General features: G+C 43.9%; 1 pseudogene; it reads left to right on the plus strand.

The window, feature by feature from the left end:
* The first annotated feature begins 25600 nt into the window (after nt 1-25600).
* On the plus strand, nt 25601-95129 carry LOC148138300 (uncharacterized; annotated as a pseudogene).
* Nucleotides 95130-144179: the final 49050 nt, after the last annotated feature.

Genomic DNA, 144179 nt, shown 5'->3' on the forward strand with positions numbered 1-144179 from the left:
AGATATTCACATTCACACATACACATACGCACAGACACACACAGACTCAGACAGTCACAGACACACATACACTTGCACACAGACATTCAGAGACACACATACAAATAAACGTACACACAGACATTCGGACACACATACACATATACACAGACATTCAAAGACACACATAAACATTCACTTAGACACACAGGCAGACGTTCACAGACACACATACATACAGCAGACACACACAGGCATTCACAGACATGCATGCACGCACACACACAGACATTCAGACACACACACATACACTCAGACACACACATACAGACATTCACAGACACACATCCACATGCACACAGGCATTCACAGACACGCTTGCACATTCGCACAGACACACACACATACATATATATACACACAGACACACACATATAGACATTCACAAATACACCATACACATATACACAGACACATACAGATATTCACAGATGCACATACAGCACTCACAAGCGCACATGCACATAGACGTGCACATACATATATACATTAACACATACAGATATTTAGAAACACACATACAACACTCACAAGCGCACAAGCACATAGACGCGCACATACATATATACAGACACATACAGATATTCACAGACGCACATACACACAGAGATACACACATGCAGATATTCACAGACACACATGCACATGCACACAGACACACACAGACGATCACAGACACACAGACACACAGACATTCACAGACACACATACATATATATACACACACACAGAGGCTTTCATAGACACACATGCATACACACTCAGACGCACACATACAGAAATTCACAGACTTCCTGTAAAAAAAATCTGCTAACACACGATAGGCCCACAACAGCAAAATTAGTCAAACTGTACTAAAAAACACCAGAATTCCCAAACAGCTCACAAGCCAAAACAAACCCACGCAGACAAGACGCGTTAAGCTCGTTAACAATGACAGAGCACCATAGATATCTCAAAGCCCCAAGGGCAGTTTCATAACACTGCAATACCAAAGCCAAACAAAGAGCAGGTCAGACAGAGAGACACCAGCAAGGACATGTTCCAGGAACAGGACAATGGAAGCGCCTCACCACTTCAGAGGAGACATTAACACCGACCTGTGTTGAGGAATGGAACCATCGATACTGTCAGGATGTTGCAGTATGTGAAGGATCAGGCCATTCATCCGATAACTGTTTTCCAATTAGCATCCTTGTTATTAGATTACTCCATTTCCAGACACATTATACTTTCCCATTTCGTAATCATTGTGCAGCATTACGCTAAAACTGGTCTCATCCCCAGCTCTGGTCGGAGAAATCTGATCTACCTGTACAGACTTAGTTTTATGTCAGCCTAGTCAATTTCACCTCTAGCGATATTGCTTGCAATAAACTGTTTGTCAACTTTACTTCAAGCTGTGATTTGCGATCTCTAACTTATTGAGAAAATTTCTCCGAGAGTTTGGAATTAGTCGGCAGGCCCTTTTTTCTCTCTCAATAGGGTAAGTGAACCTCGCATTTTAAATTTAACCGAATTGGTACCTTGCGGCCAGCCCTGTCCAGGGGATCAGACCAGAGAAAGGCTGGACGACTGCGGAGGGTGGCCACAATTCCGATCTGTAGCAAATTGGCTTCAGCTACTGCATTTTGGATATCGACAAGTTGGAGGCCGTTGGAGGTCGGCACTTGACTCCTAAATTGCTGCCAGGACTCTGCCAGTGGAGGTAGTCTTGTAAGCGAATAAATTATTCACCAAATTTAACTAATTGGCAGCCGGCTGCTGCTACAATTTGGAACGTGAGTAGTGATTCTGGCCTGCAGAGGTGGGCTCTTGACTCTTAACTTGTTAACTGAGTTTTACGCTGCCACGTCTGGGCCTGAGGAGGTAGTCTAGTGGGAACGTAAGTGAACTGGCAGCCGATAATTCGTTACTAAACAGCGTGGACTGGTCTTGTGGAAGTCGTCACCTGTGCTAAATTAATCAGCTGAAGTTTTTGCAACAAACCTTAATTTGGCCCACGCGTGATTCACCTTGAGTCAGGACTGCTGCCACGAACCTGTTCTAGCCAGGAAAAAGTCGGTCGTGCAGAGAATGTTAGGCACAATACGTGGAGAGACCGCTCATCAAATTCTCGATTTACTACTGACAGAACCGCAGCTGGAACAAAATCGACTTGGGCCCAACTGAGTTGTCCTGTCCTGTGGTTTCTAAGTGTTTGTTTTGCGTGTGTCTGCTTATTCTGTTCTTACTGAGTGCTGTTTTTTCAATTTCAGTTCTCCTGCCTAGCTGTATTTTTTCAGCACTTCAGTGTTTGTGTACTTTGCTGTCAGCGATTACACACTCGATTACCTTTTTTGCCAACTTGTCAATCATTCTCTGTCTGTCTGTTCTGTGAGCGCGCTCTCTCTTTCAGTACAGTGCACTTACAAATCATCCCAGTACGTCCAGGATGACATGGCGGCACAGACATCCACCATCTGCGTGGAGATGCCAGCCATGGGAGCTGGCCAACCCCAAACACGTGGTGAGAATGGCCCGGGGACGAAAATGAACAAGAGTACCCTGAAAAGGCAGAGCAAATATGTGAATGTCAAGACATTGCATTAACGTCCAAGAGTTGATTTTCTTTGCTGATACTTATCCTGGAGGAGCTGCTCAGTAAATGTGCATCACCGAGTCTGCCTTCCCCAGTTCCATCTGATGGATAAGCGACTCTGCGATGAGGAATATTCCTGAAATCTGTTATATAAACACCATGACCTTCACTGCCACAAAGCAAAATAACATTGCCTTATATCTGCAGAATTGGTACCATTCTTTCGTGAAGAATTAGAAAATTCCCTCACGTTCTCTGGCTCCTTGTTAAATCCAACTTAGATCCTTAATTTCACCTCCTTTATACATCAAGCCATTTCCCTGAGAGTAAATTAGACCATAAAATAGCTGTCTCACAACAATAACTGGCAGTCCTTTTACAAACAAAGGAAGGCTTTCTACCTCAGTGTGGCTGGATATTCAGCGGGATAATTCCAAAGTTCAGGCCATGAATTCCCAAACATTAAACCTGGAGAAGGGAGGATGAAACCAAAGTGTAAGGAATATTTTATGAAGGCTGGATAGGTCATTGCTGTTTTGGAATCATGCTAATTAAACAAAATCTTCAATAAATTGTTCTTTAATGATATTGTTTAGTCCAAGAATGACAATGTAATATAATGGTATTGATTGTTGCTTTGTTTCTCACAGTACAATGCGGTGTGTAATATCCTTAGCTGTGATGTCCTTAGCTTACTCATGGTTGGCACTTGCTATATTCCTGCCATTACACGAAATCTAGCATTAATGTTAACTCTAACAGAGCAGAAGAAGTACTCTAACATGGTGTAAACGATAAATTGTCTTCAAGATGCAGACGTGTGGTGTGCATGCGCATGCCTACACACACATGCACACACACTTGTACAAACAGGCATGCACACATGCACGCACACATATCGTTTCTTAGGAACTTTGAATGCAAAAGATTATTTGAATTTCTGCAATCCTTGCGTGTCAGATGAACACAGAAAATTCACCCAGCTATGCCAGGCTTAATATTCACCTCCAGATAATGAAATCTGTTTATGTGGACGTTTCAAACCAGGAATCGAACAGACCAGAATGGAAACAATCAAGCAAGGAAATTTGCAGTGAATTTATAGAATGCTTCCATCCTGTTGGGAATGTTGGGAAGGTGATATCACAGAATCATAGATTAATACCGTACAGGAGAGATCATTCTCTCCATCAAGTCTCTGCCACCAAAATCACATTCTTCGCTACACTATTCCCACTTTCCACACTAGGCCGAGAGCCTTTACTATACCATGTGACCATATAGGTGCATTTTAAAGGTTGTGAAGTTTCCTGTCTCAATTACCCTCTCACACAGTGAATTCCAGGTCCCCACCACTCTGTGATGGGAAACTAATCCTCAATTTCACTTTGAAAACTCTTGCCTTTCACTTTAAAATTGTGCCCCTTGTTATCCCTTCAGTCAAGATATTTGACCATATGGTTGAACAGATGAAATTGTGTGAATGTGTGACAGTGTGTTTCTGCACAAGGGTGTGTGAAAGCGTGGAAGAGCATGTGATTACTTCTGTGTGAGTGACTGAGTGTGCAAGGGCATGAATGTGCATGGTGTGTGTGTGACTGCAGTGCACAGTGTAATATAATGGGATTGACTGAATAAAAGTGAGGGGGTGTGAGTGTGAGGGTGTTTGCTGCAACGTTTGAGAGACTGATAGCGGGAAATTGAGTTTGAGAGAGTATGTGGGTGCGTCAGAGTCGGTGACTGCGTCTGATACAGTGAGAGTAGTGGCTGTTTGATATCGAGTATGAGAGACTGTGAGTGTGTGTGTGTGTCTGTGTGTGAGTGTACAGGGGTCTGTATGTTTTGTGAATTATTACTGGGACAGGGGCAGGTTGGGGTTTATAGACAGTTACACCATGGGATCATCAACACTTAGACTTTGCATTCAGATGCAGGCAGACAGGCAAAGTCTCACATCAACATACTCAGGAACACAATTACAAACACACACTCTCTCGCACAAGCACAAAACTACAGGGTTCAACATTACTGCTGTTAATCATAATAATAAAGATTCAGATATCGAGTTATTACACAGAAACACATGAAACTGGAACTGAAATAGGTCACTTGCTTGCTGGAACCGACTCCACCATTTCAGAAGATTATAGCTGGTGAGTTGACGTTTACAGCTCCACATTCCCATCTACCCAGAGTAACCTTAGATTCTTGTTCTGCAAGGACATAACTCTACCTGTAACTTATAAATATTTATTTTCTCCATTGCTATCATTTTTTGTTACAGCCAGTTCCAAAGTTACACAGTCCAATAAACAAAATTCCCGTCTCCATCTAAAAAGGGTGACCCCTCACTAATTTTAAAACCATGCCCCCCAGTCTGAACTCACTCACAAGAACAAACATCCATTATCTATGCACCATATCCAGATCATTAGAGACCTTATACACTTTGATCAGGTCACCTTTAACTCGTTTGAACACCAGCAGAAACGAGCCCTGTCTGTCCACCTATCCCAAAAGCACAAGTCACTCATTCAAAGGACTAATGTATTAAAATCATGAGAGGCATGGAGTAAGTTGATAGACAACCACCTTTCCCCAGGGTAGGAAATTCTAAGACTAGAGGGCATGGAGAAGTTGGGTTGAAGGGCCTGTTTCCATGCTATCAATCTCCGTGAATCTGTGACTCTGTGAAAGCGAATGGTACAAGACAATTGGATTGCCAATCAGTGATTCCCGTGTTACCAAATTCCTTGTCGCAACAAACATATGGCTCAAGCGCCCATGAGACAGGGCTGAAAATGGTCAGTTGTCACGACACGGGGTAAACTCCTCTGCAAATGTGAACCCGACACACAGAAGCTCACCTTGTGCCACAAACTGTTACATTTTGAGAGGCAAAGAATTATCCCAGATGTGACTATTTAAACAAAAACTAACAATTTTATTCTTTAAATCCCACAGAGCACATTAAAACAACAGCTATTGACAAGTCATTTCTCTTAAATCTCTCGTTTACCTCTCTACAATACTGGCCCAATAAATAAAAAGAAGATTTACAGAAGAAATCACATTTCGAAAACAGCCAGCATTGTAGGTTTTCCTCTGTATTTTCTTGGGTCATCTTTTCTTCGGTCTTCTGTTGCACAACGTTTCTTATGGACATTTACCTTTCAGAGAGTTATTCAGGTAGCAGCCTGTACTTGTGGGTGCTCTTTGCAGATCTCCCCCAACTATTCAAAATGTCTGGTTTTATACCCCCCAAAAAATCGGATCATTTCATTGGTTTGATGTCATCCCAAAAAGTAAAATTAAAATCCGATTGTTTTTTGATATCTGAGGCATAATTTAAACGGATTGGCAGAATTTGAATTTGTTTTTGTTCCATAGCAACATATATCCAGTTATTTGCTTCAAGCAGATATTCCCTTGTCAAATTGTTCAGCTACTCTGTGCTTTCAGTCAGTCCTTGCCAGCTTCCTCTCTCTCTTAACTTTACAGTACTACACGTTCACAACACCATCCCCTTAAGAAAAAATGAGCCATCATAATGAAAAGATTGTTTCATTTTTTCTCTATTAATTACCCACTTACCAGAACATGCATATGACATTAATCTTAGTTCATGTTAACTGTTTCCCGCATGTATGTAACATTGAATAGATACCAATCACAGCTATACTTTATCAGCTATATCTGCGATGACTCATTTGCGATGTAGTTCTTACGACCTGCAACATGTACGATTTGTAAAATGAAAGTCTGTAACATAATACTGCAATGAGATAGTCTTATACTTTTGTAATATAGAATGTAAGGGGACGATGATCCGTGAACAAAACCATCTCGAACACATTATTCATGACATACACATTAAAATGTTGTCAGGCCAATACCAAATTCAACAGTTCTTTTTCGATCATGGAGTATTTCCTCTGACGGATATAGAGTTTCTTCGAAATGTAACCAACTTTTAGTTCAATCCCACCCTTAACTTCCTGTAGCAGTACAGCTCCAACTCCTCTGTCAGTCGCATCGATGGCAACTTTGAAGGGTTTCGAAAGGTTTGGTGCAGCTAAAACTGGGTCGGTGGTTAAAATTGCTTTCAAATGGTCGAATGCCTCCTGGCATTGTTCTGTCCACCGAAACTCTTCTTCAGCAAATCGGTTACCGGTGCCACTACATTGCTGAAGTTTGGAACAAACTTCCGATAGAATCCATTGAGTCCCAAAAACGCACCTTTCTTTGAGTTTGGTCGTGGAAATTCCTCCATAGCCTTCAGTTTTGTGCTGTGTGTAGTCAACCTTCCCTGACCGATGATGTGTCCCAAAAATGTCAACTCTGCTTTCACGAATTCAGTTTTGTTTCAGTTTATTACGAGTTTTGCTTCACGTAGTCATTCAAAGGGCTCTGCCAACTGTTGGACTAACTAAAGATCACTATATCGTCCAAATGGATTGCACAGTTGGCTAACCCAGTCACAACTCTGTTCATGTGTGTTTGGAATGTGGTAGGTGCGTTCTTCATTCCAAAAGGCATCACGTTAAGCTGATATTTGGGGTTGCAAATGCAGAAATTTTGTTTGCTGTCTCTGATAAAGGTACCTGCCAGAAACCACGCATTAAGTCCAACTTAGTGATGTAAATGGCTTATCAGACTTTCTTGATACAGTCCTCCAATCTCGGAATTGGAGATGAGTTTGATTTTGTAATGGCATTGGCATTCCGATAATCCATGCAGTATCGTTGAGTCCCGTCTGCTTTGGGAACCAAGGCAATCGGCGAATTCCCCTCGTTCTGGCTTGGTTTGAAGATATTCTCATTGAGCACGGCCTCCATCTCCTTCTCGACCTGTCTGCCTTTGAGAGGATTAAGCCGATAGGGTTGTTGTTTTATCGGAACAGTTTGCTCTACATCTACTTCATGTACAATAGCATTAGTCCACACGATCTGACTCTTACATATATCCTCATACTGCAGTAACAAATCTTTCAACTGTGTTCATTGCTCCTGAGACAGATAATTCACTAACCTATCCTACTCCTTCAGGACTTCTTCATTTTTTTAACGTATTTTGAGAAATATAAAAATCCACAAAATCTGGATTTGATTCTTCGCTCTGCGAGGCAGTAACTAACACCTGTTTCTCCAGTTCTTTCTCTCTAGTCTAACACTTTTTTCAAACATGACATGCCCGATACAGTTTTGTTTTCCCATCTTCACCTGACTCAACCTTTTCTCAATTTGATGGTGACCACTAAACCTGGCTTTGAAGGGATATCCTATCATTGGTAACATGTCATCCCCTCGGAAAAGGCCAGAGTCTCATAGTTCTGTTAGGCACATCCATTATGGTGAAGAAGTTCTGGTTCCCACTTTTCATTCTCGGGACAGGACCCACACAATCAATTGTAACCCGCATGAAAGGTTCTTCAAATTGGGAATTGTCAACAAATGTGCTGGTTTTATTACTGTCTGTGGCACATTTGGCACGTCGGACACAGACAGCAAAAGGTAACTACATCCTTGTGCATTCCACGCCAATAAAAATGTTTTTGTACCTTATCTTGATTCTTTTGACACAGAGGTGACCTCCTACTCGTAGTCCATATACTACCCGTGACACATCCTGTCTATATGCTACCAGCAACACAATCTGATGCACTTTGGCACATTTCTCCTCTCCACTAATCTGCCGTGGTCTCCATTTTCGTCTTATGATTCTATCTTTCAGATAAAAATCCTCAGAATTATTCTCTGCCTCCTTTTTAGAGTATACATCCACATATATAAATATCTTGTTCCATCTTGTTCTCCTGTTGCAAGTCCCTTAGCCATCCAAGCCTAAACACTCTTGTCTGACCCTCTGCCTGTTCAGGGTTTTCCTGCATCAAACAGGGTCAAACAGCGTGTCGGCTAACTGAACCTCAACTCCGTCATCTTTCTCTTTAGTTTTTACTTCGTGCTGTGACTTATAATTGTGGGACCTGGTTCCTACACAGTCTCGGAAAATACCAGGATATTTCTGTTTTAATCCTCAGTTTCTTGGTCTTCCTTGGGCTTCTTCTCAACAAGGGACCACCTTGGACCCTGCCAAATCATTCCTCAGATCAAACTGGATTCCTGGACCTGACAATCTGTCATTCACTCCCACTGTAACTTACCCAGTCTTCAGTTGGCACTCCAACCGGATTTTACATTAGGGAATGCTAAATCTCTGTCCATCTATTCCACAAATTGCCATACCCTCGGGTAACAGATCAGAAAGAGTGCAAATTCGCTCATCTCTTACTATCAGCGACTGGTTAGATTATGCATCTCTCAAAATTATAACTTCGTGTCCTTCTCCCCCTGTTCTTCCTGAGTAATCTTTACCCACAGAGGCGAATTCTTTGTAGAGATCAGATACGAACTCCATGCCCAGCCCTTGCCCAGACTGTGCACTCTCCTGCAGCTCCTCGGCTCTTCTTGGGCTGTCCTTTTCTACTTTTGCTATTGCTACTGGCTTAGCCTCTTTTACCACATCTTTTCCCACAGCGCCTTTCCTCATCAACCAGCACTGTGACTTTACGTGTCCCACTTTACTTAAGTGGAAACATCTGGGGCCGCTCACCTCCTGTCCACCCTCTTGGGCTTCTTTATTTATCCTGTGGTAAATTCTTACCACTATTATCTACTCATGGTTTTGCAGTGTAGGATCTTCTCTTCTCCCAACTTCTATCCCTCACAAGGCAAGATTCTGGCAGGAAGCTTGTCTAATGCAGCAGCATGTGTCCATCTGCTAATTTTTCTGCCCTTCTCAATTCTTGACCTTTCTGTTCCTCCACGTGATTTCTTACCATCTCGGGCAGAGAATCCTCCAGCAGAATAACCTCTCTGAGAGCCTGAAATGTTCTCCATTTTTAAAGCATGCACCCATCTGTAAAATGACTATTTTAAATTCTTTCGAACTTGGCATAAGTCTGACCTGGTCCCTTCTTTTTGTTTCAGAAACACTATCTATATGCTTCTGGTATCAATTCATAAGCAGCTAAAGTAGCCTGCTGGGCCTCTTCATAATCTCTTGACCACATATCTGACATCACTAGCTCTGCCTTCCAGTTTAGTCTTAACTAACATCTGACCACTCCATCTGCCAGCCAATTTTTCAAATGGAATAAAGAATGCTTCGACATCTTTCTCATCAAAATTCAGCAGAGTTTTGACATATTTGTAAATACCACTACCTTCTCTTTTAATCTCAATCCTGTTAACTTGACTTTGCTGACTAAGTCGCAACCTCTCAAGTTCAAATTCTCTCTCTCTCCTTTTGCTCAGCTATGAACCTTCTCTCTCTTTCTTAATCCTTTGTCGCTTTCTCTCTCCCTTTCATCTCTCTCTCTCTTTGGCTCTCTCTCTCTCTCTCTCTCTCTCTCTATCTATCTCTTTGCTCAGCTAAGGATCTTCTCTTTTTCTCTTTTGGATCTCTTTCTTTCTCCTTCTTCTCTCGTTGTTTCTCTCTCTCTTCCTTTTCTCTCTCTTTGTTTATATCCATGTATATTTGCCTCAATTGTAAGTTAGGTTTTTCTACCTCTACTGAAATTGTCTTTTTTTTTCTGACACACCTAATTGTTTGAGTAATTCGCTTATAATTTCCGCTTTCGTTTAGTCCTTGGTCAAACCCAAAACTAATTTCTTTACTAATTCTAAAAGCCTTTTTCTTTCTTTCTAAATTTCCTTGGCAAATTTGAGAATCATCTACAAATCCCAGAATCTGTTTGGCAATTTTAAGAGGCATTTCACTCACTTTTAGTATAACCGACAACAACTCACTGAAATTAGACAAATTGTATCACCTACATTTTATTTAAAGATCTCGGACACCAAACGGCAAGTATTAAAATGTACTGGGCTTTCTCACTCCCCAAATCAATTCAAACCTATTCAAATCCCAGCGTGGATCTGTCTAAACCTGTTCAAATCGCGGACAAAAGCCTCCAAACTCTAAAAGCATGGGTTAAACCCCTCTGCTAATTTAAACCAGCAACACAGAAAATAATCACCCCATGCTGTAATCTGTTAAAATTTAAGAGGCAAAGAACCATCCCAGAGGTCACTTTTTAAGTTAAAAAATAACAACTTTATCCTTTAAGTCTAACAGAGAATATTGAAACCAACATCTATTTTCAACTCCTTTCTCTTAAACTTATCTTTTTCCTCCCACTCTACAATACTCGTCTCACAAAAATTCCCGATAAAGATTTACAAAAGAAAATCCCGTTTCAAACCCAATCAGCTTTGCTGCGTCTCCTTTGTGATTTTTCTCTATAGATTCTCTACATGTTGGCCTCGATGTTCTGCTGTGCAAACGCCTTCCCCAGACAGACACCTTTCAGAGAGCTCTTGAGCTAGAAGTGTCTGTGGTAGTTCTCTCTCAATTGTTCAAAAATGTCCAGTTTTATACGCTTAAACGTCAGATCGTTTCATTGTTTTTAATATTATCAAAATACTAAATTCAAACTTGATTGTAGTTTGGTATCTTGGGACATAATTTAAACTGACCGAATTTGAATTTATTTTGGTCTCTTGGCAACCTATCTACTCTATTTGCATCGACCATGAGCTACATTGTTACCTTGTTCAGAACACTTTAGGTTGTGTCAGGCAGCTATTTTAGCTTTTCAATTCCCTTAAAGGTACGGTACCTCTCCACCTTCATAACACCTTCTACCATAAAGCCAATTATGGATCCAGTTGGCTAGGTCTCCTGGATCCCATCGGATTTAACCTTATTCAACAACCTACCCATGTGATACCTTGTAAAAGGTTTTGCTAAAGTCCATGTAGACAATGGTTACTGCACTGCCGTCATCTACCGTTTTGGTTCCCACTTCAAAAAACTGAATCAATCAGGACTTTGTTTAGGCCAGAGTTGGTGAATTGTGTGCAATTCTGGTTACTGCAACAGAGGATGGATGTGTTTGGACTGGAGGGAGTGCAAACGAGATTCATTCAGAATGTTGCTGGGGGTGTCGCAATGCAGGTCTGAAGAGGGAGGCTCATAAGCTCAGGCTGTTTTCTTCAGAGCAGGAATCGGGGTATATAATACTATGCGGAACATGGACATTGCAGATAAAAAGTAATTTTTTTCCCCGTTGTCGAAGGGCCAATAACAACGCTAGATAATTTTAACCTGAATGGCTTGGGGGACATGAGGAAAACTCTTCTCACCTCGAGGATGGGACAAACATGATGGCCCACCCAGCTGCTTCTGTTCTATGTGATTCTGTCATTCTATAATTCTGAAGGGAAGGTTCTGAATTGGTTTCTTTTCTCGTATTTGTTTGAATATAAGTTCCAGTTCTTGTTGTGCTCAGTATCAGCTTCAAGTTCTGTATTAGAGTAATCGTTCACAGATAGAATTTACCAAATGAGTTGGAAAACTGAATGAACAAGAACAGCAGCGGGATAACCGTGTGCAGTAGATTAGCTATCAAGGTGCTCGACAGCATGAAGTATTGAATGACTGAATAACCTCAGCAAAATGAAGGGTTTGCTGGAAATGAGAATCAGAAGATATTTAGATATTTATGGTATTAATAGGATTTGGAATAATACAAGTATTGCCGTTTGAAGACAAATTGAAATTAACTTTCATGCCTAATAGGATCAGATTAATCCAATTTTTGTGGTATTCAATTACAGTGGCAAATCTCAATGATATCACATCATTAAAATAAACCTGTTGTCATAATCTGTTTGTTCGAAGTGATCTTAAAAATTTGAAGATATCACCACAGTTTCCCTGTGGAGATGCCATGCAGTATAAAAACATTACATCACTGGAACCGTGTCGGTGCCTATTTTGAGAGAATTCTCCCGTTCTGACAGATTGCCAGCAGCAGGGAGAGGTTGTTTCACAAACAACAAAATGCATCGTCCAATACAAAAAGTCGCCAAAGAGTACTACACCATCCTTGCTGTTGTTGGTATTCCTGGAAAGTCTTGTAACATCTGAAGTTGTATACATCTCTGAATTAAATCAGACTTACTTCCACTCTACGACGCTTAATCATTTTATTTCCATTTAGCAAGGCAATTACTGATGCCAGATGCCAGAATCCTCACTTCGCGAGTTTAAAGATATTAGTTGTTTGATTAGGAGGCTCCTCAGTAATGTGCAGCATTGTCTGTTTCTCTATACTGTGCAGAATGCGTTTGCCCTGAGGCCACACTAATGGGGTTTTGCTGAACACCGGCCCTGACTGGTCTAGAAAGTGTTTAATAAGACCACTCTCTCTCTCTGTGGGAGTTCAAAGCCTGCTATTGGTCAGATAGGTTTTGTAATAACCCACCTTTTAGTGATACCCGGTGTATCACTTGATGTGAAGGGATTGTATGGATGGGTCTTGCACAGACAGCTCGCTCCAAATGTGAGCCCAGGTAAAACAGGTGGGCAATGATCGAGTTGAGCAAGTAATTTCAGAGTGTGAAGTGAATGTCAGCACAGATAGTTTTGACCATCTTGTCTGTTTATTCCAGTGAATGGATGTGTGGGCCATGATATTTGTGAGGACAGTTCACTGGGAGGGGTGTTGAGCGCAAGATTTCAATTATGTTGAATTATTTGATTTTCATAAAGCAAGAGAGTTGTGCCAGTTGTAAAACATTGGGCAGTGCTGGTGTGGAGTTTATTTGGACAAATACTGAGATCTGGGGTATAGTGGTAGCAGCCCTCACACAGAGGATCCAACAATTTTGTCCAACAGGATGTTTCCCACGTTGCCCTTTGTTGCTGTTACACTTTGAAGTTCCTGGAACATTACTGGTCAATGTGAAGGGGCTTGCACGTACATTTGTTTGGGTTTGTTATTTAGTTTTTGGCTACCAATTTGGATAAGTGTTATTATTATTTTGACTGTTGTTAATGTAATTTTGTTGGTACTAACAGAGGACTTATATTTACAAATGGATTCACTGTGAAGCCATAGTGTTACACCGTCAACTTTGTGAAATCTCTGTTCTTCTACCTGGTCCACAGGGCTCAGAATGTTGGACATTGGGTGGTTCAACAGGATTTTTCACAGATTAAAGACACTTTGGTTTGGGCTGAGTGATGTGTGACTTAGGGTATTTGATATTGTGTTTGCTCCAACTGTCCAATCGGGATTAACAACATCCGGCCATATGGACTGACAGTTAGCACTGCTGTTGTGACCTTCAGTTGACTTGATGTCCAGGACTCAGGCACTCGGTGAGTTGGATGATATATCTGGGTCACCAGTTGATTCATGTCCATCAGTAGCAACTGCTAAAAGAATATGAATTATGATGCGGTTTGTTAAATCATTTGATTGTCAAAAAGACATGTGCGTTGTACTGCCTGTTGACCGTGGTTTGCATTATATTCTTTGCCCCATAACATGGGACATCATTGCATCGATTGTCACACGGGATGTCTGTCCAAACAGTGATTGTGGTTTCCAGGTGGGGTTGTTTATTGGCGGTGACATTTAGGTGCTGAGTAAAACCAGACTGTTTTGTGGCTATTGAGGGATAGAAATTGAGTTAGTGGAGGGAGTGAGGTAGTATTGAAGGGACGTGTTTTTTCCAGCTAGCACTAGAAAGTTTATTAATGTTTGCAGTAATGATAATACTGAGCTGTTCATTCACACAGCACATTGTAAATGTCACGGTTGCTGCATCAACCCTACTGGCTGGGAAATATCTGGCACAGTGTGTTTTCCATCAGGGGAGTATCGCAGTGGATCAGGCTCTTTGATGCAATTACATCCTGTTTCTTCAATTTCAAAATAGTTCATTTGAGGGAACATGTTATTGTTGGAGTGTTGGATAGGAAAATATCAAACAAATTTCATGTGTTATATGATAAGACTGGAAGATTCAGAGAACATGACTGCCATAGTGCCAGATGTTACTGCAATACAGAAAAAAACAGCAAAAAAAAAGTTGTTGCTGGAAAAGGTCAGAGTTAATGTTTCAGATCCAGTAACAGTATGCAGTGGATAGCAAATGGGAAAACATTTGCAGCCAGCTGTATATGTTTGGTGCTCAGTTTACAAAGTGAAATGTCCTAGTGAACATTAACAGACATGATATCTTTATGAAATTAAAATGGCAGATGAACAATGTTGATTCAATAAAATGCCCTGTTTTTTGTTGACTCAGATAATACTTTTGATACTAATTAATCTTCCCACAAGGTTAGGACAAGTTTTTGGACGTGGCAACATTAAACTATTTTTTGTACATTAATAAGAATGGATATAGAGCTGGAAATTTAGACACTATTTCACACCCGTATTTGATTAGATTTGGATGAATAATTGTTGAATCTGCTTTTCATAATCTGCCCAGAGTTAATTTTTTTAGCAATCGCTGCTCTTCACTTTGAGAAGTGTGTCCTCCTTGGGCGGAGGAAATGAACCGTGAATCAATCAGCTTTCAGGCAATATATAAAAATAAACATATCAATAGAGTGGGTATGAAAATGTCAGTTTCACGAAATAAGTAACTTTTCCATATCTGTGTCACAAAGTCCTTTATCCTCTCTCTTCTTCTGTAGATTCTACGTCAATAACATTGCTCACAAGTCCAGTTTCCAGAATTAGGAGCATTTCTCTTCTTTTAGTGTGATAAAAAGAAACGTTCCGACTCTGCCAGGACACCAACCTATGTCAATCGTTGCATGTTTATAGTACCGCAGCCTCTGACTTTCCAACACAGCCGCATGTTGCCTGACCTCCTGTCCCTTTCCACATTCTATCGACTCGTCCTTCCGGCATCTGCTGTCCTTAACATCTTCACATGTTAACTCTGTAATGCACCAAACTCAGAATTGTTTACCTTGCATTTACAGAAGGATTGATGATCTGTTCCTCAAGCAGTTATTTTTACTGTTAAATTTTAATTCCTGAAAGGAAATCTTCAACTCTTAAACATACTAACTATGAGCACATGTTCACAATAAGGAGCCCTTGAGAAACTGACTCAATGAGATTACATCCCTCTTTGGTTTCATCCTGACTATAGATGAATATGCTTAAGGCTGTTGGAGGTAAATCATCTCATTTGCTGTACATCTCTGCTGGGTTCTGCATGGTTGTACCTCGCCCCTAAAATCTGCAGCTGCCTCATCATTGCCCTTCCCTTCATCATAATTACAAAATTAGAGATGTCGATGTAGCTTCGATTCCAGCATCTGCAGGTTTCTATTTCTATCAATTATCTAGACCAACCATTGATGAGAAAATGACCTGATCTCGTCATACAAGTGCTGTAGCCACAGGAGAATGTCAGACACTCTGATTACAGTGACAGTAAGCTCCATGGCTGACTCTCAAATACATGTGGATCTCTCCAATCCATCCTGAAGAAGGGCTCAAGCCCGAAACGTCGATTCTCCTGTTCCTTGAATGCTACCTGACCTGCTGTGCTTTTCCAGCAACACATTTTCATCTCCAATCCATGTCCACCATTCAGAAAGCTCAGCTCGGGGCTTGATAGAATGGTGTCCACATATTGGCTGAGTGCAGCTCAAATGCAATACTGAGCGTAACACTCACAGAGCTCCACATTGTACAGGACAAACAGCCTGTCATAGTGATAGGCACACAGATCATTCAGTGCACACTCTCTTCAACAATAACACTATGAGCAGCAACGAATACCACGTGCACGATGTAAACCAGGAATAGTGCAATTCTCTTTTGAACGGCACCCACCATGATCTCTCGGAAGAACAAGATAGTAGATGCAGAGAAACATCATCACATCCAAGTTCCCTTTCAAACTAGATTTCATTCTGACGGAAAAATATTGTCATTGCTTCACTGTTTCTGGGTAAAAATTCTACAGCTGTGCCCCCAAAACACTGTCGGTTTTCCTGTATCTCAGGCAATGTAGACGGCCAAAAAGGTACGTATCCAGTCCGATCACAAAGGTGAATAGAGCTGGGCAATGAATACTGCCCCGGCCACTAAAACTCACATTCCAATGGTACATTTAAAAATAACCACCATTCCCAAATCCGCACGAGGATGTTTCTGAACCCAAAGGGTGGTTAGTGTCTCAGGGAATGTTTCGTTTAGCAGAGAGAAGGAGAAATGTCTTGGCTGAAAGGGTGGATGCTCAGTGCTGAGTGGACAATTTCGCTGCTCCTTGGATGCTGCCTGAACTGCTGTGCTCTTTCAGCACCACTAATCCAGAATCACTGTCACAGCTTATTTTGCCAAGTCCAATAAATTTCCCAATTCTTCATGGTTTCAAAGCCCGGAGAATGATCCTATTGCCTCGGTTGTCTGTACTGGGGACGGGTCTGTGTGTTGATGTTTCAAACTCCAGTAAACTACGCTGAATTGAGTGGACAATCCTTCGAAACTGGATCATATTTAGAGTGGATCATTTCATACTTGTGATAATGGATATCCAATCTCTGAGAATCATCTAAAAAGGGAGCAGTTGGCAGCAGCATGGAGTTGGCTGTGCATGGGGATCTCCATTTTCTTTTCTTTCATTGAAGGGACGTGGGTGCGGCTGGTTAGGTCAACATTTACCACCCTTCCCTAATTGCCGAGAGGTAAGAATCAACCAGGTTGTCTTGGGTCTGGAGTCACATGTAGACGAGACGAGATGAGGATGACAGGTTGCCTTCCCGAAAGAACGTTAGTGAACAGAATGTTTTTTCTCCTGACAACTGTCAAAACTTTCATTGCCACCATTAGACTCGTTGAATTCCACCATCTGCCATGGGGAATGTTGAACCCAGCTCCACAGATCATTTCATAAGTCTATGAATGAACAGTCTACTGATAGGCCCATTAAGCCATTGTCCTCCAACATGCTTAGTAATGGTGTGAAGCCACATGAGAAAGTCTATAGCCTTGACGTGACTTTAAACATTTAGACTAAAACGTAATGCTGAATTATCGAACACATTTGCTGCACTAGAAAATAGAAAGGCAGGAAGGCTTTGAAAAAGGGGGAACTTAAGGAATGCAAAAGATAGGGACACCTGGTTTGCAGTACGGCAATTAAGAACATTTGCCTTAGCATCCATGAATCTGTGTGAACAGGACACCAAGTGATAACATTCACAGCCGTTCCCTTGTGAAATTAATGACAGTGTTTGATTCTGACCCTGAAACGAAAGGGTCTATCAAAAACTTTGTAATGAACAGTGAGGCGCTGCCAATTAGAATGAATTATTATTACTCTTTGCAAGTGGGGCAGACAGAGAAAGAGAAAAAAAGTATTTGCCGTTAAGAGAGAGAGAGACAGAGAGAGAGAAAGAGAGAGAATTTTAGTCCTGAAGCTGTTGGAGTCAGTAGAAAATTAACTCTTATTGCTTATCTGCTATGGGTTGAATTTAATTGCATTTCAGGACTTTATGATGATATTGAATCGCCATTACCAGTTATTAAATGCGAACTCTGTAAAAGGTAATATTGATGAAACCTTAACTTACCTGCTGTTCTTGCAGGTCATGCTACAGACATTACAGACAGTCCTACTGTCAATTCTGACTACTCAGATCTTATGTCTTATTTTAATTTGAATCATACACTTGAAAATAAGGCATGTTTAATTCGAGACTAATCGTGTGAAATACAACCTTACAGTAACATTTCAGCCTTAGGTATAGAATGATTCTGTGCTTAAGATGAAAAGAAGGAATCTGCTCCCAGCTTAAAATTATCCTAAACCTAACATTGAAGAGATTCTGACAGAATCTGTCGAGAAGGCATTTTATGGTCAAAAGTTTGCCCTCTTTGCTAAGGAGCCTTTTCCTAAAACAATGATATCAGACATGCGAGCTGTGCAAGGTTACCATATGACATCTCCCACTTAATTTAGACTGGTACTCCTTTATAGGAACGTATCTCACCGCAGATGTCTAACTCGGCTGGATTTGTTTTTCCCACCTGACAGATAGCTCAATGCCTATAGGAATGATCAGCCAAGAACACACAGACCTGTCAATGAACGTTTCTTCATTATGAATTATTGTCTTTCACTGTTATCTGTCTAATTAAAAACATGCAATGTTTTTGTAAACATTTTTATAAAGGAAGCCACTTTGTATCAGTACATCGGAGTAGCCTGCTGGGGCACTTGAAGAGCCGGTACCCTACTCTCCGAGGTTTTTAGAATCTAGTTAGTTTAGTTTATAGGTATCAGTGTTATGTTGTAACAGCGATGCTATTAGTGAATAAATGGGATGACTAAAATTAAACTAAACAGTCTGTAAGAGGTTTTTATTCCAGACTTCCACAGAGTACGATCTCCAGGACCAACCAAGAGAGATGCTGTACAGGACTGAGTCCACAAAGGATTCCCTGGTCTATCCTAAATCTGTACTTTAACACAAATGGACTTAATGGTGGCACGGTAGCAAAGTGGTTAGCATTGCGGCCTCACATTGCCAAGTACCTGGGTTCGATTCCACCTAACTGGCTGTCTGTGTGGAGATTACATATTCTCCCCGTGTCTGCATGGGTTTCCTCCCACAATCCACAGTTGTGCACATTAGATGGGTTGGCTAAGCTGAATTTCCCCATAGTGTTCAGGATATCAGGTTTGCTGAGTTTGCCATGATAAAAACCATATCCATTGGAATCTGGGTAGGATGCTCTTCAGAGGATTGCTGCAGATCCGATGGGCCGAATGACCTCTTTCCGCACGGTAGGGTTTCTATGATGCTAACACAGAAACAGTCTCTGATGGTTGCCATGGAGAATGCTAGTTAGGTGATGGGGATTCATAAGGAGAGGAGTTTGGGAGCATGAGTCTGGACATCAGGCAGGAAGCTTCACTTAATCCCTGATAATGTGTTATTTCTATGCCAGAAAGTTGCAATGAATAATGCCACATGGATTCCGGGTTTATTTGGGTGGGGCTGTGGTGTATGGTGTTGGACATGTGGGGGAGTCCGTGTCAATGTTGCAGTGCTTATGATTTCGGTGGGTATGCAGCTTGGGACATGGTGGTTGGATTCACTGCTGAATGTTTCCATGATACAGATTGCCTGGATATTCAATCCTGTCCACGTGGGACGGACTCAATGCCCAATCATTTGTTCATTCATATTGTGCACAACAATTATTCCTGGACACAATGGCGTGATTCAATGCCCTGTACAATGATCATCCTATGTGGAGATACAACTCTGGGGGCAATCTGAGGCTCCAAAACCAAAGACAGAAATTTTGCAATCAACGTCCATGTTGGTTTCTTCCATTCTTTGTTTTACTGATTTGAGGTGTCATTATGTGGATGTTGTGGTCGCAGGGGAATCTGCAGCCAGTCTATAAAATAGGTGAAATCAACCTCTGCCAAGCTCAAAAAATCATTGAGTACATGATTAAGTGTTTTTTCACGAGCAATCTGCTGTTCATGTTATTCCCTCTGTCTATTAAAAGTGCAAATGATTCATTTAGAAACAGGTTACTGCTATATTCAGAATCTTTAGACTTCATATGACATGGAGCAATAATTATCTTTGTGCCATTATTGATGTCTGGGCTCGGGCATCTGTAACTTCAAGTCTGTTTATTCCTTTCTCTCACTTACAGTTAGTCTAGTGGTGATTGTAGTATTAGCTCGGCAGAAGTGTGGTCTTTCTACATGCACCACTCACTATCTGGTGGCCATGGCAACATCCGATTTGCCATTCATTGTTTTCGACGTTGTACTTCGTCAATTACCGTATTATTATTATCCACCTTGTTTCATGGACATCACTACTGTTTGTAGTGTTATATATGTCCTTGCCTGTTTGACCATTGATTGTTCCATTTGGTTCACTGTCGTTTTTTACTTTTGATCGATTTATCACCATTGGCTGGCAGATGGATAAATGCGAGGTGATGCATTTTGGAAGGTCGAATTTGAAAGCTGAGTACAGGATTAAGGATAGGATTCTTGGTACTGTGGAGTAACAGAAGGATCATGGGGTGCAGGTACAGAGATCCCTTAAAATGGCCACCCAAGTGGACAGGGTTGTTAAGAAAGCATAACGTGTTTTGGCTTTCATTAGCAGGGGTATTGAGTTGAAGAGTCATGAGATCTTGTTGCAGCTCTATAAAACTTTGGTTAGTCCGCACTTGGAATACTACGTCCAGTTCTGGTCGCCCTATTATAAGAAAGATGCTGCCTGGACTGGAGGGCTAATCTTATAAGGAGAGGTTGTCTGAGCTCGGATTTTTTTCATTGGAGAAAAGGAGGAGAAGAGGGGACATAATTGAGGTATACAAGATAATGAGAGGCACAGATAGAGTCTATAGCCAGAGACTATTTCCCAGGGCAGAAATGGCTAACACGAGGGGTCATAGTTTTAAGCTGGTTGGAGGAAAGTACAGAGGGCATGTCAGAGGCGGGTTCTTGACGCAGAGAGTTGTGAGAGCATGGAATGTGCTGCCAGCAGCAGTTGTGGAAGCGAGGTCATTGGGGACATTTAAGAGACTGCTGGACATATATATGGTCACAGAAATTTGAGCGTGCATACATGAGGATCAATGGTCGGCACAATATTGTGGGCTGAAGGGCCTGTTCTGTGCTGTACTGTTCTATGTTCTATGAGAGGCAGACACAGTTTACTCGCCAATGGAGTCTACATTGGACTGAAGGGTCAGAGCAAAGGAGATTCCTAATGAGCCTGAGCTGGAGAACAGGAGGTGGTCTCTGAATTTACTCTTCGCCAGATCTGGCAAATTCTTACGTCTGTGGCTGGTGCATGTTACAAAATTCATTAATTACAGTCTGAGAAGAACAGATGACACAGAACCAGAGGATGTATTTCATTAAGTCAGATGGCTGCTGACAAGTTTAATTTGCTGCACAAACATATTTATTTACTAATTGACTCCGTCTAAGTTCAGATAGTAGTTCATGAGTGTGGTGAAATGTAAATTCACATTAACTGTCAGTTCAGTTCTGAATAAAGTCACTGATAGTAGCTTAGATGTATTATTATTAGTAATATTATATTAGTATTCACTCCCTTCATAAACAACACCCGGTGGTAGCAGTGGTTGCTATCGACAGGAATCACTGCAATAATTTATCAAGGCTCCTTAGACAGCACCTTCCAAACCTGTAAACCCGATCATGGTGAAGGACAAGGGCATCAGATACATGGAACTATCTGCAAGATACCCTCCAAGTGGTACACCATAAAGACTTGGATTGAGATTGCTGTCCCTTCACTGTTATTCAGTCAAGTTAGTGGTTGGCGACCAGGAGCGGTCCCCATCAGCAGCTGCTTTCTTTAGAGGCTGAGAAGATGGACAAACACCAAGAAGAAGAGCGACCCAACACGTGAACAGAAGACAGTTGCCACAAACTACACAGATCAATGTGCCTGTATGTTCTCTGAGAGCAGTAAACTACACTCAACTGGCATCATATCACACATTTTCCCTCTTTGTTACGAACATAAAAAACTAACTTAAAATAACTTACCAGTTCTCAGTCTTTGCTGTGTGACCCCTAAACTTTCCATTCACACACCACTCTCACTCCTACTCATTTGCTCCCATATGCATCCAATCTCTATCCCGATCAAGGTGCGCCCCTTCTCTCCAGTGACTCAGGAAGACAACACAACCATATCAACAGCAGTCCTTCGAAGGGCAAGCGCCTGTACGTGGAGAGTTAAACTCAACCACTCACTGCCTCACAGCCTCGTCCTCCTCGCTAAATCCCAGGCCCCAACCCACAGCTCTGCCAGGTTTTTACCATCCTGCCATACCTCCCCCTCACTGAGGATGACCCATCAGGTCTCAGTTAAGGTGTCATCTTCATCCCACTACGTTCCCGTGCAAAGAAATTCCAAATGGAATGCGATATCTAACTTTTCTTCCACCACCTCCATGCTTACTTTTTCACCGTGACTCCCACCCACTCTCTGAGGACGCCATCCACTTAGACACCCCGTCCTGGTCTGTAACCCACCCCCTCAACCTCTACCTCCAACTGCTGCTGTGACATTGACCGCCTCAACCTGTCCAACATCCCCCCCAACCCACTCCAACGTCTCACCCTCCCAAAGCGCTGCCCTCCACTCCAACTCTCACTGCACCATCAAACCAGGGGACAAGGGAGAGGGGGCACAGTGGTAGTTTGGCACACAGACCTCTACACCACTGAATTCAACTCATGGATACCTCCTCGTACTGCACCCTCAACAATGGCCTCACGCCCATCACCAAAACATTATCTCCAAGACCATCCACAACCTCATCACCTGAGGGGATCTTCCACACACAGCCTCCAACCTCATAGTCCGGGAACCCCGCCCCTGGTTCCACCTCCTACCCAAGGTCCACAAGCCCAGTCTACCCCTCATCTCCACCTGCTCCTGACCCACCAAACATGTCTCCTCACATCTCAACACCGTCCTGTGCCCCTTCGTCTAGGAAATCCCCACCTACATTTGGGATATCACCCACACCGTCCATCTCCGCCATGACGTTTGTTACCCTGGCCTCTAATGCTTCATCTTCACCATGGACATCCAGTCCTTGTACACGTTCATCCACCTTGGAGACCTTGTACACATTCACCCACCATGGAGAACTTGTACACGTTCACCCACCATGGGGACCTTGTACACGTTCATCCACCATGGAGACCCTGTATACGTTCACCCACCATGGAGACCTTGTGCACGTTCCTCTACCATGGAGACCTTGTACACATGGAGAAGGCCTCCAAGCCTTCCGTTTCTTCATCTCTTCCCTACCCAACCCACACCCCTCCACCAACACACTCATTCAATTGTTGTAACTGGTCCTCACCTCCAACGACTTCTCCTTGGAATCCTCCCACTTCCTTCAGACCATGGGCACCCACATGGGCCGCAGCTGGGATTGAGATGAAGCAAAGACAATTTTCTCAAAGAATATCCAAGTCACAGATATTTTCTATTGCTGAGGGTTGTGGATGCTGCCTCACGGAGTACATTTCAAATTGGAGTACACAGATTGCTGGTGTCTCAGGGAATCACAGGGCATGGGGAGGGAGCAGGATTTGAAGTCGAAAATCAGCCACTATCATACGACTGATCTCCTCCTGCTCCAATTTTCTGGGTCCGTGTGTTCATCAATGAACCAATGACCAATCCGTTTGGATTTGGTTCCATGAAACCTTTCGTCATTTCATCTCTGCAGCCTCCATCAACCCCAGATTATCCCATTCACACTTCAGCACTTGATGCAAAATTATATACTTTTCTAACGTCTGTCAGTTCTGCTGAAGTCGCCCATAACTCAAACATTAGCCTATCCATCACACTATTCCCTTCTCTCTCTCTGGATGCTGCCTCAGCTTGTCAGTTTCTCAACATGATCTGCTTTATTTCAGAGGCCAAGAGTTTACATTTCCCGCTTTCTGTGACAGGATACATTCTCCAGTCCAACTCATTAATATTCTTTTTAATCACAGAAAGAAGTTCCACCATAAAGGGACATCAGAGACTTTCTAATCACGGGGCCTTATACAATACATCAGAGCAGGCTTTGTACGGACTGTGAAATTCCACCATCGGTTACAAACAAAGCTAATAATTCTTGAGGAGGGTGCATGGTTAATCCACCTACTCCGGTAAATTCAGCCTGGTCACCCCACCTCATCCGCACATCTTTGGACTGACCCTGATTTCTGTCCAGTCATCCCATGGGTTAGAGATAGGGGATGGACCAGGATTCCTGCTCCTGATTACTTTCCAGAGATTCCTGTGTTAGAGGCAGGGTGGAAATCAGTCAGCACTCCTTATCACTGTCCAGTGATCCCCTGGGTTAGAGAGAGAGCTGGGGCAAATCAGTCAGGGTTCCTGCTCCTGATCACTGTCCAGTGATCCCCTGGTTTAGAGAGAGATCTGGGGCAAATCAGTCAGCGTTCCTGCTCCTGCTCACTCTCCAGTGATCCCCGGGTTAGAGAGAGAGCTGAGGCAAATCAGTCAGCATTCCTGCTCCGAAGCACCTGATGTGGGATTGAGATGAAGTGAAGACAAGTTTCTCAAAGAGTCTAGAATTCTTCGATATTTTCTATGCCTGAGGTTTGTGAATGCTACCTCACTGAATACATTTCAGATTGGAAAATGCAGTGTCTTCCTGCTGGAACTGAATTTGAAAGCTAGCAGGGTGAAGGACATCCTGGTTAAATATCAGCGACAGGCTTCACTTCAACGATCAGCAACTTTGACCTGGTGAACCCAATGTGCAATGCTGGCGAGTATGAAGCCATGACTCTGTGTCTCTTTGTGCTCGGGATAATATATGAATTGTCCTGTGACAAATAAAGTGTCAAACTCTCTCTGTTGTCTGGTATATTTAATTTCTGACAGTAGCACTTTATACTACGTCACGTACAGCACCCAATTAGACACAGAGTAGAGATTCATATACATTACCCTAACGCAATATCCCCCAATTCTCCCTAGTGTCAGCATCAAGTGCTCCCAAGACAGGTACAGCACTCAGAATCAGTGTTGAGCTGTCTCTACATTGTTCTGACAGTATGTCCTCGCTCAAATTTTACAGAAGTGAAGCAGACCCTTAGGCCCAACTCGTCCATGCTGACCAGATACCTGAACCTGATTGAGTCCCATTTGCCAGCATTAGGCCCAAACGGGGGCTTGTCACCACGCATGCGGGACGTTCAATCCCGCAACACGCAGGAGCCCCGGGGAGGGGCTGCTCGGGGGCTTGTCCCTGCGCATGCGGGGCCTTCAATCCCGCAACACGCAGGAGCCCCGGGGAGGGGCGGCTCGGGGGCTTGTCACCGCGCATGCGGGACATTCAATCCCGCAACACGCGGGAAACCCGGGGCATGGTGTCTCGCGGCTTGGCACTGCGCATGCGGGACATTCAAACCCGCAGAAACCCTGGGGAGTGCTCTCTCGGGGATTGGCACTGCGCATGCGGGGCATTCAAACCCGCAGAAACCCTGGGGAGTGGTGGCTCCGAGCTTGGCACTGCGCATGCGGGTTGATGAGAGCAATGCTACTGATGTGGTATGCATGGATTTTCAGAAGGTGCAAGACAACAAACTTGAGGAAGGTTATAGGTCATGGAGTGAGAGTCAGTGGCAACATGGATACAAAACTGACTGAGTGGTAGGAAAGACAGTAATGGTCATGTGAGAAACAACGCTCACATACTTCAATAATTTCAGTCCGAGACAAAATCTGAATCAGTAATGTCATATATTTTATTCTTGCAAGAGGGTGTGATGTCCACTGTCTACAAGGCAAGGGACACACACACTGAATTCAACTAATACACAAGATTTATGTAATTTGGTTTCTATTTTTCATTGCTCCTCCCCTGTTTACATCCTCCACTTCCCTAAGACTGGCCCCATCACTCCTGTTTATCTCTTGCCTTATCCAGCCTTGTCTGTGACAAAATGCTTATTTCTGGCCTCACAAGGCCATTTGACCTCATCCCGCTGTGGGTCATTGTTCGGCATATTCTTCCTTCACCATTATCTACTCCCTCCATCTGTGCCTTCCCCTACCGTACTGATCCTTATGACCCTTTTAATTGGGGTTTGTTCCTGTGTTTCTGTAAAAAGTGGGAAACAGATGTTTATACCAACTGTTTGTACATGCGTATCTAGCTTAACTTCCTCCCCTCACAGCATCTTATCTATTCATCTGTAATTTAGATTACTTTACAGTGTGGAAACAGGCCCTTCGGCCCAACAGGCCCACACCAACCCGCAAACCACCCATACCCCTACATTTACCTAACCTTACCTAACACTACGGACAATTTAGCATGGCCAATTCACCTGACCTGCACATCTTTGGACTGTGGGAGGAAACCGGAGCACCCGGAGGAAACCCACGCAGACACGGGGAGAACGCGCAAACTCCACACAGTCGCCTGAGGTGGGAATTGAACCCGGGTCTGTGGCGCTGTGAGGCAGCAGTGCTAACCACTGTGCCACCTTGCCGCCCACTAATATCTACCATTGTTTTGCAGTCACGTTCCATTCTTGCATACAATTTTAGCTAATACAAAAACAATTATGTATTTCCTCCACATAGTTTCCATTCTTGTTGACTCAGCTCTTGGCTGAAACAATTATACACTGGTGTGAGTTCATTTACTTTGTATAAGTAATTATAATTGCAGAAGTAACACTACTTTACCTACATCCCACAGTCAAAAGAGATTTTATGGTTGGAGGAAGATTTGAATTGAAGTTACTGGTGGGATCAATATTGGGACCAATGGTTTTTTTTCGGATATCCCAAGGTTTGGGTAAAGGGGAAGAGATTGGAACTAGATTATAGAACTGAACTAAGTAATAGTGCTGGCATGGGCACGATGGACCGAACAGCCTCCTTCTGCACCATAAATATTCTGTGTATTTTGATCAGATAGTGACAGACCCAGGGCAGATGGAGCTTTCCCCACCTCCTGCCTCCAGTGAGATTAGACAGTGAGAGATAGGGAGTGGTTGCAGTAGTTTTGTGTAAAGTGTATTTTCAGGAGTTCCAGGCAAGAAGCTTAATGATTTGACAGAATTGAAATTTTAACTTGCACTATTTTGTCACTTTTTTCTCTCAAGTCATAATCGGTGTCTGAAGTGAATAATATGAGAAACATAATCCACGGGGTGGCACGATGGCTCAGGGATTCGCACTGCTACCTCAGGGCACCAGGGTCCCAGGTTCAATTCTAGCCTTGGGCGACTGGTCTGTGTGGAGTTTGCGCATTCTCCCCGTGTCTGCGTGGGTTTCTTCTGGTTGCTCTGGTTTCCTCCCACAGTCCAAAGATGTGCAGGTCAGGTGAATTGGCCATTCCAAATTGCCCATAGTGTTAGGTGTATTGGTCAGAGGGAAATGCATCTGGGTGGGTTACTCTTTGGAGGGTCGGTGTGGACTTGTCGGGCCCGAAGGGCCTGTTTCCACACTGTAGGGAATCTAATGTAATCTAATGATTTGACAAAATTGAAATTCTAACTTGCACTACTTTGTCACATTTTTCTCTCAAGTCATAATCGGTGTCTGAAGTGAACAGGGTGAGAAATATAATCCATCGAGAGAGAAATGGTGATTATTGTTTATTGAAGAAAAACAGCAGATTAATCAGCACAGGACTTTTACAGTGCCGACTAAAATATAATCCTTCTGTTCATACATATATAGTAGAGAATGGTTAAAAGAAACATTCTTAGTATGGTTAAAATATATGTTCTTTCGAACCCAGACAAACAAGAAAAGCAAGCGGTTTTAGACGAAAACATTTACCAGGTATTCAGGAAATGGTGAGAAGGTGAATGCGAGAACACTTATCTGGTATGAGGCTCCGCAGTCAAATGTGAACAGAGGTTGCTTTCATTTTTTCTGGCACAATACTAAGGTTTTCTTTTTGTCATAGCAGTTGATCAGAAAGCTGACTCCATTTTCAGGCAGAGTGGTGCCAACTGACAAGGCACTCTTGGTGTCTCTGAACTCTGACTGTCACCATTAGTTTTGAATATTAAAATGGTTCTGACAAATCAATTTGGGGACTAAGCTAAGAAGCTACTTGCTGTCAGTTCACTAATATGATGTAGAGATAAACATCTTAGCAGGACTTGTACACTTAATGGTAAGGTCCTAGGGAGTGTTGCTGCACAGAGACCTTGGTGTGCAGGTTCATATATCATTGAAAGTAGAGTCACGGGTAGATAGGATAATGCAGAAGGCATTTGGTATGTTTTCCTTTATTGGTCAGGATTTGGAGGTGCTGGTATCGGACTGGGGTGTACAAAGTTGAAAATCATACTACACCAGGTTATAGTCACAACAGGTTTATTTGAATTGAATTGAATTTATTGTCAACGTGTGCTAAGACACAGTGAAAAGCTTTGTTTTGCAAGCAGTACAGGCAGATTACATAGTTAAATAGCATACGTAAGTAAATAGAGGGTAAACAGCAGCAAAAACAAAAAAAAATAGGTGCAGGCGAATGCTAAGAGTTTGAGTCCGTTCAGTATTCTAACAACAGTAGGGTACAAACTGTTTTGAAACCGGCTGGTGCTTGTGTTCAGGCTTCTGTACCTTCTCCCCGATGGCAGAGGTTGTAGAAAAACATTGCCAGGGTGGGATGGATCTTTGAGAATGCTGGCGGCCTTTCCCTGACAGTGGGCCTGGTCGGTGGATTCTATGGATGGGAGGTTGGCCTTTGTGATTGCCCAGGCCAGGTTCACCACTCTCTGTAACCGTCTCCAATCTTGAATGGTAAGGTTACCTTACCAGGTAGTGAAACATCCAGATAGAATGCTCTCGGTGGCACACCTATAAAAATTGGCGAGGTTATTCACTGTCATACCAAATCTTTTCATGCCTGAGGAAGAAGACAACCACCTGATAAAGGATCAGCGCTCTGAAAGCTGAAGCTTCCAAATAGACCTGTTGGACTATAACCCAATGTTGTGTAATTTTTAACTTTATTGGCCAGAGCACTGAGTATAGGAGTTGGGAGGTCATATTATAGTTGTACAGGGCGTTGGTTTGGCCAGTTTGGAATATTGCATGCAATTCTGGTCTCGTTCCTATCAAAAGGATGTTGTGATACTTGAAAGGGCTCAGAAAAGGTTTTCAAGATGTTGCCAGGGTTGGAAGATTTGAGCTACAGGGAGAGGCTGAAAAGGCAGTGACAGAGACACAGTGGGGTCAGTCTGCTGTCGTACCCCCTTCCATTTGTGGATGAGATGGTAATGCCTTTCCTCATGCCAGCATCATGTCTCTGTTTCGGAGTTGGGGCATTTGTTGAGGTTCTGCAGGATGTTGGTGAGGCAGCTTCTAGATTAATGTTTACATTCCAGTCACCCTGTTATCGGAAGGATATTATTAAAATGGAGAGAGTTCATGAAAGATTACCCAAGATGATGCCAGGAAAGGAGGACTTCAAAACGCAAACAGACTTGATAAGATTTGGACTGCTTTCACTGAAGCATTGTAGGTTGAGGGGTGACGTTATTGAGGTTTATAAAACCATGAGGGTAATTAAAAATGAGAAAGACGAGATCCCCCCCCCCCTCCCCCGCCCAGGATGGTGGAGTTCAAAACTGGGGGTTTATCATTACGTTGAGAGGAAAAAGATATAAAAAAGGACAAGGGGCAACGTTTTTTACACAGAGAGCGGTTCGCATTTGGAATGAACTGCCAGAGAAAGTGTTTTGACCTATTCTTGTTTCATTACCCTCAGTACATTGAAATGTTTTGTGTTGCATGCAATACAAGCAGATGATACTATCTAAAGTTCATAAGCGTAATACAACAGAGCAAGGAATATAATGTTACAGTTGCTGAGAAAGTGCACAGAGAGTTAGATCAATATTAAATTTGAAATTTCCATTCAGTATTCTAGCAACAGCAGGGAAGAAGCTGTCCTTGAATCTGTTGCTTCATGCATCGTCTCCTTGATGGCAAAATTGGAAGAGATCATAACTGAAGTAGAGGGGTCTTCCATTCCATGGGCTTTATCCCAAGGCAGCGAGGAAACTCAAGCACTTGAGCTTTTGGGAGCAGGCTGAATGGCCTGAGGCTATTTCCTGTGGAGCATCAGAGACTGAGGGGTGACCTTATCGAAGTTTATAAAATCGGGAGGGGCATGGATAGGGTGAATAGCCAAGGTCTTTTCGCTGGGGCAGGGGATATCCAAAACCGGGTGTCATAGTTTTAAGTTGAGAGGGGAAAGATTCAAAATGGACGTAAGGATCAACTTTTCACCCAGAGAATGGTGCGTGTCTTGAATGGACTGTCAGAGGATTTGGTGGAGATTGGCTCAATAACAAAACTTAACAGACATCTGGATGGGTATAGTAATAAGAAGGGTTTAGATGGATATGGGTCCAATGCTGGCAAATGGGGCTACATTAACTTAGAACATCTGGTCAGCATGGACGAGTTGAACTGAAGAGTCTGTTTCCATGCTGTACAGCTCTATGACTCTATAAGTCAATGGTTGGAAGGTTGGCTTGAATGATGGACTGTGTTTACAACCCTCTGTAATTTCTTATGACCCTGGGAAGAGCAGCTGCCATACCAAGCCGTGATGGATCAGGATACAAGGCTTTCTGTGGTGCATCTACAAAAAGTGGAAAGAGTCTTCATGGACATGCTAAATTGCCTTAGCCTCCTTCAGAACTAGAGGCATTGTTGTGCTTTCTGAACTGTCACGTCAATGTGGTGGACGAGGACAGATTGTTCGTGATCGTTACTCTTTGGAACGAGATGCACTAGACTACCTGCACCTCAGTTCTATTGATGCAGACAGAGGCACACCTCCTCTCAATGTTCTGAAGTCAATGGCCAGCTCTTTCATTTCGCTGACGTTGAGGTAGAGGTTGCTGTCTTGACACCTCACCACCAATCACCTCATCTCTTTCTGGCATTCTGTCTTGTCATTGTTTAAGATCCAGCCTACAACGGCGGTGTCATCAGTGAAGTTGCCAATGGAGTTAGAATGAAATTTGACCACACAGTCATGAGTGTGAAGGTATTATAGAAAGCTGCTGAGTAAACAGATTTGCAGGCTGCCATCTTGAGGATTAGATTACTTACAGTGTGGAAACAGGCCCTTCGGCCCAACAAGTCCACACCGACCCGCCGAAGCGCAACCCACCCAGACCCATTCCCCTACATTTACCCCGTCACCTAACACTACGGGCAGTTTCGCACGGCCAATTCACCTGACCTGCACATTTTTGGACTGTGGAAGGAAACCGGAGCACCCGGAGGAAACCCACGCAGACACGGGGAGAATGTGCAAACTTGAGGCGGGAATTGAACCCGGGTCTCCGGCGCTGTGAGGCAGCAGTGCTAACCACTGTGCCACTGGAGGAGGTGCTGTTACCTGTTCTCACCAATTTTGTTCTGTGGGTGAGGAAGTCGAGAATCCAGTCACAGAGAACAGAGCAGAGACCCGGGTCTTGGAGTTTGAATATTAATTTGGTTGGAATTATCGTGTATCAAGTTTTAGTCAATGATTATGAGCCTGACAGAGATAGTCTTGTTATCCAAATGTTTCAAGAATGAGTGTGAGGCCAGGCAGACAGCCTGAAAGTAGTGGATGCAAGTAGAGTTACGATGATTAAAGACATTTGAATACGTTCGTGAATATGATGGACCAGGTCAGACCCCCGTAAATCAATTCAAAAAGGTAGCCCAGGCCCTAACGTTTCTCGTTGTTTTAAGCAGATGTAAGGTGAATAGTCCAGAAGCGACGCAACTGGTCAAGCCATTCGGTTTTAAGCAAAGCAGAATTTATTTACACACAAAGAAAAGAAACTTCACTTTAGAATAACCTAATTATTTGAAAACCCCCAACCGACACAAAAACGCAACTTAACAAAGAGCTGTTCCGATTTCCTGCAATATCCCATAACATCCCCTTGGCAAACGGTTAAATTCACAGACAGTTTCTTACAGGAGAGAGATAAAGGTCCAGCACGGAGCCTCCTTTTTTCCCAGCAGCTGTTTCTCCGGGCCTGCAGCTGAAACTTGACCAGCAGCTTTCAACAGACTGCTTGCAAAAACCAAATCAAATTCAAGCCAAACCTCAAAAAACCCTGAACTGAGAGAACGGACCACCCCATTTTCATTGTGCAAGATTTTTTTTCAATAGAAGTCTTAAAGCTTTTTCAAGTAGATATTTCCAGACATATCAGAATCTCTGCCTTTACGATCCCTCTTGAAAAAAAATTCCAAGGACAAGATAACCGTGTCGATGGAGCAGCATCGTCACAGTGAATAGGAAAGGTTTGGACATCTATGAGCCAAGGACAAGGAGGTGGGACGAGTTTCGTTTTGTAACCTGGTTGGTGTGGATTGGTTGGACTGAAGAATCTATATTTGTCCGCTGTGACACTGTGAGTCTATGACATTACAGTAGGTAGTGAAAGGACAGATTCGTCTCTGCGTGTGCTTAATTTGTTCTCCACCCCAGGTACTGGGAATTGGCGTGAGGGAAAGATATTGTGAACAATGGAGATACAGAGGGGTGTTTGTATACATTAGCTGTGTAAAGGGAAACTATAGTGGGAGAATTCAGCGGAGATGAAGCTACACAGTGCATAGCAAGTCGACATGGGCCATCGTGGGGAGGTGCTAAGTGTGGGAGAGTGCAAAGTTTGCTGGAGTGGGAGTTGTACAACATTGAAAGGGGCGGTGCTGGCAATTTCAGGATTGAAAGACAAAAATACAGAAGAAATGAAAGAGATGGAGAGAAAGCGAGAGCACAAGAAAGAAAGAGAGTGGGAAAGAACATGCACAAAGCGAGAAAAAAGATGTAAGAGATAAAAAAAAGACAAAAGGATAGGCTGTCAGTGAGAGAAAGAAAGACACAGAGAGAGAGAGATAGAGAGAAAGAAAGAGAGTTTAACAGAGAAAAGCATTGATAGAGTGAGATGGAGAGAGTGAGAGACAGAGACAAAGGGAGATACAGAGAGAAAAGAAGAAAAATTAGAGAGATATGAAGTTAAGAAAGGATCTAGTGAGATTACAGTTGTGATGGTCACCATTTTGATTTGTCCCAGCTCTTTAATGGTCTCTCATACTCATTCATTTCCATTAGTGGCAGTCCCTGCTCCAGGGGGTTGCTTCAGTAGGTTCAGTGATTTTAATGGATCAATCAGGGTTTGAGAACAAAGAAAATTTGCAGCTCAGGAACAGGCCCTTCGGCCCTCCAAGCCTGAGCTGATCCAAATCTACTGTCTAAACCTGTAGCCCAATTCTTCAGCATCTTTATCCCTCTTCTCCCCACCTACTCATACATCTGTCCAGACCCACCTTAAATGAATCTCCTGTGCCTGCCTCTACCACCTCTGCTGGCAACGTGTTCCAGACACCCACCGCCCTCTGTGTAAAGTATTTGCCGCATGTATCCCCCTTCAACTTTTCACCTCACACCTTGAAAGCGTGACCTCTTGTTATTGTATCCTAATTCCGGGAAAAAGCTTTTTTCTATCTACCCTGTCTCTACACTTCATGATTTTGCAAACCTCAATCAGGTCCTCCCTCAATCTCCTTTTTTTTCTCATGAAAACAAGCCAAACCTATTCAATCTGTCTTCATAGATTGCACCTTCCATACCGGGCAACATCCTCGTGAAACTTCTCCGCACCCTCTCCAAAGCGTCCACTTTCTTTTGGTAATGTGGCGACCAGAACTGTATTCTCAATGTGGCCAAAGCAACATCGTGTACAAATTTAACATGACCTGCCAGTTCCTTTACTCAATACCCCTGAGGATATGGGCCTCTGGGAAGGTAGGACAAAATGGTTAAAGGAGTGGCACAAAGTGGCTTCTGTATTGCGAAATTAGATTGCAAAGTAACAGTTAGTTCTAAATTGCAACTCGAGACAAAATGGTTCCATGCATCTACATGACCACGTACAGCTAGTCCCTAAAGCTATATAAATAACTAACCACTAATGCCATCAGCATGAAGCAGTAGATGGATAAGATGAGGAAATACGAACCACACTTGCTAGCTGCGAGTCCTCATAGAGGAAATACTAAACCACATTTTGCCAGCTGCGAATCTTTGTAAAGATGACATAAACCATTATGACTTAATCAATATCATTAGTTCAAGCAACTACCCATGAAGTGATATCATGTATTGATTGGTTGTTACTATGCAATTACGTTCCATGTCTGATGATGAATAATGTATATAAACCTCATGCAGACTCTGTAAGGTTGTTGGATTCTTTTGATTGCCAAGAAGTTTTCATACTGCTGGGTGAATCAGAGTCTGCCAACCCAGCGCTGTAACATACAATAAATGATTGTTTGCATGTTAAACAAAGAGTCATTTACAGGTGTGTTTATTGACCAATTGTCGAATCGAGAAGTCCACTGATCATCACCCCGTCCGATGAAGGCAAGCATATGGCAAGCACGTAGGCGCAGGGAACCATTTTGTCTCGAGTTGCAATTTAGAATTAACTGTTACTTTGCAATCTAATTTAGCAATGAAGAAGCCATTTTGGGAGCAGCACGGTGGCTCAATGGTTCGCATTGCTGCCTCACAGCACCAGGGTGCCAAGTTCAATTCCAGCCTTGGGCGACTGTCTGTGTGGAGTTTGCACGTTCTCCCCGTGTCCGCGTGGGTTTCCTCCGGGTGCTCCTGTTTCCTCCCACAATCCAAAGATGTGCAGGTCAGGTGAATTGGTCATGCTAAATTGCCCATAGGTTAGGTGCGTTAGTCAGAGGGAAATGGGTCTGGGTGGGTTACTCTTCAGAGGGTTGGAGTGGACTTGTTGAGTCGAAAGACCTGTTTCCACACTGTAGGAAATCTAATCTAATCTAATACCATATGCCTTCTTGACCACTCTGTCCACCTGTGCAGCCACCTTCAGGGTAAAATGGATCTGCACTCCCAGATCTCTCTGCTCATCAACTATTCCCAAGGCTCTTCCGTTCACTGTGTAATTCTCTCTCGAATTAGACTTGTCAAAATGCATCACCTCACATTTGCCTGGATTGAATTCCACCTGCCACTTCTCTGCCCAACTCGCCAGTCTATATATATTTTCCTGTATTCTTTGACAGTCCCTTATGCTTTTGCTACTCCACCAATCTTTGTGTCATCTGCAAACTTGCTGATTATACCAACAGTGCCCTCTTCCAGATCATTTATGTATATCACAAACAACAGTGGCCTCAGAACTGACCCCTGTGGAACACCACTGGTCACCTTTCTCCATTTCGAGAAACTCCCTTCAACTACTACTCTCTGACTCCTGTTGCTCAGCTAGTTCTTTATCCACCTAGCTAGAACACCCTGCATACCATGTGACTTCACTTTCTCCATTAGTCTACCATGGGGAACCTTATCAAACGCCTTACTAAAGTCCATGTGTATGACATCAACAGTTCTTCCTTCATCTATCAACTTGGTCACTTCCTCAAAGAACTCTATTAAGTTGGTAAGACATGATCTCCCCCGCACAAAACCATGTTGCCTATCATTGATAAGCCCATTCGTTTCTAAATATAAATAGTTCCTATCCCTCAGTACCTTGTCCAGCAAATTTCCCACCACTGACGTCAGGCTCACTAGTCAGTGGTTACCCAGAATAACCCTACCACCCTTCTTGTACAGAGGGACAACATGAGCAACCCTCCAGTCCTCCAGCACCTCACCTGTGTTTAAGGATGCCATCTCCTGCCTAATTTTGATATAATTGGACTTGGCCCAATTTAGTACTCTTCCCTTAGGACCACTCTCATCTTTGCCTACGGGTATTCTAAAACGTATCGAATTGTGGTCACTGTTTCCAATGAAATGCCCCCACAGCAACTTCTACCACCTGGGCTGACTCATTCCCCAACACCAGTTCCAATCTGGTCCAGTCTCAAAAGAGACCGTTGGAGGGCAGGTTCATCGTTTCTTGTAAGTGGAGTCGCAGGTAGATAGGATAGTGAAGAAGACTTTTAGTATGCTTTCCTTTATTGGTCAGTGCACTGAGAACAGGAGTTGGGAGGTCATGTTGTGACTGTATAGGGCAATGGTTTAGCCACTTTTGGAATTCTGCATAAAGTTCTGCTCTCACTCCTATAGAAAGGATGTCATGCAACTTGGAAAGCTTCAGAAAATCTTTCCAATACGTTGCTAGGTTTGGAGGATTTGAGCTATAAGGAGGTGTCGAATAGGCTGTGACTATTTTCCCTGGGGAATCAGAGGATGATGGGTAACCATCTCAAGGTTTATAAAATCATTAGAGGAATGTTTAGGGTAAATAGACAAAGTTTTTTTTTCCCTGAGGTGGGAATATCGACAAGTAGAGGGCATAGGTTTCGGAGGGGAATGATGTAAAAGAGATCTAAGGGACATCATTTCTATGCAGATGGTGTTGCGTGTATGGAATGAGTTGCCAGAGGAAGTGGTGGAGTCTGGTATAATTACAACGGTTAAGAGGCATCTGGATGAGTAAATGAATAAGAAAGGTTTAGAGGGATTTGGGCCAAGTGCACGCAAATTGGACTAGATTATGTTCGGATATTTGGTCGGCATGCTTGAGTTTGACCGAAGGGTACGTTTACATCCTGAAAATGTCTATGATTATCTGGAATAAATGCTGCTGCTCCTCCCTCTCCTTTCGGCCCATACCTCACGTGGATTCCTTGTTAAATTATTTGGTGCAACTAATATTGGCTCTCAGTTGCTTGATTTGTTCATCAATTGAATTATTTTTAAAACTGGTTATTTCGTGGCATACTTTAACTGGTCTCTGAATTTCTTCTGCATCACCACATAAATAACTGCATTTGTGCAACAACTTAGGTTCCGCAGCATATATATAATTTGTAGAAAGAGAGGAAAAGCAGCAGGATCCAAGTGACCAGCGAATCGAAGGCGAAATAAAATATACCCCAACCAGAGAAGAATGAAGCTGCTGGATGTGGCAAAAAGCAAAATCATAGAACTCTGTCTGCTCTCTACCTCTGGGTCATTCTGCATTTTTCTCTGATCCATCAGTCCCTTACGCACCTTAATGGCCTCGAAAATATGTTTGGCTGTCAGAGCGTTGATAAACAGAATAAAACTTAATGGTAAAAGAGGTGTTAACAAATTTTCAAAAAATTTAAAACTTTCCCAACGATGGTCTTTAAAATAACTGCGTCTTGTAGAACAATACCATGGGACATTGTTGAGAATCACCCCAGGTTTAAATCGAAAGTAATTGGGAATGTTCTTTAAAGAAAAGAAAATGCACATTGTTGCGAGAACCCTCGTTGCAGTTTTCTCTGTGCAATACTGAGATTTCATCTCATGAAAACAAATGGCGACAAATCGATCAAAAGAAAAGGCAATGGTGAAGCAGACAGAACAATCAATGGTCAACCTGCTCAGGACACAGACTACACTACAAACAGGAGTGATGTCCAGGTAACACTGTGCATAATAATAACGTGGAAATTTGTAGAGTACAAAATGAAAAACAAGGAACAGTAGATCAGACACTGCCATGGCCACCAGAAAGCGAGTAGTGCATGTAGAAAGACCACACCTGCACCGAGATAAGATTACAATAATCATGAGACAAACTGTAAGGGAGAGAAAGGGAAAAAAAAGAGATTCAAGATACTGAACAAACATTACCTGTGCCTGAGCCCAGACTATAAGCAATGATACAAAGATAATTGCTGTCCCATGTCATGTGAAGTTTAAAGAATCTCAGCTAAAGATTGAAAGCTTTCTCTAAATGAACCATTCACAGTTTTTAAAAGAGCTAGGGAAAAAATGAGCAACAGATTGCTCACAGAAACAAGGTCATGTAACTCAATTTCTTTTTGGGAGGGTGTCCACAGTAGTTAATTTTACTTGCTTTACAGGTTACTCAGACTGGCTGGATTTTCTCATAAGACAACTGCACCCACAAAAGAATGGGAGATACCTAACTAAGGCACGGATTGCAACACGTAGGTATTGTGTGTTGGAGCCTCGACAACTCCGATTGCCTCCACAATTGTATATCCTCATGTTATGAACGACAGGCATTGAATTACTCCACAGTTTAGATCAACAAATGATCAAACATTTAGCACTCCCCTTCTGTACACCCTGAGAATTTGAAACATGAAAGCATTTCAAGTTAGCAAGGAATGAGTTTCCACGCACAAAGCCATGTTGATTATCCCGAATCAGTCCTGGCTTTTCCAAATACATGTAAGCCCTATTCCTGAGAACCCCCCTCCAACAACTTGCCCACGACTGCTGTCAGGCTCACCGGTCTATTGTCGTCTGGCTTTTCCCGACCACCTTTCTTAAATAGAGGCATCACCTTAGCCACCCTCCTGTTTTCAGACAAGTCAGTTGTGAATATTAATGAACAAATATCTCAACAAGAGGCCCAACAATTACTTTCCCAGTTTCCAACAAAATCCGAAGCGGAATCTTGTGCACAAAGAGTCCTTGGGGGTACAGGTTCATTGTTCCTTGAAGGTGGAGTTGCAGGTGGACATTTTAGTGAAGAAGGCATTTGGCACATATGCTTTTACTGGTCAGTGCATTGAATCTAGTATTTGAGAGGTCTTGTATCGGACATTGGTTACGCCACTATTGCAATACAGCATTCAGTTCTGCTCTACCTGCTACAGGAAAGATGTTGTTAAACTTGAAAGGGTTCAGTAAGAATTTACAAAGATATCGCCAGGTTTGGAGTGTTTGTGTTTCAGTGAGAGGCTGAATGGGCAGGGGTTATTTTCGCTGGACTGTCAGAGGCTGAAGTTTAGTAAAGTTTACAAAATAATGAGGGGCATGGTCTAGGTGGTCTTATGAATAGTGTTGAGTAGTCAAAAGGTAGAGAGCATCGATTTAAGATTAGAGGGGAATAACTTAAAAACTACCAACTGGGCAACCTTTTCATGCAGAAGGTGTTGAGTGGATGGAATGAACTGCCAGACTAAATGGTGGGGGCTGGTACAATTACAACACTTCTAAAGGCATATGCATGGGCGTATGAAGGGATAAGAGTGACATGGTCTAAATGCTGGCAAATGAAAGTAGATTAATTTTGGACATCTGATTGGCATGGATGAGTTGGACTGAAGAGTCTGTTTCCATACTGTACATTTCTATGACTGTAAGTTTGAGTCTTTGTTAATAATTGCACAATGTTCAGCAGCACTCTTAACTTCTAAGATACTGAAGCACTCTATGACGCAATACAGCAAGATCCCAGCAACTCCAGGCCTGGATTGACAAGGGGTAATCAACATTCTCACCACACAATGGCCATACAATTGCCACCTCCAATAAGAAATCATCTAAAAAGCGCCTCTTGCCATTCAATGGCTTTACTGATGCTGAATCCCCTCCCATCAACAGCCTGGGAAATACCATTGAGCTAACAATGAACTGAATTCATGATATAAGATCTGTGGCCCGGAAAGCAGGTCAGAAGACATGAATACTGCAGCGAGTAATGCAGCTCATGACTCCGAAACCCTCACCATCATCTCCAAGGCACAGGTCAGAAGTGTGATGGAATACTGCCCACATGCCTGGATAAGTGGATGCCCAATAACCATTGGAAAATGGGATACCAGCATGATGCAACAGCCATAAAAAAAGCACAGCTCTGCGGATATTTGAAATCTGAAAGGAAAGTGGCAAGTTCTGGAGCAATTCAGCAAACCTGGCAGCATGTGTGGATAGAAACTTCTTGAGTCCAGTGTTACACTTCTTCAGAACAGTGCTGCAGAGGAGTCATGGGGGGACATTCATTCTCTTTCTCCTGACCCAACTGCACCAGGCCTTCTGAGTTTCTCCAGCACTTTCTCTTTTACGACAAAGTCGCCAGTTTGCTTGTCACTATATCGACAAAATATGCAGTCCATCCACTATCGCTGTTCAGTTGCAGTGCTGTGTATCATCAACTGGATGTGCTGTAGAATCCACCAATTCTGCCAACACAGCACTGTCCGCATCCACGAGCACTACCATCCTAAAGAGTAGGTAGTATATGCCAGTGAAAAATCACCTCAGGTACTTTTGCAAGCCACTCACCATTCTAACTTGGATGTGTATTCCTTCAGTAAAGTTACCATAGTTCCATTTGTGCGTTGGGCTGTTCTCTCATGAACAAGACACAACTCGAAGCGCTTTTAACCTGAGTGTAGTCTTCCCTCAGGGCAGGGGGTGAGGTTGAGAAAATGGGACGTCCAAAGTGCTCTCATGTGGTATTGGAATTGAACCGTCAATCTTGTGATTCTACATCACAAACCAAATATCCCGCTGGGGCTCAGTTCGCACAGTTGACAGGAGGGCTGCTGTGAGATGTGAAGACATGAGATGATCCTTAGGTTAAACTCACCACCAACTCACCAACTCTGTGTGTGTGTGTTCGTATGAGAGAACAGCCTTCTGGAACCAGAGCTATTTCTTCAGTGTCCCTCTGTCAAATTCCTGAAAAAATCCCTCTCTCCTCCCGAACATACAAACATACTAACGACCAACTGTTCCTACGCATCAAGACTGGCACAAGCAAACACCTTATCACCATATTCTTAAGGAAGACGTTATTTGGGTGAAATTGAGAAACAAATTTATCAGGGGAATTGAGTTAACTCTTAGAAAAATAGGGTGGTTATGATAGGGGATTTTAACTTTCCAAACAAAGACTGGGACTGACATAGCATTAAGGGTTTAGATGGAGAGAAATTTGTTGAGTGTGCACAAGAAACTTTTCTGATCCAATGAGTGGATATACCTACTAGAAAAGGTACAAAACTTGTACTACTCTTGGGAAATAAGGCAGGGCATGTGACTGAGATGTCAGTGGGGTAGCACTTCAGGATCTGCAACCATAATTCTATTAGTTTTACGATAGTGATGGAAATGGGTAGACGAGATCTAAAAGTTGAAGTTCTAAATTGTAGGAAAGCTAGTTTTGATGCTATTAGGCAAGAACTTTCAAAAGCTGATTGGGGCAGATGTTCAGAAGTCAAGGTACTGCTGGACAATGGAATGCCTTCAGAAATGAGATAACAAGAATCCAGAGAAAGTATATTCCTGTTAGGGTGAAAGAAATGGTTGGCAGGTATAGGGAATACTGGATGACTCAAGAAATTGAGGGTTTGGTTCAAAAAAAGAAGGAAGTGTGTGTCAGGAATAGACAGAATAAATCGAGGTGAATATTTAGAAGAATATTAACACAACAAGAGTATACTTAAGAAGGAAATCAGGAGGGCAAAAAAGGGTCAAGAGATAGAATTGGCAAATAGAGTTAAGGAGAATCCAAAGGGATTTTACAAATATATTACAGACAAAACCGTAACTAGGAATAGAATAGGGCCCCTCAAAGATCAGCAATACGACTTTTGTGTGGAGCTGCAGGAGATGGAGGAGATACTAAACGAATATTTGCGTTAGTGCTACCTGTGGAGAAGGACATGGATGATATTGGATGAATAAAAATAGATGCTGAAATCTTGTAAAATGTCCATATTACAGAGGAGGAAATGCTGGATATCTTGAAACTCATAAAGATGGATAAATCCCCAGGACCTGATCAGTTGTACACTAGGACTCTGTGGGAAGGTAGAGAAGTGATTGCTGGGACCCTTGATGAGATATTTGTATCATCGATAGTCACAGGTGATGGTATGGAAGACTGGAGGTTGGCAAACGTGGTGCCACTGTTGAAGAATGCTGGTAAGGACAAGCCATGGAATTACAGACCGGGAACCTGACATCGGTGGTGGGCAGGTTATTGGAGGGAATCCTCAGGGTCAAGATTTACATGTATTTCGAAAGGCAAGGACTAATTAGAGATAATCAACATACCTTTGTGCGTGGGAAATCATGTCTCACAAACTTGATTGAGCTTTTGAAGTAACAAAGCTAATTGATGAGGACAGATTGGTGGATGTGATCTATCTGGACTTCAGCAAGGTATTCAACAAGGTAAACCCTGGGAGACTGATTGGCAAGGTTAGATCTCACGGAATACAGGGAGAACTAGCCATTTGGATACAGAACTGGCTCAAAGGTAGAAGACAGAGGGTGGTGGTGGAGGGTTGTTTTTCAGACTGGAGGCCTGTGACCAGTGGAGTGTCACAAGGATCGGTGCTGGGTCCTCTACTTCTTGTCATTTACATAAATGATTTGGATGTGAACATAAGAGGTACAGTTAGTAAGTTTGCAGATGACACCAAAATTGGAGGTGTAGTGTACAGCGAAGAAGGTTACCTCAGATTACAACGAGATCTTGATTAGGTGGCCAATGGGCTGTGGAGGGGCAGATGGTGTTTAATTCAGATAAATGCGAGATGCTACATTTTGGGAAAGCAAATCTTAGCAGGTCTTATACACTTAATGGTAAGGTCCTAGGGAGTGTTGCTAAACAAAGACACTTTGGAGTGCAGGTTCATAGCTCCTTGAAAGTGGAGTCACAGGTAGAAAGCACAGTGAAGAAGGCATTTGGTATGCTGTCCTTTAATGGTCAGAGTTATAGGAATTGGGAGGTGATGTTAAAGCTGTACAGGACATTGATTTTTGCCACTTGTGGAATATTGCATCAATTCTGTTCTCCTTTCTCTCGGAAGGATTTCATGAAACTTGAAAGGGTTCAGAATAACTTACAGGAATGTTGCCAGGGTTGGAGGATTCTATCTATTGGGAAAGGTTGAATAGGCTGTGTCTGTTTTCCCTTAAGCGTCAGAGACTGAGGGATGACCTTAGAAAGGTTTATAAAATCATGACGGGCATGGATAGGATAAATACACAAAGTCTTTTCCCTGGGATGGGGGAATCCAGAACTAGAGGGCATAGGTTTAGGGTGAGAAGTAAAAGATAAAAAGATCTAAGAAAACGTTTTCACATTGAGAGTGGTATGTGTATGGAATGAGATACGAGAGGAAGTGGTGGAGCTGGTACAATTTAAAAGGCATATGGTTGGTTATATGAATAGGAAGGATTTAGAGGGATATGGGCCGGGTGCTAGCAAGTGAGACTAGATTAGGTTGTGATATTTAGTTCGGCATGGACGAGTTGGAGTGAAAGGTCTGTTTCTGCGCTGTACATCTCTATGACTCTGAGACTCTATGACAATAAATTCAGGTCCAGCCATCGAACTCCAAGACCACTGAATTAATTGATTCAACATGAGTGAACAAAACATTTTGACAGCCAATATTACGGCTGCCAGAATATTCAGAAAAAAATGTGCAAATAAAATTGTTGGTGTGTAAACATTTGACAGATATTTTCGGATGTTTAGCGCGTGTGTGTTCTTGGATAGGAAGGGTCACGACCCTAGCACAAAGAAATTCAGCAAAATCCCGAATGCCCCGTACATCAAGGATAACACAAGTGTCAGGTGAGCATAGCAATTTCTGGAGCGAGTAGTTTCACATTCAAACTGACAATATTTCATTGCTGTTAATGTAAGAGTATGATTTCAAAAAAATACTGATGTGAAGGAGATTGCGAATGGGTGAAGAGCAGCCTCAGTATGATCTGTTTGAGAAGGGTTCCCATCACCTGTCATGTGGAGATAAACTCACTGTCAGTACTTCAAAACTTGAGTTTCCAGTTTTATATATTGTCTTATGTAATTACTTAATGACATTGCCAGCTATTGCTTTCAATGTGATGTGCACAATACAAGCCATGCATGAGTGTATTGGCTAAAAGACTAATTAATGTGACTGTTTTGTTAATCTGACTGACATGGGACTTGATGTTAAAAGTAGAAGTGGAAAGAAATTTTATTGTCACATCCTCTGAGGTATCGGAATACATGAGGGCAGTGCAAAGTGTGCAGTGTTTTCGTTCTCCAGCGCCATCTTGGATGTCTGGATAAATATAGTTTCACTTCCATCACCTTGGCCACACACCAGTCACAATCTTTCAGCTCCTAAAGAGATCATGTCCTCCGATGGAGAATGTGGAAACCGCTATTGAGCCAGTGAAAGAACTTTACTATCCAACTCTTGACACCATCACTCTCCCTGGTGATTAATAGCTCACTCCCATAATAGTGAAAGATGGGAGGTGGAATCCCTGCATTACAAAAGGGAGGCAGGAAGCAGTGACCATCGGTCAGGTGGGATACTGAAGGAAGGTATTATACAATCCGATATAGTTCAAGTTAATCTGGCAGCATCAATGCTGTTTTGTGATTCTGTTGAATGTCTTTAAGGATACAACAAATGTTATTGATAAAGGGGACGTACTGAGCTGAGCTTAGTTTTCAAAATCAGTGACAACAAAGGTCATGGCAGGAAGTGAAGGCTCGAGGCGTAGGGGGAAAAGATTGCATGGAAACATTATGGATTCTGGAAATGGAGGGCAATCGAAAGTAACACGTGCATTCACGACGCTTCTGAGGCTTTGTTAGTTGCACACTTGGTCGCTTTTCTCTTTGGCCCTCGATCTCCACCATAGCTGTCCAATCCCTCTGCACTTTCATCTCTCATCAGGGTGGCCTGAAGGTTTTCTGCTTCTTACTCAAAAAAAAAAGACCTGAACAGTTTGCCAACCTCTTTCGTCAGAATGCGTTCGTTCGCTATTTTTGTCTCTTTCATCAGTTTGTCTCATTTTCTCCAAGTCAGAAGGGTAGTTCTGGCTACCTGCAGGGGGAGTGGTAGTGGATGGTCCCAGTTGAAATTTGTCACCTTTGGCAGGATGTATATTACTTGAGTAAAGTTACCATCGCCCCATTTGAGCATTGGGCTGCTCTCTCATTAATGAGACACAACTAGAAGCGATTTAACCTGAGGGTCGTCTTGCCTCAGGGGAGGAGCGAGGTTGAGAAGATGGGACCTTCATGGTGATCTTATGCAGCGTTGGAATTGAACCTGCACTTTTGGTGTTATTCAATATCACAAACCAAACATTCTAGTTGGGCTCAGTCAGCACAGTTGACAGGAGGGCTGATGTGAGATGCAAAGACATGAGATGATGCTGAGATTGAAATCACCATCAGCTCTCTCTCTCTCTCTCTCTCTGTATGAGAATACAACCCTCTGGAACTAGGGCGATTTCTTCATTGTCCCTCTGTAAAAATCCTGAAAATTCCCTCTCCCTTCACCAATGCATAAACATATCAACGACCAACTGTTCCTACACAATCAGGAGGGCACAAGAAAACAGCTTATCACCATATTCTAACGGAAGGAAGTTATTTGGGTGGAACTGAGAAATAAGAAAGTGATGATCACCTTTTGTGGATTGTCTTATAGACCTCCTAATAGTCAGCGGGAAATTGAGAAACAAACTTGTAAGGAGATTCGAGTTATCACAAAGTATAATGGGGTGGTTATGGAGGTGGATTTTAACTTGCCAAACATAGACTGGGCATGTTAAGGGTTTAGATGGAGAGTAATTTGTTAAGTGTGTACAAGAAATTTTTCTGATTCAAAATATGGATGTACCTACTAGGGAAGGTGCAAAACTGGACCTACTCTTGAGAAATAAGGCAGGGCAGGTGTCAGTGGGGGAGTGCTTCGGGGTCAGCAACCATCATTCTATCAGTTTTAAAATAGTGATGGAAAAGGACAGACCAGAACTAAAAGTTCAAGTTCTAAATTGGAGGAAGTCTAGTTTTTACTATATTGGGTAAGAACTTTCAAAAGGTGATTGGGGAGCAGATGTTCACAGGTAAAGGTACAGCTGGACATTGTGATTCCTTCAGCAATGTGATAACGAGAGTTCTGAGCCAGTATATTCCTGTTAGGGTGAACGGAAAGGCTGGTAGGTGCGGGGAATGCTGAATGACTGGAGAAATTGATGGTTTGGTTCAGAAAAAGAAGGAAGTATGTGTCAGACAAAGACAGGAGAGATCGAGTGAATACTTAGAAGAGTATAAAGGCAGCAGGAGTATACTTTAGAGAGAAATCAGGAGGGCAAAAGGGGGATAGGAGAAAGCTGTGGCAAATAATGTTAAGGAGAATCTGAAAGGTTTTTACAAATACATGAGGGACAATAGTGTAACCATGGAGAGAATAGGGCCCCTCAAAGATCAGCAAGTCTGCCTTTGTGTGGAGCCACAGGAGATGGGGGAGATACTAAATGAATACTTGCATTAGTGTTTGCTGTGGAGAAGGACATGGAAGATATAGGATGTAAGGAAAGTGATAGTGACAGCTTGAAAAATGTCCATTTTCCAGAGGAGGAAGTGCTGGATGTGCTGAAACGCATAGAAGTGGATAAATCCTCAGGACCTGATCAGGTGGACCCTAGAAATCTGTGGGAAGCTAGAGAAGTGATTGCTGGGCCTCTTGCTGAGATATGTGTATCACCGATAGTCACAGGTGAGGTGCTGGAAAACTGGACAGTGTAAAATGTGGTGCCACTATTTAAGAAAGTTGGTAAGGACAAGCCAGGGAATGACAGACCAGTGAGCCTGATGTCGTTGGTGGGCAGGTTGTTGGACGGAATCCTAAGGGCTAGATTTACACGTATTTCTAAATGCAAGGACTGATTAGGGATAGTCAACATGGCCTTGTGCGTGGGAAATCATGTCTCATAAACTTGACTGAGTTTTCTAAAGCATCAAAGAGGGTTGATGAGGACAGAGGGGTAGATGTGATTTATTTGGACTTCAGTAATGCGTTCGACAACGTAAACCCTGGGAAACTGGTTCGCAAGTTTAGATCTCATGGAATGCAGGGAGAACTAGCCATTTGGTTACAGAACTGGCTCGAAGGTAAAAGATGGTGATGGAGGGTTGTTTTTCAGACTGGAGGCCTGTAACCAGTGGACTGCCACAAGGTTGATGCTGTGTCCATTACGTTTCATCATTTATACAAATGACTTGGATGTGAACATAGGAGTTATTGTTAGTAGGTTTGCAAATGAAACCAAAATTGGAGATGTTGTAGACAGCGAAGAACGTGACCTCAGATTACAACGGGACCTTGGTCACATGGGCCAGTGGGCTGAAAAGGGGCAGATGCAGTTTAATTTAGATAAATGCGAGGTGCTGCAACTTGGGAAAGCAAATATCAGAAGGACTTACACTATTCTTGGTAAGGTCTGAGGGAGTGTTGCAGAACCAAGAGACCTTCAAGTGCAGGTTAATTGCTCCTTGAAAGTGGAGTCGCAGGTTAATAGGATAATGAAGAAGGCATTTGGTCTGCTTTCCTTTATTGGTCAGAGTATTGAGTACAGGAGTTGGGAGGTCATGTTGCAGCTGTACAAGACATTGGTTGGACCACTTTTGGAATATTGTGTGCAATTCTGGTCTCATTACCCTTGGAAGCATGTTGTGAAACTTGAAAGGATTCAGAAAAAAAATTACCAGAGTTTCCAGGGTTGGAGCATTTCAGCTATCAGGAGAGGTTGAATCAACTGTACCTGTTTTCTCTGGAGCGTCAGAGGCTGAAGGGTGACAATATAGAAGTTTACAAAATCATGAGGGACATGGAAAGGATAAATAGGCAATATCATTTCCCTGGGATGGGGGAGTCCAGAACTAGAGGGCATAGGTTTAGGGTGAGAGGGGAAAGATAAAAAAGAGATCTAAGGAAACATTTTCACATTGAGTGTGGTATGTGTATGGAATGAGATACGAGAGGAAGTGGTGGAGCTGGTACAATTTAAAAGGCATATGGTTGGTTATATGAATAGGAAGGATTTAGAGGGATATGGGCCGGGTGCTAGCAAGTGAAACTAGATTAGGTTGTGATATTTAGTTCGGCATGGACGAGTTGAACAAAGGGTCTGTTTCAGTGCTGTGCATCTCTATGACTCTGTGACTCCATGACAATAGATTCTGGTCCAGCCATCGAACTCCAACACCGCTGAATTAATTGATGAAGCACGAGTGAACAAAACATTTTGACAGCCAAGATTACGGCTGCCAGAATATTCAGAAAAAAATGTACAAATGAAATTGTTGGGTGTATAAACGTTTGATAGATATTTCCGGATGTTTAGCACGTGTGTGTTCTTAGATGGGAAGGGGAATGACATTTGCGCACAGGAATTCATCAAATTGCTGAATGTCAATTAAATCAGATTTTAACAATGTTGAAATACATTGACCCGACAGATGCACTGGCTGAACTTTCTTCGAGATTTTTCTCAACTCTGAAGCATTTTCAGACAACCACTATCAGTAAGTGGTTGGTGCATATAGCAGGTTATGAAAGCCCTTCTGCTAAAAGCTTGAATACTGTCTGAAAATCCTGAATGATCATTTGATGTTTGGTCAGTTCTTGTGATGCAGACTTGCATTTATTCCTGGTGATCCAACATTGGTCAGCGTTTGTGGTTACGAGGAACAAAACTTAGTTGTCAGGCCAAAAGTGTCGCAAATTGGTTCCCATCATTGCAACGAGAATGTATCCTGTAACTAGCTTTGAAGCTGTCATTGTATTCGAAGAGTATTGTTCCCACTGATGTAACTGTTGTGTAACACGATTGTCAGTTGAACACAGTAAATTTCTAACGTGAGCAGTTTCACATTCTAACTGACATTTGTTTGCTGTAAGTGTACGGGTGTCATATCAGAAATACTGATCTGAATGAGATGGGGAATGAGACCTGGGTGAAAAGCAGTCTCAGTACAGTCTGTCTGAGGAGAATTCCCATCACCTGTCCTGTGGAGATAAACTCGCTGACAGTACATCAAATTTTGAGTTTCCTGTTGTAAATATTATATTATGTAATGTTCTAATGTCATTGCCACTATTGCTTTCAGTTTGATGTGCACAAAACAAGCCATACATGAATGTATTGGCTAAATGACTAATTAATGTGACTGTTTTGTTAAATTGATTGGCATGAGATTTGATGTTAAAGTTAGAACTAGAATATGATTTTATTGTCACATGCACTCAAGTATAGGAATACATGAGGGCAGTGAGAAGTGTACAATGTTGCCATTGTCCAGCGGCATCTTGGATGTCTGGATAAATATGGATTCACTTCCATTGCCTTGGCCACATGAGTCACAATCTTTCAACACCTAAAGAAATCATGTACTTTGATACAGAATGTGGAAACCGCTATTCAGCCAGTGAAAGAGCTTTACTATCAGATTCACTCTTCCAGGTGATTAATAGTTCACTCCCAGAGTATTGAAAGATAGGAGGTGAAATCCCGGCATTACAAAAGGGAGACAGGAAGCAGTACGTGTAGGCCAGTTGGCTTAACATGTCTCAGCGACACTGATGGAAGGTATTATTTAATCTGACACAGTAGGACACATTGATCAGTTCAAGTTAATCTGGCAGTGTCAATGCTGTTTTGTGATTCTGTGGAATGTCTTTAAGGGTGCAACAAATGTTATTGATGAAGGGGTCATGTACTGACCTTAGCTTCTTTTTCAAAAACAATGACGCAACAAAGGTCATGGTAGGAAGTGAAATCTCGAGGTGTAGGGGGAAGTGATTGCATGGAAATATTATGATTTCTGGAAATGGCAATTGAAAGCAACACGTACATTCACGACGCTTCTGAGGCTGTGTTAGTTGCACAGTTTCTCACTTTCCTCTTTGGCCCTAGTTCCTCACCATAGACGTGCAATCCCTCTGCACATCCATCTCCCATCAGGATGGTCTGAAGGGTCTCTGCTTCTCACTCAAAAAGAAACCTGAACAGTTCCCATCTATCGCTACTCACTTTCACCGTGACCGTGTTCATTTGCAAGTTTTTTCAATAATTTATCTCACTTTCTCCAATTCAAAAGTGCGGTTCGGGAGGGGGTGGGGGGGGCGGGGGAGTGAGGGTGTGTGAGGTGGGGTGGGGAATGATGGATGGTCATAGTTGCATTCTGTCTCCTTTTTGCGGATGTGGAATATTCCTTGGTGCACTTCTATTTAGTACTCCACTCATAATACTTTCTCCAATATATCAATGATGCGATTAGTGTTATTCCTGCTCTTGCCAGATTAGAAGGAAATACATTAATTTGCTCAAAATTTCAAGCGTTCCCTCACGGCCAGCTGATATGATTCTGAATTTTCCATTCTTTAACCTCTCTGTTTCCATTTTTGGGGAAACATTGTACACACCAATATCCAAGACAAACCCACCAGATTCCCACTGTTACCTCGAATACACGTCCTCATGTCCTGTTTCCTGTTACTCCATCTTGATCTGTTCTACTTGTGTCACCTACCATCCTTGTCGATCCAATATAGCTGCTTCGCCCTCGATTGATGACTTCCCCCTTCATTCTGGTTAACAGGGACCAAGCGATATAATAAATGAATCAACAGAAGAGGACTTTTAAAAAAAAAACGTAGCTGCGGCAGTGCCAGTAGTTTAGTGTAGACAACCAAATCGTCTGAGGGAAATACGAGAGCAGGATGTGAGACATTGCTGAATGTTAAAACGACAAAGCATGACTAGTTGGTGATTGCAACTCTCGAATAATATTTGGGATATGAGCAGTGTTAAAGGCACTGACAGCACTATAATTTTGTATTATGTTTTACCCAACACGGTTAGCACGCAACATCCCAATGAGCAGACAGCAATTCTCAGTGCAATCTTCTAGAACAAAACTGGTCTTGTGATGAATTGTCAGAGAGAGACTATCCTTGAGCATCTGACACATTAATACGTTTACTTTTACTGTAAGTATGGAACAAGACAAAGAAACAAATGTAAAACGTTTCATGTAAATAAACCTTATGAATCCGGGAGATTATCTGACGAAGTTCGACAGGATGCAGATCTACAGGTAATGTAATTCGGCCATTGCCCTCACGCCCCAATATCTTTGGTAATGGCCTGAATCCGCAGAGCCTTATGGGTACCTTCAATCCACAATGGCTCACATCCCTGTCTCACATTCTCAGAAAGCCCATATTCAATTCCAGCATCAGGCAACTATCTGCATGGAGTTTGCATATTTTCATTTCTCTGTCGTTATAAACAAAGAACACCAGCAAGGGCAATTCATTGGACTCAGCAAAATGAACCGTGATACGGATTATCGCTGGGATAACTGACGACTTGAATTCGGCGGAACCTCAGCAACAAGCAACCAGCCTTTAACCTTGGATGTTTTCCTGCTCTCTGTGATATGGGACATCCTTTGGTTACTAACCACCACTTGGGTTCAGTGAGAATCTCTGGCAGGTTCGGGAATTGTGATTATTTTTAAACGTGCCCATGAAATGTTGCAGGATTTTTACCCAGCAAGAATGACGGAACTGCATGATATTTCTGAGTCAGAATGAAATCTGGCTTGAAAGGGAACGTGCATGTGACGGTGTTTCTAAGCAACTGCTGCCATTGTTTTTCTAAGTGCTGGGAAGGCGCTGCTGACACAGCCTTGGAGTGTCAACGTTTTGCATCCCCGTGGATAGTGTTTACTGCTGGTCATGCATGTTATTGGTGAAGGGAGTGAATACTTTATATGGAGGTGTGCACACCGATCAATTGCGTGTTTGCAATGCACAATCTGAAGCTTTGTTAGTGTTTCCCTCAGTGTTCCATTTGAGCTGCTCTCAGTCAGGTTCATGGGGAGAATTCCATCCCACCCCTGAGCTACGCTTTCTGGATGGTTTGCATAAACTGGAGATGCAGGTAGAGAGTTTATTGCTACAGTAAGCAAATTGTCTGATATACTCCTGTGGCTGAAGCACTTGTATGGCTGAACGAGGTCATTTTTCTTTTGTTAAAGGATAATCCCGGTTGTTAGTAGTTATGCATTCAGTGATGGTAATGTCACAGTGAGCCAATGGGAGATTGGTAAATTTTCACTTTTTTTTTGAAATACTCATTGCCTGGTCCTTCCAGGATGCAAATATTACTTAGAGGAGAAAGTGAGGTCTGCAGATGCTGGAGATCAGAGCTGGAAATGTGTTGCTGGAAAAGCGCAGCAGGTCAGGCAGCATCCAGGGAACGGGAGAATCGACGTTTCGGGCAGAAGCCCATTCTTCAGGAATGAGGAAAGTGTGTCCAGCAGGCTAAGATAAAAGGTAGGGAGGAGGGACTTGGGGTAGGGGCGTCGGAAATGTGATAGGTGGAAAGAGGTCAAGGTGAGGGTGATGGGTCAGATTGGGGTGGGGGCGGAGAGGTCGGGAAGAAGATTGCAGGTTAGGAGAGCGCCTCATCTTCCGCCTAGGAACCCTCCAACCACAAGGGATGAACTCGGATTTCACCAGTTTCCTCATTTCCCCTCCCCCCACCCTGTCTCAGTCAAATCCATCGAATTCAGCACCGCCTTCCTAACCTGCAATCTTCATCCCGACCTCTCCGCCCCCACCCCAGTCTGACCCATCACCCTCACCTTGACCTCTTTCCACCTATCACATTTCCGACGCCCCTACCCCAAGTCCCTCCTCCCTACCTTTTATCTTAGCCTGCTGGACAAACTTTCCTCATTCCTGAAGAAGGGCTTATGCCCGAAACGTCGATTCTCCTGTTCCCTGGATGCTGCCTGACCTGCTGCGCTTTTCCAGCAACACATTTCCAGCTGCAAATATTACTTGTCAATTATCAGCCCAACCTAGGGGGTATCTGGACACAGATATCTTCATTATCGACTGAGGCATTAATGACGCTGAACAAGGTTCGATCATGAGAAAGCATCTCTAATTTAGAAATTACAATGGATGGAAGGGCATTGATGAGCCAGACACAGATTTTGGGGCTGAGGACTTGAACAGATTAGGTTAGATTCCCTACAGTATGGAAACAGGCCCTTCAGCCTAACAACTCCACACACACACCCGCCGAAGAGTAACCCACCCAGACCCATTCCCCTAACACTATGGGCAATTTGGCATGGCCAATTCACCTAATCTGCGCATCTTTGGATTGGGGGAGGAAAATGGAGCACCCGGAGGAAACGCACGCAGACACGGGGAGAACGCACAAACTCCACACAGACAATCACCCAAGTCAAACCCGTTCCTATGGTGCTGTGAGGCAGATTGTGTGATCGATAGCCACGGGTGACCGACTGGCAGACTGGAGGGTGGCTAATCTTGTGTCATTATTAATGAAAGGCTGCAAGGAAAAGCAGACCAGTGACCTGACGTCAGTGCTGGGTAAGTTCTTCGAGTGCATTCTGAGAGATATATCAGATTATTAGATTACATTACATTACAGTGTGGAAACAGGCCCTTCGGCCCAACATGTCCACACCGACCCGCCGAAGCGCAACCCACCCATACCCCTACATTTACCCCTTACCTAACACTATGGGCAATTTAGCATGGCCAATTCACCCTGACCTGCACATCTTTGGACTGTGGGAAGAAACTGGAGCACCTGGAGGAAACCCACGCAGACACGGGGAAAACGTGCAAAGTCACCTGAGGCGGGAATTGAACCCGGGTCTCAGGCGCTGTGAGGCAGCAGTGCTAACCACTGTGCCACCGTGCCAAACACGCAATTGCAAAGGCAAGGACGAATTACAGATTTTCAGCATTATTTTGTGCTTGGGTATCATGTGTCACAAGGTTGATTCTTTTTTTAAGGGGACCTTAGCAAAGTTGGTGGGTTCCTCTTTGGAGGGTCACTGTGGACTGGTTGGGCCAAAGGACCTGCTTCCAAACTGTAGGGAATCTAATTCCATCAGTACAACAAATAATCATCAGCTGGGCCAATTGACCGAGAAATGGCAGATCAGGTAAAGTCTAAAATAACGTGAGATTTTGCATTTTGGTAAGACAAGAAGGCACAGGATTTATATAGTTAATGGCAGGTTCATGACGAGAAATGTTGAACAGAGAGACCAAAGTGTGCAGGTGTATAGTTCCTTGCAGGTTCAGGCACAGTTATGTCAAGTGGTGAAGGTGGTGTTTGACAATTTGGCTTCCATTGCTCAAATGATTTACAATAGGAGTTAGGGCATCATGTTGCAGACGTACACGATATTGGCGGGACAGGGTGGTTTAGAAGGTGTTTGGCACGTCTATCTTCATCAGACAGACCACTGAGTACAGGGGTTGGGACGTCATATAACCGTTGCAGAAGATATTGGCGAGGATAGATTTGGGGTTATCGTCGAAATGTTGTCTCTCTACTATTGGAAGAACGTTATTAAACTGGAAAGGGTGCACAAAACCCTTGCAAGGATGTTGCCAAGACTGGACGGTTTGAGAGGTTTGATAGGCTGGAGCTGTTTCGCCTGGACTGGGAGACGCCAATAACTGACATTATCAAGGCTTATAAAATGATAAGCACCACAAAGTCTTTTCGCCAGGTTAGGGAGTCCAAAACTAGAGGCCATAGGTTAATATGAGACGGTGAGGATTTGAAAGGGACCCGAGGGCACCTTTTTTCATGCAGAAGCTGGTGTTTGCATGGAATGAGCTTCCAGAGGAAATTATAGATGTGGGTAAAGTTACAAGTTGAGAAGACATTTGGACAGGTACATGGATAAGAATGGTGTAGACTGAACTGGATTTAACTCAGACAAATGGACTAGTTCCGTTTAGGAAATCTTGTCAACATGGGGTAATCACCGATTTAAACACTATGGGGCGGGGGATAGGTTGGCAAATCCTTAATCCATTTCACCCGTTATCCCTCTTACACGTCTTTTTCGAGCATGTTTATTTCTGTCATGACATATTTCCTTCTATTGCCTTAAGCTGGAGGTTTAGCCAACGTTCTTTCACTTTACATTCTCATTTCACTTCGCACGATTGACTTCTGCTCCTCCTTTCACCTTTCCACCTCCGTTTCAGGTATTCTGCTGTTGTCCATTGTAGTAAAACTACAATTAGAGCGTGGATTCGGAAATGTCTATTCGCGGCACCTCCAGCTAACCTACCTCCTGGGAGGAACTGATTTCTACTTATTTTTCTGCTAACCTTTTTCAGAGGGAATCTTTGTGTAAAGATCAAGACACTACCACAGCAAAACCAGATCCCCCTCAAAGCATTCCAGTGTTGTATTGTTTAATTATTTCATATTTGTTCTTATGACTCGTCAGTCCACTCTCTCATTTCATAAATGTCTTTATTACTCCTCTGAAAGTTTCTCGTCAACTTGAGTTTTCAGGCATTCTAACAGTTGATTCTTACTTTTCCTATTTATCAATTCCATTACCCCCTCTCCCCGAATAAAGCCTGGGGAGTATCTGCTCGAGCAGGAATCCTTTCAATATCGACATTCAAAGATCCATCCTCCTGTACTTTAGCAACATCACATTGTGTTTAACACTGACCATATCCTCACACATTTCTCCATGCAAGAGGGGGAAAATGACTTTCCAAACAATGCGATACATGTAAGAGTCTTATTCGGAGGATTACAATTTTGTGTCATTTTCAGTTATTTTTCACACATGAAATGTTGGGCATCGCTGGCTGACCCATGATATATCGGCCTGTCTTAGGTGCCCCAATGAGAAGGTGATGGCGAGATGTCTTTCTGATCTGTTGCAGTCCACTTGTGGCAGTGGGACCCACAATACAGTGTTATGGGCCAGGCCAGACTCTCGCAAAGGATTTTTCAGAAGGTAGCCTAGATCTTAACATTTTCATGTTTTAAAAGCAAATATGAGAGTGTTTCTTTTCCAGATCCAACGTGACTATTCAAACGATTTGAAGGTAAGCAAAATTCAATATATTTAAACACTTGGTAGTGGATGGACTGGATGCTTGTGGATGTAGTGTCAATCAAGAGGAGCAGGAAAACCAACGTTTCGGGCAGGAGCCCTTCTTCAGGAATAAGGCTGGGAGCCTCCGGGATGGAGAGATAAATGGGAGGGGGTGGGGCTGGTGGGAAGGGAGTTGAGAGTGCAATAGGTGGATGGGGGTGGGGTAAAGGTGATAGGTCAGAAGGGAGGTTGGAGTGAATAGATGGGAACGGAGATTGGCAGGTAGGACAGGCCACGGGGACAGCGCTGAGCTGGAAGGGTAGAGCTGGGGTAAGGTGGGGGGAGGGAAAAATGAGTAAACTGGTGAAGTCCACATTGATGCCCTGGGGTCGAAGTGTTCCGAGGCAGAAGGGTGGTGAGGGAGCGGCGACGGAGGAGGCCCAGGACCTGCATGTCCTCGGCAGAGTGGGACGGGGAGTTGAAATATTGGGCCACGGTGTGGTTGATTGGTGTGGGTGTCCCGGAGATGTTCCCTAAAGCGTTCTGCAAGAAGGCGTCCAGTCTCTCCAATCTAAAGGAGAGCGTATCAGGAGCAATGGATACAATAAATGACATTGGTGGATGTGCAGGTGAAACTTTGATCAATATGGAAGGCTCCTTTGGGGCCTTGGATGGAGGTTAGATTAGATTAGATTACATTACATGTGGAAACAGGCCCTTCGGCCCAACAAGTCCACACCGACCCACCGAAGCGCAACCCACCCATACCCCTATATATACCCCTTACCTAACACTATGGGCAATTTAGCACGGCCAATTAATCTGACCTGCACATCTTTGGACTGTGGGAGGAAACCGGAGCACCCGGAGGAAACCCACACAGACCCGGGGAGAACGTTCAAACTCCACCCATCAGTCACCTGAGGCGGGAATTGAACCCGGGTCTCTGGCGCTGTGAGGCAGCAGTGCTAACCACTGTGCCACCGTGCCGTCCACAATGAGGTGAGGGAGGAGGTGTGGGTGCAGATTTTGTAATTGTAATTCAAAAGTTCCGTACTTGCACTACCGCTTCCCTGCAACACACATGCACAAGTACATACACACACACACACACACCCACACACCCACATACACACACACACACACGCACAAAAACACGCACACACACACACACACAAAAACACACACCCACACATCCACTCACACACACACACCCACACACAAAAACACATACCCACACACACACACCCACACAAAAACACACACCCGCACACACACACACACCCACACCCACACACACACCTTCACAAAAACACACACCCACACACCCACTCACACACACACACCCACACACACGCACACGCACACCCCACACACACACACACACACACACAAAAACACACACCCACACACCCACTCACACACACACACCCACACACAAAAACACACACCCACACATCCACTCCCACACACACACCCACACTCAAAAACACACACCCACACACACACACCCACACAAAAACACACACCCACACACCCACTCACCCACACACATGCACACGCACACACCCACACACCCACACACACACACACGCAAACACACACCCACACACCCACTCACACACACACATGCACACGCACACACCCACACACACACACCCACACAAAAACACACACCCACACACCCACTCACACACACACACACCCACACACACACGGACACGCGCTCACGCACACCCACCCACACGCACGCACAGACACACACACCAACACACACATAGTTACACCACGTACACTACACACACTCTCATAAATTATACTTTTACGTTTCTACTTAATACCTCCATTTGAATGAGAAAATAATTTATTCTGCTCATCCACAGTTCTTTCAAATTTCCCACTGAGCAAATGCGCTAACCGATCTCGATCACGCACAAACTGGATGGTGTTACAATTGTTTGCAGTGAATACCTATTAGTGTAGTAGACCATTCACACTTAGGGCAGCACGCTGGTTCAGTGGTGAGCTCTACCCTGCCAGGGAACCGGATTCAACTCTGAGGTAAATGTGGGATTGTGGCAACCTGGTCTGCTCGGGAGACTCTTTGGAGGGTAGGCATGGGCTCGACTGGCGTGCAGTGTTGTTATTCTATGATTCGTCTGTCTGTATTTTTTTCCAGGGGCCAACTGGACAGAAACTAATATCTCACTAAATGATATTAAACCTTTATCGTTTGGAACAGAAGCATCAAGTTCGATTCTGAATCAATCAGAAAACCAGCCATCCACTCATATTAAGGTACTTCAGATGTATTATGACGGACCCGGTTAAATGCTATCATGACAGATGCCAAAGCGCCAATTTCATAAGTATATCATGCTGACCACGAAACCACTGTCGACTGTACCAACAGCCTATCTAGTTCACTAATGCCCTTCAAGGGATTGAAAACTGCTCTCCCGACATGGTACGGGCTACACATGACTCCAGTACCACAGAAATGCCTCTGTTTGCTGGATGTCAGCTATCTAAGCTCCAGACCTTCACTGCTGGAGTTCCTCAAGATTATGTCCTGGGCCTAACTATCCTTCGTGACTATGTAACTGGTCTTCCCTCCATCATCATGTCATAAGTCAGAGTACTTACTTGTCCTGCACTTTCTGTGTTAGGACAAAGTCACCGGGGTTGATGTCACCAGATCAAAAAGACATGCAGGCCATCCACCAGTGATGTCCAGTTGCAATGTTCACCCCTTTTTGAACATCTCAGATACTGAAGCACTCCAGATCCTGGGATCTTCCAGGCCGAGGCTGCAAAGTGACAAGTAACATTCGCGCGGCAGCACAATGGCGAAGCAATCATCGGGTCCAATAAAATATCACCTGAACAAGGCCTCTTGAGATTCAATGGCTTTGCTGATGCTGAATCTGCTACTATTAACAACCTAGGAGTTACCATTGAAGTGAAAATAAATTGAATCAATCATATAAGAACTGTAGCTAAGAGAGCAGATCAGAGGGCAAGAATACAGCAGTGGGTAATGCTCCTCAGGACTCTGAAAGCCTCTCCATGTCTACAAAGCACATGTCTGGACTGTGATAGAATGCTCCTTACTTGCCTGGATGAATGTATCTCTGACAACCCTGAAGAAATGGAACAGTAGCATGACCTAACAGCCGTATAAAAGCACATCATTGCAGACACTTGAAATCAGAAAAGGAGGCGGCAAGTGCTGGAGAAATTTACCACACCCGGCAGCATCTGTGGAGAGAAATAGAGAGTTAATCTTTTGAGTCTAATGTAATTCTTCTTCAGAGCAGTGCTGAAGAGGAGTCATGTAGGACCAGAAACATTCATTTTCTTTCTCTCTTCACAATTGCACCAGAGTTGCTGAGCTTTTCCTGCACTTTCTGTTGATGTCACCAGATCAAAAACACATGCAGACCATCCACCGGGTGATGTCCAGTTGCAACGCTGTGTATCATCAACGGGACGTGCTCCAGAAATTCACCAATGCTGCCTGGACAGTATCTTCCAAATCCAAGATCACTGTCGTTCTAAAGACATATGTAGTGGATGGAATAGAAAACCGCATCATGTTATTTCCCAAGCCACTCACAATCCTGACTTGGATTTTTTTCTAGTTTCCATTAAAATGGTCGTTGTCCAATTGGGGGACAGGGGTGCTCGTTCATTCTGAGGGCCCAAATGTTCGCGATTTTAACCTAAAGGGGCGCAGGTGACAAGTTGGCGTCTTCACGCTGATCTCAGCCAACGTTGGAAATGAATCTTCTCTATTTGGGTCATTCGACATCAGAAACTAATCATCCATCAGGGGCTCAGTTAGCACAACTGACATGATGGCTGGTCTGAGATGTAGGCAGCTGAGGTGATCTTTGGATCCAACACATCAGCAACTCCCTCTCTCTCTCTCTCTACGAGAGAACGGGTCTCTCTAAATAAGGCGAGTCCTTTGGCACCTCTGTCAAAATCCAGAAAAAATCTCTCTCCCTCCCCAACACACAAACATACCATGGAACAATTATTCCTATATCGTCCTGACCACAATGGTGCAAGGAAGCACTAACTACCACATTGGATGGAGAATGGGAATACTGACATCCAGCCAGTGAAAGAGCTTCACTATCCAATTCTTGAAACTGTTGCTCATCCCGGTGATTCATTGTTCAACCCTCGGTTATTAAAAGGTAGCAGGAGGAAGGCCTGCATTACAAAATGGAGACAGGAGACATGAAGCAAAGGCCAGTTAGGTTAATATTTCGCAGGGAAATTGTTGGAAGGTTTTTATCAACTAGATACAGGAGGAAACAATGATTAGTTCAAGTTAATCCGGCAGAGTCAATGGTGTTTATTGATTCTGCTAAATTTCTTTTAGGATGTAACATATGTTATTGATAAAGGGAAATGCAGTAAGATTAGCTTCTTTTTAATACATTGACACAGTAAGTGTCATGGCAGGAAGTGAAGGCTCGAGGTGGAGGGGGAAATGATTTTATGTGAGCACTGATTTATTGAAATGCAAAGCAATTGGAGGCAAAACTTACATGCACGGTTCTTCTGAGGCTAAGCTAGTTGTAAAGTTGCTAGCTTTTTCCTTTGTCCTTCCTGCCTCCTCTTCACCAGGGATGTGCAATAACTCTGCCATATTCATCTCCCATCAGGGATGGTTTTAAAGGTTCTGTGCTCCCTCCTCAAATACAGACCTGAACAGTCACCATCCATCGCAATCCACCATCACCAGGTTGTGCACATTTGCAATTTATTTACTTTAATTTATCTCACTTCCACCAAGTGAAAGGTTTGGTTCTATTTACCTACACGGAGGGTGGTGCAGGGATGTGGTGTGGGCAGGGGGTGGCGGGGTCAGATGGGGTGTGTCGGTTGTCAAATGTCTCCCATTAGAGTAGATTCCCGCCAGTGTGGAAACAGGCCCTTCGGCCCAACAAGTCCACACCGATCTTCCAAAGAGTAACCCACCCAGACCCATTTCCCTGTGACTGATGCACCTAACACTATGGGACAATTTAGCATGGCTAATTCACCAGACGTGCACATCTCTGGTCTGTGGGAGGAAACCCACGCAGATACGGGGAGAAGGTGCAAACTCCACACAGGCAATTGCCCAAGGCTGGAATCGAACCTGGGACCCTGGTGCTGTGACGCAGCAGTGCTAACCACTGAGTCACTGCGCCGGCCCTTTGGGGAATGTGGGATGGTCCTTAGTCAAGTACTCTTTTGGGCTCCACTACCACACTTTCTCCAATGTATCAGTGAACAGATTATTGCTGAACCTGCTGTTGCAGGAATTAGAAAGAAATGTACTAATTTGCTTCAAATTTCTATCTTTCTCACGTGGCCTCCTCCCCTGTTTCGGACTTTCCCTTCCTTGACCTCGACGTTTTATTTTTTGGGGAAAAGTTGTCAACCAATATTGGTGGCAAAGCCCCGACTTCCAAGGTTTTCTCGGATACACTTCCTCACATCCAGCTTCCTGCAAGGATTCCACTCCATTCTCCCTGTTACTCCATATCCACCTGTTCTGATGGTATCCCCTCCCATCCCTGTCGACCCAACATAAGCTCCTTTATCCTCAACTATGGATTTGCTCTTACAGTCTGATTAACAGGGAACTCACTGATACACGAAATGAACCATCCGAAAAAGGATACTGGCTGGGAACTTTAGAAAGGTTGGCAGCGCCACTGCTAATAGTTTAATATAGATTAGCAAATCCACTGAGGAAAACAGAAGACCAGTACGCAGTACATTTCTGAATGTTAAAACAGTAGAGCCAGGAGCTGTTGGGATTTCATCTCTCAATTGGGATGTGAACAGAACAAAAGACACTGAGAGTGCAAAATTCTTGAACTACTTTTCACTGAACTCTGTAGTGCACAAGAGCCTAGTGAGTGAGAGAGCAATTCTAGATTTCATCTTCTGAAATGTAGCTGGTCTTTTGGATGACTTGCAAGAGAGAGTCCATTTTTGAGCTCGTGACATGTTAATAAATTTACATTGAGCGCAAATATGGAACAGGACAAACACAACAAGGGTAAACTTTTGATGTTGGGTGTCAACAAATCTTATGAATCTGAGGGGTAATCTGGTGAAGTCGACCTGGATTCGCGTATTTGAAGAAAGCGCAATAATGATTCATTGTGAGAATTTCAAAAGTGGGATGTTAGGGAAACAGTGTCCACGTGACCCGAAAACTGAAGTGGTGATACGTGCAGGTTGGTAGCCCCATATTTATCTTTCAGCATACATGGTGAGTTGAAACAATTAAATTTAATTTCTGATCATAACAAAAAAGTCCTAAAACAAAAGCAAGCCTCGTAGAGACTCTGTACAGATGCAGTATAAACTAAAAGCGAAACTCGAAAAGGCCAAGGGAGTATAGGGAAATAATTAGTGGGTAAGAGCGACAAAAAGGATATTTTAATAGTAGATTCAGAGCTAAAAGCTGACTACGGAGACGAAAGGACTGATGAAGAAGTAAAGGTGGTCGATGCAAGCCAATGCATGTTCGCTCTCTAATACGCAAGAATAAATCTTAATAATCTAATGCAGTAATTATTATTTCATGACACTCATCACTTTGAACCATATAACGGCGTTTGTGATTTATTGAGATGAATAAACAGCTGTGGCGGTGAAGTTCGATGTGAGGGATTTGCCCTGAGTAGCACTCATCGATTGGGATAGAATTACAAAATATCCCTTGGCTAAAGAACTGCATCAAGGGGAGATAAGTCAGAACATAAACACTGTGTTGAAGAACTGTACCCCATGGTTACAACAACTGTTAAGGCAAGTCGTTTGGAAATAACACCCTCAACAGCTGCCAGTGTTTTTCAAGTATAACCTTGAAGGGCAGAACAGGGAGATCACATCAGGGGACAGCTTCATATAGGACAGTGATGTCATTGAAAACAACTAAATGGGCCGATACCAGGAATTTCCTCACATGAGGGTAACAGAACGAGAAAGGGAATGAAGAAATAACTCGGTGTATGACTTACCGCGGATGTTGGTAGCAGCACAAGCAGAAATTGCTGGAGAAACTCAACAGGTCTGGCAACACCCGCTGAGATAAAACGGAGTTAATGTTAGATTTAGTTTGATAGAACATAGAACATCGAACATAGAAAAATACAGCGCAGTACAGGCCCTTTGGCCCTCGATGTTGCGCCAATCCAAGCCCACCTGACCTACACTAGCCCACTATCCTCCATATGCCTATCCAATGCCCGTTTAAATGCCCATAAAGAGGGAGAGTCCACCACTGCTACTGGCAGGGAATTCCATGAACTCACGACTCGCTGAGTAAAGAATCTACCCCTAACATCTGTCCTATACCTACCCCCCCCCCTTAATTTAAAGCTATGCCCCCTTGTAATAGCTGACTCCATACGTGGAAAAAGGTTCTCATGGTCAACCCTATCTAAACCCCTTATCATCTTGTATACCTCTATCAAGTCACCCCTAAACCTTCTTTTCTCCAATGAAAACAACGCCAAGTGCCTCAGCCTTTCCTCATACGATCTTCCTACCATACCAGGCAACATCCTGGTAAAACTCCTCTGCACCCGTTCCAGTGCCTCCATATCCTTCCTATAGTATGGCGACCAAAACTGCACACAATACTCCAGATGTGGTCGCACCAGAGTCTTATACAACTGCAACATGACCTCAGGACTCTGGAACTCAATTCCTCTACCAATAAAAGCCAGTACGCCATATGCCTTCTTCACCGCACTATTTACCTGGGTGGCAACTTTCAAAGATCCCTCTGCTCAACCACACTACCAAGCATTCGACCATTAGCCCAGTACCCCATCTTTTTGTTACTCTTACCAAAGTGAATCACCTCACACTTACCTACATTGAACTCCATTTGCCACCTTTCTGCCCAGCTCTGCAGCTTATCTATATCCCGCTGTAACCTGACACACCCTTCCTCACTGTCAACAACTCCACCGACTTTCGTATCATCCGCAAACTTGCTCATCCAAACTTCTAGCCCCTCCTCCAGGTCATTTATAAAAATGACAAGCAGCAATGGTCCCAAAACAGATCCTTGCGGAACACCGCTAGTAACTGCACTCCAAGATGAACCTTTACCATCAACTACTACCCTCTGTCTTCTTCCAGCCAGCCAATTCCTAATCCAAATCTCCAACTCACCCTCAATGCCATACCTCCATATTTGTTGCAGTAGCCTACCATGGGGAACCTTATCAAACGCCTTACTTAAATCCATATACACCACATCTACCGCTTTACCCTCGTCTACCTCCTTAGTCACCTTCACAAAGAATTCAATAAGGTTTGTGAGGCACGACCTGCCCTTCACAAAACCATGCTGACTATCCTTGATCACATTATTCCTATCCAGATGTTCATAAATCCTATCCCTTACAATTCTCTCTAAGACTTTGCCCACAACCGAAGTGAGACTCACCGGCCTATAGTTACTAGGGTTATCCCTACTCCCCTTCTTGAACAAGGGAACCACATTTGCTATCCTCGGTCTTTTGGCACTATTCCTGATGACAACGAGGACATAAAAATCAAGGCCAATGGCTCTGCAATCTCCTCCCTTGCTTCCCAGAGAATCCTAGGAGAAATGCCATCAGGCCCAGGGGACTTATCTATTTTCACCCTTTCCAGAATTTCCAACACCTCTTCCCTACATACCTCAAAGCCGTCCATTCTAATTAATTGTGACTCAGTATTCACATCGGCAACAATGTCCTGTTCCTGAGTGAATACTAACGAAAAGTATTCATTCAGTGTCTCCCCAATCTCTTCAGCCTCCACACGCAACTTCCCACTACTATCCTTGACTGGACCTATTCCTACCCTAGTCATTCTTTTATTTCTGAAGTGCTCCAAAGTCGACCCCGATGATCTAGTCACAGGAAAGTTCGAAGGGCAGGCAAGAGACGAGGGGAGAAATGTTTTTCATCGAATCATAGAATCCCTAAAAGTGTGGAGACAGGTTCTTCTGCCCAACAGGTCCACAGTGACACTCCGAAGAGTAACCCAAGCAGACTCATTCCCCTATGATTTTATCCTATACTTAACCTGAACTAATGCACCTACCCAACACATGAACACTATGGGCAATTTCACATGGCCAATTCAACTGATCTGCACATCTTCGGACTGTGAGAAGAAATCGGAGCACCCAGATATAGGGGGAATACGCAATCACCATGCAGACAGTCGCCCGAGGCTGAAATTGAACCCACGTTTCTGGCGCTGTGAATCAGCAGTGTTAACCACTGGGCCACTATGCTGCCCCAGCCCGCCCTGCCACACTTATATGTCATGCTTTGCTTAGGGAAAATATCATGGCAGTACTTAGGATATTCCTGAGTGGTCGTCCATGGATTCTCTATCGGTGAACTGAGGAAAAAGAAGGGCATGAGTACATTGTTGGATTGAACTATCGAGCCCTCCAAACCACACCCCAATAGTCAGCAGAAAATTGAGGGAAATCACAGATAGTTTTCAGAAACATGAGGCAGTAACAGGATAGGATTTTAACTTTTGGAACATAGCTTGGGACTGGAAAGGAGGAATATGGAAGTGTATTCAAGAACACTTTCTCAATCAATATGTCGCTGGACCTTCAAGAGTAAGGCAAAGCTTAACCTTCTCTTGGGAATAAGGCAAGATAAGTGACTGAGGTATTAGTGGGGGAGCACTTACCGCAGTTCTGTCAGTTTTAAAAAAAAGACGATATGGTAAAGGATAAGCCTGGGTGAGTGATAATGCGCTGACTCAGTGTGGGGAGGAACAACCAGCATTTCCCCTTTTATCTCAGGTGGACTGTGGAACAGAGAACAGAAGAGAAAGTATATGATGGGGTGGAGGGCAGACAGACTTCGATGACAGAGTGACCAAACCGGGGGTGGGAGTGATGTGAGAAGTGATGAAGCAAAAAATGTGAGTGTGAATGACAGGATCCTCAGTACTGTCATCAGAAAGCAATCAAAATGAAAGAAAATGGTAACACAGATAACAAAGTGAGATACTCTGTCATATCCCCATCAATATCTGCAGGATACACGGTTACTGTCAGATTCTGAATGAATTCTGTCTGAGTTCTCATCAGTAACTCGCATATGGCTGGTTACCCTCAGCGTTAAGTCGCATCGTTTCAGCAAACGGATTTGGATTGAGGTGACAAATTCATTGGTTATACATAAATTCCGATCTAGCCCAGATTCAGAGGAAAGTGCCCTCTCGGCGTTGGGTGCTTCCTCTCGGGGGACTGTCATATCCCGCCCCACTGAATTCAACACTGCTTGTCACTGATAACCAATCTTTGTCGACGTCATTCCCCTCCCAAATACACAGGAGAAGGTTATAGATATAGCATTTGTTGTCGGGGCTGGAGGGGGTTACAGAGATAGGGAGGGGGTGTAGGGGCTGGAGGGGGTTACAGAGATAGGGAAGGGGTGTATGGGCTGGAGGGGGTTACAGAGATAGGGAGGGGGTGTCGGGGAATGAGGGGATTACAGTGATAGGGAGGGGGGTTGCAGAGATAGGGAGGGGGTGTAGGGGCTGGAGGGGGTTACAGAGATAGGGAGGGGTGTAGGGGCTGGAGGGGGTTACAGAGATAGGGAGGGGGTGTAGGGGCTGGAGAGGGCTACAGAGATAGGGAGGGGGTATAGGCGCTGGAGGAGGTTACAGAGATAGGGAGGGGGTGTAGGGGCTGGAGGAGGTTACAGAGAAAGGGAGGGGATGTAGGGGCTGGAAGGGGTTACAGAGTTAGGGAGGGGGTGTAGGGGCTGGAGGAGGTTACAGAGAAAGGGCGAGGATGTACGGGCTGGAAGGGGTTACAGAGTTAGGGAGGGGGTGTAGGGGCTGGAGGAGGTTACAGAATAGGGAGGGGGTGTACGGGCTGGAGGGGGTTACAGAGAAAGGGAGGGATGTAGGGGCTGGAGGAGGTTACAGAGATAGGGAGGGGTGTAGGGGCTGGAGTGGGTTAGAGAGATAGGGAGGGATGTAGGGGCTGGAGGAGGTTACAGAGATAGGGAAGGGGTGTAGGGGCTGGATGGGGTTACAGAGATAGGGATGTAGGGGCTGTAGGAGGTTACAGAGATAGGGAAGGGTGTAGGGGCTGGATGGGGTTACAGAGATAGGGAAGGAGTGTAGGGACTGGAGGAGGTTACAGAGATAGGGAGGAGGTGTAGGGGCTGGAGGAGGTTACAGAGATATGGAAGGGGTGTAGGGGCTGGATGAGTTACAGAGATAGGGAAGGAGTGTAGGGGCTGGAGTGGTTTACAGAGATAGGGAGGGATGTAAGGGCTGGAGGTGGTTACAGAGATATGGAGGGATGTAGGTCCTGGAGGGGGCTACAGAGATAGGGAGGAGTGTAGGTGCTAGAAGGGGTTACACAGATAGGGAGGGGTTTAGGGGATGGATGATGTTACAGAGATAGGCAGGGATGTCGTGGCTGGAGGGATTTACAGAGATAGGGAGGGGTACAGGAGCTAGAAGGTGTTACACAGATAGGGAGGGGTTTAGGGGATGGATGATGTTACAGAGATAGGGAGGAGGTATAGGGCCTGGAGAGTGTTACACAGGAAAGGAATGGAGCAGGGGCTGGAGGAGGTTGCAGATTTAGGGATGGATGGAGGCACTGGAGGAGGTTACAGAGAGAGTTGGGGTGCAGGGACAGGATAAGTTCGCAGAGATAGTGAGTGGTGTAGGGATTGGAGAAGGTTACAGAGATAAGGAAGGGTGTAGGGACTGGAGGAGGTTAAAGATACGTGGAGGAGTGTAGGGGCTAGTAGATGTTACAGAGATAGGGAATGTTTTCGGGACTAAAGGAAGTTTCAGAGAGAGGGAGGGCTTTAGTGTCTGGAGAGGTTTCCAGACATAGGGAGGGATATAGAAGCTGTAGGAGGTTACAGAGGCAGGAAAGGTTGTTAATACCTGAGGAAGTTTTCAGATTAAGTGAGATTTGGTAACTGAGTGACCTTCACCAGAAGTGTTCGCTGTTAACCTGAAATATTAACGCTGAATTCTCTCTATTGATGCTGCCAGACCTGCTGAGCCTTTCTAGCAATTTCTGTTTTGTTACTCTAGTCTGTGCCTGTCCCAGCTGGGATATTATGCGGAAGCTGGACTACGTGGGACTGGGAACTCCCAGCCACAGAAGCTGTGGTTGAACCTCTGAGATTTCAAACAAACGTAGAAAACAATTAGTTAGCTCTGCTGCTTGACATGTTTAAATAGCTATCTTGTCTTTTTTATTAATTGCAATGTATTTTTTAATGAAAAAGTTATTCGAACACTTTAAAACATGCTATTGTTGTCCCTCTCTCTGAAATCTTTTCTGTGGCCCTTGCATTGAGAGAAACATTGAAATGTGCAATGTGCGGTTAGGCTGGAGATGTTAGTACTACTCTCGGACTGTTACCATAGCAACAGGCTGCTTCATGGATACAAAGCTGAATGGCAATGAGAAAATTCCGGATTGTTTGATTAATTTTAATACTTGATTGATTCATTCATTTGGGTAAAGGGACATTTGAGGTAGTTCTCCAGCTCCGGTAGGAATTTAGTCTGTGTGTGACAACATAAATTGTGGTGTTTGTATAGCAACTGAGAAGCTCCAGCAGGAAGCCCAATTCCTGCAAAACGTTATGCGGATAATTAGGCCGAACCCAAAAACGAAACATTCGGTTCTACGCACAACATTGATCCAAATAAGTCGAAATTAGTTTAGACTCAACCGCCGGAAGGTTGGCTGATCGATGAGATGTGGGATTGGTCCATTACCATGCATGACGTAATGGTAAGGTCCTGGGGAGTGTTGCTGAACAAAGAGACCTTGGAGTGCAGGTTCATAGTTCATTGAATTTAGAGATAGGATAGTGAGGAAAGCATTGGGTATGCTTTCCTTTATTGATCAGAGCATCGAATATAGGAATTGGGAGGTCACGTTGCGGCTGCACAGGGTACTATTTGGAGATGCCGCTTTTGGACTGGGGTTAAAATTACAAAATATCAGGTTATAGTGCAACAGGTTTATTTGGAAGCAGTAGCTTTTGGAATGCTGCTCCTTCGTCAGGTGTTTGTGGAGTATAAGATCCTAAGATCGCAATTCTCTAAATTCTGTGTCCTATGATCTTATACTCCTCAGCCACTTGATGAAAGAGCAGTGATCAGAAAGCTAGTTCTTCCAAATAAACTTATTGGATAACCTAGTATAGGACATTAGTTGTGCCACTTTTGGGATATTGTCAGCAAGGCTGGTCTCATTCCTATATGAAGGATGAAGTGAAACTTGAAAGGGATCAGAAAAGATTTACAAGGATGTTGCGAAAGTTGGATGATTTGAGCTACAGAGAGAGAGAGACTGTATCAGCTGGGATTGTTCCTGTGGAACGTGAGAGGTTGAGGGGTGACCTCAGAGAGGGGCATGGATAAGTTAAATAGACAAGGTCTATTCCCCCATGGTGGGGTAGTCCAAAACTAGAGAGCAGAGGTTGAAAGTGAGCGGAGAAGACTTAAAAGGGAGCAACTTTTTCATGAAGAGGGTGGAGCGTGTATGGAATGAGCTGCCAGAGGAAGTGGTGCAAGCATGTAGAATTAAAAAGGCATCTGGTTGTGTATATGAATAGTAAGGGTTTGGAGGGATATGGTTCAAGTGCTAACAAATAGGACTGGGTTAGTTTGGGATATCTGGTCGGCATGGACAAGTTGATCCAAAGGGCCTGTTTCCATGCTGTATATTTCTATGACCCTATGAATTTGTGATCCTTGAGAGCAACCTGAGACATTCAGAGGATTTGATGATTTGTCCAAAAATACGGTGCTGGTACAGTGACATGGGGGAGTCCACCGAAGGCTGACATTGTATACTTTAAAGACAAGAGACACAGACAGAGAGACAGAATTGGAGACTTTTATTCATCACGTTTTAATTTATTAAAGTGTGTCTCATTAAAGACAAGGCTGTTCACACAGACACACACAGGCACACACACACAAAACCACACACCCACACACAGATATATACCGATGTTTTTTAATCATTGCAGTTGTACCAGCCTCTACCACTTTCTCTGGCAGCTCATTCCAGACACGCACTACCCACCTGCAATGAAACATTGCCCCTTCCGTCCCATTTTTTTGTCTTTCCTCTCCCTCACTTTAAAACTTATGTCCTCGAGTTTTTGACTGCCCCCTCCCCGGGGAAATTATCTTGTCTCTTCACAATATCCATGCCCCTCATGATTTTATAGACCTCTAAAAGGGTACACCTCAGCCTCTGAAACTCCAGGGGAAAAAAAAAACAGCCCGAGCCTACACTCCTTACAGCTCAATCTCTCGCATCCGGCAAAATGTTGATAAACATTATTTAATCGCTGTAATTTATTTAGTTCAACTTCATTTTCTAAAACGTTTATTATTAGCCATTTGTCTATGTGCGTTCTCTCATGCAGAAAGAGCTTAAATTAAATGGAAATGTGTTGAAATAAAGTATACCTGATCAGTCAGAATTCTGTCGACCGAAACAGTTAACGTTTCAAGTCCATCAACTGAATTATTTTCATAACTGGATATTTCACGGCGTCCTTCAACTGGTCTCTGAAATTTCTCTGCGTCACCACGTAAATGAATGCGTTTGTGCAGCAATTTAAGTCGCGCAGCATATATCCGACTTGTTGAAAGAGAGAAGCAGCAGAAGAATCCAAGGAATAAGAAACATTAAAGAAACTTAAGACAAAAACCAACCAGAGAAGTATGAAGCTGGCACATATGGCAAAGAGTAAAACCACAGAGTTCTGTCTGCTCTCTATCTCTGGATCATTGTCTAGTTTCCCCTGACCCCTCAGGCCTTTACGCACATTAATGGCATCGAAGATGTGTCTAACAGTCAGAATATTAATAAAGAGAATAAAAGTGAATGGGAGAAATGGTGTTAAAAACTGTTCAAAATATTGAAAACTTTTCCACCGTGGGTCATTATAATAACGGGATGTGGTATAACAGTACCATGGAACATTGTTGCTGATCCTTCCAGGTTTAAATCGAAGGTAGTTGGGAATGTTTTTTAAAGCAAAGAAAACACAGATTGTTGCTAGAACACTTGTTGCAGTTTTCTCTGTGCAATACTGAGATTTCATCTGATGAAAACAAATGGCAACAAATCGATCAAAAGAAAAGGCAACAGTGAACCAGACAGAGCAATCAATGGTCAAGCAGCTCAGGGCATAGATTAGGCTACAAACAGGAGTAATGTCCAGGAAACATTGTGTATAATAATAACGTGGAAATTTGAAGAATACAACATAAAAAACAATGAACAGCAGATCAGACGCTGCCATGGTCACCAGATAGTGAGTGCTGCATTTAGAAAGACCACACTTGCCCCGAGCCAGGAACACAATTAGCATTAGAGTAACTGAAAGAGAATTAAAGGGAAAAAGAAGTTACTGATCAAAAGTTATCTGTGGCTGAAACTAGACTGTACATAATGACAGAAAGGAAATGTCCATGTTCCATGTCATACAAAGTTTAAAGAATCTGTACCACACTAGCAAATACTCTCCAGATGAATCACTTGCAGGTTTTAAGATATGAAGGGAAGTACGTGCGTAGCTGGTGGCTGACAGAAACATGGTAATTTCCTCAACATTGTTTTGGGCTCGCCAGTGGTTGATTTCATCTGCTTTATAAGTTACTCAGACTGACTGGAGTTTCCCGGAAGACAGAATATCATGCACCGGTAACTGGGATCAGTAAAATGAAGAAGGGTGGACACCAAACACAGACATTAATTAGAACATTTCAGTATTCATTTTCAGGGTCTCCACAGCTCAGATTGCTTCCAGAACTGTAATATCACGCTGTATGAACTATATCACAGGGTACTGAATAACTCCACCGTTTCCAGGAATTGGTTCTCGCCAAAATATGCAATGAACAAATGATCAAGCATTGAATACCTGCCTCGTGTACAGTATTGAACATTCTGACAATCCGATCTACGAAGTCATTCAGCAGTGAATCCAGCCATCATGCCCCAGGTTGGATATTAATCGCCATGAGATGAATGTCAACATTTGGGATCTGTCCCAATATTTTATAACAATGCCTTCACCAAAATAAAATCTGTACCCATGCAGCATCGGTCATTGCAAATTTGCGTTCACGTAATCAGACACTTTATGTGAGGTTAAGCAAACGTTCCGATCTGTGTCTGGGCTCAGGCACAACGATTCTCTCCTACGCTCTCTCCTTGGTAATAGAGATCGCCTTCTCAGACTTGGAGCACACAGTGGAGCTTGAAAACCTCGTGGTTTTTAACATCATTCTCCATTGAGATCAGCAGAATGGTGCAGAGCGGAGGAAGTCCATGTGGCCCATTGAGTCTGTCCCGGTCCTTCGAGGAGCATGCCACCAATACCACCCCCCCACCCTCATGGACGTGTTTCTTCTTAATCATGGCAGGTCAGGGAATAGGGGCAAATTACACACAGATAGTCACCTAAGACTGATATTAAACTCAGGTCTTTGTTGCTGCGAGTCAGGAATGGTCACCACTCTATCACGGTGCCACCTTTATACCTATAGCTTCTAGCCAATGCTAAAGATTATGGTAAACAATGGATAAATGGCCTTCTCATGACACTGTTTACCCAGAAAGTGAGATAATGTTATGGGAAACTGAGGTCGATATTCACCATGGCAGATGTTGGAATTTCATTTAAAATAGAAATCTGGACTTAAGATTCTAATGATGACGATGAAATGGTTATCAACTGTCAGGGGCAAATAGCCATCGCGATCAGTGATATCCTTGAGGGAAGGTATTCTGTCATCCTTACCTGGTCTGACCTACGTGTGACTCTTGACTCAGAACAATCTGTTAGACTCTTACCTGCCCTCTGCAAAATTAGGGAAGGATGGTAAGTGTTGACCAGGTCAGTGACACCCACATCCCTTCAAAGAAAATGGAGTTCCCCACGCACAGCCAACTCCTCGGTGCACATGACTGCTCCCTTTTTAAACCATTCCCGGGGATTAGCTAGCCCCACACTGAACACGTTGTCGCAAATATGTAATGGTCTAATCCAGATTCGATCGACGTTCGAAATAAGGCGTCCTTATAACGAAATAACGCACTGACCAGTACCCTGCACAGACAACTGAGGCAAATTGAGCTGTCTCCTACCTTTGAGACCAGCAGGAGTTGGAAAATTCATTTGTCTCAGCAAACTAAACTATACGACATATTACCTGCTGGGATAGCGGATGCCCAGAATTCAGCAGAATCTCAGCAGCAAGCATTCAGCCTTTTGCCTTGAACATTTCCCCTGCTCTCTGCGATGTGAACACGAACCACCGCTTGGGTTCAGAGATACCCTCTTGCAGATTTGGGAATCGTGTTTATTTTTAAATGTGCGCATGGAATGTGAGCTTTTGTGGCTCAGGCAATGTACATCGCCCAGCTCTATGTGCTCTTCATTATACTGTTGGAGATCTTCCTTTGAGAACATCTACCTTCTTTGGGGTGGAGCAAAACTCACATTTCTGAGGGGCAGATTGGCAATAATTGACCAGCGAGATCTTGAACTGCATTGATGTATCTACAGCAACTCACATTATAACTTTTGGAATTCATATATCGATATGAATCTGTCTCTGCGGTCTGAATCACTGATTGGACAGACACAGTGTGTAACAATCAGTGCAATGATGCTCCACACCAGGAGGCAAAGAGCATCATGAAAGTCAGGGGCGACAGATTATTCATATCCCTTTTGCAAAGTGGTGCTGATGGACTCTGAATCAACTGACGACCCTGACATAGTTTCCAACTCACCAACTCCCAACATCAGATCAAACGGAGGTCACAACAGCAGAGCAGACTTTGACTCAGTTCTTGACCATGATTGGAACCTCGTAGCGACGCAACAATGTCAAATATCTTTAATCACACATCAGTCAGCAAAACCAACTTGCCTTTCATTAACAAAAAATCCTGTTGTACCAGCCAACCTCCACCGTTCTAAGCCCTCTGGAACAGGTACTAGAACAGAGATTGCACAAAGTTGATGGAGTACGCTTTCTATATTCAATCATTCACTGGTCAGGCAGCATATGTTGCTCAGAGGGCAGGTTACAGTAAATCATATTGTTGTTGGGCGAGAGTCACAAGTCAACCAGACCAGATAATAATTGGCAGTTTCCTTTCCTAAAGGACCTTAGTGCCCAAATGGGATTCTTTGACCAGCAAGACATAGTCATCGTCAGTCTCTTAATTACAGATATATGTTGAATTTAAATTCCACATTCTCCCATGGTGGTGTATGTATGTGTGGGCGGCGAGGGTGTTTTGAACTCGGGTCCGCAGAACATTATCTGGGTCTCTGCCTTAATAATCTAATGATAATGTGACTAGGCCATCATCCCGCAGCTCATGTGTATTACCATGACCTCACAGTAAATCAGTCTGAAACTATATACAGGTTTTTCCTTACTGAAATGTTAGTGCCAACAAAACAACCATAATAATATTAATATTAATAATACTAACAATAACGTGTCCAAAATAATGACCAAAGACGAAGCACCAATCCCAAATGAATGCACATGGGAGCACCTTCCCATAGACCATTATTGTTTGGGGAACATCAAAGGATAATAACAACCAAAGGCAAGGTGGGAAACATCCAGTTGGACAAAGCTGTTTGTTGTCTGTGCGAGAGCTGGTAACCACAACACTCCAGATTTGAGCATTTGTCCGATTCAAATCTGCAGCACAGTACTGTGCATCTTTTTTTTACAATTGGCACAGCTCTCACGTCTTTTTGACAATCAAATAATTCAACGACATACATCATACTTCCAACTCCATGATCAACACGTTTCTGTTGACCCTCGCTTACCACGCCATAATGACCTACTGAATCCACCCCGTGCCCACGTTGTATCTGGGCTCCCAGTTGGAGCAAGCTGCCAAAAAATATCTTAACACTAAGACCTGGGAAGAGCCTGATGTCATTGAGAGGTGGATTGTTACAAAACTTATCTGAACCATCGCAGGCTTTTACCTACCACGGAGACAGAAAATGATAGTTCTCAACGTTTTGTGGGACAAGCCAGAGCCGGTGATCAGTCAAAAAACAATCCATTCATCGTCACTGAAAAACCATTCTGCCCAGAATTGATAAACAGACAATGCTACACAATACTGAGTAGACTCCTAATTGACAAACTGCTCTCTTTTAATTCAGTAAGTGACCACACTGTCGCCTGGCATTGGCATTTGCCTTGCTAAATGAAACTAATATTATTAATAGTCACAAAGTTGAAATAAGTATGATTTAATTCAGATATCTATATAACATAGCGTTTTAAAATACTTACCAGGAATACCAACACTGGCAAGGACAGTGTCGTACAGTTTTTCCACCGTTTGTCTTGGAAGATGCATTTTGCTGTTTATGAAACTGCCTCTCCCTTCCTGCTGCTTTCAACCTGTCCGAGTTGGAGAATTCTCTCTTAATTGGAGCTAACATATTTCCACAAACCTATTTTATATGATGTGACATCTCCACTGGGAAACTTTGACGATACTTTTAACTGGTTTCTGAACAAACCGACTACAGCTTTATTTTAATGATGTGATCTCATTGAGATTTGAGTCTGTAATTGAATACCCCAAAGACTGGATTAATCTGATCCCGTCACATCTCAATGTCAATTCCAACCTGCCTTCAAGTAGCAATATGATTTCACTCATTATCAGTCCCACCAATATAGAACTATCTGTTGATAATACTTTCAGTGATGATCTACAATTAGCTGACGCTATTCAGACTTTCAATGCCTCATGTTGTAGAGCTCCTTGCGAGCTTTTTTACTGCACACTATATCCCACTGTTGCTCTTACTGATACAGTTTTACAACTCATTTGTGAAACTCTATCTGTGTCTGAGCACTTCAAGAGAGAACTTGAAGAGAGATAACAATAGTAACTGAAACTTACACTGATTTATGTTTTCTCGATAAAAATGTAAAACAAACTGGAAACTAATCCAGAAGCTTAACTTTAGGATTCTAGTATGACACAATCTTATGGAACAGAAGAGTCTCTTCAGCTCATCGTACTTGTGTCACCAGAATTAAAATATTTCTGTATCAGTCCCATTCTCCATTATTTGGCCCATAATCTTGAATGTTATGACATTTCAAATTCTCATCCAAGTACTTTTAAAGTTTGTGAGGTCACCGACCATCCCACACAGAAAAGTGCAGCCCCCCTCCATGATATCAGTGAGAACGTTTTTCCTCATGTTCCCTTTAACTGTCTAGCCTTTCAGCTTAAAATTATGCCTCGTTGTTATTGGCCCTGTGACTAACAGGACCAACTGTTTCCTCTTCACCCTGTCCAGCATCTCGTAGTCCTACATCCCCTGATCTCTGCTCTACAGAAAGCAGCCTGAGCGGATCAAGCATCCTTCCTCATGGGCAAAGTGCTACACACGTAGCAACAATCTGGGAAATCTCCTTTGCTCTCCCTCCAATACCAACACGTCCTCATATGGTGCAGTGACCAGAACTGGGTTAAATGTGGCCTAACCAAAGTTCTGCGGACCTTCAACAGGACTTTCTTGCTCGTAGAATCTATGCCTTGATGATAAAGTTATGCTTCCCGCCTGCCTCCTAAACTAACCTGTTAATATGTCATGCCACCTTCATGGATCAGCTGACAATCACCTCAAGATCTTTCTGTTCCTCTGGCCTTGTGAGTGTCCCAACATTTACTGAGTACTCCCTTGTCTTCGGACTTCTACCAAAGTTCATCACCTCACATTTGTCAGAGTTAAATTTCACCTGCTACTGACTTGCCCATCTGACCAATCTTTCTATAACTATCTAACCAGAGACTATTTTCCTCATGTCAAAACCACTTGGTCAATATTTGCATCATTCGCAAACCGACATATCATCCTCCGCCTTACCTCTGCACTTTCCTCACCTGACATATTGTTTATGGAATGAGTTTGGTGGTGAAGGTGCAAAGTAACAAGGAGGAAATATGGGGGATGGCAAAGTCAGGCGGCGTGCTATTGACTCTAGCTCAGTTTTAAAATTTCAGTACAGCATTACAATAATTTGATGCTTTTTTTTAACCTATCCTCCACCAATCCCTGATAAGAACTACACACACACACAAACACACACACACACGCGCACACACACTATTTTTCATCCTGTTGAATGCCACAGCATGTAAAATTGTTAATATTCTAGGAAAACATCAACATTTGACAGAAGGCAAACCAGCACATACGCAATTAATGGTAGAGCCCTCGATCAGAGAGACCAAGGGTTTCAATAACCTGTTTCATTGAAAGTAGCGTCACAGGTCGACTGTATGGTATACTGGAGTCGGAACATCATATTATGGCTGTAGAAGTCATTTGTGAGACCACTATTGGAAACCATAGCATTCTGGTTTGCTCTGTCTCACATTCTCACGGTTGTGTTCATCCTTTCTATCAGTCTCACGAAGTCTCTTGCTGTCTGACTGTCTCTCACCCTCTCTCTACCTCTTCCCTTCGCTGTCTCTATCGTTACACACTCTCTCGCTATCTTTGTCTCTTTCACAACCTCTTGTTCTCTCTTTGTCTCTATCTTTGTATCTCTGTCTCAACCTCCCTCTCTGTCAGTTTCTCACTCACCCTCTCTTGTCTCTGTTAACTTTTCGCTTTCAGCCTCTCACTGTCCTCCTCTCTCGCTCTCTCAGCCTCTGACTGCCTTTCTCATCTCTAGCTCTGTCAGTCTCTCACTGCCCCTCTCCTTTCTTGCTCTCTCTCGCAGCCTCTTGCTCTCTCTGTCTCTCACTCTCCACCTCTCTTAGCCTCTCACTCTCCCCTCTCTATCAGCCCCTCACTGTCCTTCACCTCTCCCCCTCCCTCTTTGTCAGCCTCTTGGAGCCCCTCTCCTATATTTCTGTCTCTCTCACAGCCTCTTTCTCTCTCCGTCTTCGTCTTGCCCTGTCTCACCCTATCACTGTCCTACTCCTCACCACCCCCCTCTCTATTGTCCGATCCCTCAATCCCATCAATTTCCCCAGCATGATTTCTCCAACGCAAATTCTCCACTAATGCAAATTTTCTTCAGTTCCTCCCTCTCATTCTGTTCCCCAACATTTCTGGTATGTTGTTCATGTCATCCATTCTGAAGACAGAAGCAAACTATGAAATTCGTTTGTCAGCCAATGGTTTGTTCTTCATTTTGCCTCTTACTGAAATGGTTTTATGGTAGTTTTCAAAAAAAAATTTCTTCTTTATGCACCGAAAGAAACTTTTGCAGTCAGTTTATATTTAACCCGTGAGGTTCCTCTCATGCTATTTTACTTTTTAATCACACTCAGGCTCGCACACACTTTCACAATACACAATCCCCTCTGCCTGACTCTATGTATTCAATTTTTCATCATTGCCAATGATCCTCTGCTAGATTCTATTTCTATCTGTGCTCATGTTTTCACCATTACTAATGGCCCTATTGTGGACTCTGCCTGCGTCTCTCTTTGGGGTGATACGATGGCTCAGTGGCGAGAAATGCTACCACACAACACCAGGGATCTGGATTCCATTCCAGTCTCGGATAACCGTCAGTGTGCCACTTGCCTTTCCTCTGTGTGTGTATATGCCAGTTTCACCCAGATGGTCTGGTTTCCTCCGGCATTCCAAGATATGAAGGTTAGATGGATTGGTCATGGGAAATTACGCATCATGTCCAAGGGTGTGCAGGCCAGGTGGGTTAGCCAGGAAATGGTGGGCTACAGTGATAGTGGTAAAGGGTGTGGAAGGTTGGGTTCAGGTGGGTTGCTCTTTGGAGGGTCGTTGTGGACATGATGGGCTGAATGGCCCGCTTCGGCATTGCCGGGTGCCTATGATCAGCACACTGTATCTGTATCTCTCTCACACGTGAACACAATCGTTCACCATTAATAACCTCCCTGAGCTGTGACCACATTGGTTGGCAGAGAGTCTCGATGGGGTGAATGGCTTACTTTGTCTCCAATATGTTGTGATTCCAGAGACTGAACTTGCTGGGAACGAGAATGCAGAATGTAAGAGATTCTATGAGCATGTAAACAAAAAATCCTCAGTGACGACAATGTGTGTTCTTTCTGATCCAGAAGTGGATCATACAATAATTGAAATGGCAGTGAAATTAAATAATTTATTTAGCACTCTCTTTACACAAGACAATGCAAATAATCGCCAGTGAACCGAAGGATGCCAATGTCTGTTGCGAGATGACAATCGAAGACAATTCGCATTAGTTCAGCATAGTTCTGGAGAACTTCATTCAAACTAATTCAGGGGCAAGGACATTAATCAAAATCCCATGTGACTGAAGTGTGTGTGTGTGCGTGTGTGTGTGTGAGTGTCAGTGTCTGTGTGTGTGTGTGTCTGTGTGTGTCCGTGTTTATCTGTGTTTGTGTGTCTGTGTGTGTCTGTGTGCGTCTGCGTGTCTGTGTTTGTCTGTGTGTGTCTCCTTGTGTGTCGCTGTGTGTCTGTGTGTGTGTGTCTGTGTGAGTGTCCGTGTGTTTCTCTGTCTGTGTGTCTGTGTGTGTGTGTCTGTATGTCTCTGTGTGTCTGCATGTGTGCATCTGTGTGTGTGTCTGTGTGTCTGTGAGTCTGTCTGTGTGTGTGTCTGTGTGTGTTGGTGTGTCTCTGTGTGTGCGTGTCTGTGTGTGCGCGTATGTGTGTCTGTGTGTGCCTGTGTGTGTCTATGTTTGTCTGTGAGTGTCCCCGTATGTGTGTGCGTGTCCGTGTGTGTGTCCGTATGTGTGTGCGTGTGTCTGTGTGTGCCTGTGTGTGTGTGTATATGCATCTGTGTGTGTCTGTGTGTGTATCTATGTGTGTCTGTGTGTCTGTGTCTGTGTGTGTGCATGTGTGTCTATGTGTGTGTGTCTGTGTGTGTCTGTGTGTGTGTCTGTGTGTGTGTCTGTGTGTGCGTGTCTGTGTGTCTCTGTGTGTCTGTGTGTGTCTCTGTATGTGTCTGTGTGTCTCTGTGTGTGTCTGTATGTCCGTGTTTGTCTGTGTTTGTCTGTGTGTCTATGTGTGCCTGTGCGCGTTGCGTGTCTGTGTTTGTCTGTGAGTCTGTCTGTGTGTGTGTCTGTGTGTGTCTGTGTGTCTGTGTGTCTCTGTGTGCGCGTGTCTGTGTGCGCCTGCGTGTGCCTATGTGTGCCTGTGTGCGTCTATGTTTGTCTGTGTGTGTGTCTGTGTGTGTGCTTATGTCTGTGTGTGTTTGTGTGTCTGTGTGTTTCTGTGTGTTCCGTATGTGTGTGTGTCTGTGTGTGTCTGTGTGTCTGTGCGTCTGTGTGTGTGTCTGTGTGTGTATCTGTGTGTGCGTGTCTTTGTGTGTCTGTGTGTCTCTGTATGTGTCTGTGTGTGTCTGTTTGTCTGTGTTTGTCTGTGTGTCTGTGTGTGTCTATGTGTGTCCGTGTGTTTCTCTGTGTGTGTGTCTGTCTGTATGTCTGTGTGTGTGCATCTGTGTGTGTGTCTGTGTGTGTCTGTGAGTCTGTGTGTGTGTCTGTGTGTGCCTGTGCATCTCTGTGTGCGCGTATCTGTGTGCGCCTGCGTGTGTCTATGTGTGCCTGTGTGTGTCTATGTTTGTCTGTGTGTGTGTCTGTGTGTGTGCTTGTGTCTGTGTGTGTTTGTGTGTCTGTGTGTTTCTGTGTGTTCCGTATGTGTGTGCGTGCCTGTGTGTGTCTGTGTGTCTGTGCGTCTGTGTGTGTGCCTGTGTGTGTCTGTGTGTGTATCTGTGTGTGCGTGTCTGTGTGTGTCTGTGTGTCTCTGTATGTGTTTGTGTGTCTCTGTGTGTGTCTGTTTGTCTGTGTTTGTCTGTGTGTCTGTGTGTGTATGTGTGTGTCTATGTGTGTCCGTGTGTTTCTCTGTGTGTGTCTGTCTGTGTGTCTGTTTGTCTGTGTTTGTCTGTGTGTCTGTGTGTGTGTCTATGTGTGTCCGTGTGTTTCTCTGTGTGTGTGTCTGCCTGTATGTCTGTGTGTGTCTGTGTGTGTGCATCTGTGTGTGTGTCTGTGTGTGTGTCTGTGTGTGTCTATGTGCCTGTGCGTCTCTGTGTGTGCGCGTCTGTGTGTGTCTGTGTGTGCGCCTGCGTGTGTCTGTGTGTGCCTGTGTGTGTTTCCATGTTTGGCTATGTGTGTGTGTCTGTGTGTGTGTCCCCGTATGTATGTGCTTGTGTCTGTGTGTCTGTGTGTGTCCGTATTGGTGTGTGTGTGTGTATGTGCGTCTGTGTGTGCATCTGTGTGTGTATCGGTGTGTGAGTCTATGTGTCTGTGTGTTTGTATGTGTGTCTGTGTGTGTGCGTGTGTGTCTACGTGTATGTGTCTATCTCTGTGTGTGTGTGTATCTGTGTGTGCCTGTGTGTCTGTGTGTGTCTGTGTGTCTGTGTGCGTGTCTGTGTGTATCTGTGTGTATCTGTGTGTCTATCTGTGTGTGTCTGTGTGTGTGTATGTGTGTGTCTCTGTGTGTCTGTGTGTATGTGTCTGTGTGTGTGTATGTGTGTGTGTGCGTGTGTGTCAGTATCTTGTGCGTGCACCTGTAAGTGACTGACAGCGTGTGAGTGTATGATTGAGTGTGATTGTGTCTGTTGTTATAATCTTATCTGTTGTTTCTAACTTTTTCTTCTGTTACTACTTTCGAATGTTAAGGTTGTTGATTCATTCCGGAACTCACCCTGGCTGGAGAATCGACCCTGTGTGCGTGCAGGATTTGGCGCCCTATGCTGCAGAATGTCAAAGATTCGAAGGAATTTAACCAAAACATCGCAATTCAGTAACATACAGACCAGACGTAGGTATTGTTAACATAAAGTCTGATATTAGCTGAATAGCAGGCTTTTATTTGTTTAATTCTATTCCTTCATAAATGAACTGAACTGATGAATTACCACTCCCATTGTTTTGCAAAGTTGCATTGCTACTTTAAATGACTTCCAAATCTGTTTCTCTGACCCCCTTTTGCAGATCTACTGAATTCACATCCTTACTTTCTGAGGAGTACAGGCAGTCTCCCGGTTAAGAATTTGTACTATTTTTCTGTACATTCACAAGTTGATTAGTGTAAAAATTGGAAAACAATACCGGACAATATGTATTGTTTTAAAGACAAGCTTCCACTTATTCAATGCAACAGCAGTAACTGTTTAAAGCTAAATCTAAAAATGAAAGGAAAAAAAATTAGAAACCTTGGTATGAGACAGCTGGCCACGCCCAGTCAGGCTACTTCTCTTGTTCCAAACGTTAAAAGAAACCAAGACCTCACAAACTGTTTGATTTATTGACTCTCCGAGTGGACAGCTCTTCACCACTCTCTTAAACCCACTCTTTAGAGACAAAAAAAGGCCAAAATAAACTCTCAAACCAACAGCATCACCACAATGCACAGGAAATGAATTCCAAGATCGTGACCCAAAGGTGCTAAAGCAAATCTGATATAATTCCAAGCCAGGATGCGGAATGGCTTGGAGGAGAACTTGCAAGGGGTGGTGTTTTCATGTATCTACTATCTTTGTCCTTTTAGATGAATCTCTGTTGAATTTCTACAAAGCATCTTATAGGTAGCGTGCATGTCTGCTACTGAGCCTTAGTGGTGGAGGGAGTGGATGCTTGTGGATATGATGTCAATCAGAAGGGAGCTGCTTTGTTCTGGATGGTGTCAAGCCTTTTGAGTGTTGTTGGAACTTCACCCATCCAGGCATGCGGGGAATATTCCATCATACGCCCGATTTGTGCTTTGTAGATGGTGGGAAGTCTCATTATGATTGGGGGCCGGGTTGGGGAATGTGTATTCAGGAGTTGAGTTTCTCAGTGCAGGACTCCTAATCTCTGACCTGTTCTTATTTCTCCAGACCCCAAATACTTCAAATTTGCAGGCTTGGATTTCACCACCCCAACTGTGGGACTCAAGATTGAAAGCTGGATCCGATTACTCTGAGAAGCCAAACTGTGACAAATTTCGGTATGTCCAATGATGCCACCATTCTTGGAAGGGATCCGATACCTGGTGGTTTACAACTTCACCTACAGACTGGAGCAATTCCTCTGGTGCTTCAGATCTCGCCTTTTAATAATGGCACCATCTCCATCCTGCTTCTAATTCCAGCTTTCAAATACCGAACTCAAACGTAAGGAGATATAATCCGTGGGTGCATGCGTTGACCCTCTGCACGAGTTATATGATCTGTGTTTTGGATATGTTCAAAGTCAAGCCATGGATCGGGAAAGGCGATGAGTTCAGGACGTGTTGTGGTGCATGGATCGAGGAGTAGAACTGAGAAAATCAATTAATCACAAATACATATCTCTGTATAAGTCGTGGATTCTGGTGGGGGGGGGGGGGAATACTCTGCACACTTAATCCTGTGAATTATTTACTAAACAGGCATGCAAATTATGAGGCTCTTCAAATTGGCAGCTCATCCCCGAGTTGTCATCCCAATTCTTGTTGTCATTCCGTAAAAGATGGTGAGGGTCTCAGCGTACCACATTGGGTCAGGTTGAAATTTTCCAACCTCTTGTCAACCGCAACCAGTGTACCAAGTCCTTCTTGAGTCGGACAGGCGATAGATCAGTAAACTTGCAGGCTCTGTTCCTTTCTCTGTTTTTGAAGATAATTTAGGGTGGTTGTCATTCTGATCAAGAGAAAATGTGTCCTCACTCCTTGCACAACTCGCGACCTGTTGGTCATGATGATATCTGACCCAATGACCATTATCACTGATGTGAAATTGTGTGGGGTATATTATTATTATTTTCTGGAATCTCTCCTGAATATCATACCTGTGTACAGTGTCATCACAGTTCTGCTGGATGGTGTATGAGACTGTTCATTCTGGTTCACTGTCACTTTCTCTCGTAATCGACTTGCAGCTACTTTTTTCGCGAGAAGCTGAAGGAACTGCACCGAGAGAACTGCAACTTGAGTATCAGCAACAACCTGCACTCGGATTTGGTTAAAAACATCTCCCCACACCACTTCACTTCGGAACCTGGTTTGATCATGGGAATGACATGCAAAACCAAACTATTACGCGGATTCTGCATGGGTTGGATTTTCCTGGCTTAGCAAGATTTTAACAATTTTGATTCCATTTGCTTTAATCCTGCAGCGCAACACTCTGAAAGTTGTTGTGAGTGATGAATAAATATGTCCCTCTGAGACAGGCAAGAAGGGGTTAGATAAAGGGACCCTGGATGATGAGAGCGGTGGAGCTTCTCGTCAAAAGGAAGAAGGTAGCTTACATAAGGTGGGGGAAGCTAAGGTCAAGCTCAGCTCTAGAGGGTTACAGGCAGGCGAGGAAGGAGCTCAAAAATGGTCTGAGGAGAGCCAGGAGGGAGCACGAGAAAGGCTTGGCAGAACAGATTAGGGAGAACACAAAGGCATTTTACACTTATGTGAGGAATACGAGAAGGGTCAAAGAAAGAGTAGGGCCGATCAGGGACAGCATAGGGAATTGGTGTGTGGAGTCTGAGGAGGTAGTGGAAGCCCTAAATGAGTTTTTTGCTTCTGTCTTTATGAAAGAAACGAACTTTGTAGTGAATGAAACCGTTGAAGAGCAGGTGTGCTTGCTGGAATGGATAGAGATAGAGAAAGCTGATGGGCTGAAAGTGTTGTCAAACATTAAGATTGACAAGTCGCCAGGCCCGGACCAGATTTGTCCTCGGCTGCTTTGGGAAGCGAGAAATACAATTGCTTCACCACTTGTGAAGATCTTTGCATCCTCGCTCTCCACTGGAGTCGTACCTGAGGACTGGAGAGAGGCAAATGTAGTTCCTCTCTTCAAGAAAGGTAATAGGGAGATCCCAGGCAATTACAGACCAGTAAGTCTCACATCTGTCGTCTGCAAGGTGTTAGAAAGGATTCTGAGGGATAGGATAGGAATTATGACCATCTGGAAGAGCATGGCTTGATTAAATGCAGTCAACACGGCTTTGTGAGGGGCATGTCATGCCTCACAAACCTTATCGAGTTCTTTGAGGATGTGACTAGAAAGGTTGATGAGGGTCGAGCTGTGGATGTGGTGTATATGGACTTCAGCAAGGCATTTGATAAGGTTCCCCATGGTAGGCTCATTCAGAAGGTCAGGAGGAATGGGATACAGGGGAACTTAGCTGTCTGGATACGGAATTGGCTGGCCAACAGAAGACAGCGAGTGGTTGTAGAAGGAAAATATTCTGCCTGGAAGCTTGTGGTGAGTGGTGTTCCACAGGGCTCTGTCCTTGGGCCTCAGTTTGTAATTTTTATAAATGACTTGGATGAGGGGATTGAAGGATGGGTCAGCAAGTTTGCAGACGACACAAAGGTTGGAGGTGTCGTTGACAGTATAGAGGGCTGTTGTAGGCTGCAGCGTGACATTGACAGGATGCAGAGATGGGCTGAGAGGTGGCAGATGGAGTTCAACCTGGATAAATGTGAGGTGATGCATTTTGGAAGGTCGAATTTGAAAGCTGAGTACAGGATTAAGGATAGGATTCTTGGTAGTGTGGAGAAACAGAGGGATCTTGGTGAGCAGGTACATAAAATGGCCACCCAAGTGGACAGGGTTGTTAAGAAAGCATATGGTGTTTTGGCTTTCATTAACAGGGGGATTAATTTTAAGAGTCGTGAGATCTTGTTGCAGCTCTATAAAACTTTGGTTAGACCACACTTGGAATACTGTGTCCAGTTCTGTTCGCCCTATTATAGGAAAGATGTGAATGCTTTGGAGAGGGTTCAGGGCAGGTTTACCAGGATGCTGCCTGGACTGGAGGGCTTATCTTATGAAGAAAGGTTTACCGAGCTCGGACTTATTTCGTTGGAGAAGAGGAGGAGGAGAGTGGACCTAATTGAGGTGTACAAGATAATGATAGGCACAGATAGAGTCGATAGCCAGAGACTATTTCCCAGGGCAGAAATGGCTAACAAGAGGGGTCTTAGTTTTAAGCTGGTTGGAGGAACGTATAGAGGGGATGTCAGAGGCGGGTACTTTACACAGAGAGTTGTGAGAGCATGGAATGTGCTGCCAGGAGCAGTTGTGGAAGCGAGGTCATTGGGGACATTTAAGAGACTGCTGGACATATATATGGTCACAGAAATTTGAGCGTGCATACATGAGGATCAATGGTCGGCACAATATCGTGGGCTGAAGGGCCTGTTCTGTGCTGTACTGTTCTATGTTCTATGAGAGGCAGACACAGTTTAGTGGCCAATGGAGTCTACAATGGACTGAAGGATCAGAGCAAAGGAGAGTCCTAATGAGCCTGAGATGGAGAACAGGAGGTGGTCTCTGAATTTACTCTTCGCCAGATCTGGCAAATTCTTACGTCTGTGGCTGGTGCATGTTACAAAATTCATTAATTACAGTCTGAGAAGAACAGATGACACAGAACCAGAGTATGTATTTCATCAAGTCAGATGGCTGCTGACAAGTTTAATTTGCTGCACAAACGTATTTACTTATTAATTGACTCCGTCTAAGTTCAGATAGTAGTTCATGAGTGTGGTGAAATGTAAATTCACATTAACTGTTCATTTCAGTTCTGAATAAAGTCACTGATAGTAGCTGAGAGCTAGTATTATTGGTAATATTATATTACTATTCACTCCCTTCATAAAGAACACCCAGTGGTAGCAGTGGGTGCTATCGTCAGGAATCACTGCAGTAATTTATCAAGGCTCCTTAGACAGCACTTTCCAAACCTGTAAACCCGATCATGGTGAACGACAAGGGCATCAGATTCATGGAACTATCTGCAAGAATCCCTCCAAGTGGTACACCATGAAGACGTGGATTGAGATTGCTGTCCCTTCACTATTATTCAGTCAAGTTAGTGGTTGGCGATCAGGAGCGGTCCCCATCAGCAGCTGCTTTCTTTAGAGGCTGAGAAGATGGACAAACTCCAAGAAGAAGAGTTACCCAACACGTGAACAGAAGACTGTTGCCACAAATTACACAGATCAATGTGCCTGTATGTTCTCTGACAGCAGTAAACTACACTCAACTGGCACAGATCACACATTTTCCCTCTACACATCATAACTAAACAGTATCTTTGTTACAAACAGAAAAAACTAACTTAAAATAACTTACCAGTTCTCAGTCGTTTGCTCTGTGACTCCGAAACTTTCCTTTCACACACCACTCTCACTCCTACTCATTTACTCCCACATGCACCCAATCTCTATCCCGATCAAGGTGCGCCCCTTCTCTCCAGTGACTCAGGAAGACCACACAACCATATCGACAGCAGTCCTTCGAAGGCCAAGCGCCTGTATGTGGAGAGTTAAACTCAACCGCTCACTGCCTCACAGCCTCCCCTTGCTCGCTAAATCCCAGGCCCCAGCCCACAGCTCTGCCAGGTTTTTACCATTCTGGCATACCTCCCCCTCACTGAGGATGACCCATTAGCTCTCAGTAAAGGTCTCATATTCATCCCACTACATTCCCGTGCAAAGAAATTCCATATGGAATGCGATATCTAACTTTTCTTCCATCACCTCCATGCTTACGTTTTCACCGTGACTCCCACCCACTCTCTGAGGACGCCATCCACTGAGACACCTCGTCCTGGTCTGTTACCCACCCCCTCAACCTCTATCTCCAACTGCTGCTGTGACATTGACCGCCTCAACCTGTCCAACACCCCCCAACCACTCCAACGTCTCACCCTCCCAATGCGCCGCCCTCCACTACAACTCTAACTGCACCATCAAACCAGGGGACAGGGCAGAGGGGGCACATTGGTAGTTTCGCACATAGACCTCTATACCACTGAATCCAACTCATGGATACCTCCTCTTACTGCACCCTCGACAATGACCTCATGCCCATCACCAAAACATTATCTCCAAGACCATCCACAACCTCATCACCTGAGGGGATCTTCCACACACAGCCTCCAACCTCATAGTCAGGGAACCCCGCACCTGGTTCCACCTCCTACCCAAGGTCCACAAGCCTGACTGTCCCAGTCTACCCCTCATCTCCACCTGCTCCTGACCCACCAAACATGTCTCCTCACATCTCAACACCGTCCTGTGCTCCTTCTTCTAGGAAGTCCCCACCTACATTTGGGATATCACCCACACCGTCCATCTCCTCCATGACATTTGTTATCCTGGCCGCTATTGCTTCATCTTCACCATGGACATAAAGTCCTTGTACACGTTCATCCACCTTGGAGACCTTGTACACATTCCCCCACCATGGAGAACTTGTACACGTTCACCTACCATGGGGACCTTGTACACGTTCACCCACCATGGAGAACTTGTACACGTTCACCCACCATGGGGACCTTGTACACGTTCATCCACCATGGAGACCCTGTATACGTTCACCCACCATGGAGACCTTGTGCACGTTCCTCTACTATGGAGACCTTGTACACATGGAGAAGGCCTCCAAGCCTTCCGTTTCTTCCTCTCTTCCCTACCCAACCCACACCCCTCCACCAACACACTCGTTCAATTGTTGTAACTGGTCCTCACCTCCAACAACTTCTCCTTGGAATCCTCCCACTTCCTTCACACCATGGGCACCCACATGGGCCGCAGCTGGGATTGAGATGAAGCAAAGACAATTTTCTCAAAGAATCTCCAAGTCACAGATATTTTCTATTGCTGAGGGTTGTGGATGCTGCCTCACGGAGTACATTTCAAATTGGAGTACACAGATTGCTGGTATCTCAGGGAATCACAGGGCATGGGGAGGGGGCAGGATTTGAAGTCGAAAATCAGCCACTATCATACGACTGATCTCCTCCTGCTCCAATTTTCTGGGTCCTTGTGTTCATCAATGAACCAATGACCAATCCGTTTGGATTTGGTTCCATGAAACCTTTCGTCATTTCATCTCTGCAGCCTCCATCAACCCCAGATTATCCCATTCAAACTTCAGCACTTGATGCAAAAATATATACTTTTCTAACGTCTGTCAGTTCTGCTGAAGTCGCCCATAACCCAAACATTAACCTCTCCCATCACACTATTCCCTTCTCTCTCTCTGGATGCTGCCTAATCTTGTCAGTTTCTCAACATGATCTGCTTTATTTCAGAGGCCAAGAGTCTACATTTCCCGCTTTCTGTGACAGGATACATTCTCCAGTCCAACTCATTAATATTCTTTTTAATCACAGAACGAAGTTCCACCATAAAGGGACATCAGTGACTTCCTAATCACGGGGCCTTATACAATACATCAGAGCAGGCTGTGTACGGACTGTGAAATTCCACCATCAGTTACAAACAAAGCTAATACTTCTTGAGGAGGATGCATGGTTAATCCAACTACTACGGTAAATTCAGCCTGGTCACCCCACCTAATCCGCACATCTTTGGACTGACCCTGATTACTGTCCAGTCATCCCATGGGTTAGAGATAGGGGATGAACCAGGATTCCTGCTCCTGATTACTTTCCAGAGATTCCTGTGTTAGAGGCAGAGTGGAAATCAGTCAGCACTCCTGATCACTGTCCAGTGATCCCCTGGTTTAGAGAGAGAGCTGGGGCAATTCAGTCAGCGTTCCTGCTCCGAAGCACCTGATTTGGGATTGAGATGAAGTGAAGACAATTTTCTCAAAGAGTCTAGAATTCTTTGATATTTTCTATGCCTGAGGTTTGTGAATGCTACCTCACTGAGTACATTTCAGATTGGAAAATGCAGTGTCTTCCTGCTGGAACTGAATTTGAAAGCTCGCAGGGTGAAGGACATCCTGGTTAAATATCAGTGACAGGCTTCACTTCAACGATCAGCAACTTTGACCTGGTGAATCCAATGTGCAATGCTGGCGAGTATGAAGCCATGACTCTGTGTCTCTTTGTGCTCGGGATAATATATGAATTGTCCTGTGACAAATAAAGTGTCAAACTCTGTTGTGTGGTATATTTAGTTTCTGACAGCAGCACTTTATACTACGTCACGTACAGCACCCAGTTAGACACAGAGTAGAGCTTCATATACATTACCGTGACGTAATATCCCCCAATTCTCCCTCGTGTCAGCATCAAGTGCTCCCAAGACAGGTACAGCACTCAGAATCAGTGTTGAGCTTCCTCTACGTTGTTCTGACAGTATGTCCTCGCTCGAATTTTACAGAAGTGAAGCAGAAGCTTAGGCCCAACTCGTCCATGCTGACCAGATACCTGAACCTGATTGAGTCCCATTTGCCAGCATTGGGCCCAAATCCCTCAAAACCCTTCCTGTTCATATCCCAATCCGGTGGCCTTTTGCATGTTGTAATTGTACCAGCCCCCACCACTTGCTCTGGAAGCTCGTTCTAAACAGTACAACCCTCTGCATGAAACCGTTTCACCTGAACTCCCGTTGCAATCTTTTCCCTGTCACCTCAAGCCAACGTCCCCTCCAGTTTTGTGCTCCCCTACCCTGAGGTGAAGACCTTGGCTATTCCCCCTCCCCATGCCCGCCATGCTTTTATAAACTTCCATAAAGTCACCCTTCAGCCTCCGATGCTCCAGGGAAAAAGGCCCCAGCTATTCAACCTCTCCCACTTTATACCCAATGCCAGCATTGTGCGCTCCCAAGATAGGTACAGCACAGGGTTAGACAAAGTGTCGAGCTCCCTGTACATGACCCTGACTGTGTGTCCTACATGTTACTGGCCAGTTTCAGTCTCGAGCTCTTCCCCAGGACAGGGAAAGCACAGGGTTAGATACAGTGTAGATCTCCGTCCACCTGGTCCTGACCATGTGACCATGCGGAGGTTGTTGCACTGGCCTTTGAAGGAAGAACCTTCTGTGTGGAAACTGGGTTTGGGTCCCACCAAAGCAGACGATGGGATTAACGTGTGGAGCTGCCTCATGCCCTGATCACTTTCAACCCTGTCTCATGGTTGGTTGAGCCATAGGTTTCATGCCATCGGGAATTTGGTGACACTGGGATCACTGATTGGCAATCCAATTCTCTTGTACCACAGGCTCATGCAGAGTCAGAGAGTCATGGAAGTGGATAGCATGGAAACAGGCCCTTTGGCCCAACCTCTAAATGCCCTCTTGTCTTAGACTTTTCTACCCTGGGGAAAAGCTGTGGGGTATCAACGTTATCCATGCCTTTCATGATTTTACTGGAGTAATACTTTGAATGAGTGATTTGTGCTTCGGGGATAGGTGGACAGACTGGACTTGTTTCTGCTGGAGTTTAGATGAGTAAAGGATGACTCTATCAAAGTGTATAAGGTCTCTCATGGATCTTGACATGGTGGGTGGGCAATGGATGTTTCTCCTTGTGGGTGAGTTCAGACTGGGCACATGGTGTTAAAATTACTTGGGGTCACCATTTTTGGACATAGATGAGAATTTTGTTTTTAGGCCTGTGTAACTTTGGAACTGGCTGTCCCAGAAAGTGATAAGGGTGAGGACAATGAATCTATTTATTCCCTTGCATAACAAGAATCTGAGGTTACTCTGGGACGATGGGGATAGTGAATTCTGAAATGGTAGAGTAGGTTCCAACGAGCAAGTGACCTACTTCAGTTCCAGTTTCATGTGTTTCTGTGTGATAACGTCATATCTGAATATTTATTATTATGATTAGTACTGTTAATATTGAACCCTCATGCTTTGCGCTTGTGTGTGTGTGAGAGAGAGTGAGAGAGAGAGTGTTTCGAATGGTGTTCCTGAGTATGTTGATATGAGACTGTGCCTATCTGCCTGCCAAGTCTGAGAGTCAATAATCCCCTGGTGTAACTATCTATAAATCCCAACCTGTCCCTGTCCCAGTAATAATTCACAAAACATATAGTCCCCTATACACTTGCACGCACTCTCACAATCTCTCACACTCGATACCACTGCTCTCACTGTATCACACACAGTCACTAACTCTGACACACCCACATACTCTCTCAAGCTCCATTTCCCGCACTCAGTTTCTCAAACGTTGCAGCAAACACCCTCACAGTCACACCCCCTTACTCTTTTCAGTCACTCCCATTAAGTCACACTGAAACACTGCAGCCCCCACAACACACACACACACCATGCACATTCATGTCATCGCACACTCATCCACTCACACTGATGTAGTCACATGCTCTTACACAATGTCCCACACCCTTGTCCATAGACACACTGTCACACATTCACACAATTTCATCTGTTCTACCATTTGGTCAAATATCTTGACTGAAGGGTCAATAACAAGGGGCACACTTTTAAAGTGAAAGACAGCAGTTTAAAAAATGAATTTGAGGATTAGTTTCCCACCAGACAGTGGTGGCAACCTGGAATTCACCGTGCGAGAGGGTAATTGAGATGGAAAATATCCCAACTTCTAGACCCGGATGAGCACATGGTATATTCAAGGCACTTGGCCCAGTGGGATTAGTCATTAGATTAGATTACTTACAGTGTGGAAACAGGCCCTTCGGCCCAACAAGTCCACACCGACCCACCGAAGCGCAACCCACCCAAACCCATTCCCCTACATATACCTCTTCACCGAACACTATGGGCAATTTTAGCGTGGCCAATCCACCTAACCTGCACATTTTTGGATTGTGGGAGGAAACCGGAGCACCCGGAGGAAACCCATGCAGTCACGGGGAGAATGTGCAAACTCCACACAGAGAGTCGCCTGAGGCCGGGTCTCTGGCGCTGTGAGGCAGCAGTGCTAACCACTATGCCACCGTGTCGCCCAGTGTAGGGGTGAGTATGGTTTTGGTGGCAGAGACTTGATGGGTAGAATGACCTCTTCTGTACTGCATTATTTGATGATTCTGTGATATCACCTTCCCAACATTCCCAACTGGATGGAAGCATTCTAGATATTCACTGCAAAATTTCCTTGTTTGATTGTCTCCAATCTGCTTCGACGATTCCTGGTTTGAAACACGTGTATGAACAGTTTCCATTATCTGGGAGGGCCTGAGGCCAGCTGGGTGAATTTCCTGTGTTAATCTGGCACACAGCGGTTTCAGAAATCCAAATAATCTTTTGCATTCAATGTTCCTGAGAAACTGTATGTGTGCGTACATGTGCACAAGCCTGTGTGTACTCGTGTGTGTCCATGCGAGTGTAGGCATGTGTGTGCACCACCACGCTTCTGCATTCATGAGGACAATTTATCCTTCACACCATATTAGAGTATTACCTGTGCTCTGTTAGAGTTGACGTTAATGCTAGATTTCATGCAACGCCAGGAATATTAGCAGGTACCAACCACGAGTTATCTTTGATAACAGTTCCCATCACTGCTAATGATATTACACACCGCATTGTACTGTGAGAAACAATCTTCGAGGAGAAAGTGAGGTCTGCAGATGCTGGAGATCAAAGTTGAAACTTTATTGCTGGAACAGCACAGCAGGTCAGGCAGCATCCAGGGAACAGGAGATTCGACGTTTCGGGCACAGGCCCTTCTTCAGGAATGAGCAGAGAGTGTTCAGCAGGAGAAGATAAAAGGTAGGGAGGAGGGACTTGGAGGAGGGGCGTTGGAAATGTGATAGGTGGAAAGAGGTCAAGGTGAGGGTGATAGGTCGGAGTAGGATGGAGGCGGACAGGCAGACCTGCTGTGCTGTTCCAGCAATAAAGTTTCAACTGTGAGAAACAAAGCAACATCAATACCATTATATTACATTGTCATTCTTCGAACTAAACAATATTACAAAAGAACAATTTCTTGAAGATTTTGTTTAATTAGCATGATTCCAAAACAGCAATGACCTATCCAGCCTTCACAAAATATTCCCTATACTTTGGGTTCATCCTCCCTTCTCCAGGTTTAATGTTTGGGAATTCATGGCCTGAGCTTTGGAATTATCCCCCGATGATCCAGCCGCACTGAGGTAGAAAGCCATCCCTTGTTTGTTAAAGGCCTACCAGTAACTGTTATGACACAGCTATTGTATGGTCTCATTTACTCTCAGGGAGATGGCTTGATCTATAAATGAGGTGAAATTAAGAATCTAAGATGGATATCACAAGGAGCCAGAGAACGTGAGGGAATTTTCCAATTCTTCACAAAAAAAAACTATCTTTCGGCATTCTTGGTAAGGCAATGGTATTTTTCTTTGTGGACAGTGAAGGTCATGGTGTTTATATAACAGATTTCAGGAATACTCCTCATTGCAGAGTCGCTTATCCATCAGAAGAAACTGGGGAAGACAGACTCGGTGATGCACATTTACTGAGCAGCTCCTCCAGAATGGGTTTCAGTGAAGAAAATCATGTCTTGGACTTTAATGCAATGTTTGTGTCCAAATGGGATGTTTTGTTGGAATCAAGAAATGTTTAGCAATTATCTAGAAATGATTTAGACACTGCTATCAATGAAATATAAATTTTCTCGGAAGAGCACAGACATTACATTTTCAATGTTGTTTTGTCCTCAAATTGTCAGTCCGTCCGTCTACTTTATAAATTCAAATCTTTGGGAAACTTGATGTAAAATCACCTCTGACTATGAGGTGATTTCCTGTGGTATTTCTTTATGGAAGTCCCACTTCTAATCACTTCTTGCTCCCTCTTACAGCAAACCTACTGACTATCGTCATTCTCTCCAGTGGAAATTATGGACAGTCTAAATGTATCTTTTCTTACACGATTGCCATGGCAACTGCAGATTTTCTGGTGATATTTTTCAATGTCATTGTGTATCACGTTTTGAGTTATCACTTGCCACATTCATTTCTATCCTACACTGCTGTTTGTAAGTTCATTTTCTGTGTTAATCCTGACACAATGGATATGTCTGTGTGATTCACTGTCTTCTTTACCATTGACCAGTGTGTAACGATCTGTTGTCAGAAGTTTAAATCAAACTACTGCACAACCAGAACTGTCACTGTGATTTGAATCAGGGCTGTCTGCCCTGATTTCTTTGGAGAACATACCCTTCTGGTTTGCCTATGACCCCAGCCGAATAATTTCCAGCGCTGCCTGGGACTGTCGCTCCAATATGGCCTTTTAGACATCGCCTGCAGGTAAGGCCTACTCTTGGCTGAAAAATATTTTAGCTGCATGGCTTCCTTTTTGTTTGATTTTACTGTTTAACTCTTTGACAGTCCAGCGTACTTTAAGGGCGAGCAAAGTCCGCAGGAGACTGCGGGGTCTCAGCAATGAGAATAGCCCCGACCCAGAGATGAAAAGCAGGAGGAAATCCATCATGTTACTGTTCAGTGTATCAGGCACTTTTGCCCTATTGTGGCTAACAGCAGTCATTAACTTTTTAACCAGCAAACTCACCACAAAAGCGTATGACCGAGGGGATCACCCAATCTATATTGCCACTCAGTCTGGTTACATTCTCATGTATTTGAGCTCCTGTACTAACCCATGTATATGTGTAGCTACACAAACCAAACCACAAACCAGGAACTGGCAAGTGATCATATTTGGCAACAAGCTTTTCTACATTGTCAAGAAGTCAAGAAAGACAACTGTATCAATGAGGCACAAAACTCAAACATGGATCATGCTGTAAGGTTGAGTGAAATAGGAGTTGATGGGAAGGGTGAGGGCAGTAACAAATTAAAAATACTATACAGGAATGCACGAAGCATTAGAAATAAGATGGATGAGCTTGAGGCTCTTTTGGAAATTGGCAGCTACGATATTGTGGGGATAACTGAGACGTGGCTTCAAGTGGACAGGCCCTGGGAAATGAATATTCAAGGCTACACGTGCTATCGCAAGGACAGACTGATGGGCAGAGGGGGTGGGGTGGCCATGTTGGTAAGGGAAACTATTCTATTCCTTGCGCGGGGGGACCGAGAATCAGGGGATGTAGAGTCAGTGTGGATGGAGCTGATAAATTCTAAGGGTAAAAATAACCTCTTGGGAGTTATCTACAGGCCTCCAAACAGTAGTCGTGATGTCGGATGTAAGTTGAATCAGGAGCTGAAATTTGCCTGTCGCAAAGATGTTACTACAGTTGTTATGGGGGATTTCAACATGCAGGTAGACTCGGAGAATCAGGATGGTATTGGACCTCAAGAAAGAGACTTTGTGGAGTGCCTCCGAGATGGATTCTTAGAACAGCTGGTGCTGGAGCCTACCAGGAAGGAGGCAATTCTGGATCTGATAATGTGCAACAAACCAGAATTGGTCAGGGACCTCGAAGTGAAGGAGCCATTGGGAAGTAGTGACCATAATACAATAAGCTTCGATCTGCAATTTGAGAGGGAGAAGGTACAATCGGAAGTGACAATATTTCTGTTGAATAAAGGGAACTATGGAGCTATGAGGGAGGAGCTGGTCAAAGTTCAATGGTGCAATACCTTAGCAGAGGTGGCAGCGGAGGAACAAAGGCAGATATTTCTGTGTATAATGCAGAAGATACAGGATCAGTTCGTTCCATAAAGGAACAAAGATCCCAGGAGGAGGCATGGGCGGCCGTGGCTGACGAGGGAAGTTAAGAAACATATAAAGTTAAAAGAGAAAAAGTATAACATAGCAAAGATAAGTGGGAAAACGGAGGACTGGGAAGCTTTTAAAGAATAACAGAGGGTTACTAAGAAGGAAATACGCAGAGAAAAAAATGAGGTACGAAGGTAAACTGGCCAAAAATATACAGGAGGATAGTAAAAGCTTTTTTAGGTATGTGAAAGACAAAAAAATGGTTAAGACTAAAATTGGGCCCTTGAAGACAGAAACAGGGGAATATATTACAGGGAACAAAGAAATGGCAGAAGAATAGAATTGGTACTTCAGATCTGTGTTCACTGGGGAAGACACAAGCAATCTCCCTGAGGTAACAGTGGCTGAAGGACCTGAACTGAAGGGAATTTATATTTGCCAGGAATTGATTTGGAGAGAATGTTAGGTCTGAAGTTTGATAAGTCCCCGGCACCTGATGGTCTACATCCCCGGGTACTGAAGGAGGTGGCTCGAGAAATCGTGGATGCGTTGGTGATTATTTTCCAGAGTTCGATAGATTCGGGATCAGTTCCTGCAGATTGGAGGGTGGCTAATGCTGTACCACTTTTTAAGAAAGGTGGGAGAGAGAAAGCGGGAAATTATAGACCAGTTAGTCTGACCTCAGCGGTGGGAAAGATGCTGGAGTCTATTATAAAGGATGAAATTACGACACATCTGGATAGTAGTAACAGTATAGGTCAGAGTCAGCATGGATTTATGAAGGGGAAATAATGCTTGACTAATCTTCTGGAATTTTTTGAGGATGTAACTCTGAAGATGGACGAGGGAGATCCAGCAGATGTAGTGTACCTGGACTTTCAGAAAGCTTTTGATAAAGTCCCACATAGGAGGTTAGTGAGCAAAATTAGGGTGCATGGTATTGGGGGCAAAGTACTAACTTGGATTGAAAGTTGGGTGGCTGACAGGAAACAAAGAATAGTGATAAACGGCTCAATTTCAGAATGGCAGGCATTGACCAGTGGGGTACCGCAGGGATCACTGCTGGGACTGCAGCTTTTTACAATATATGGTAATGATATAGAAGAGGGTATTAGTAATAACATTAGCAAGTTTGCTGATGATACTAAGCTGGGTGGCAGGGTGGAATGTGAGGAGGATGTTAGGAGATTACAGGGTGACCTCGACAGGTGAGGTGAGTGGTCAGATGCATGGCAGATGCAGTTTAATGTGGATAAATGTATGGTTATCCACTTTGGTGGCAAGAACAGGAAGGTAGATTACGACCTAAATAGAATCAATTTAGGTAAAGGGGCAGTAAAAAAGAGATCTGGGTTTCCTTGTGCACCAGTCAATGAAGGTAAGCATGCAGGTACAGCAGGTCGTGAAGAAGGCTAATAGCATGCTGGCCTTCATAACAAGAGGGATTGAGTATAGAAGCAAAGAGGTTCTTCTGCAGCTGTACAGGGCCCTGGTGAGACCACACCTGGAATATTGTGTGCAGTTCTGGTCTCCAAATTTGAGGAAAGACATTCCGGCTATTGAGGGAGTGCAGCGTAGGTTCACGAATTCAATTCCTGGAATGGCGGGACTACCTTACGCTGAAAGACTGGTGCGACTGGGCTTGTATACCCTTGAGTTGAGAAGACTGAGAGGGGATCTGATTGAGACATATAAGTTTATTAAAGGATTGTACACTCTGGAGGCAGGAAACATGTTTCCGCTGATGGGCGAGTGCTGAACCAGAGGACACAGCTAAAAAATACGGGGTAGACCATTTAGGACAGAGATGAGGAGAAACCTCTTCACCCAGAGAGTGGTGGCTGTGTGGAATGCTCTGCCCCAAAGGGCAGTGGAGGCTCAGTGTCTGGATTAATTTAAGAAAGAGTTGGATAGAGCTCTCAAGGATTGTGGAATCAAGGGTTAAGGAGATCAGGCAGGAACAGGATACTGATTAAGGATGATCAGCCATGATCATATTGAATGGTGGTGCAGGCTCGAAGAGCAGAATGGCCTACTCCTGCACCTATTGTCTATTGTCTATTGTTCTGCAGGCAGATGTGGCATTGTGATAGTAGGGCTTGGGCAGCAGCAGCGAATCCCGGTGCATACCAGCTCTGATTGACAGTGTGCATCATGACTCTCCTCCTGGTCTGGCCAATGCCGTGGGCTGCTAGGGCCAGTGTGTGCTCGCGGGACGGGGAGGGCGAGATGGAGGTCCGCGAGTGCAGCATATGCTGATGCTGGTTCCGACGTTCCGGAAGCTGTACTGTGGACCTGACAGACAAAGCTGCCTGTCAGTGTCACCCAGCGAAGGAAAGATAAAGTGGGGGATTAAGAGGCCGTTATAACAGGGAAAGGAGGGGGTCGAGAAGAGCGTGGGCAGGAGTGATGGGACAGGCACAGCAGGAGCTTGTCTGCTGAGGGGATTCCAGGCTGCGGGTGATGGCAGCCTGCTATATGGAATAGTGGGAGGCCGGAATTTCCAGTGTGAGGCCCTCTGGGGAACAGTGAATGCTGGCATTTAGTTTTCTGTTGGCCAAGGAGGGCAATTGGGCAGGTAGCGGCAATGATGGACACATCAGGGACAGTGGCTGGTCCGATACTAAAATTCACAGTTTGGGAGACTGGCTCTGTCATGGACACTCCTGAAACCCCGACTGTACGGACACTATTGGAACTCGGGGATAGTTCCACAGAGGGAGGCGCAGACGGGTGGGTGGCCCCGGAATCCACCAGGAAGGCAATGAGTCGCCACCCCACCCCCCCCCCCCCACCCCACTTCCACATCCATCATCGGGTTTTCCGATGGGGAGTTGGACAGGTGTATGGAGACCGCCTGCAGATCCTCCCTCTCCTGACAGCCCGAGTTTGCTTCATGGGCAAGGGGGCAGGGATCAGCCACAGAGCAGGCAGCTTGGCGAAGCTGCCACTGTGGGGTGGTGGGCTGTGCCTGTGGGGAATGGGGGGGGGGGGATGGAGGGGCCTGGCCGTCTCTGCTTGGGTGGTAACCAATAGCGTTTAGCTAAGTGTCCTGGTTTGCCACAGTTCCAGCATGGTCCTTTAAAGAACCCCATAGGTCTGTATACTAGTCTGGCTGTGTCCCTCGGGCGGTCCGATTGTACAATTCGGGGGGATGCCCCCATCTGTCTTGGTGTGGTGAGCAGTCCATTCCCATCCAGGTTAGTGAGTGTGGTTAGAGTGTCCCCCCCAGGACGTTGTTTGCCGGGTTAATTTGTGTACTTTGTGTATCCATGGGCATATGTAGGGAACATGGATTTGACGACAGTCTGTGCAGCCAGCTTCCAATTCTCTGTTCAGGGGATGCCTGCTGAAAAGCTCCAGGTCTCCCTAAAGTGGGCAAGGAAGTCTGGCAGGGACACTTCTGTTTTCTGCAGACACCAGGTAACAGCACGAAAGTCTGCATGCTGCCTTGCACTCGTTTTTATCGCCTCCTTCACAGTGCTGTCCAGCCATCTGTCCCGATCTGCAGCAGTGTCCCAGGGTTGGGTGGGGGAGTTAATGGTAGAGCGAATGGCCACCCAGTGGGTACCATAGGAAGATTGTAACAGGGTCTGCACATCGTGCGGCAGACAGATCTAAATGGTGGACATTTGGAACAGCCAATTATAAAATGCGAGTGGTCTTTTAAATGGGTTTGGGGCATCCTTCCACATGGCCCGGACCTCTGCTGGGTCCAGGGCTTATCAAGGGGAGTAAATCCAATCCTAATTCGTGGAAGCTCGCATTCAGTGCCCTGATTTTTCTGGGCAGCTGCCGTGCTTCGTATGAGCCTGGGGTTATTAACTGAGTGGGGCAGCGGTAGTGAGTCAGAATGCTCAGCGGCTGCGGTGTCCTGCTGCTGGCTTCTTGTGGGCTGCGTGGTAACAAAGGCGGCCACTTCAATTAGCAGCAGGTCTGGCTCTGGGGCTGGAAGGAGATGTTTAGGGTATTGTGGGGCGTAGGGTGGCAGGGCTGTGCCCGGGGTGGGGGGTTGGGGGGCAAGTGAAGGGTATCCGCAGTCGGTGTTTTATTGCTGCAGTCTTTAACTTGAGGTGGCTGGAGGTGTTTGGCAATGTCCCAGAATTTTGCGAGACACTGCAAGATGTAGACAGTGTCCCATGAGGGATTCCCGTGCCCCTCTGTAATAGCCGCAGTCAATTTTACAAACACAAATACAAACAGGACAAACTCACGAGAGGAATACAGGACAAACACGACACAGACAAACAAGACAGTAGGGACCCTGTCAATGAGCCACGATCTTTAGATGTCTTAGTATCAAAGCGAAAATTTAATCGAAGATCTCTCCATCTATCTTGCTGGACTTTCTCTGCCGATATTCCCCAGAAAATTAAGGTAGATAAAGATTAACTCTTTCCTTCGGTTTGTGATTTTCGAATGAGGAGGCAGAATCTGTCAATTAGGACGAAACCGATCCAGCAAGGCATGAAGAAGCACTTTGACACGCACTGGATCATGTCCATGGCACAAGTCCTGGCTCAAAGCGGATCACGCCTCTGCCAAATTAGTTACACTTTAAGTTGGTTGGTTCAGGAGCCTACCCGACTCCCTCCCCAGGCCAAGGCTGTGTTGGCTCAACACCGAATTGCCGCTGTTGCTAGATTAGAATTGTGGCCACCATTTGCAGTCATTTAGCCTCTCTCTGGTCTGACCCGCTGGGGCAGGGTTGGCCGCCAGGTCTGAATTGGGCTAAATTTAAAATATCAAGTTCGCTGACTCTGTTGAGAGACAAAATATAAAAGGGGGGGGGGGGGGGGGGGCGGGGCTGCCAACTAACGCCAAACCGATGGTGAAATTAGCTCAGTAAAGCAGGGACCACACAAACCAGATTGGGTGAAACTGACAAGCTGTTTATTACTAGCGATATCGCTGGAAGAGAAGCTGACTCGGCTGACACAGAACTGACAGTCTGTTACAGGGAGATCAAGGGTTCTCTTCCCTGAGCAGAGAATCATGCCAGTTTTTTTACAGGAGTATTGTACAGTGATGCTAATTGAAAATAGGGAAAATACAGTGGTCTTGATAATTAAGTAATCCAGTTCCCATGGTGATAATCACAAAGCAGTTATCAGAAGAATCTACTGGTTTTAGATACGATGACGCATCATGGCAGCATCAATCAATTCTTAATGGGATCAGGAGATTCCAGCTCTCTTCGAGGGTCAGTGAAAATCTCCTGTGAGCGAGGTATTCTGGTGCCTCTCTCTCTGATCTGTCCTTTCTGTGGCTTTCATATCATTGGGTTACAACACTGCTCTTAGGGCTTTGGGACAGCAGTGTTGATCGAGACCAGGAAGCTTATTGTGAGTTGCTCTTGGGAAGTGTATTCCCTGGTCTGCGAGTGACTATGGTCATGTCTGGTTTCTCTTGACAGCTTGTTTGATCAATACTGATGCATTCTGGGTGTTCCTTGTCCGGTTTGGACAGGCTTGATTTTCTGTGTTCTGTGTGGCCATGCTGTGGGTAGGCGGGGGGGGGGGGGGGGGGGGGGGGGCAGATGTTTTCCCACAGTGACAAACAGTCAACTCCTTATGCATCACCATTCAAACTAGCAACCGTTTCCATCTAAAAAGGAAGCGTGTGTGTGTGTGTATGTATGTGTGTGTGTGTATATATCTACATAGATCATGGATCATAGAACACTACAGCATAGAACAGACCCTTCGGCCCTCGATGTTGGACCGACCTATGAACTATTCTAAGCTCATCCCCCTACGCTATTCCATCATCATCCATGTGCTTATCCAAGGACTGTTTAAATACCCTTAATGTGGCTGAGGTAACTACATTGGCAGGTAGGGCATTCCGTGCCTTACCACTCTCTGATTGAAGAACCTGCCTCTGACATTAGTCTTAAATCTATCACCCCTCAATTTGTAGTTCACTGTCTCTCTCTAACTAATCCTCTGATCATCTTGCATGTCTCTGTCAAATCCCCTCTTCGCCTTCTTCTTTCCAATGAGAACAGACCCAAATCTCTCAGTCTTTCCTCATAAGATCTTCCCACCAGACCATGCGACATCCTGGTAAATCTCGTCTGCACCTTTTCCAATGCTTCCACAGCCTTCCTGTAATGGGGTGATCAGAACTGTACACAATATTCCAAGTGTGGCCAATTTAGCGTTTTGTACAGTTGCAGCATGACATTGTGGCTCCGGAACTCAATCCCTCTACCTATGAAACCTAACACACCGTATGCCTTCTTAACAGTACTATCAACCTGCGTAAAAAAACTTTCAGGGACCTATGTACATGGACTCCAAGATCCCTCTGCACATCCACACTACCAAGAATCTTTCCATTGATCCAGTATTCTGCCTTCCTGTTATTCTTCCCAAAGTGAATCCCAACACATTTAGCTGCATTGAACTCCATTTGCCACCTCTCAGCCCAATACTGCAGTTTATCCAACTCCCCCGCAGCCTGCAACATTCTTCCACACTGTACACTACTCCACCGACTTTAGTGTTATCTGCAGATTTACTAACCTATCCACCTAGGCCTGTGTCCAAGTCATTTATGAAAATGACAAACAGCAGTGGTCCAAAAACAAATACCAAAACACAACACAGGTAGCCGGATTCCAGGCTGAATATTTTTCATTAACCACCACTCGCTGCCTGCTTCCTTTCAGAAAGCCAGTTTCTAATTCAAACTGCTAAATCACCCTCAATCCCATGCCTCTGCATTTTCTCCATGTATGTGTGTCGGTGAGTGTGTGTGCGTGTGTGTAAATGTTTATTATTCTCCCTCTCTGTTTCTAGCTCTTGTATGAGGATCCCTCATAGTAAAGCAATTTGATTCTCTCCATCTCTGCATCGTTCAGGTTTCAGTTCCCAAATCTAGTGCTGAACCAGGCATGATGCTGTTGAACTGCAGATCAGGCTCGAGGGGCTGAATGGCCTCTTCCTATTCCTAGTTCGGATGGTCTTGTGCTCTTAATGCTATCTCCCAGCTCTTGGCCCATGTCCTGGAGGCTATGACTACACAAGGGACGGATCTGAAGCTTTCTCCGGTCTTCCAAGGGTCTCTGAGTGAACCGGCCTTTCTGGGTTGGAATTCCAGACTCTGAGTGAGAAATGAAATCTTCTCAAGGCTCCTCTTAGTCTTTGACTGCAAGGTAGATCAGGCCAGCCACGGGTAAGTGAAAAGCAGGTCTGATGTGCTCACTTCCCTAATTCGGAATGACGTGCGGGAGTACATTGTATCCTTCATCAGACGATTGTGCTATCCCACCTGGCTGCTATCAAGGTGCAGGCTGCCTATGATATGGGTTATACAGCGTTTGCCCCTGCTCTGATTGGTTAGCTCAGCTGGCTAGGCAGTCGTTTATAATGCAGAATAAAGACAACAGCGTGGGTTCAATTCCCACACTGAATGAGGTTACCATGAAGGTCTGTCCTTCTCAATCATCGCCTGAGGATCGGTGGCTCTCCCTGCCCCCCACTGCTTAAAGCACCACCAGTCATCTCTCTCTAATAAGAGGTGCCCTATTGTCTATTAAGTCTACAGTGACATTGCATGCTGAGCTCTGTACGCAGGTCTGGTAACCATACTGGCAGAGTGATGTTAATGTGTTGGAACCATAGAAATGGTTTCTGGACTAAGATCCCCTGGAATCAGTAAAGTTTATGATGAGGAAAGGGCCCTTATGTGATCATTATCAAGAAAATGGTGGGCGGCACAGTGGCACAGTGGTTAGCACTGCTGCATCACAGCGTCAGAGACCCGGGTTCAATTCCCGCCTCAGGCGACTGACTGTGTGGAGTTTGCACGTTCTCCCCGTGCCTGCGTGGGTTTCCTCCGGGTGCTCCGGTTTCCTCCCACCATCCAAAGATGTGCAGGGTCAGGTGGATTGGCCATACTAAATTGCCTGTAGTGTTAGGTAAGGGGTAAATGTAGGGGTATGGGTGGGTTTCGCTTCGGCGGGTCGGTGTGGACTTGTTGGGCTGAAGGGCCTGTTTCCACACTGTAATCTAATCTAATCTAAAAAAAAGTGAGGGTATATAAAGACAAACTGTTTTCACTGGGTGGGAATTCCGAAACGAAGGAGCAGAGTTTGAGAATTCAGACCATAGTGTTCAGGCAGTGCATTCCACGCCCCTACCTCTCTTTGAGTGAACAAACTACCTCTGACAGCTGTCCAATATCTATCACCCCTCAATTTGAAGCCATGCCGCCGCATGCTAACCATCACCATCCGAGAAAAAGGCTCTCACTGTCCACCCTATCTAACCCTCTGATTATTTTATATGTCTCAATTACATCACCTCTCAGACTTCTTCTCTCATATGAAAACAGCCTCAAGTCCCTCACGCTTTCCTCTTAAGACCTTCCCTCCATACCAGGCAGCATCCTCATAAACCTCCTCTGAACCCTTTCCAAAGCTTCCACATCCTTCCTATAATGCGGTGACCAGAACTGAATACAATACTCCAGGTGCAGCTGCACCAGAGTTTTGTACAGCTGCAGCATAACCTCATGGCTCTCATACTCAATCTCTCTACCAATAAAAGCTGACACATTGTATGCCTTCCTCACAACCCTATCAACCTGTGTGGCAACTTTCATGGACCTGTGTACCTGGACACCGAGCTCTCTCTGCCCATCCACAGTACCAAGAATCTTACCATTAGCCCAGCACACTTTATTCCTGTTACTTCTTCCGAACTGAATCATCCCGCACTTTTCCACATTCAACTCCATTTTCCAAAGCTCAGCCCACCTCTGCAGCTTATTTTTGTCTCTCTATAACTTACAACATCCTACGGCACTATCCACAACTCTACCGAACTAAGTGTCATCTGTAGATTTACTAACACAGCCTTCTATGTCCTCTTCCAGGTAATTGATGTAAATGACAAACAGCAGTGGCCCCAGAACAGATCCTTGTGGTATACCGTTTGTAAGTGAAGTCCAGGATTAATATTTCCCATCCACTACCACCCTCTGTCTTTTTTCAGTTAGTCAACTTATGATACAAACCGCTAAATCACCCTCAATCCCATGCCTCTGTATTTTGTGCAATAGCCTACCATGGGGAACCTGACCCAACCAATGATGGTCACATCCCATGAGTGCATATTTTTAAAACATCGTTTCATGGTCTGGAAACAATAGGCCCCTCCTGTTTTGTTAACTGTGGAGTGTTCTTTATTTATAACACAAGAAATTCATGTAACCAGGTATTTTACTGCGTTACTAATCTTCGCTCTGAATGCAGACAATGTTGCTGCATAAATAAATGTGTTTATGCAACAACTTAGGTTCCGCAGCATGTGACCAACTTTCCTGAAGTGATACTGAAAATCCGAGTAATTATCAGAATTGTTTCCTTGAATGGCATAATGTAAGAAATTTACAACACTGATGAACCACAGGAGGATGAAGCTCCCAGAGATGGAGAGCAGCAAAATCACAGCCTTTCTTCTGCTCTCCATCTCTGGGTCTCTGTGATTCTCGCCTTTGCTCTCACCCTTCAGCCTCTTCCGGACTTGGCTGGTCACTAAAGTGTGTCTGACTGTCAGAGCATTGAGCGACAGAATTAAAGCGAATGGTATTAAAGGTCTTAAAACTGTATCAAGCCAATCTAAAGCCACCCACCAAGTTTCAGTAAAGTAGCTTGACTTTGTTATATAGCGGAATGGCACATTGTTGACTATCGTCCGAGGCTCATATTGAAAATAGAAGGGAATGTTTTTCAAACAGAACAGGGTGCAGGTTGTTGCGAGAACCACAGTCGCAGTTTTCTCAGTGTAGTATTTTGCTTTCAGTGCCTGACAACAAATGATCACAAACCGGTCAAAAGAGAAAGTGACGGTGAACCAGACAGAGCAGTCCCTGGCTGAACGTAACAGCATCCCAGTAACACTACACACAGAAGTGATGTCCAGGAAACACCGTGGGTAATAATAAGAGCGAATTTTTTTCACTATAATGCCAAAGATAATGACCAGAAGATCAGCATCTGCCATAACTAGCAGGTAGCGAGAAGTACACGGCGAAATACCGCACCTTCCCCGTGAAAGGATAGCAATCGACAGCAAATTAACTGTGGAAGAAAAATGGGAAAGATGTGGTGAATTACGAACAATCCCCCTGCCTATTCCAGAGAGCAACAGTATGACCTTACCACCAAAATCCAGCACACTGTGTGAGTAGAAGTGGTCAGGTTGAGTGAATTTAAACACTTTCACACCCACCTGAGATTGATCTTCCAACCTAGTGACTACAGAGATTATGGAGTTTGGACAGAGACTGAGCTCATGGCCCATCCTAGGAGAGCAGAGGGAAGTCTGTGATTTTGTTTGATTTGTATGGGCACTATCTGAATGTGTGTATTGGATTCTTCCAGTTCTCAGCTCCAACTCTGGCAGGTGCAGAATCCCATCAGAAACCTCACCCCCAACACATTCACAGGACTGGAGAATGGACTGTCAATAAATCAATCTCACCCTTCCTCCTTGGATCAGGTCATGCCCTACTCTTTGTATCGGACCAAATCCTGATTGGAGCCACAACAGGATCAGCAATTAGGTCATCTGCTTGAGAACTTGGAGTGCAAGCTCGTAGTTCCGTGAAAGTAGGGGTGCAGGTAGATAAGATAGTGAAGAAGGTATGCTTTCCTTTATTGATCAGAACACTGAGCATAGGACTTGCGAGGTCACGTTATGGTTGTACAGGATATTGGTTAGACCACTTCTCGAATATTGTATTCTGTACTGGTTACCCTGCTGTCGGAAGGATGAAGTGAAACTTGAAAAGTTTCAGAAAAGATTTACAAGGATTTTGCCATATTTGTCAGGTTTGAGCCAACAGGAAGATACTGAAAGGCCTGTGGCTGTTTGCCTGGAGCATCGGAGGATGAGGGGTGACCTTATAGAAATTAAAAGAATCAGAGGGGCATGGATAGGAAAAATAGTCAAGGTCTTTTTCCTGTGGTGGGCAAGTCCAGAACTAGGGGGCATAGTTTCAGGATGAGAAGTGAAAGATTTAAAAGGAACCTGAGGGGCAACTTTTTCACACAGAGGGTGGTGCGTGTATGGAATGAGCTACCAGAGGAAGTGATGGAGGCTGGTACACCTACAACATTTAAGTCTTATATGAGTATATGAATAGAGAGGGATTAGAGGAATATGGTCCAAGAGCTGGCAAATGGGACTCGCTTAATTTAGGATATCTGGTCTGCATGGCTGAGTTGAAATGAAAGATATATTTCGTTGCTGTGTGACTCTACGACTCTATCAGAACCTGCAAAAAATTTGAAACAAAACTACTCAATTTGTCTTCCACAGGTGCAGCAGAACAGAACATGCAGGGCTCCCTTAGTGGCAATATTGAGTTTTAGGACAGTTGTGATATTTACACTGTAAATCAACACATCCATGCATCACAAATGTCTGGGTGTGCAGGGATCCGGAGGGGAATCTGTCAAGCTTGGTGAGGAGAAGAGAATTTCCAGATGGGATGGCAGTTAGATAAAGCTTTCTAAATCAAAACGGAGCACATATCCCACAATTCCTTTGCATCACAAAAAAAAAACAATCAGAGTTTTAAATTTCACAACTGATCCAGCATCCACTGCCATTTGTGGAAGAGAATTCCAAACATCTCCCATCCTGAGTGTATCGAAATGCTTCTTCATGTCTTGCTGGATCGGTCTCGTCCTAATTGACAGATTCTGCCTCCTCATTCGAGAATCACAAACCACTGGAAAGAGTTAAATCTTTATCTTCCTTAATTTTCTAGGGAATATCGTGTAGGACTTCACTCAGATCACACCTTTTTATTTCGAGAGAAAACTGGCCTGATTTTTGAAATAAAGCATAAATTACTCAAAGTTTGTGCGAAGATTTGTAGCTCGGGTGCTCGTTGCTGTGGTTCTGTTCGCCGAGCTGGAAGTTTTTGTTGCACACGTTTCGTCCCCTGGCTAGGCGACACCATCAGTGCTTGGGAGCCTCCTGCGAAGCGCTTCTTTGGTGTTTCCTCCGGTGTTTATAGTGGTCTGTCCCTGCCGCTTCCGGTTGTCAGTTTCAGCTGTCCGCTGTAGTGGTTGGTATGTTGGGTCCAGGTCGATGTGTTTGTTGATGGAGTTTGTGGATGAATGCCATGCCTCTAGGAATTCCCTGGCTGTTCTCTGTCTGGCTTGCCCTATGATAGTAGTTTATCCCAGTCGAATTCATGTTGCTTGTTGTCTGCATAAATTACTGAATAAACTGAGGAGGATGGGCAAGAAATGTGGGTGAGAAATCAGAGTAAATGCTTTCGGTCCAGTGATCCTTCGTCTGAACTCATATCACGTGCCCTCACACCGAATTGAATCAGAAGAGATGACAGAACACTGAGATCAGAGATTGTTGCAGCCGCAGTGAGGTTAGGAGTCTGTGTCAGTGGAGAATTCTACCGAGAATGCTGCTTCAGTGAATTGCTGTGACTTTTCTGATGCCTGGATAAGGCTGACCACTCAGTGAGCTGGAGACATTATCGTTCAAAAGATAAAACCAGAGAGCAGATCAGCAGCAGATTAAAACTAGTTCAATTCTCATAAAGCCTTACCAGGAACGCCAATAATAGCAAGAATGGTGTAGAATGCCTTCTCCACTTGTTAAATTGGTCGGTGCATTTTTTCTGGGCGAGGTGACCTGTCCCTTCAGGCAGCTGACAATCTCCTTGTTTGAAACTCTGAGCTGATGCATTCCCAGAGACGCTGCCTTATACAGTGTGGAAGCTCCTTGGAGAGATCGAGGTGAACAGCATTACTCAACTTTGTTGCTGTGTTTCAAATTTCTGTCAACGTCCAAACTAATTACAATAACAAGTTTAATCCCAATAATGAAGGAGTGTTGCTGCTCAGTGCATCGTAACACAATAGCAAGAACATAATCTGGAATCTGCCAGCAATAACACTGTCCACTCAAACACCATGAGCCTCACCCCAAGGTCACAAAATATTTCAATCGATGCTGCATTGAGACAGTTTTCTCCAAGTGTGAAAATATGTCTCAGAGCTGCCGTTCTACCATCTAAGCAAGGAGGTGTCCTCTTTAAACAAGAGCATTTCACTCACTTGATTGAAAAGTGAATCTTCTCACACACTGAATGTGTGTGTTGCTGCTGAGGTCAGCATTTATTCCCTATTCCCTATTGCCCAGGATCCAGAGTCACGTGAAGGAACAAGGGAGGAGAACACACCGCCTTTCCTGAGGGAAGGGGACTCAGTGAATAAGATGGGCTTCACTTCAATGAAGATATCACTGACCACACTCTTAATATTACTGTCCATCAGAAACATCACTGACCACAGTATTAATTTCACTCCCTATTCAGAGACCTCACCTAACTCCCTTTTCTTGTCAGTTTCCATCCAAATACATAACTGAACACCAGAGGCCCACATCATCCCATTCTGGGCAGAGACCTGGTTCCCTAGGGATTGTATGTGGTCTTGGCCCTTCTTACTCGGGCCTGATGTACATTGCTGAGTGTTGTAGGCAGACAGGACCCGTTCAAATGCTTGGAGCTGCCTACATCCTCCTTCCAGCTTGTCACGGTATACTGAGGCTGCTTCCCGGTCTCCAGTGTCCCTCCTCTCACTGGGATGGGCTCTTTCCAATTGGAACAGGAGCTGTCCGTGTGGGGGAGGTTTTCCTGCAACGTTCTGTCCTGTTTCTTGTGTAAGAGCTCTCGCCCTGTCACAGTCTGCAGTTTTCTATGGAGTGACCGGATGTCAGCTGCCTTCTGCGATCGGGGTCCTCCAGGCGACAGACAGCAGCAGCAGGGTACGATGTTCTTCAGGAAGAATTGATAAAGAGGCCTTAATTTAAATGGGAAGATGTAGTAGGAGTTTTGGAGTGATTGTGTGTAACATTTACAGTCCCCTGTCACTGTGTATGTGTGTGTGAGACAGTCACAGAGTTTCAGCGGGATATTGCTGTTGGTGTGCGCAGGAACTCACACTGTCCTGGGTGGAAACATCTTTTACACAATTTTTGTCAAGCATCTTCTTCCTAGCATTGACAGATAAACTATTCATGAGAAAGCAGTACAGTCTGGAAATTTCCCTGACACGTTGCTAGGAATAAAGTACATTAGTTTCATCATCTTACATTGAATTCTATCACACACTTCTGTTCTGTTAAAAACAAAGACGTCATTTGTATAATAATCTTGTGTGAAATTGTGAATTGAGTCATAGAGTTATAGAGATGTACAGCTCGGAAACAGACCGTTCAGTCCATCTCGTCCGTGCTGACCAGATATCCCAACTCATTATGGTCCTCTTTGTCAGCACAGATTGAGAGGATTCTGTAACCTTTTTACCTGCTGCTGTGGGCCTATGCGAATAAACTTTACCATTGCGGGTATAAGGTTTCAGTAGATCTGTCACTTCCTCCTTAACCAACCTCCCACCAGCTTATACATTCTGGTACAGCTTTCTGGCCTCCACTGTTATTTCCATTAACACTCCAACAAAATTCACTGGCTTATCCTGTTTTCCTACATTTGGTTTCCCAGTGCTTTCCCTAACCCACCAGCACTGTGATTTCATGTGGCCTAATTTATTGCAATGAAAACACCGGGGCTTTTTAACTTCTCTGTCCCCTTGAAGGGTTTCCTTTTTATTCTGTGGTATGTTATCCCTACAATCTTCACCAAGATCTACCTTTCCTTTCCGCATCAGGATTTCTCTTCTCCACATTTTCTGTCGCTCATGGACTGAAACTGATATTGGAAGCCAATCTTTGATATCTGGACAAACGCATGTTCATCATTTTGCCATTTTCACTCTCAGCTCTTCCTCTTGAGATCTCACTCCTTCAGGAAGAGAATTTTTGAACCCCTCCAAAATAATTGTATCTCTAAGAACATCGTAGGTTTGCTCTACTTTTTTAAATATCCTTATCCACCCGCAAAAATTATTTTGTTTGATCCTTTCAAACTCAGTGTAGGTTTGACCGGGGTCCCTCCTTAGATTCCTGGAACGTTGCCTGTAGGCTTCTGGCACAAGCTCCTATGCACTTAAGCTGGCTTTATTCACCTCCTCGTACTCCCCAGACACCTCCTCTGACAGCTCACTCGCTCTCCCTACATGTTTTGTTTGGATCAACAAAATCCACATGGTCACGGATCACTACATTTGTTTCGCTACCTTTTCAAGTGAGATGGAAAAGGCTTCCACATCCTTCTCATTGAATTTAGACAATAATTGAATATATTTAAACCGTTTCTCAACCGGCCTTTGTTTACCATGGGTTTGCGCATTTTCACTAAGTTTACCTTCCGCCTTCATCTCCATCCTTTTAAGCTGACTTTCCTGTCTCAGTGTCACTTTCTGAAGTTTAACCTCCCTCTCTTGCTTCCCTTCCTTTCCTCTCTCGCCTTTCCTTCCTCTTTCTCTCTCTTGCCTCTCTCTTTCTCTGTTTTTCCCTTCTTGTTCTGCTGAAGCGGTTCGTTCTTTTTCTCTTTCCTCTGTTTAAGTTATAATTCAAACTGTTTCATTTCTGCTGCCCTTGACTTGTCTCTTGCCTCTCACTCAAGCTGCTACATTTTCAATTGAACATTAGCCATCTCTAAAGATTCTGATGGCGTTTCCAGTGAATGTAAACGCTGAGCTACTGCTGTCCTTTCCTCACGGAAGGAGGCAGCTCCAACCCCATCCTGCCATAATTCTATCAGTTTGGTCTTAATTACTTATTGCAAAGCCCCAAGGTCATCTCTTCCACCTGCAGAGAACCTTTGGTGACTGAAAAAGCCATTGTTATCCCAAGCACAGTTTAAGCCAACTGAGTTCAACCCCCAGAACAAAAGATAGTAACACCCACCACCTGCTGCCTTTGAGACCAACAACCCTGATCTCAAATCAAAACAATGGAACAAATTCCAGATGAGACCCCAATCTGTAATGTACCAGGCCAGAGCCCTCCAAACATTTCAAGAAGGTAGCCCAGACTCTCACTGTGTTAGTTGTTTTTAGCAGGTGTACAGCGGATATTCCAGGAGAGATGCAGTTGACCTCACCACTTAGTTTGAAACAAAATAGAATTTATTTAAAATATGTCCAAATGAAGCAGACACAAAAGAGAACAGAATACAGAATAACTTAACCTCTCTGAAAACCCAACAGATTATCCCAACTTAATGATGCTGTCCCAATACTTGCAGCAACTCCCACAACCACTCCTTGGTACAAAGGAGAAAATCAAACCCAGGGTGTTACAGGAGTGAAGGTAGATACAGGATCAGTCAGGACCTGCTTCTGTGGGTCCAGCAGCTTCAAATGAAGACTGCTAAAACCCAAACCAAACCAGAGCTCGGAGAACGGGTCACTCCCCCTTCATTGGACAACGGTTTTATTTTGAAAACCTCGAAAACCTGTTGGCTGAGAGAAATCCAAGTTAATGTTTCATTGCCAGTGTTTTTCTCAGAACTGGATCAGAAAGAATAGCTGATTTTTCATCACAGATGGTGCCAGACCTGATGAGATTTTACAGCAATTTGATTTGAATTGATTTATTGTTGGCACATGTACCTAAGTGCAGTGAAAAGTTTTGTTTTGTGTTCGGTACAAGCAGATATACCATACAAGGATGTACAGATGCCAGGGTGATTGAATAGAGGGAGGCAGACAAAGTTACGTTAACACGGGAGGATACAACAGAAAGACCAACATCAGATTTAAAATTTGAGAATTCCGTTCACAGTCTAAAAAGAACAGGGAAGATGCTGGTCTTGAACCTGTTTGTAAGTGTGATTAAGCTTTTTGCATATTCTGTCTGGTGCAAGAGTTTGGAAGCGATTATATCCAGGCTGGGAGCGATATTTTATGATATTGGCAGCGTTTCCAGGAACGGAAAGGGCAGATGCAGTCAACGGACAGGAGGTTGGCTTGTGTGATGGTTTGGGTCTTGTTCACAATTTCCTTACGGTCCAGGGTGGAGAAGTTTCTGGACTAAGTCGTGATGCTCCCAGATGGAATGTTTCCTAAGGTGAATTTAAAATGGTTGGTGAGACTCCGAATGGGCATGCCGAATTTCCCAAGCATCCTGAGGAATCAGGGGTATTATTGTGGCTCCTTGACCCTCACATCTCCGTGGGTGGTCCAGGACAGATTGTTGGTTATCGTCACTCCAAGCAAAGTGACACTGTCGATCATAACCACCTCAGCTTCTGTTTCGGTTTTTGATTTCAAGCTCCCGCAGTTCTTTTACGAAGTATTACTTTCCCAGTTTCACAATGGAGTCCTCAGATACCTGTCATTATGAAAAATAGGGAACAATTTGAGTGAGGTATTTTTCATAGAATGGCATACTCATGTATTAACAGGACAAGTTAACAACCCATGACTATCCTTTCAGCTTGGGGTTTTTCTGGTCATAGAGTCATAGACGAATACAGCATGGAAACAGGCCTTTCAGCCGAAACTGCTCCATGCTGACCACGTGCTCATTCCAATTGCCTGTATTTGGTCCATATCCTTCTACACCCATCCCATCCCTGTACCTTTTTAAATGAATTTTAAATGTTGCTGTTGTCGCTCCCTCAACCACTTTCTCTGCCAACTCATTCCATTCACTCTCCGCATGAAGACGTTGCCCCTCAGGTCCTTCCTTAAACCTTCCGCGTCAACTTCAACTTACACCCTCTAGTTTTCAATTCTCCAACCCTGGGAAAAAGGCAATAAGCTTTCATCCTATCTCTGCCGCTCACGATTTCACACACATCATTCTCCTGCATTCCAAGAAATAAAGTGCTATCCTGGGTAACCTTTGCATAAAGCTCAGGCCTATTAATCCTGGTAATATCTTCATTAATCTTCTTTACACTCCTTCCTTTATTAATTATGTATTTCTGATAACAGGGTAACCAAAACTGATGTAGGCCAGCATGGTAAATGCCTTCTTCACCACCCTGTCTACCTGTGGCAGCATGTTCCAAGGACTATGTACTTGTACTCATGTGTCTCTCTGTTCCACAACACTCCTCAGGACCTTAGTATTTATGGTGTAAGTCCTAACTTGGTTTGACTTTCCCAAGTGCAACACTTCACATTTATCTGTATTGAATTGCATTTGCCAATCCTCAGCCCACTTCCCTCTAATGCTTGGCAACATTTGTTGCTATCAATGATACCTCAGAATTTGGTATCATCTGCAAACTTACTCATCCTGCCTTGTACATTCATTTCCCGATCATTTATAACAAATACCGAAGGTCCCAGCAACGACCCCTGTGGTTCACCACTAGCTACAGGACACCAGTCTGAGAAACGACATTCAACAATTACACTCTGCTTGCTCCCATTGAGTAAATTTTGAATCTAGTTAGCTCGCTCTCCCTGTATGCCATGTGACTGACATTCACGATTAACCTGCCAGGCGGGGACCTTAACAAAGGCCTGAAGGTCAAATTGCTGACATGAACAATAACAACTGTCTTCCTTCTTGCTAGTTATTGCTGCCACCAGCAGAGAGTTTTGTCTGGATTCTCGTTGAGTGTGGTTTTTGCTTGGCCTCCTACTGTCACACTTGGTCAAATGGTGCCTTGATGTTGATGGGAGCTCCTCTCCCTTCTCCTCTGGAGTTCAACTTCTCTGAACCAAGGCTGTAATCAATGGCCCTTGGAGCACCCAAACTGGCATCAGTGAGCAGGTTGTTGCTGACCAGGTATTGCTTGTTAGACCTGTTAATGATACCTTCCTTCCCAATTCCATGTTAGAGAATGGACAGATGAGGCATTAATTGACAACATCAGATTGACTTCATTTTTCTGTGTAAAACATGCCTGAGTGATTTTTCACACTCTCGGTCCATGCCAGTGCTGTTGCTGCATGAGGACACTTTCGCTCGGCAGGCGGCAACTTTTCGATGTTTAAGTTATCAGGCCCGATGACCTTTTCAGTATCCAGTGCCTCCTGTCATGCTGTAACATCAGGGAGAGTGAATTGAATTGGCTGGAGACTGTGATCTGTGGACATGGGGACCTCAGGTCGAGGCTGAAATGGATCTACGTCTTGGTCTTTTAGGTTGTAGGTTGTTGCAAATGTTTCAGCTTTATCTTTTGCACTGATGTCCTGGACTCCCCATAACTGAGGGCTTAATTGGTGGAGAGAAGCTTTCTCACCCAGTGGTTTAATTGTCCACCATCTTTTATGACTAAATGTGCCAGAGCGTGGATCTGCTGAACTCAGATGTGATGCAAAAACAGAAATTACTGGTGGAACACAGCAGGTCTGGCAGCATCAGTGGGGAGAAAGCAGAGTTTCATTGGTTGTGTGATCACTCAGCTCTGTCTGTAACTTGTTCCATACAAAAGTCGTTCTGTTTTGTACCTTCACCAGGTTGGAACCTTACATATTGATTTTCAGTGCTGCTGTTTGTATGTGCTGTTGTACTCATCATTGAACCAGTCTAAAGACTTTCTATTCAAATACTCACCCAGATGCCTTTCAATGCTGTAATTGTGCCAGCTTCCACCATAGAGCCATAGGGTCATAAAGCATGGAGACAGACCCTTCGAAGCATGCAGTCCAAGCTGAACATACTCCCAATTTAAACTGGTCCCACTCACCTGCTCCTGACTCATATCCCGCCAATCCCTGCCTATTCACGTATCCATCCAAATGACTTGGTTCCACACGTACATCACGCTCTGCAGGCTGGGAATGCCCCTCCGGTCGCTTTGAAATGTTTCCCCTCTCAGTTTAAACCCATGCCCTCTAGTCATGGACTCTGTTATCCTGGGGGAGACCTTCGCTTTTCACCCTATCCACGCCCCTCATGATTTTATGAACCTCTACAAATTCTTCCTCAGCCACTGACACTCCAGTGAAAGAAAAACCAGGCTATCCAATCTCTCCCTGTAACTCAAACCCTCCAGTCAGATATGTCGGGCAGATCGTCGGTGATTGTCTGTGCAAGGTATAATTCTGATGCTGGAAATGACGCACTGAACTTTATGGACACCTCGTCATGAGTTGGTCGATCTGTTTGAAGCCTGGCCCATTTCACACAGATACAGAGCCACACCACATGATGCAGTGCCCATTAAATGTGTGGCAGGCAGATTGGTGACAATTCCTTTTGTACTGTCCCAGTTCATTCAGCAGGTGGTGCTGCTGAGCCTGTTTGGTGATGGACACTGAAGCCTCCCATACAGAGTCCATTCTCTGTCCTTTCCACCTGCAATGGTATGTTCGAACAGGGAAATTCGAGGGATGAGGTAATTGATAATCAGAAGAATGTTGCTGTGTCTGTGTTTAACCGGATGCCATGAGGCTTCATGAGGTCAGGCATCAATGATGAGCACTTCCTAGTACCCCCACCCCCCCCTGACTGTATCCCACTGGGCGGCTCCCTCTGCTGGCTCTGTCCTACTAGTGGGAAAGGACCTGCCCTGAGACGCTCATAGTATTGGCTGGGACATTGTCTGGAATGTGGGTTTCCGTGAGCGTGACGATGTTCAATTGTTGCTGGATTAGTCTGTGAGAAATATAAGGTCAGGTTTAAGTTCTATACAGTAAAGAGTTAACCTCTCTTTATTTCTTTGAATCTTAAAATCAAACCAAACTAAATTATTTTTTCAGTTGAAGATTATTCATTTGAATAATCAGAATGCGCACCTAATTATTGCTAACTTTAGTGACAGTAGTCACCAATGCATTATTGCTCAGTTCAATAACCGCAGAAAGGAGCTGATTCATGTTTAGATGTGTCAGCACATGATCTTTGCACTACCATATACGTCAAAAATATGATTGAAAAGCCCTGAATCTATATATATAATATTGCTGGACCACACTGGCATTTCCAATAAAGAGTGATCGGCTCCTAAATATCTCCAAATAGCTCCCAAACTGGATCTGGCCAGATTTCAAACATTTCTTTACAACAGACAATTTGGACTCGTGCTTGAATAAGGGGAAATGCATGGACCAGATTGGCCAATGGGCTAGCACAAGACTCAGTGCAATTTTCACCATTAATGCAAATGAGCTGCCAATAACCGTGATTTGTAAGTTTGTCCATGATGATGACATTGAGTGTGCCACATAAGCATCATAATTCTCCTGTTTGGAGCAGATCATTATTGAAGGTGTTAGAAAAGTGATGGATTACATTGCACCTTGCATTGAATCACTCATCAACAAGATCCCACGCATGTCAGCTCCACAATCCCAGTGTCCAAATAGAATTGTGCATCCACATGGTGGTGGCATGGTAGCACAGTGGTTAGCACTGCTGCCTCACAGCGCCAGAGACCCGGGTTCAATTCCCGCCTCAGGCGACTGACTGTGTGGAGTTCGCACGTTCTCCCCGTGTCTGCGTGGGTTTCCTTCGGGTGCTCCGATTTCCTCCCACAGTCAAAAGATGTGCAAGGCTAGGTGAATTGACCATGCTAAATTGTCCGTAGTGAGAGGTAAGGGGTAAATGTAGGGGTATGGGTGGGTTGCGCTTCGACGGGTCGGTGTGAACTTATTGGGCCGAAAGGCCTGTTTCCACACTGTAATATAATCTAATCTACATTGCTGGCCAGCATGATCCCAACTAGCATTATTGTGTGTGAGTCAAACTTGAAATTTTTATGAAGATGTTTTCAATATTATATTTATCATTAATAGCAAAGTGTAATCATTGAAGATCATAAATGCTTTGAATAGCCACTTGATTGTGCCATAAACACATCCAACCATTTGTTGAGTTCAATTTTTAGAGGGAAATCTAATGAAAACATAGTGCTCAAATGGTGCGTCTGGTTAGCGCACCCAGGATCAAATTATTATTTAGCTTAAGAACTCTGAAAATATCCAATTATTTTTCCTTTGAATACAAATATTCCACACCTAATTGTCTTCATGACAATAATTTAACTATGTTTCCAAATATTCCAGATACGAGGTCACATTAAATTGGTTCGATCTGGCTCACATGTGAGTAATCTGGGATAAGAATCTCAGTGCGCGTGTGATGCTACGTAGGCCTTGCCTCTGAAAGACTGACAGATTGTTCCAACAGCATATCCCTTCAGCTCTTCACAACAAGCAAGTTGCTGCCTGCACCCAACCAGTTTATACTCACAAAACCTTAAACCCACAGTCCAGCAGGTCTGAAGACCTCCTCGTGGGTCTGCTCCTGGGCCTGGCCAAACTGGCCATTAACAGGTCCAGGCAGCGGGCCGTGGAGGGGGTCGTTAGGGCCGACTGCCTGCCCCTCTTCCACGGTTATGTTAGAGCACGGGTGTCCTTGGAGAAGGAGCACGCGGTGTCGACCAACACCCTGGAGTTGTTCAGGGAGAGGTGGGCGCCGCAGGGAGTGGAGTGCATCATTTCTCCCTCCAATTCTATTTTGATTTAGTCCCTACCCTCCCCTTCACTGTTTTGATCACACAGCACTGCCCTTTGATGTTAAGGGCAGTGTTTGTCACTGGCCACCCGGGTGTTTTCCTATCTTCCTGGTGGTGGAAATTGAATAAAGATTGGTGCACTTTGTGCCTTCCACTGTGTCTCACACCTGCACACACACACCATGGGTTCTGGGGATAAAATAAGCACTAAAAAAAAAGAATAAAGAGAAAAAGAAAAAAAAAACACAGTCCACTATTAGTCATGATTGGACAACATTTTTAATTAATCCTAATCCATTCATGGGCATCACTGCCTGGGCCAGCATTTATTGCTCATTTCTTGTGGCTGTTCAGAAGGTGTTGCTGAGCTGCTTTCTTGAACTGTTGTTGTCTGTGTGCTGCACACAGAATTACAACACTGTTATGAATGGCTGAGAAGCAGAATGGTGATATATTTCCAAATCATGATGATGATTGACTTTTAAGGGAATTTGTAGTGCATGATAATTCCATGCATCTGCTGCTCATGTCCTTCTAGATTATTGTGGGTTTGGAATGGTTTGTTTGAGGAACTTTGCATGCAATTCTGGTCTCCTTCCTATCGGAAAAATGTTGTGAAACTTGAAAGGGTTCAGAAAAGATTTACAAGGATGTTGCCAGGGTTGGAGGATTTGAGCTATCGGGAGAGGCTGAACAAGCTGGAGCTCTTTCCCTGGAGCATCAGAGGCTGAGGGGTGACGTCATGGAGGTTTATAAAATTATGAGGAGTATAGATAGGGTAAATAGGCAAAGTCTTTTCCCTGGGGTCAGGGAGTCCAGAACTAGGTTAGGTTTAGGTTGAGAGGGGAAAGATACAAAAAAGAACTAAAGGGCATTTTTTTCACACAGAGGGTGGTACGTGTATAGAATGAGCTGCCAGAGGAAGTGGCAGAGGCTGGTGCAATTTCAACATTTAAGAGGTATTTGGATGGGTGTATGAATAGGAAGGGTTTGGAGGGATATGGTCCGGGTACAGGCAGGTGGTACCAGAATAGGTTGGGATGTCTGGTCAGCATGGACAGTTTGGACCGAATGGCCTGTTTCCATGCTGTCCATCTCTATGACTCTATGACTTTGGTGAATTTCTGCAATGCATCGAGTAGTTGGTACATTTAGCTGCTACTGAGAGTCAGTGGTGGAAATAAAATGGCTATGTTGACCATCAAGTGAACTGTTTTATCCCGGAGAGTGTCGAGCTTCTTGAATGCTGTTGCAGCTTCACTCATCGTGGCAAATGGGGAATGTTCCACCACATTCCTGACTTGGACCTTGCAAATGGTGGACAGATGGAAGTCAGGAAGTGAGTTATTGCCTGCAGTATTCCTAGCTTCTGCCCTGCCTTGTCACCACTATATTTAAATGGATGGTCCAGTTCAGTTACTGGTTAATGGCCATCTCAAGATGGTGATAGTTGAGGAATCAGCAACGGTAACCCCATTGAATATCAAAGGATGATTGTTTGACTCGTGTTGTTAGAGTTCATCTTTGTCTGGCATTTATGTGTCATGTATGCTATTTGCCACTTTTCATCCCAAGCCTGCATATCGTCCAGGTATCAAGGCATTTGGGTATGGAGTGCTTCAGTATCTGAGTAGTCACAAATGCTGCTGAACACAGTGTAATTATTAGCTAATATCCCCATGACTGACCCTCTGATGCAGGGAAGTCCACTGATGAAATTACTGAAGGTGGTCAGGCCTAAGACACTCCTTTCAGGAACTCCTGCAGAGATTCCCTGCAGCTGTGATGACTGACCTCAAAGAACCAGAACTTTCTTCTTTTCTGCTGGGGATGACTCCACCCAGTGAAGAGCTTCCCCTGATTTCTATTGCCTCCAGTTTTGCTCAGGTTCCTTGAAGCCATACCAGGGCAAACACAGCCTTGATGTTAATTACAGTCAGCCTCACCCCACCTCTGGAATTCAGCTCTTTCTGTCCATGTTTGGTCTAAGGCTGGAATGAGGTCAGGAGCTGAGTGGTTACACTGAGCAGGTTGTTGGTGTGTCGGCACGGCTTCATAGCCATGTTGATGAAGCTTTCATTCACATTTTCATGATCGATATCATATTGGTGGGGTGCGAATTCGCCGGGTTGGCTTTGCCCTGTTATTTTTGCACAACACATACCTGAGCACATTTCCACTCTCTCAGGAAGATGTCAGTGCTGTAGCTCAGCAGGAACTGCTTTCCCAGTGATGCAGCATGTTCGGGAGCACATGTCATCTGTCCCATTGCTGGAATCTTGTCAAGGCCCCAGCCTTTACTCACAAGAGGAGGTCAAGATGGATCAACCCATCAGAATTTCGGTCTGAAGACTTTTTCAAATGGGTTTAGCCTTATATTTGCATTGATTTATTGGGCTCTCCCATTGTTGATTATTGCAGATATATGTAGAGCCTCCTCTCAATGACTTGTTTAATTGTTCACGATCATTCAAGACTGGATGCGACTGGACTGCAGGGCTTTGTTCTAATATGTTGATTGTCGAATTTCTTAGTTGTGTCTGACACATCAGGGTCATGCATGTGGCGAATGTGTTGGTGAAGACCACAGTTTGGAAATCGTTGTGAAGCAGGTGGAAAATGGTGACTTAATTCTGTAAGCGTCCACATTTTAGGAAGTTATCCCATAATCCCTAACAGTGCACAGAGTTAAAGACTTGAAGATCGAAGAAGGCCATGTACAGAGATTACTGCTGTTCTCTGCACTCTGCTTGAATTTGTCACACTGAAAATCCTGGCCATTCAGTCTCTTGATGGGCTGAAGCTGCCCTGAGACTCGGAAGGAGATCTTCAGCCACTGGGAGGAGGGACTGAGGAGGATTCTCACAATGACCTTTTTCATAGCGGACAGTGAGAAATTTCTCTGTACGGTTGCACCTGTCTCCTTTCTTGAAGATGGTCACAGTAGTGGCGTCTCTGAGATTTCTGAGCATGCTCCCTTCATTCCGGTAAACGATGGTGAGGTGGATTCATGACAAGAATGACTCTCCGCCATATTTTAGTCCTTCACTGGGGATTCGATCTGTGCTGGTAGCCTTGTTGCTGTTCTGTTTGCTGGAGGTGTTTTTGTCCTCAGGGTGGGTTGGAGGATTGCTTAGATGGCAGTGGGTAGAGTGTGTCAGGAACACTTGCGCCGAAGGCTGTGAATTGATGGAGGAGGCCCTCGAAGTGGTCTCTCCAGCGAGTGCTGAGTGCCTCTTGGTCTTTGGTGAGGGACTCTCTGTGCTTGGCTCTCAGTGGGGTCACTCCCTGTGTACTCGGGCTGTAGGTGGATTTCATTGAGCTGAAGAAGCCGTACACATTGTGGCTGTCAATGAGTCACGGACTCTCCTGCTGACTTTCTCTACCCACCAACTATTCTTTAGGTCACGGCTTCTTAGTTTCACCTCGGCCTTCAGTTGCGTCTCTGCTTGTTTCCATTTGCTGGAGTTATGGTCGAGCTGCCATTTCAGGACTACCTCACCTTTGCAGTCTTGGAGATCTTGGATCTCCCGCTTATTCTCAATGAGCCAGTCCTGGGGTTTCCTGGTCGAGAGGTCAAGGGTCTCCACACAGTTGCTGACTGGGAAGGGGTTTATGGTGGACCAGATGTTGTGGGCACTCTGTGACTCAGGTATCTTGGTCACCATCAGGCCGGCTGTGAGGCCCGGCCTGAGAAACACTTCCTTCAGCAGGATAGCGAGTTTGAGGCTGGTGTGGAATGAGTCTTCTGTCTCATGCATTGTGTCTAGATTCAGGGCAGAGGCACTGACAGCTGTGAGATGCTGCTTCTGGCACAGGATGTGTCAGAGGATCATGAGGAGCTCATTTACCCCAGAGGGGATTTGTTGGAATGTCTGACTAGTTACTTTGTTATGGTGAAGCCGGTCCCATGAAGATCTGTGTTTGCGTTTCACGAAGAAAGTGGATCTGCCACCTTGTTCTTGAAGTGACCTTTCTCCTGCCAGTCATATCCCACTCACAGCGACGATGTCAGTGTTGTGATGCTGGGAAATGGCAGCAGTGAATTATTCAGGTCTATTGGTGTTGATGTTATCCATCAGGTTCCGAATTTTCCAGCTCGCAGAATGATTTGCGCGTGGGGCAGCGTTGAGATGGAAGCTGCCTGTTTGTGGATCCCTTTAATTTGGAGTGTTCCCTGCACACCAACCACCACATGGTCCCAATGGAATGAGGTCTGGAGCCAATGGCAGGGAAAGTCCGAGAGAACTGAAGACCAGGCTCTGCTTCAGGACGCTGCTGGGTTTCTTTGAACAGAGATGAGATAGACAGTGTTTCTGTTATCTGAAATTTATTTGGGGGAACAAGCAACTAAAGATGAAGCTGACCAGCTAATTGTTCCTTCTGGTTGAAATGCTGTCTTCTGAGTTCAAAGAGTCTTTAATTGTCTTTATCAAGGAATGTTTGATAAATCTTCTCAACACTCTAATTTCTGTGCATGTTGAGTCTGCCAAGACCATGCAAGTATCTCTGTGTGTCATGGACATTGCCTATAAGGTACAAAACACAAAATTCGAGTTGACATCAATAGTCCATGTGTGTATCTTTTATTTTACACACCAAGATAAAAGAAATCCATTGGACAATATTACTGTTTTTATTTCAGAAAGACACCAAGTGCTGAATTTTGTTATTATGCGTGTGTGTATGTGTCTGTGATCATGTAAAGAGATGACTACTTATGCTACTTTATTACTGATGTCTGGTTTATATATCTTTCTTATTTCAGCCTGACACAGACAGATGTTTAATTCACCAAATGTACAGTTTCCCAGTTTTGCACACCTGCCATGGCCCTTATCTAATGGTCCTTCCTTGTGCTTCTTCATCACCCTGAATTACATCCACCTACAGTTCCGCCATTTACACCTACCCAATATCAAAGTCACTGAATCTCCATCCATGCTTCTCCCCTTTTGAGAGTTCCAGTAGACTAGAGGTGGACAAATACATAAAAGAATCTGCCCAGAATATTGCTCCAAAGCAAAGTGAGAACCTGCAGGAGATGTCACATTGCACATTGAACAGAAGAGATGTAAAGAATTAATGTTTGTGGTTGTGGTGGCAATCAAGGAACTCTCCTGCTGACTTTCTCTACCCACCATCTACTCTTTCGGTCACAGCTACTTTGTTTCACCTCGGCCTTCAGTTGCGTCTCTGCTTGTTTCCATTTGCTGGAGTTATGGTGGAGCTGCCGTTTCAGGACTACCTCACCTTTGCAGTCTTGGAGATCTTGGATCTCCTGATTATCCTCACTGAGCCAATCTTGGGGTTTCCTGGTCAAGAGGCCAAGGGTCTCCACATAGTTGCTGACTGGGAAGGGGTTTAGGGTGGATCAGATGTTGTGGGCACTCTGTGACTCAGGTATCTTGGTCACCATCATGTCGCCTGAGAAACACTTCCTTCAGCGGGATAGTGATAGTTTGAGGATGGTGTGGAATGAGTCTTCTGTCTCCTGCATTGTGTCCAGAAGTGGCCTTTCTCCTGCCAGTCATATCCCACTCACAGCGACGATGTCAGTGTTGTGATGCTGGGCAATGGCAGCAGTGAATTATTCAGGTCTATTGGTGTTAATGTTATCCATCAGGTTCCGAATTTTCCAGCTCGCAGATTGATTTGCGCGTGGGGCAGCGTTGAGATGGAAGCTGCCTGTTTGTGGATCCCTTTAATTTGGAGTGTTCCCTGCACACCAACCACCACATGGTCCCAATGGAATGAGGTCTGGAGCCAATGGCAGGGAAAGTCCGAGAGAACTGAAGACCAGGCTCTGCTTTAGGACGCTGCTGGGTTTCTTTGAACAGGGACGAGATAGACAGTGTTTCTGTTATCTGAAATTTATTTGGGGGAACAAGCAACTAAAGATGAAGCTGACTAGCTAATTGTTCCTTCTGGTTGAAATGCTGTGTTCTGAGTTCAAAGAGTCTTTAATTTTCTTTATTAAGGAATGTTTGATAAATCTTCTCAACACTCTAATGTCTGTGCATGTTGAGTCTGCCAAGACCATGCAAGTATCTCTGTGTGTCATGGACATTGCCTATAAGGTACAAAACACAGAATTCGAGTTGACATCAATAGTCCATGTGTGTATCTTTTATTTTTCACACCAAGAAAAAAGAAATCCATTGGACAATATTACTGTTTTTATTTCAGAAAGACATCAAGTGCTGAATTTTGTTATTATGCGTGTGTGTATGTGTCTGTGATCATGTAAAGAGATGACTACTTATACTTCTTTATTACTGATGTCTGGTTTATATATCTTTCTTATTTCAGCCTGACACAGACAGATGTTTAATTCACCAAATGTACACTTTCCCAGTTTTGCACACCTGCCATGGCCCTTATCTAATGGTCCTTCCTTGTGCTTCTTCATCACCCTGAATTACATCCACCGACAGTTCCGCCATTTACACCTACCCAATATCAAAGTCACTGAATCTCCATCCATGCTTCTCCCCGTTGGAGAGTTCCAGTAGACTAGAGGTGGACAAATACATAAAAGAATCTGCCCAGAATATTGCTCCAAAGCAAAGTGAGAACCTGCAGGAGATGTCACATTGCACATTGAACAGAAGAGATATAAAGAATTAATGTTTGTGGTTGTGGTGGCAATCAAGGAACTGCTTTGTTCTGGAGAATGTCAGTCCTCTTGAGTGTTGTTGGAGGTGCACTCATTCCAAGCAAATGGAGAGTGATCCATCATGCTCCCACCTTGGAGATGATGGCCAGGCTCTGGCAGATAGGGGTGTCAGGAGGTGAGTTACTCTCTGCAGGATTCCGAGCACCTGAACTGCTCTTGGAGCAACATTAATTGTATCAATGCACCTGTTCAGTTTCTAGTCAATGGTAACTGTCAGGTTGTTGATAATAAAGAATTTAATAGCGACAATGCTATTGAAGCACAGTGATCAAGAGGTGGATTCTCTCCTGACTGTACTCGTGTGGTGTGAACATTATTTGCCATTTATCAGCCCAAGCTTGCATATTGTCCTGGTCTTGCACCATTTGGACATGGACTGCGTCAGGAATTGAACAGTCCTTGAAAGTAGACTCGCAGGTAGATAGGAAGGTAAAGAAGGCGTTTGGTGTGTTTTCCTTTATTGGTCAATGCACTGAATATGGGGGTTGGGGGGTCATGTTGAGCTGTATATGACATTAGTTAGGCTACTTTTAGAATTTTGCATACAATTCGGAAGTATTTTGTGAAACTTGAAAGGGTTCAGAAAAGATTTACAAGGATGTTGCCAGGATTGGAGGACTTGAGCAATAGGGAGAGGCTGAATAGGCTGGGGCTGCTTTGGCTGATGCATCAGAAACTGAGGGGTGACATTATAGAAGTTTATAACATCATGAGGGGCTTGGATAAGCTAAACAGACAGGATCTTTTCCCTGGAGTGCGGGAGTGCAGAACTAGAGGATACAGGGGTTAGGACGAGAGGGGAAAGATACAAAGGGGACCTAAGGAACAAATATTTCATGAAAAGAGTGGTGCATCTATGGAATAAGCTGTCACAGGATGTGGGGGGACTGTTACCATTGCAGCATTTAAAATAAATCTGGATGGGTATATGAATAGGATGGGTTGAAGAGATATGGGCCAAGTGCTGGCAAATGGAACTAGATTATGTTAAGCTATCTGGTCGGCATGGACGAGTTTCACGAAATGATATGCTTCCGTGCTGGAAGTCTCTATACTCTATCACTCACAATTGTGCTGTATGTTTTACAATCATTAGTGAGTGTCCGACTTGATGGAACAAAGGTGATTCATGAAGCAACTGAAGATGGTTGGGCCAATGACACTACCTTGATGAAGGGTAAGACTCCTTGATGCCATATTCAGTCAAATGTTACCCTTGTGTCAAGTTTAGTCACTCTCACCTCACCTCTGGAATCCCTCTCTTTTACTATGCCTGCACCAAACGTTTTTATGAGGTCAGGAGGCAAGTGACCCTTGGTTGAAACCATACTAACCGCCTTTGAACATGTCCTAACTTTGGAATTATCGCTTAATAGCGAACCTTTCCATCACTTTGGTAACCCTGGAGAGTCGACAAATAAGGTGGCAAATGGTTAGGTTGAGGATTTCCTGCTAATGATACTTAGAGTCTAAGAGATGTACAGCACAGAAGCAGACCCTGCAGTCCAAGTCGTCCATGTTGCCGTCCAGATATCCCAACGTAATCTAGTCCCATTTGCCTGCACTTGTCCAGCATATACCTCCAAAACCTTCCTCTTCATATATCCATTCAGATGTCTTTTGAATACTGTACGTGTACCAGAATTGTATGAAATATTCCAATAGTGGCTAAACCAATGTCCCGCACAGCCACAACATGACCTCACCACTTTTATACACAAGGCTCCGAACAATAAAAGAAAGCATAACAATCGCCTTCTTTACTATCCTATCCTATCCATTTGTGACTCTATTTTCCAGGAACTATGAACCTGCACTCCAAGGTCTTTTTGTTCACCAACACTCCATAAGACATAACCATTAAGAGTATAAGTCCTGCTATGATTTCTTTTCCAAAATCCAGCACCCCATATCTATCTAAATTAAACTCAAACTGCCACTCCTCAGCCCGTTGTCCCGTGCATTCAAGATCCATTTGTACACTGAGGTAATCATCTTCGCTGTCCACTACACCTCCAACTTTGGTGCCATCTGCAAACTTACTAAATATACCCCCTACGTTCACATCCATATCATTTATATAAATGATGAAAAGTAGTGGAATGAGTATCGATCTCTGTGGCACACCGCTGGTCACAGGCCTCTAGTCTGAAAAGCAGCACTGTCCCAACACCATCTATCTTCTGCCTTCAAGTCAGCTCTGTAACCAAATGGCGAGTTCTCCTTGTATTCCATGTGACCCAACCTGGCTGACAAGTCTACCACGGGGAACCTTGTAAAATGTCTTACTGAAGTCCTTATAGATCACATCCACTGCTTTGCACTCATCAGTCCTCTTTGTGATTTCTTCAGAAAACTCAATCAAGTTTGTGAGACATGATTTCCCACTCATCAAGCCATGCTAACTATCTTGCCTTTCCAAATACATGTAAATCCTATCCCTCAGGATTCCCTCCAACAACTCGCCCATCTTGGGAAATTTTCCCCATTGCCAGATAAAAACCAGTGCTCTAGGTATCCTGGAACAGCTTGGTTCTGAGCAGCATTGTGGAAGAGAGATGCAAAAATGCAATATGTATCATTGACTCCTGCCCCAATAAAGTTTCATTGCATCAAATCAAACATGGGCCAGGGCACCTCCTATCGATTCTAATGACCTTCACCCACAACTTGCCTCCCTGATGACACATCTTTAAGTGGAAACACTTCGAGGAAGCACTGAGAGAGAAACGACAAAGACAGCGCAAAGGAATCTCTCTTTCTATCTCTCACACGATCTCTCTCTCTCAGAAGTCCTCCTGACTCTTCTGCTGAGAAAACATCAGGAAGACAGTGGAGCACTTTCATCCTCCGACTACCTGCAAACAGTTCCTGTCTGTATCCTCCTAAAGTCTGCTTTGATTGTCTTCCCTGTTCACTGCCTCCCTGTTCAATTTGCATGTCATCTGCAAAATTGGAAGTTATGTCTTAAGAACCCACGTGTCGTGGTTATACTGAGGTCAGGCAGGTGGACCTCAGAGAATATAAGTCCCATGATTGGGGTTGTTAATCTGGTACAAGCAGGGAGCCCTAGCTGACAGATAAAAGAAAACGAGTGTCAGGTGTCCTGAAGCTCTGAGACCTGGTTCTGAGGGAAAAGGAGCAGTGTCACCTACTTGCCCCATGTAAATAAAAGGTGGCGTGATGATGGGATATCAGTCTGTGTGGAGTTATTTTACAAAGTCCTGTAAAATTATGAATATAAGCTGCCACCAGTAAGTCTCAGCTGCCAGGAGCACATGTTGGGATATTGTGTCTGTGATGATTGTGAAGTTATTTTAAAGGATCGATCCTGCGATGCCAGTGCCACTAACCTTAACCTTGTATTATAATTTATCACAGAGCTCCGCAGGAATAAGGGAAAGAATATGATAGACCTTTCAAATATAGAGAAAGTCTAATTTGAAGACGCTGAACCTTTCTTATATAATGTCCATAATTCTCAAGAATCAGCAGAAGCATTGTTCTCCAATCTCTGTTCAGATCAGTTTTTCCCATCTAGATGTTGAACTTGGAATGGTTTGAACCATATAATCTCCACTGCTCCCATTTCCTGTACTTTTTTTTATTTCTTGTATCTCAATCTTCATGAAATCTCCACTGAAATATGCTCTGGTGAATATTTCTAGGATGTGAACAGAGGGACACAGAAGGAAACACCCTAGTTCCAGAGAGCTTTTCAATGATAGAGAGAGGGGAGAGAGAGAGAGAGAGGGAGAGGGAGAGGGAGAGAGAGAGGGACACGGCTGGTGGCAAGTTGAACCCAACGATCGCCTTGCTTCTCGACATCTCACATCAGTCGTACAACCAATTGTGTTAACGGATTATGACTTATGACATTATGATTGAGGGGGTGGCAGTTATACAGTTACAAATCACCGTTAGGCCTCAGACATAGTCTTGAGGGACTCCAGCAGTGACGTTCTGGAGATTAAATGGCTGTCCTCCAACAAACACACCAGTCACATGTCGCCCAGACCAGGTACAGACAGTCAATTTCTTTCCGTAAAGGACATTAGGGAAACAATGGGTTTTTAAAACAATTTACAATGGTTTCATGGTCTGTATTAGAGACATAATTCCAATTATTTATTCAACTGAAGTTCCGGAATCCATCATGATAAGACTTGTCAGAGGTGGTACTGCAGATGTTGGAGATTAGAGTCAAGATTAGAGTGGGTCATCAGGACGAAGGGCTTTTGCCAGGATCTTCGATTTTCCTGCTCCTCGGATGCTGCCTGACCTGCTGTGTTCTTCCAGCACCACTCTAATCATGATAAGATGACCTGAGCCCATCATAATACTTTGGAAGTATCTGAATATTTAGAACCCAAACGTGATACTTTTGTTCCAATAACCAAAATAAGTGTTTTCTGTTTTGTTATTTAACATTGAATGTAATATTAATTTGTCATTATTTGGTTTCTGGAAAATGGGAACGTAGACATAATGGGGCTGAAAATTGCATTTAATTGGATTGACTGTGAACAATTGTGAGACCATTTCGGTTACCTCTGATTGAGATGGGTTCGTGTATTTGTTCAGTGGGAAGCCTGAAGGAATCATGGATGTGCCGAGTGAACTGTTTTCCTGTGCAAAGGAATGTATTAAGTAGAAAGGTAGAAGAATAATTTACATGTGTTATGTGTGTGCTTGAATATGTGTGTGTGAAATGCCTCATTCTTCCACATTATGAGTGTTCTATGAAGAATTCTTCCTCTCACTTAGCCTTAAAGGACGTTGGAATGTTTTGATCCTCCAGTGCTCTGGTTTCCTGCCAAAATCCAAAGATGTGCAGGTTAGGTAAATTGACCAAGCTAAATTGCCCATAGTGTTCAAGTATGAGTAAGTTGGGACATTCGTTGGGGCTAGGTGTAGAGCAATGGGGTGAAGGAGTGGGCCTAGGTGGGTTGGCCTTCGGAGGGTCGTTGTGGACTTATTGGGCAGAAAGGCCTGTTTCCACATTGTCAGGGATTCTATTCTCTCCTGTAGTTTTGGCGAGTGTAAAAGTGGACAAGTCCTGAGGTCTGCAGGAGCCGTAACGAACGAGATGACGATGGAAATTATAAGTACTGTGATCAAATGTTTAATTCCTCTTCAGCTACCCGATTAGTCAGAGGACTTCAGCACAGCTGATGTGTTTCCACTTTTCAAGAAGGGTGGTGGAGATTCACTGCGAATTACACGTCAGTGATTCCCAGTGCACGGGAAACTATTAGAGAAAATTCTGAAGGAGAGAATTGATCTCCATTTTGAGAGGCAAGGCTAGATCAGTCACTGTGGCTTTGTTACAGGGATGAAATGGCTTACAAATCTGGTGGAGTTTTTCGAGTAGTTGACCGTGTCTGGAGATGAGGGTAGGGCAACTGGTGAGGGTAGGGTATATGGTTTTCAGCAAGGTATTTGACAAGGCAGCACATGGGAGATTAATAACTAAGGTAAAAGCACATGGCATACAAAATTAATTAATTAGCAAATTGGTTCCAAAAGTGGCTCTGTCAGAGGAGGCAGAGGGTGTTGATCGAAGGCTGGATGTGTAATTGGAGACTGGTGTTCAGTGCAGTGGTATACCACTGGGATGGATGTTGTGTCCCTTACTGTTGGTGATATTCATAAATAATAATGAAGAGTGCGTGTTTGTGCATGTACATGCGCCCATGTGTATGTGTGTCTGTTGTGTCTGTATCTGAGTCAGTATGTGTGTTTGTGTGTGTGTGTCGCAGTGTGTTGTGTGTGTGTGCGAATGTGTGTGCTGTAGGGAATGAGGGTGGGTGGGGATGATAAATAAGTTTGCGATGACAAAAATATTGATCGGATGTTTGACAGTGAGGAAAATATTCTTAGGTGACAAACAGAAATAGTTAGGTTGGTCACATGGGCAGATCAATGGCAGGTGGAATTTAACCCTGATAAACCTGTAGGTGATACACGTTGTCACAAGTTTCAAGACAAGGCAGTACTCAATGAATGGTATGACATTAGAAAGGGCAAAGGAACCAAAATATCTTGTGGAGCTTGTTAACAGATCTCTAAAGGTAGTAGGACAGGTCAGTAGGGTAGTTCAGAAGTCGTATATGATATGTGCCTTTACCATTCCAGACATCAGAGCAGGGAGGTCCTGTTGGAGTGAAACTTTATATCCTGTTGCAGGCCCTCTTGGTCCTGGGACTCGACAAAAGAATGACTAGGAGTACAATCTGTTTAAAGCAAGTTTACCAGTTTAATAAATTAATAAATAGAAGTAGCCTGGGGTACATTTGCCAGGCAACATGGAGGTTAAAAGTTTCTGTGTTCCGTAGAGAAATGGTGCAAATACATTTACGTTTTTTTTTAATAGATAGTACAGCCTTAATTACAAGAAAAGACCAATCATATCTAATAAGGTGAAATGATTGACAACAGGCTAATCCAATGATATTTCAAGGGAAACAGATTGTTATGTGCATGTTTACTAGTTCAAGGTTACCTCAAAGACGAAATCACTGTCTTATAATTCATATTATGAAAATCCATTATAATCTCTTATCTTCTATTTAGCTTAACTCAACAAAACAGCAGCACAAGTTCACAGAGTCAAGTTCATACTTTCAGACATTATGTTGTGTTATTTTAAATTGAAAAGCCATTTCGTGGTTAATAAAAATCTACGTATCCTTGTTGCAACTGATAACAGCCTAAATTCAAATTATAGATCCTCATTCCCTGCGTTGGTCATTCTATGACCACACCATAAAGGCATGGACCAAATTAATCCAATTCGGTGGCAGTGAAAGACTGCAATCCTTTCTCTTCCTCTGAAGAGGAATCAAGGACAGGCGATGATGCTTCCTCATCATCATAAAAGTGAGAAGACGCATTTTCTGGGTGCAACCAATGTTGTCAATAGAAATTAATATTTTAGCAATAATACACTTATCAATAGCAATGCTAACAAAATGAGCAAATGAACAATAGCAGCATACATAGCCATATTGATAAACCATAAACCAAAACCCCAATCTCCCCACCCTGCATCTTCATTCATTTGGTTGACAGAAATGCGGATGATATCTGTATGTCCAATAATGTTTTCGATAAAGTTAGTGACCCCCATGATGCACTTCCCTTTGACTATGACACAAACGCCACCTTCCTTCACAATAATGTAATCGAGAGCATAGCAGGTTTTGTTGGGTAAATAGGCACAATTCTGAAAGTAAGACCCTTATTTCTATTAGGCAGCAGTTGTCTCATTTCATGAAATTGTGGGTCCACAAATATTTTGATGATTAATAACTCCTGAAGTCCCTCTAACGGAAAGAACACGAAGTGCTGCATATGTTAATGAGTGAGTTTTACTATTTGATAGAAGCTTTGGATCCTTCCATTCTGCTCAAAAGTCAGAAGAAACTGAAAGTTTGACACGGGAATTTGAATCTCGGTGCCAGGTAATTGGACAGGGAACAGGAGTTGGAAATGATGCTTCTACAGATACAACACGTGGAGTACTTGCTATATTCAGGACAAGATACCTTCCTATAACTGAATAATAATATCCAGGTTAAGTATAGATAATGGAGGGATCTTCCCAATAAAAAGCGGGCCTATCTTTGTGACTTCCTGAGGTACCTGGGTAATCCTTGATTACATAGTTTGGTCCAAACATAAAGGCTGGAAATTATTCAGTCTAATGAGGTGGGTCTCTTGATAAGAATCGTGGTCGACCTCGCAGAATGGTTCTACCCATCCAATAACTGGGAAGATATTAGTGCAATTAGGTGTATCGTAATGAAGTTGGTTGTGGCAAACCACCCAACAAAGGGTTTGAATGCCAGAGGTAAAAGAGACACATTCCCTCCTTCAGGGAAATAGTGACAACTGATAAATATAGGCATAGCACAGGGGATACTTTTAGGGAATTTTACACTCCAATCCGTGCACACCCATCCCTTACTGTTGTAGCAATTTGAATAGGATATAGCGGATTTATTGGAGGATGTCCATAATCCTGTAAATACTTTAGAATTATTCGTACCCCCATGTTAGGATTTGGAAGGATAAATGAGGTCAGGGAGTGTATTGCTGAAGTAAAGGCGTAACTTCAACCTCTCCAAATATGTTATTATGAGTTTCGATGAACAAATTGTTAGTGAAGGATAGCATCCCACCTTTCCTCTTTTACTACATGATCTATCTGAAAGGGGCATGGCTCAGTAGAGATGCCCATTGTACAAATGAAATTAAACTGACGTACAACATCTTTAGACGATAAAGACCATTTAGATTTGTTCTGTAAATGAACTGGTCAACCTTTTTGATGCAGTTGACCACTGCATTAGTCATTCTTGGTAACATTCAGTCTCTTGGCACACAAGGACATCTTCCTGGCAGAGATGGTACACAGTCTCTGGTTGCTCAGGATCGCACTGGTAAACTGTCCCTTCTTGTGCTCCAAATCTGGCAATGGCAAGTCCATGCAGCCGAGCAAGTGCGATCTATAATATCTCTCCCCTTCCACCCCCATTTGCAAGTGGCTTGTCGAATGAGCTTGCAATGTGGGAGATGAACTCAGGCAGAACGTTCGGTGACCGAAGCAACAGTTGGGGTGGTGAGGAGGACCTAGAAGGTCCTTCCCATTAGCGTAGGAGGCCGTGGAGTGTCCATTGTAATAAAGTATAAACCATTCCCTCCTTGTATATAAGTGTATACAATATACACATCCTCAATTAAAATATGTAGCAGCAAAGCAGTAACACAAACTAATGTAGTAGGACTCACCTATATTCTGGTTTGAATATCGCGGGAGTCCCCTATTTGAGGCCATAATTTGCCCCCTTCAGCAGGCTAGAAGTCCTAAGAGCAATTTTGAAATAAATAATTCTCAAACTAATCAAACTCATGTAGCCCGCTTGAGTAAATATATAGCCCACACTGGCAAAAAGCTCATTCTTTCTAAACTTTGCACTCGAGATTCCCTTCCTACCCATTATTTTCTTACTTTATATGGAGGAGCCCTGGCATGGGCGAATTAAACAATCTTATTTTTATAAAGCCAGCTTTGCTAAGAGGTAATAGTCTTCGAAGTTTTGCTGCGAAAAACATTAACATTACCTAAAATTTTGATTAGTTCCGCAATATATTGTATTCTCTTTAAAAAACATACGTCAACTTCGTGCCCAATCGAATGGCCCGACCTACAGCTGTAGTTAACAGTATTTAGAATTAAGTGTAGCAACCAGATGGTCATTTTGAACAGAAAAGTTGGCGATGAGTAGCTGGTTGGCAATGATGTCCCCAAATTATAGTAACATGACACAAAGCTTTCAAACCACACTGACATTTTCTAATATTGAGCTAACCTTGAATTTGGACATTGGCACAGTCTTAAAATTATAAACCATTACTGTTCACTATCAAATGTCTAATTGAAGGTAATAGTTCAGCCGGACATTCCTCCTTACATCTAACAGCCCCGTCCAAAGATAAATCAAATCAACTAGTGCACATTCAGATAAGCTGCATACGCAAAGCAAAGACATTTAGTCTTAGTGTCTATGTATGAACTCAAATCACTTGATAATTCAGTCAGTAGTATATTTTAATATAAAGTGCCTGTATCATTTCAGAAATGGTCATTTGAAAATTACTTCCAAATTTCTAAACAATATGGAAAATGATTCAAACAGTAAACCTGCTTACAGTGAGTAAGCAATAGATAAATCAACCTTTACATTGTGAATTGGCACTGAACAGATAGTCTCATTCCCCGGTGATATCTGTACCTTACCCAGAGCTGGCATACCCGTCCTTATTCTGTGTCTAACCGGGTTTTGCTGGGGACCCAATGGGATCAGAAGTTTGCGGTGAAAGCCGGCCTACTTGGCAGCTGCATATACTTACCCACTACTTTAGAAATAGTATCAGCTTTATTGGCATGAGCTAATCATCCTGAAAAGTGTCAGATTGATTGGACAAAATAGCAGTACTATAACACTGCCCCCTTGGGGGGTTACAAATCTTCAATGTTCCCACAAAACTCCAACATCGTGGATCGTTTTAAAAGCACAATGAAGAGTCAGTGTATATTTGTAGATTTTCCTTTTGATAGGATGAAAGCATGCCGATTCCCAACATCAGTTCCGAGCTACCATTAAAAACTTATTACTCCGCCTTGGTCACATTTCAACAGTTAAAGCAAGAGTCAGGCGGATGTCCCTGGGAGATTTTGCTTTCTTGTTCCTAGTCTCAAAGGTGAAGTTCTGGGAATTGCCTGTCGCCATTTTCGGGAAAAAGTTGTCCAGCAGTGGTCGTCGGGTACGTACATGAGGTAGGTTCCGCCCCCAGTGGTTATCCTGGTTCCTATCAACCATATCAGGACTGGAATATGGCTTTTGGGATCGTCAGGGCGCTGGATACAATTTGGTTTACCTGTAACTTGCATCATGGTTCAATCCCCCAATCACATGCAGAATGTCTTCAACTGGACAATATTCCATTATTTAATTAAGACTAAATTGATGCAGCCATGTCTAAAGTTAGCCATGAGGCAATAGACAGGTCACTGACAATGTGCAATGGAGTTAAAACAAGCGGCCCTGCCCATGAAATTTGATTGGGGCGAATACAACTGATTATTATAAATATTATCAAGTATTATAATAAAGTAATGAATAAATGAATCATTATCTGCAATTCAGTGTAGGAACCTAACTAAAACATTTTTAAAAACTGTATTCTATTCTTTATCCTTGTTATTGCATCATTCTCTTCCCTTATGCAGTTGATCTCCTCGCCTCTATTTTAATTTTAATCTTATTTAACCAATTTAACAATTTATGTTTGTCTAACTTTAAAGCCTGTTGCTAAGTATACATTTTGGAATCTTGATTGTCATAATCTGAAAGCTACTCTTCAGACTTGAATTTTCAGCGAATCAAAAATTGCAAGAGGAGAATAACTAAATAGGTGATTTGTCTCTTTCAATAGTCCTGGTCACTGTATCACATGGCTGTGACATTATGGAGCCTGCTAACTCCATGGCAATGGAGCAGTGATGCTACAAAAGAAATAGCGATTGATTTACCACCTATTCCTTTAAGTATTTGTCTGTCCCTATTGTCCAAAGGGTGGAATTCTGGGTGACAGCGGTGACTGCTGAAGTCAGGCAGTAGTCCTTTTTCATTTGTTCGGGACGGCTAATGATGTGGATAGAATTTAGTGTGGATATTGAGTGGAGTGCTACCACGCATACTTTGTCCATTATTGAGTGGGGATCCAGCTGAAGAAGAGTCTGGAAAACAAGTTTTCATTTATTTATGTGGACATTGGAGGATCAAGAGTGGTTTGTTCTCTTTTCTTGTTTTGAGAACAGATCTCCTCTGTGGTAATATACCTCTGGTCATTATTTTTACAATATATATCTGAGTAACATGCAGCATGTTATTTTCTTTCAGTCATCAATATAAATTGTAAATTCATTTGTTCAGCATTTAATATTTAAAACGTAAAATGTACACGGTTCTCAACATTGAAATCCACTATAATTACCCAAAAAGTCCAAGATTGGTCCTGGCCAGTCATTGCACATTTACAATGATAAAGGTCGTGAAATAACAGAAGCTGCCTCAAAAGGTTTTGTCTATTCATATGAAAAAGCAAACTTCTAATGCATGAATAATGGCTGAATCCAAAGACACAGATATTAACCATCGGGTTGTAATTTTGTTAGATGATTTATCACAATCTAATATTGAACTGAAACTTCAATAGTCATTGAGGGAGGGGATTCCCTCAGTAAGACTACAACTGTCCTAACCAATGATCACCAATAAAACACAGCAGACTGAAAATTAAGTGGAAACAAGCGAGTCTGAAATAAAGAAAAGGTTATAATGTTGTCTTGCTGCTTATTAAGCTGATTTGAAATCGAATAAGGTTGACTTTCTCGGAATAATAAAAGGTATTAGTTCGAAACTGACAGTAGGGCAGTCATGGTAAAAACAAGCGCTGCAGATGCTGGAAACCAGAGTCTAGATTAAAGCACAGCAGGTCAGGCAGCACCAAGGAGCAGGAAAATCATTGTTTAGGTCAAAAGCCCTTCCTCAGGAATAGAGGCAGGGTGCTTGCATGGTGGAGAGATAAATGAGAGGAGGTGGGGGTGGGGAGAAAGTAGGATAGAGGGCTTCCGGTGATTGGGGGTGGGGATGGAAGCTGGTGAATGGGGGTGGAGATGGTCAGAATGGAGGGTGGAAAAAGGTAGCAAAGAGTACAATGAGTGAATGGGAGTGGGGATGAAGGTTATAGGTCAGAGAGGAGGGTGGAGTTGATAGGTGGAATGGAAGATCGGCAGGTACGATAGGTCATGAGAGCGGTGCTAAGATGGAAGCTGGAGCTGGGGTGACGTGCAGCAAGGACAGTCATGACCTGTAAACTGAAGAGGAGATGATATTTTATTTCATAATCACTGAAGGATCCTTAACATTAAAATAAATCATGCTAAATTTTCAAAATGCAAATCAGATTCAAAACAGTCATGGATCTCGAGCTTTTTCACATAATGTCACTAACGTTGAGGATGGATCATCTGTTCTGTCTATGCAATTACCCATTTTAAAATTACTTCAGTTTTATAGCAACTGATTAAAAAATAACTCACCAATCAGAATTCCACAAACGTTAATTTATTTCACAAACTCTTTTTAAAAACCAAATTAACCTTTATTTATAAAATACCGCATTATTTTATTTTATTAATCAACATAAGTATTGATTTTTTAAGGTATTATTATTAGTTATTAACTTATTATTAAGTTCCAGGCCTCCTTTCTATCGATTATAAGCAGATAAATCTTAGTCAATATACTTTAAATTAACATCAACCACCTGTGTTAAATATCGGGATCAACTGCCCCAGTAATAGCCACAAACATCGGGGGGGGGGGCCCTCCTGCCTCTGTAATAGTTAACTGCCTGTATTAAAACTGTTGAGGCCACCAGCCTCGAAAAACTGCTGAAGATCCAAAGATTGGAGCTTCTTTTTAAACCAGGAAATGAACGAAGTTCGGGAGATTCAGAGTTCAACACTCTCCTCGCAGTTCAGCAATTTTCGGAAACCACTGTCCTGAGTGCAAAAGCAACGCTAACCTCAGTCAATGTCTCCCCACCATCACCCACGAACCCCATAGTCCCCCAGAAACAACCCTTGTTAACAGCGATGCTTTTGAGCTGGACTGGAACATAAACAGCGAGGGGTCATGTCAGACACTACTTGAATGAGAGGAAAACCAAGCGCTCTTAAAATGTTCGCATCTGGCCGGCCGAATTCCTCAACACTCAATAGTGAAAGACATTTAACTCTTACACCGCTGTTAACGACCTGTCTAAGCTGAAATGAAACATGGCACAAAAATGAAGATCCAGACACCTCAAGAGAGGCCTCTTGTTTTGTAATCGGTCAAAATATTCAATGGGATGCAGTTTGGAAAACGGCAAGCGTCATTAGTTTATTGAATTAAGGCACCTTGATGCAATTCTGTTCAGCAACACAAAGGCTAAAGCTTTGGTGTTCTGTGGTGAAGTTGTGCAATTACCTTGGAATCTTAGAGATTCTTTGTCTGTTTTTAAGAGGTCGTGCAACCTTAATTACAAGAAAAGACCAATCACATTGAATAAGATGACATGATTTCCAGCAGATTAATCCAGTGATATTTCCTGGGAAATGGTTCTTATTTCCAAGAAAAGTCCAATTAACTGTAATAAGGTGACATGATTGACAACAGGTTAATCCAACGGTATTCCCTGGGAAAGGGGTCTTAATTTATGTAAATATCCACGTCATAGTTGCAGTTCAATGTTAGTTCGATTACACATCACTGTCTTATGAAAATCCATTGTTCTCTTTTACCTCTGAATACAACCAAATTAGCAAAGCATCAGTTCAGGTTCACAGAGTCAAATTATTGCTTGCAGCCATTTTGTTGTGTTATTTTAAATTGAAAAATCAATTTGTGTTGAATAAAAATCTGCAGATACATGTTGCTTCTGACAACAGCCTAAATTCAAGTTTTAGATCCTCTGCTGGGGTGTTAAAGTGGCAGGCAACTGGGAGCTCAGGGTCTTTTTGGGGGATAGGACGTCGATGTCCCGCGAAGTACCATTCCGTCTCCGCTCTGTTTTTCCAAGTGTATGGGAGACTGACATAGTGAGCAGCGAATACAACTGACTGAATTGTGAAAAGTGATGATAAATCGTTGCTTCACCTGAAAGGCATGTTTGGGCCCTTGGATACTGAGTGGGGAAGAGGTAAATTGGCAGATTGTACCTTAGGGGGTTGCAAGGGAAGGTGCCAGACAAGTGTTGGGGCTCTGAGGAGTGAAGCAAGAGTGGACCAGGGTGTCCCACAGGGAATGATCCCTGCGGAAGTTGGAATATGTGTCTGGTGGTCGCATCTCACTGGAGGTGTTATAAATGGGATCTGATGTTTTTCTGGATGTGGATGCTGGTGGTGGTATGGTAGGTAAGGACAAGGAGAAATCGATCTCTGTTGCAAGAGGGGTAAGGGGTTGATGGTGAACGTATGGAACATGGGTCAGGCACAGGTAAGAGGGCTCTGTTGATAATGGTTCTATGAAGTTGGATAGTTATGAACTGACAGTGGTGACCATATTTCTACCATTTCTGATCATCAACCCCTCCCCCATCCCGCGTCCTTACCCCCACACCAAAGACAAAACCAGACACACCGGTCACGGTCTGAAATCAGACACGGGCTACGGGATGCGAGTAACACAGTGAACACCTTTAATCACGACACAGAAGCAGTAGCTTAGGGCCCATGGGGACACATCCAATCACAAAGGCTACTGCAGTTAGCTTCAGGCACAAGCTCAGATTAACCTTGCGGTCCATTGATATTCATGCAGCAAATGTAATTTTGTCTGCAACCGTGATCAAACACGAATTCATCATCGAGACATTTTTCAAATCTGCACACCCCTCCCTCAAATGTACATTTCCGGGATCGAGCTGGAAAGCAAAGACGAAAAGTTCATTAATTCCTGCAGTCAGGGGCCAAGATTTCACCTCAGCCCGTGAGACCACGGAACCTTAAAGACATATTTCTTGCTGTCACTGATGAGAAATCTGTCCATAATGAACACAGTCCAATCCAAGGGAGGGGCACCTGTCGATTGCAGCAATGCCGTGACATCCATTGACATGGAATGGCCTTAAAGGTTATAGCCTGCTGCTTATTTATTCCAAACGTGAAATAAACATGAAGTGTTTCAGAACTGAAGTGGATTGTTCACTCATGGGAACTGTCTGCCATAATTCACCAACTGCACAAGGAATTCATGGTAGACTGGTGGGACTATCACTGGACGGACATCAAAGACCATCGAGCTCATGTCCTGAAGAGCTGTCTATGAATCTCATCGAGGAAGATGACTAAATATGAATTATATCCAAATAATCTGATGTCAAGTATGAAAACGCTGTTGATTATCCGGGGAAGGGATTCAAGGTGAAACAAGGGAATAGCTACTTCATTAATGTTCTTAAGAGAAGAAAACCTATTGTCATTACCTGCTCTGATTTACACGTGACTCCAGATTCATTCCCAAATGCCTTCTGGGCAATAAGGAATGGACAATAAATCTTGGCTTAGCATTCCACGAATACTTATCGGACATATTAACTGATTGATTTTAGTCTCCAGTCAGCTAAAGCTAAAGTCTCTTGTCAGCTTAAGGGTTACAACTTAGTCTTCAGAGAGATGAGTGACTTCAGTCTGCCCTTCTGAATGTTTGTGAACATTGAGGATAAATGGACTCACGGTTAAAGGAAATATGTTGTTTCATGACTTCATCAGCAGTGCCCGGCTGCACCATCACCAAGGCCACAAGAATAAAGAACAGGACAGTTCTCATCTTCCCCTGACTTCCTGCTGCACTATGAGCTGCCCGGAGGGTGGAAGCTTCATATATGTTACACAGGCTGTCCCACCGTTAATAATTGCAAAACCACAACACAGACAGAATCTGTGATGCACACGTGAAGGCGTCATTTCAATTATGAGTCAAACAATATCACACACAGACACACAAATGTGTACTTAAACAACCAGACACAGGCACAAAACAATATATACATACATACATAATCATAGATACACACACACATAAAATAATATATTCACATATACACATTCGCAGATGCACCTACACACCCACATATACACAAATGCACAAACTTACATATTCAAACTCACAGACACAGACACACACATACACACACACATAGACACACACAGATGGACACAAATACGCATACACACACAGACACACGCACATGCACAGACACACTAACTCACACAAACACAAACGCATACGCAGACACACACATACACACAGGTGGACACACTCACCCATACAAACACACACAGACACACACACGCACATACACAGACAGAAAAACACATACATATACACACTGACACACACACGCACACTCACACACACACACACACACACAGACACTATCTGAACGAATACAATGGTATGGGATAACTGATATTTGGGCAAACAGCAGTATTCAGCTGCTGGATTGTCGACAGCAAAACAAGGTCGACTGTGTGGGGTGGCTGAAATTTGAATACTCAGCAGTGTGCAATGTGTGTGTTCTCTGTCGTCAGACGCCATCGTCAGTAATACAATACCTACAGTGCGAGATAACTAACATATGACACTCCGCAGTGTCTACCGTGTGTACTGCCCACAGTGATGCAACATCTACACTGTGGAACAACTGCGATTTGAACAGTTAGCAGTGTGAATTCTGTACATTGTCTGTAGAAATGCAATGTGTGTGGAAAACCGATATTTGAGCATTTGCTGTGGGCAGTCTGTGTATTGAACTGACAAGTGCAGGGTGACATGCTGGACCCATTCCAGTCTTTACTGTTTGACAATGCAGCTATGGATGAACTCTGAGAGACGGAATGGAGCCTTGTAGCCGGTGAGATCCGCGTTAGAGTCAAATATTTAACAGACTGCCCCTCTGTGTGAGCTTTCTGTGTAATGTGCACAAGTTCCACCAAGTGCCTTTTTGTTGCAGCTTTCTCAATTTAAAGACGATAAACTTCACTTCTTATCACATTATACTCCAATTCAGATTATTTAACATCTGTCTAAACTATGAATATTTCTCCACAAACTGTTTGTATCCCTCTTATGACCTGCATTTCCAGCCACTGTGATATCGTTTGCTATTTTGGAAACAGGATTTTCACTTCCTTGCTCCAACTCATGAAGCCCCTGCAGGTCCCACCTTCTCAGTCTCTCCCCTCGCCTGGGGTGGGGTGACCCCTCTAGTTAAACCACCACCAGCTGTCACCCAATGGTTACATATTTCTTAGGAGCTGCTGTTGTTTTCTTCAATATTTACCTCTGAAGCGGAACCAGTCGCCATCCTGTCTGACTCTCTTTCTCAAGCTGTTTGGAATCTTGCCCTCGCTCTGAACAAACAGTTTACTCCCAGGCTGACTCACAGCAAGAAAGGAGGAAGGCAGATGGTATGTTGGCCTTCATTGTAAGAGGATTGGAGTTCAGATTCGGGATGCTCACTGACGTTATACAGGGACTTGGTGAGGTCACTCCTGCATTATTGTGTCTGGTGTTGGTCTCCCTACCTCAAAGATGATATTCTCACAATAGACAGAGTGCCCATGAGACTGCTCCACCACGCAATGAGATCATCGCTGAAATGATCATCATCAAACCCACTTCCCTGCCTTTTCCCATTTCCCTCCATTTACTTCCTGGATAAAAACCTCTCTATCACAACACATAAACACGTAGTGAGTTGATGGATGCAGACGATGAGCAGGCAGATGAGATTAGAGGAGAATGGCATCATGGTCTGCACAGAAATGTTGGGTTAAATGGCCTGATGTTCTATTGCACTCTTCGGAATTCCCAATGTGCTCGTATAATGTTAAAGCATGCAAGGCTGTGGGCCAAGTGCTGGAAAATGGGACTAGAATAGGATGTGATTACCAGGGTGCTGATGGCCAAGTGGTATTATTGTTGTTCCGTTAGTCTCTAGTCCCAGATAGCGTTTTGAGGATGATGTTCAAACAAGGCTTGGACAGATGGTGTTTGAACTTAACTGATGAGTCAGAGTCTGGACTCAATGTCACAGGCTTCCCAGGCCAAGCTACAGCTGTGTCTGTCCCCTCAGGTAGTCGTGTATGGTCCATGGGATCCTGCAGGAGGACAGAAATTCCTGGCCAGAATTCAGAGGTTACATTCCCATCTCGGCAAACACCAGCCAGTGATATGTCCCACGACCTCCACGAACAGCTCGATGGAATATTGTAACGAGCCTGTGCAATCCACCCCCTCTCATTTCCAATGGGCACAGTCAATGGTCTGGCCCTTTAGCACGTTGAAGATGAGGCTGTGATAATTAACTAATGAACCGTTTATTTGTTCATATAATATGCTACGGTGCTCCTGCACCTCACACTGTGGCTGGGCAGTGATCACCAGAGGATGGTTAAAGCATTGAATTAGCTGATTCTGTCCCTGATAGTGGCCAAGCCTATCGCTGAAGATGGAGACAGGGAATCCTGGCTGTTGGTGCGAGGTGAGGATGTCTTTCAAAGGGAATGTGAGCAAGGAGAATGCTGGAGAAATCCCAAGCCTGTCTGGCAGCGTCCGAGGAGTGAAAGAAACACTGCTCACATTTCCAGTCCCATTCTTGACGACATTCTGATGAAGAGTGAGAACAGACTGGAAACGTGAACTCTGTTTCTCTCTCTGTCTCTGCACAGATGCTGCCAGGCCTGCTGAGTCTCTCCATCAGTGTTTGCTTCAGATTGTCAGCACCAAAGGATTTAGCCTTTAGTCTGTTGAGGTAAGCAAGGTATTGGTGGGGGGAGGAGGTAGACTGGGCAAAAGAATAAAGCCATTCAACCTTCTCACCTCTGAAAACTGCTATTCCACCTGTGTTTGTCCAGGCTTCATTACATCACGTGTCTGCTTTGCTCACCTATCCCCCCAACCCTGGTATCTTTGCAATCTCTTGCTGTCAGAA

This window comes from Chiloscyllium plagiosum, unplaced genomic scaffold (genome assembly GCF_037043375.1).
Source record: "Chiloscyllium plagiosum isolate Xiang-an unplaced genomic scaffold, Cpla_swu_hap1 HiC_scaffold_40, whole genome shotgun sequence".
Taxonomy (NCBI): domain Eukaryota; kingdom Metazoa; phylum Chordata; class Chondrichthyes; order Orectolobiformes; family Hemiscylliidae; genus Chiloscyllium; species Chiloscyllium plagiosum.